The following is a 144,179-nucleotide window of genomic DNA, read 5'->3' as shown; positions in this document are numbered from 1 at the left end:
CTGAGATGGAGAGAGAAAGCCACCATTTGTTAAACCCCAGCTGCCCAAAGTTGATCTTACCCTCTCCAATCCAGCCTGATGTCTGCCACAGAAGCTGGTGGAACGTTGTAAGACCAAAGGGTTTTTTCTGTGACAGAAATCTCTATCTCTCCATCATTGGCAGGAGCAGCAAGTCTAGAGGGTGGTGCAGGTCTTCTACAGCTTGATGACCCTGCCTGAGCTTGTTTTTTTTTTTCTGAAAATCCTGTCAGAAAAATTTCTGCCTGAAAATTTCTGCCAATCCTATCTGTTCAGACAGCTCCTGTCAGCAGGAGTGGCCTCCTGTTGAGGCTGAAGGAACCTTGGAGGCATTTGATGAACTGAGCACAGCCCCCATTCCCTGTCCTCTTGCTCCACTCAGGAGAAGGAGTTAGAGAATTCAGGAGCAAAACCTGGCAAGAAAGGAGATGTAGGGGGAAAGGAGTTTCAAGATTTAGTTTTTATTTCTCATTATCCTGCTCTGATTTGATTGGTAATAAATTCAACTAATTTTCCCCAATCAAGTCTGTTTTGCCTGTGACAGTAAGTGGGAGTGATGTCTCCATGATGTCCTTATATTGACCCATAAACCTTTTGTAGTATCTTCTCTCCCCTGCTCATCAGGTAGCATGACTTTGATGGTCACATGGCATCTAGTCAAGGTCAACCCACGACACATCCATTTTCCTGTCCCAGAAGAGCTCCTTAACTCTTCCCACTGCATGACACACAAAATTATCAGTGACAATCTTCCCAATCCTCAGCATGATGAAGCTACATGTTCCCCCACATCCCATTTTTCTCCCCCTAACTTTCTCCTTCCTTTTCCAGGAGCACATTAACTTGCTATATTTGAAGAATATGTACTGATGGCCACTGAAAATTCCTTTGCAATTTAAAAAAACACAAACCAACTTAAAATGGAGTTTATTGTAGTATTACTGATGGTTTTGTGACTACTGACAGGGTAAAGCTCCTTTTCTGTAAACCTAGTTCTGCTATGTAAAACTATACTCCAGACAAATCATAACTTTTCTCAGACAGAAATTGTAACTTTCTATTCCCTTTTGCAGTAACTTTGGTGGCTGATCAATTCCTATCTCAAAGGGAAATATTCCTCCAAAACAATGTTATAGTAACACAGTGCAGATGAAAGAGCAAAAGAATATATCTCCATTGCTAACAAAACACCTTCTTTACTCATGTCAGGATGTTCTAATGTCTGGAAGAACAGAAAATGAAAAATTCTCATGCATGGGCTGATGGCAGAAGCATCTGAGAAGGGAACCCTTATTTCAGACCCTGCACTGAACTCAAGGTTCTTCTTAATGTTCTGCTGGTGCTGCCAATAATGGGTGCCCACCAGTCACACAGACATCATAACCAAAAGTTTAAAAAGTTTTTTTCATCTTTACTGAAAACCGTCCTCATCTGATAGGTTCCCACACCATCAGTAGAGAAACAGCTACATTTAGAAATCGCACAGCATCCTTGAAGATTAAATATGTGGTCTAACTACTGACAGAGAAATAAGGTTACTCCTCTTAAAGCAACAGAAGCAGAGAGGATTCCTGTTTGCTGTCTTTTGTCATGACCTGGATGCGAATGAAGGCCGGGAAGAGAAGAGGTTACTGGAGTATATTTTACCACAGTCTGTTGCTGCTGTATTGCTGGTAGCAGTCCTGCTCTAGTCACAGAAGAAGGGAGGTTTCTGTCAAGCTGGTTTGGGTATGTGCAGTGTACAGGTGTTTATCTTGCTTTGTGCTCAGTGGGGAGTGAATGATTCACTTTGACTCAATGTTTTTTCAGTCGTTGAAGAGAGGTGCTGTGTATTTCCCTTCTTTGCCAAACACCAATGTTTAAGAGTTGTTACGGAACAGTTTGTACCTTGCTTGGAGATTGTGAGATATTAAAGGAGAGAGAGGATGTAACCTAGTACTTCACAATGTAGATATACAGCGTAGAAATGCTGTCACTACACTGGCTGCCAGCCCAAAGCAATAAGATGGAAATTTGAAAAATTAAGATCAAAGTCCTAAAGTTCCTATTTCATTATGCCAAAAAGCTGAGGGTACTTCATAACCCCCCATTCTGCAGTTCATCACACAGAAAACAGGACACAAAGAGTCTGCTTCTAGTTGTAACATGATAATTCACCCATTTATCCTGAGTATAACTCCTGGATCCAGCTGACAGTGGCAGAAAATAGATAGAATTTTATATTACATTATGTTTTCACTATTCAGGGAGAATTTAACCATGCCTTTGGGCCTATCAAAATTTTCTACTCCCTTCTGCAGCCTGTGCTGCATACCAGCCACAATTCTTCTCAAACACACCTCTTCATTCAAAGGTTATGCCACATGGCTGTGGAAAATCATTATTTTCAAACTTCATTTCTATTATATTTTAAAAGCAGTCCCTGATGCTCTCAGAAAGGAAGATAAAGGTTATAAAGAATAAATATTTGAAAAAAAATGAAAAGCTTTTTTCACCACACAGAGTAAACAGCCTGGAAAATACATTGAATTTTTACTAAATACCAGGTTTCACTCAGGGGAAATCTATGGGAAAAACAAAGGAAAAGATGCTCTCCTGCCGTTCTGTTTCTCCCAGTAAATCAACATCAGCATTTATAAAGAGAGAAGAGACCACATGCTAATAATTCCAGCTTCATTTCACATGAAGATTAACCCCATTCATAGGAAGATTCTTACCCATTTTCATACAGATTGCCAGTGCTCACAAGTGTGAACTAAGCCCTAAACCAAACTTTCCCTGGAGAAATGTCTTTAATCTGAAAGAGCAGCAGTCACTGTGGGTTCAGTCTGTTTTACCACAGCATTATTACGTTGTCCCCTTGCGGAGCACATGATTATCTTGTATGTACAGCATTAACCCACTCCAAATTGTGGAGCTGATTTGTACTCTTGGGCTGTGCAGGATGGGCAGGTGCTCTCATGGGGTTGTTATGATGTGGTGTTCACAGTGTCAGTGCTCTGAACAAAAAGGCTTGGCAGATCTTGTGCTTCTCTTCCACACGTGTCAAGAGGTTTGCTGGAAAGGACAACTGTACTCTACAGCCCACTCCAAAGACCTCTTGCTAACTACCTCAAAACCCCTGATTTATTTTAAAGAGTGGTTTATGAAGCCACAATGTCCTTGAAGGGGATATGTCTAAGTTCCCCTAAAATGTGTAACACTTATCATACATTATGACATTGAACAAAATATTCAACCTTAGTCTAGTTGTCTATTTGTGGAACAGCTGCTACAATGAAGTGTGAAAAACAGAGCTAATTATGGCTCTATATTTAACCCATACACATTGGCAGTAAAACTGTAATTATCCTGTTTAAAAAAATTTTAACTACATATATATTAACTTAAATCACCAAAATCAAGTCTTTCCACAGAACACTGCATCAGCATGAGGTACTGGTCACTTGAATAGTTTTTTTATAATTTGCAAGGCCAGCAATATGTTTTTATTAACATATTCATGGCAGTGTTACAGGAATTGAATTATAGAACAAATCATTGAATCCATGACATGCAATCTCTGTTCCACATGAGTGAAATTGTTTATAATACAAAAGCCAAGCCTTCCACAAGCAGGGGCTATTAACTGTGCCTTGTTTATTTGTATCATTTTCATATGAAATTACAGATGTATTTTAGTGCCGCTGTGTTGAAACACTAAAAAGTGATACTAAATATCCTGATTATATCCTGCTCAATACCATACAATTTGCATGCCTCTGAAAAGGAAGAAAATAAGGGGCTACTGTTGTCAATTACAAAAATCAGTGTGCAGATACTAGGAGGAAACCTGATGCACACTGTGGTGGCAATTTTTGAGGTTGCCTCCATGTTTCCCCATGCAAAGCAGAATTGTGCTTCGTACAATAGCGCAACTGAAGCTCCAAACTGAACAGCCCTGCCCTTTGTGCTGCCCCCTCACTTCCAGATGGAGCACATGGTCTGTTCCTTCATTGCTCTTCACCCACACAGCAGAGGATTGTCAGGGAAGGCCAGAAGAAATGAGCTGCCCCCGTGGTGCTTTCACCCTTGCAGCATGATATTTGTATTGATTTCAAGTGTTTATTTCACGCACAAAGCTTTTGACTGCAGCCCTCAGGAAGCTTTGATGCTGTTAATTTAGCTTAGTTTATCTACCCAAATCTCCTTTTCTTTGATTTGACAGTCTGTAGCCTGGCATTTAAATGTTCATTTTTCTGTCAGTGTATTTCAGTTGCATGTTTGTAAATAAGTATTCTCGCTACAGTAACTGAACAGAATTGTTTTCCATCATTGAGGCCTTCACACAGAGCAGGGCCTCTAGCAAAACAGGGTTCTAATTTCCATAGATTTGGAGTTACAGAGTTTTTATAAATCAGCGAGGGAAATACCACAACAACAAGCCCCAATGTAATGACACACATTACACTGGCTAGTGAGGAACTTCTACACTTGTTAACAGTAAAATATCATTTCTGGAAACACAACCTGCTAACCTTGGAAAAGGGATAGCTTGAAGACTAGTTATTTGGCCACAATAACCCCCTGCACCGATATAAGCTGGGGACAGTGTGGCTGGACAGTGCTCAGGTGGAAAGGGACCTGGGGGTGCTGGTTGACAGTCGGCTGAACATGAGCCAGCAGTGTGCCCAGGTGGCCAAGAAGGCCAATGGCATCCTGGCCAGTATCAGGAACGGTGTGGCCAGCAGGAGCAGGAAGGTCATTCTTCCCCTGTACTCGGCACTGGGGAGGCCTCACCTGGAGTATTGCATCCAGTTCTGGGCCCCTCACTTTAGGAGGGACGTTGAGATGCTTGAGAGCGTCCAAAGGAGAGCAACGAGGCTGGTGAGGGGCTTGGAACACAAGCCATATGAAGAACGACTGAGGGAGCTGGGGTTGTTCAGCCTGGAGAAAAGGAGACTCAGGGGTGACCTTATCACTCTCTACAACCTCCTGAAGGGTGGCTTTGGTGAGCTGGGGGTCGGCCTCTTTCTCCAGGCAACAACAGACAGAACAAGAGGACACAGTCTCAAGCTGCGTCAAGGGAGATACAGGCTAGAATTAAGGAGGAAGTATTTCACAGAAAGAGTGGTCAAATACTGGAATCATCTACCCAGGGAGGTGGTAGAGTCACCATCCCTCGAAGAGTTTAAAAAAAGACTGGATGTGGCACTTGGTGCCATGATCTAGTTGAGGTGTTAGAACATGGGTTGGACTTGATGATCTTAAAGGTCTCTTCCAACCTAGAATTTCTGTGATTCTGTGATTCTGTGATTTGCTCTGCCTAAAAATGTTTTAAAAACTGATTATTTTTTTATTCCGGGCAAGAGATGGAATCTCTTGCCAGGAATATAAAATTTCTAAGAATGTTGCATCTGAGATAAAGTCAGCAGACCTGAGATTCAAATCCAAACACATTTCTCCTTTTCTCTCCCACATGAGGCTTTTGTTATGTTTTGTTTTGTTTTTTTTTCCTTAGCCCACGTAAAATTATTGGGTTTTAATGCCAGGAGTATTCTGAATTATTTTTAATGAAACAGGGAGTTGTGTCCATTGAACCAGCCTGTAACTAAAAATTTACAAGTTAAAGGTCATCAGCAGGAAAAGGAATTATATATAATAGAACCACAAAAATACAATTCCTTGTTTCTGTAGTGACAAGACAAACAAAAACGAGTCATGGAGAAACACTTTCAGACTGAGGGTTTTTTCTGTCCAAAGTACACAGGAGGTTATTTGGCAGCTGTCTTATCACTGGGGTGCTCTAAGTGGGATGGGAGCCTGAGCAGCCTCTACTCACCATGGCCACACAACAAACAAATTACTGCAGCCAGCAGCCTCAGATCCTCACAGCCACAATCGACTGCTGCAGGTAGTTGGGGGATGAAATCTGTGCACAATAGAGAATTAGTTTGCATTTTGGCATGTAAGAACAAGGAAAAAGGAAGCCAAGATGGAGTCCTGCACCAGATCAAAATGGTTCATCTGCTGTAAATATCACTGGGAAATGAGATCTCCCTGTTGTCTCTATTTGTTTGATTATTTTTTAAATCCTTTTTTAACAGTGTAATTATCAGAGATGACATTTTGCCTAGTTTGAAACAAATGCAACTTATGACAAAGACACCGTGCAAGTCAAATATTCATTGTATGCTTATCTACATGACTGATTGCCAGAGACTACAGTCAGTAAGCTGACCTTCATAACTTTATAAAAATGCTATTCATGTAATCTGTTATCATTTGTCCAGTAAATCATACTAAATTAAATGTTGTCATTTTACTGCATGCAAACTATTCTAAAATCAGTTTATTTTTATTTCTTTGATTATTTCACTTTTCGCTTTCAGAAGAATTGTCATGACATGCTTGCCTTACTCTTGGACACATGTGATTAAAAATCTTTTAAGAATAACTAGGCTGCAGTTACATCTGATATTATTTTAAAGAAACTTTGATTTAAACAGAAAAAAACATGTAAATCATCATGGCTCAAAAATCAAAACTGCAAGGAACTAGAAAATTTATGATAGTAAGAATATGTCTAACAAGTAGAATTTGTTTGTTAAACCTTTGTCTCTGATTTAACAAAAATAAAAGTTTAGTATTCATGCATGCTAATAAAGTTCTTCCTATTAGCAAAAAACTCTATTAAGATATTTCAGATATTCACAAATCTTCATATTTCCACATATGCTATTCATTTTTCCAAAGTACAAGAGACTACTTCTATTATCAGAGCTTGAGAAGAAAAATGCACAGTATGGTGCACAGTTAATGGGAAAAAAATGCACATAAAATACACATAAAATGTAAAGGTATTGAGGAAGCAGGTGTATACGTGAACTTTTCCAAAAATTACATTCTGAAAACCTTAAAGCTTCTCATTCTTCTTTTCTTTCATCTCAATAATATTGCTGTTCTAATGTTTTGTTGTCAATTGCTATTTAAAAAAAAACAAGGCAACAGATCTTCTCAGTAATGCAGGCATTGAATTGTCTGTTTCTAAGCAGTAATGTGAAAGAGGACTACTAAGAGATAGCATTTCGAAAATTTAAACCCTCATAAATTTAAATATAATTTTTAGCATGTTCTATGTTATAGAGACATTTAGTGTCCTGTAATCCTTTCTAAATATTTTTAGCATTCAGGCCAGGCAAACTTAAAAGCATACTTTATCTATCAGACATCTTAAAAAAAATTATGGAGAGATAGAAATAAGCTATAAAAACAAATAGGAAAAATTCAAGCATTCTGGTCCCTCAGCTCATGGCAGATTATGGTGCCAAACAGACTGAACAAAATGAGCGAGGTGAGAAGTCTAAAGCATTCATACAGCTGCAGAAGAAAACCCCAAATGAAAACAACTGAAAAAATGGAGAGGGTCAACGCCATTGGCCTGGTGGTAGAACATGTGGCATGAAAAAAATATCCACCTGCACCCTGTCAGTGTGGGCAGCTGGTCAGGGGCTGGCAGAATGCACATCAACAGCCAGCAGGAAAACAGCAGTTTCTCTGCTTGACATTTTGAGGAAACCTTGCCCCACTTACTTGCCTTCCTTTTCCTTCACTTGTGGGCAGATGTAGTGCTTTTCAACCTCTTCAACCTTTTGACACATGCATGTGTCTTCTTCTCCAGAGCACCACTTCCCACATGATCAAAACACATTAAAAGAGGGGTTTTGTCCCTTGAAGCCCCAAGTCTGGTCGTTGTATTTATATTATATCCTCAATACTGATCTATTGAAAAGCCTTAAAAATAGTTGTCCTAAAGTCCTGTCTATGCAACAGACCACTGCTCTCTTGAAGTGTTTGCTTTGGTGCTCATTGGAGCAGGGAAGTCAGAGATGGGATGCCAAGTAGCACCACAAAACATGTATTCTGTGACCTATGTCAGAGCATATACAAACACCCAAAGCAAAAGGAGCAAAGCCTGTCATAAAAGCACAGTATTAAGCACTTTGCTTTCCACAGAAGTTTTCCTTGTCGATGTTTACAAGTGGAGTTTTCCACCTGGTTAACAGCAAATCATTTTTCCAATATGTATCAGCTTGGTGCAGTAAATTGGAAAAAGTTGTTGGACTCCAAACAGAAACACAATATAAAAAGAAAAACAAAACAAACACAATATAAAAAGAAAAATAAAACTCATGTCAGAAGTTCAAACCAAATATTTATCTCATTTATTCACCAAGCCCATGTACCACTGTTCCTATATCATTAATATTTTTCCAGTCCAACCTATATGTCTGCTTTCCTACATATCAACAGTGACTTTTCCTGAGCACAACTTATTCAAAAAAAGCTTCCTTCTTTTCACCAAGCCATATTTATGCTAACAAGAGCTGGTAAATCTTTCTACAGCGCCTCTCACCAACTTGCATAAGGTTTTTTTAACTTTCTTATGAAATTATCAAGTCAGAATTAGTCAAAAGTTTCATAGCTGTCAGATAAATTTACAGGGGACTGCTATTGCAATATTTTATACAGGAAAAGCTCTTGAATTTGATTAATCCCAGCAGAAATCTAGATTTTTCTGCATCAATTTCAATGGAATAACTTTCAGATATGATCCCAAATCACAAACATGTTATATTGTATTTCAATTACACACCAGACTCCATTGTCTGATGCAGATGATCAAGACATAAATATGTATGTATATTTATATAAAATACATGGCACCTTAAGTATAGTTTCAGATGATTATCCAAAAGATTTTTTAATATAATGATGCTTAAGTAGACTTGGATCACTAAGATCCAAATACTTTCATTAATTTATATTCCATGTGAATAAGGAGAGAAAGATTCAGTGGAGAAAAATAGCTCAGACCAGTCAAATCCAGTAAAATTAAAACACTGTTAAGAAATTATGACTGTTTTCAGAAATACCTGTCATGAAAAAAGAAAAAAAAAAAGAAAAAAAAAGGAAATATTTCTACTCAAAACTTCCATTTCTCCTAGTATTAAGGCAGTCTTGACAGTCCTACTTGACTTTTTCACCCATAAACATTCCCAACATCTGCTTTTAGGATAAAAATCTATGGTACGTTTCCCTTTTTCGTTCCTCAAATTAAGAACTTTGATTTTCTCATGTTTATGCTAGCAGATATTGAAACAAAAAGGTCTGGCAAGCTGTGTTAGAGATATATTGTGTACGTGTTCCAGCGCATTTTTCTCCCGAAGTCCCTTGCTGCCACTAGCATCTCCTGGCAAGCACCAAAAGTCAGCATGTGCTCCATCTCTGCATTCTGGGCAGAGCATTGAGAGTGGGGGAGTCTGTTCTTCCCCACTCCACACGGATATTAAGCCCCCTCCACAGACTTTACCGTGAGACACCCTGTACCTCTGAAAGGAGCAAACAAAATGACCGATTTCTCCCTCACCCAGCACATTCAGTGAGTTTTTGAAAGGTATATACACAAATCATGCAGAGAGGAGATAAAACTACCCAAGCAGAGGACATGGAGAGTTGCACCTTGGAAGGTGAAGGTATTAGGAGGTGTCCTGATTTAGGAAAGAAAGCATAACCTCTTCAAGCCGTTTTGGAAGAAGACTAAGACAGACCATGACTATGTGCACTTCCACAATGACAAGGCACTTACAGGATTATTTCAGGTCATCTCTGAGATCTCATATCTGATCCACAAAGAATTTTTGCAAGGCTTGTCTCAATCTTCTCTGTGATTAGAAATGTCCTTACTGTAACAGCACCTAGCTTTGTCATTTGCAAGGACAAGGGTGTCATGTCAGAAAAAGCAGAACTCAAGAGCAGAGGAACACAAGAGGCACCAAAGTGAACACATATTCTCATAAGTATGGACAGTGCTCTCTTCATAGTGCTGAAGGTAGAAGTGGTACATGTCTTTAAGTTTAACATGGAAACTAAAATTGGTATGAAATTCAACAGCAGTGTATCCAAAAAACAAAAGTATGAAAGGCATGACTTCAAATGTACCAGATGTCTTTGAGTGTTGTCCCTGTCTTAAGCATAAGTGTTCAGCCATTCTGTGACAGGTAGAAAGAAACAGATTTTCCCACCTTATGCAGATACTTCTATGTTGACAATCAATCTTTTTCCCCACTGAAATTATTTCTTCCTCTCTAAGAAATAATTTTGAAAAACATAACAAAGAAAAAAATATCTTAACTTGGAAATTTGTTCTTATTTCACTTCCATATCTAAAGAAGACTATCCTGTGAATAATGAGCTGAAGGAAAAGCATATTTGTTTACCTACTTCCCTTTTTTTCCCTTATATATTCACTGTGGTACATCATGTCATGACTTGATTTTTTTTAATATTCTTTTGCACCCACACAACAAAGGTTTTTTATTGTTCTCCAAAGCAAATTACCAGAACCTTCAATGGCAGTCTAAATTAAAGAAAAACCTGTTAATACATATAAGCACAGAACTATCAGTGTTGAAAGAGACCTTTAAGATCATCAAGTCCAACTACCAATGCAACACCACCATAGTCACCCCTAAACCACCAAATACCCCCAAGTGCCACGTACAGAGGACTCTTACTCTTGACTCAACCATATCCTGGGTAACTTATTTAAATGCCTAAGCACTCTTTCAGGGAAAAAAAAAAATTAATATCTAACCTTAACTTTCCTTGGCACAACTTCCTGATATTTCCTTTCCCCACTTCACTTGAGACATGACCCAAGTGAAGAGCCCAACCCCCTCCTTCTTTCAGGCAGTTGTAGAGATCAACAAGGTCCTGTGCGAGCTTCCTTTTCGCCAGGCTAAACACCCCCAATTCCCTCAGCTACTCCTGAAGAACTTGTGCTCCAGAGCCTTCACCAGCTCCACTGTACTTCTCTGGACATGCTCCAGCCCCTCCAAGTCTCTCTTCTAGTGAGGAGCCCGAAACTGAATCCACAGTTTGAGGCGCAGCCGCACCAGTGTGGGGAACAGGGTATAATCAGCGCTGGGGACAATCCCTGCCCTGGCCCTGCTGGCCACACTACTGCTGATCCAGGCCAGGATGCCACTGGCCTTCTTGGCCCCCTGGGCACAGCTGGCTCATCTCCAGCTGGCTGTCAGTCAGCATCCTCCTGCTCTTTCTGCCCAGCAGCTCTCAAGTCTCTCTGACCCAAGCCTGCAGCTCTGCCTGGGGCTGTTGCAGTGCACATGCAGGACCCAGCAGGGATTAACTAACTGAAGCTAGTGTTGGAGACTGAAATGTTAGGGTCTATGGATATTTTCATGAAGGACTTTGGTTTACTATAGAAAAATTGTGTAAAAAAGCTGCACAGAAGACCATTGCACCCTGAATAGGCCTCCTGACTGAGGCCCTGGACTGCAAGTTGGTAAGAGGCAAGAAAGTGACACTATTGTTCAAAGCATCTGGGAAGTGATGGATAAGACAGGAAGAGCACCCCTGGCAGGGCTCACACCAGCAGCTTGGGGTGGCAGCTATAGTCCTATGCTTATTATTGCCAGGCTTGCGCACTCCCATGAGCCAGGGGCATGGACAAAGGTGTTGGATTCATGGCCAAAAAAGGCCTCTGGTCAGCCTGCCCTCCCTCCCTCCCTCCCTCCCTCCCTCCCTCCCTCCCTCCCTCCCTCCCTCCCTTTTTCTTTCTTTCCTTCTCTCTGTCTCTTTTTCTCTTTCTTTTCTCTTTCTTTTCTCCTTCTTTCTCTTTCCCTCTTTTACTATTATATAAAATATATTGATTATTTTTTGGTGTCAACATCTAACCTCATTTGGTTTTAATAATATTTTTGGGAATATTTCAGCGTCCTTTCTCCTTTATTCATAGAGAGTTGGTTCTATTTGCTCTTCTGTGATTAGAGTGGATTGCAACAATGGGCCATTGCATAAAACTCCAGTAATAAAAGGGGTTCATAAATTTTGTTTTTACTAACTGCCAAGTCTAGAGCACAGAAGAAGTTCTGGCAAATACTCTCTCTAAGAGGTGTGGTCTATCACAACATGACTACTTTATTCCTCTGTGTGGATGTTACTAATTAGTAGCTGCCTAGAATCAGTATTAGTAAAGTAGTGTTCAAGCATCAAGACATTTAGCAGCCCCTGCACTTTTGCAGCCATAGGATGATTCCAACACTGTGCCGCTCAACAGTATATTTAGGACACCACTGCCTCTAGAGATGGCAATTTTCTGTTGTTATTTTAAATACACATCGTGATCTCACCTCTTGGCTCAGAGATTTCTGCATTCTTCCATAAGCTCCCACACAAAGACTCTTGTGCTTCAGAGCAGATGCCAAAGGGACTGTGTCATTGTCTCGGGAGCCTGGTCTATAGAAAGGCAGATCCCTGCAGAGAGACTGAGATCCTGGTGCTGAGTGTGGAACCTGTGCCCCCACTCTTCTGAGGGACCTGGGGAGTGTCTTCCCAGGAGCCACTGACTGGCTGACTTTGCCAAGAACAAGTCAAGGAGTTTCCTCGTCAAGGGCTTCTTTCATGCATGCCTTCTTGTAGCCAGCAATCCTATGCACAAGGAAATAGAGCAAATCTTCCAAATTGATGGCAATCTAAACAAGCTGGGTCTCCAGTCCTCTAAAATTTAACAAAGGAAAAATTATTCATCTGCTTCAGATGAACACATCACATCTATACCAGGTGGAAGGATGTTGGCTGAACAGAATTTAGAAAAAAGACCAAATACTGACAGGCTATGGATTAGCAAGTCTTTTGCCACAGCCAAAAGACGGGAGAGGATTCAGTATAACACTACTGCACTTATAATGGAGGTGTCACTTGCATTTAGTGGCATGCTTTGAGCCCCTTCCAGTAAAATGGTCTATGGAAAATGACCATTTATCTTCAGGATAGCGGAGGAATGGTCATAACAAGTTTTGAGAAATGCCAGATAGCAAAAGGCACTCCTACAGTTTCTTGCTCCTTCCTACCTCAAAGTTTATATTAAGTGGTAAATATGGTATCCCAAAGAGTTTTTACCTACATTTCCAGTTTCACCAGAGTAAGTCTAGATCTGATTTTTCAAGATTTGTTCCTGTGAATAGCATCAGTGTTTCCAGCAGGATCATTAACACAGATGAGTATTACTCACACATACAAAATGTGCTTTATTAGGTTCTTACATGATGATATCATGGAAACTCCAGTCTGGATTTGCCCAGATGAACACACCAAGGAAAGAATAGCTAGACAGCTGGCACAAAGATAAGAAACAAAACAGAAAATCCAAAATCATCACTCCATATTAGGTAGTGCAGGTAAGATATTCCATACCAGCTCTCTTGTAACCTACCTTTACCGTCTTGCAAATATTCAGCATCTTTCTTAAACCGACTTCATGCTGAATTAATGCTGAACAGTTAGAACACAAAAGCAAGCCACTCATTGCAGACCAAATGCACTCTGGTGCAGTTTTCACAAGTTCCAATAAAAAATCAGCGCCATGGTCACCTCTGGTTAACTTTATGGCACATTTTGTCCCTCCCCTCACATCACAGAAAGCTTTATTTTGTACTCCATTTGTGGGAACAGTGAGAACGGGACTTTTTCCCCACAGAATGAAGTTGTTCAAAATTATTTTCTTTTTGTTTTTAAATGCATTTTATAGAACCTAAGTTATTAAGGTTATATAAGCATGAAAATATAGTATGAACACAGTTATGTAGCATTCTACCAGGAATCTTCAAATTTTTGGAGGGTATTATTATCAGATAAAGGGCATACACAAGGTTCTTGTTATTTCTTACCATCTCCTACCTCCTTGTCAATTTTCCTTCTTGCCAAAAACAGCATCTGCGAACATCTCCTATACCCTGGAGGTGCTTGCATGGATTCTCCAGAAGGCAATCATTTGCTGTCACTGCAGGCTAGTGATAAATCATGGAGCATCACCACTGACAAAAGTGTCATCACTACACCCAATACAGGAGAAGAATATTTGTTTGGAATAGCACATGAAATGATCAGCTGTGCCATGATCTGTATCATGCTGCAGTCTGGTAATTCTTACACAATTCTGTGAGTTGATGAATGACAAATGATGAGTTCTAATGACTTAGAAACTGAGGAGAAAAATGGTTTAAAGTACATCCGGTGAAATACAATTCCAATTCAAGGCAAGGAGGTTCAATATTTTCCCAGTTTCCATGGAGTTTTCCCAGTTCCCAGAAGGATTCCCACAGCTGGAAAGAGAAATATTTGTAGCATTTTATTGAGATCACTAAAATTCAAAGTGCAGAAGCATATGCACTGTTTTCTGCAACCTGTTTTTCAGGCCTGCTGTAAGATCAGGAAGACAACACTGCCATGTGTCATAGTTGGGCACTTTCCCAGGGAAAAAGGAAGGTCAAAAAAGATACCCCTATGTTCATGCCTAGCAAAGGGAATATAAGTACATCCTTCAAGCACAAGATGAGTAGCAAGCCAAACAGCCAGGAAGGGCAAAGAAGCAGTATGCTCCATATCAGCATTGGGAAAAAAACAAACACACTTTCCTCAGATCACTTCTCATCTGAATCTTGAATTCCAGAATCACATTTACTCGAATCATCTGTATGAAATTAGACAAAGAATTACAAATAAGCTCTCATCAGCTGTTTTTCACATCATTCAATGGCCAAGCACTGATAATATACATCAACCAGACGCAGTCAAGGCAGGAGAGAAAGCAGTTTGAACCAAATTCCTCTTTTGGCCTGAGGTTTGAATCTGGCTCCCAAATGCTCTGGGCAACACAGGCAGAGGGCAAACTGTGCTTCAAAATACAGCGTGTTAAGAGATGTTCCAAGCACCTGTGGCATATTTTTCCACAGTGCAAAGCCTCACAGAAATATTGCATATTCTGGAAAGAGTCACTGTTGTATTTGACCTAATAGAAGAAATATCACACTGAATCCATTGTCTCGAGTGTCATCTTATTAGCACAAACCAAACCATGCTTTAGGATTATGTGGTAAATCACACATCTAGAGTGCCCACCCAAATATTTTCACTGCAATATCTTTTTGATTTTTAGGCTGGGACAGATGATGAGTGGAGGGGAGGGGCTGCAGGGTTGGGGAAGATTTACCTCAATATGCAGGTATCTTACAACACCTCTTGGTCAACAGGGTACACAAGAGAAATGTCCAGCATAGAGGAAGGGTGAAAGAGGCACAGCTCAAATACATGCTCTCTGTAATTTGCAGTAACGTATTTGTACTATGGATTTACAATAAATCTTTGTTGCTTCAAATTTACTAGTATATTTACAACTCCAGATTTTAACATTCCTCATAAGATCACAGATACATTTAAAAAAATAGTAACGTTCCTGGGACATGCTGAAGCAGATGGACTAGTCAATGCAGCTACAGTAATTTATAGAGAGGAAAATTTATTTGTTTATGCCTATACTGTGATACCACCTACCAGCTTTTTTATCACTCATTTGGTATTTCAATTCAAACTTGGTCAACAACCACTTCTATATTTTAGCAAACTTTTTAAAAGTAGGCAGTTGAATGCACAGGATTCAGCTGAAAATCTTCCAAGTAAATTAAAAAATCAGGTGAACAGGAATACATTATGCATTACAACTTCATCTGAAAAAACCAATCAATGGAATTCTGTCTGTAACCTCAGCACGAAAGGTAATTTGTGTAGAAAAGCAAATCAATGTCCCCTGAATTTTCTGGAAGTTTAACTGATGCTCTCAATAGGGATCATTGACATTGGTTTATCGGGAGAGATAACTTAACACGTTTGCCTCAACCAGTTGTAAGTAAAGATAGGGAAGAATAAATAGTCTGCCTAAACTCAAGGAATACCCTAAAATAACTTTCAGAAGGCAACAACATGTTCAGTTAAACAGAAGCTACACTAAAATTGGTATTTCATAACACTGACACAAACAGGTGTGCATAACCTTCCATGGGTAATTTTTTACATATAATTTATGTGGTGGCCTTAAGCTGAAATACAACAGTCACCACTAACATCCTTGATTCTTTAAAAAGTTCTTGTTTTATGTGAAATATTACTTTTCTTCTTTGTTGTCTTTGGCACCAGTACCTGCAGGAAATAAATTCCATTCCTAGAACAATAGTGTCTTGCATTACATGTGCACGTTCACATGCAAGCATGACCATGCTACACAGCAAGGCCAAATCATTTGGGAGTAAAATACAGAAAAAGGACTTCCATCGAGTTCTGATACCTATGAACTGGAAGATCCTAGCACTAACTTTATTTTGCCATTAACTTGAAGGAGTTTTCTTGCTCTCACCTGTGATAGGTGACTGAGACAAAAAAAGGAAGATGCAATTTCTTAATAGGTACAAGTTACCAGAAAATTTAAAGGCAATTATTCTTGGAAAAAAAACCCCAATCCTAAAAGAAAAAAAAATAAAATCCATGTAATGTCTCCCAGATGTCATCTGTTTCTTTAAGAATCAAACACAATGTAAATATTTAATTCAGAGTGTGGCAAAGTTAAAGGTATATATGAACATATATAGAAATTTTATTATACAGGCCCAAATCAACATATTATGTGCTTCTCATTACCCAAAAATATCTGGTGAAGCTGAGTTTCAGTCTGATATTGCAGACTGGGGAGAATTTACTATTGATTCCAAAAATTATTTGTATTGATGGCAGGAAAGGAAGTACTTCATGCAGTAAAGTTTTGAAACAGATTATGTAGAGAGCTCAATAATACAAATATAGAATGCAAACCATGTTGATTGCTTGAAAAATGTATGCAACCTCCACTAGAATGAATGAACACCATGGCAATTAACCTCTGACAGCCACATGAACAAGCATTGCACAAAGCAGGCTGTTGGGCTGTGCCATCAGCCTTGAAGAAAAGCAGTGTCACTGAAATGGTCACCCAGTAGAAATTCACTCTCGAGAATTAAAGCTTTAACACTCAGTGCCTTCCTGTTTCCTGAGACAGAAAAGCTGTGTGAGAGAATGGGGGAGGGCACTGTCTGAGCAGTCCCTGCCAGCAGAGGGTTAGTTACAGGCCTTGTGTGTAAGGCTGCCACCGAAGGCAGGACACCCGAGTGACCGAACCGCGCTCAGCGGCACCGCGTCGAGAACAACGCGCACCCCGGAGCGGTGGGATGCAGCTTCTCAGAACAGCCAGGCCAGGCCAGTTAAAACTGAAATATCTGGAGCTGAGCATTTAAATGAACAGACCAAATTATGGGTCCAAATTAAAAGCTATCTCACTGAGCTGCTCTTTAACTCCCAGAATGTAAACCCAGGACCAAGACTGTTTTCTTCTTCCTCGATCTGTAAGAATGAAGAAGAGGTTAGACACAACATTATGAATAGGCCAAGCTGAATTCCAAGAAGCCATATCAGAATTAACCTATGACTTCCTACTCATTAAATCCAAGCATGAAACCTTTCTTGGTACAGCAATTCAAACTCCCAAGCCTGTGAATGTAACATTTTTGTCTCAGATAACATAAAAGCACCATTAGACAACTGTTACAAATTAAGTGATGGAAAAAAAGAAGCAGCATGGAAAGAAACTAAAAGTTATTATTTTTAGCTGTAAATCACCAGGTTTCAAAAACATAATGAAGGACTGCTAAAGTCACACCAGCTGTTTTAAATATATGTAGCGGAGGAGGGCTTAGTTAATAATTGATGAAGTACTAAGAAAAAGAAGAAGACAAATCTGAAGAACTAAATAACCAAAGAGCAAAAACATTACAAGAAAGGTGGGGCGTGGGCAGACAGGGAGGGCATCTATTTTCATAGGGCAGTTTTCAAGTAAAAAGGGCAGTTATTTTAATTTCACTGATTACAGAAATCTGCCTATTAACATAGTCAGAGTTAATGATTCCTAATATATTTTTGCTGACCCAGTATTCCTGCTGGGCATTCTATGCTGTCATTTCCATCACAAAGGCATGTACAACCAGCTTGCTTCAAGCAATGTGTTTTCAGCAATCACTCAGTTCAGACATTTTGTGCATTCACATCCAGAAAATTTTGCAAATAAATAACAATCACTAAAAAAAGGGAACAAACTCACAAACTCCCCTTTATTCAATTTTAAATTCACCACCTTCTGGGTGAGTCCAATTGGGCTCCCTTAGTCATATGGAAAAACCCTGCACAGTTTGACAAGACAAGCACAAATAAAAAATATGAAAGAGATGTTTGTCAGATCACATATACACAAGAGAATTCAGATATTCTTGCCACGCTGATAAGGCACTTGCAGATTTTTGCTGATGAGGAAAGCATCAGCAAACTGGGGAAGAAGAGCCACTGCCTGGAGCTCTCCAGACCAGCTCCTTCCTGCTGCTCTGCCCTCTGCCACCAGCTCCAGCTACATCCTTACACTGGTGGCTTGGTGGTTACAAATAGTCCTTAGATTATGCTCTTGCTTTCTTTCTTTAGAGTTTGCAATTTTTATGTAGGTGTTTTTTCTCTTACAAAATGCTCTTTGATCTTTATACACCTCATGGTGCTGTGCCAATCACCCTCCATCTGTTTGTAATAGTCTCATTTTTATTTCTCTACAGAGTTTTTTCTGCTCACTTTTGCTCCCTGTTGGTGCTCGCACTTCTCTGAGATAGGATTGTGCAGCTGGGTGGGATCCAAGCTGAATCTTTATCTTCTAGGGCATCCCACCTAAACAGCATGGGTTACTCTGAGACAGAGATTCCTGTTTGGAGAAGGCACTTTCCCACAGAATGCAGATCACTTTTCTAATGAGTGTCAGTGGAATCATATCTGGATGCTGCTTACAGAAATCCTATCCACAATTTTCTTCACTATCTCAGGGGAAGTCAGAGAATTGGGAGAAACAGAAAAATCCCTCATTAAGATAATAAGATTGACAGAAACCAGGCTGAATTGCAAAATATTCTTACTGTGATAGGAGGATCTTCCAGTGCTTGAACTCAGGTTTTAGGAACAGCAATATGAACACCTCAGATAAAAGTGCAAAAATTTTGCATAATATATATAATGGTGTTATTTATCTCATCTGGCAAGAAGACTTTCTTAAAAATTCAAATGAGCTGTTTTAGAGAATTCAAATCTGTAGGGATAATACACAGCCAAAATTATGAGAGGTAGGAGTGGCTATAATTTCTTCCTACTGACTCATTTGACCCTCTCAGCTTCCTGATTCCCGACTTTTTAATGCCTACACTACTCCTTTTCATGCATTTTGGGTTCTTTTCCATAACAAAACTAAAAAAAAAAAACCTTAAATAAACCAAGGGAAGAAAAAAAAAAATCAAACACGTGCTACAGTATCAATCACTTGTTACAGTTAAGATTTAAGAGGCATTAACACCAAAAGGCATGTTCATTTTAAATGTAAATAGGTAAAGAGAGTTCAGTGAGGTTAAAAGTGCTGCCATGAATTGCAGACAAATTTCCAGAATCACAGGATTTTATTTAGACATCTTATCACCCTTGAACTTACTGGGAAATCAGACTAAAATTTCTTAAATAAATGTATACTGGGAAGGCAGCCTGGGTATGAACAACAACCTAAAATCAGGGTCACATAGACAATGTGCCTGCCACTCAGCATGAGATGCCCACCACTCCCTGGCAGGAGTTGCTGCTTTTTGGCTAGTGGCATGTATGCTGCTTTACTATGAACTAAGAAGATTTGCATAGACACAGGTGCAAATCCTGCACACCAAAACAATCAGACCAAGTGCACATGATGGTTTTTTCTGCCAGAACTTCTGCTCTGAAATGTAGGTAGAAGCAGATAAATGTATTCACGTAATTCAGGATGATTTGTGGCTTTAGAAATGAGTAGGAAGCATCAGTAGTTTCCTTCTCGCAGGAGTTTTTTGCTTTTAAAGTGGAAGGCACAACAAAACATTCTCGGACAAAGCAAGTCCAGAAAATTAACTGTATTTGATTGAATTTACTCTTCCACTATAGAGGAGAGGCAACTGTATTTTGTCACAGGCAACTGTATTTTTCCATGATTCAGAGGAAAGCAACTTCTTTAGCTCAAAGGACTAAAAACTTCAGTTGAAATAAGGAGAACAGACTCAGGACAAAATGTTGTACACCATTTTATGACAGCCAGAGACAGAAAATATTTTTTGACCTCCTTTTCAAAAGCATAGTGCAGTAGCTAAGCATTAAATAACAGCTCAATAGGTTTTCATCAATGCAGAAAGAAAATTATCTAGGAAAACTTATATAACCTCCAACACACAAGGTCAAAGATGAAGATATTTTTACCCATGGTCTGTAAGCTTCCCTCCTGCATGAAGTAATTTCTTGGATAGAAAGAACTCACCATCTTCACAGGGCTGGACACCAATTACTTATTATTTTAGCACCAATTAATTTTCCTTCATGTTGAGCCTATTAGGGAAATTCATTATGGAGTCCCACTGGTTATTCTACTTCTCTCCAGGCCTATCCATGAATCCATACTGACCAACCAAACTGCATCTTTCTTTATTTCAGAAGTAAATCTAAAAGTGTTACTTTTTGTTCTTTACTAGAAACAAAATGTTATGGGCCTCTTCCAGCTTGTTTCATTGACTTGCCTTTTCTCTTTTTCCTGGAATATGTAACTATTGCCCTTGTAACAAAAGAGATCCCAGTGCACAGTTAATCTACGCCAGTTAACAGCCAAATTCTGATATGAATAAAGGGCAGAATCTCACGTCCTTGCAGTAGGAGCCAAGAGTTTCAATTACTAACCCATCACACTTACTGCATTAAACAGATCATTAATGTTCTCAGCAACCATAATTGAGTCAACATCACACAGCAATTGTAAATGCACCTTATGTGAGTACTGCTGCTTACCTGTCTCTATGTATGACATCTTCAGGGCTGGTATGGGAACAATTCTGGTACAGACTCCTATTTCTCAGTGGTGCCTCATTTAAAGTTTTATTTTCCTCTTGCTGAGATTCTGCCATTTCTGACACTAAGCAATAGACCTCCCCAGTGAAATACTGCCTTCCTTAAAACCAGAGCGCTGAGATTGGTTTCAGTGTGGTCAGAGTTTATTCTGGTGAGCGCGGGACTTCCCATTGAAGCGTGCGTAACAGGTGGTGCTGCAAATTGTGGAGTTGAAGGATTGAGAACAAAGAGTATTTTTTTAGTCTTTCATAAGGTTCTTGCCAGGTTTGGGGGCAACTCTGCAGGCTATATAGGAAAACCCAGTTTAACCCAGTTGGCTGTGAGCCAACATGAAGAAAAATTTCACTGACATATCTGGGATGATATCCTGGCAGTTTTTTCCTACCACCTCCCTCTAAACCACTGATTCTGACAAACTGGAGGTGGATCTTGGGCTGATAGTTTGACCATACTAATGGAGTGACATATGATACATTTCCAGATAAATGGAGTTCTCCTCACTACTCCAATTTGTGCGTTTATATGTCACGGGATTCAAGCTTGACAACAGCTACGATGAAATTTTTAGCCTATAAATGTGATCCATTTTCTATGCCATCTCCATCGCAACCAAATCCCATCTCCGCTTGCCAACAGCTGACGCAAAGTCTTTGGCAGTCTCAGAAATGACTGTCAATTTTAAAAACACGCTTCAGGTTTCCTTGAACATTTTAACTTTTCTCTTGTGTTAATAGTTTCAAGACAAATACAAGTTCCCTGGTCAACTCTGTATCAGATACAGTATCTTGCTACAAAAATCTACATTTTCCCACTTGAACACCTTTATTGAATAACATTGGTGCTGGCATTACTGCCTTTCCAGTCCTAGTTATTATTAATTCTCTATTAATTTACTATTAAGAAGGGAAAGCTGCTTCCAATGAATATCTTACAATAGCTTAAATAATTTAAATCCATTAAAAATTTTATAGCTTTATAATTATCACTTATAAATTAAGTGATGCAATTAGTGAGCAATATAAATAGTCTCACCCTCTACAGGTGCCAGCCCAAAGAAATTTCCAGTCCTTTGCATAGAGCAGAACATCATATGATTTGTCACTAAGGCAGTTGTGAGCTGGTAACTCCCCTGCTAGGTGCTCCAGTGGTGCTGCAGGTAAACAGCTGGGTGTCAGCCTTTTTCCCCACTGTGCTGGGAAGTAATGTCTTCCTGGATGACCTTTCCTACCCTGAGGAAAATGTTCAAGATTTTGGACACTGGAAAGACTGAGGTTCATAGCCCTAACTGAATGAAGGCTGAGGTGATGTGTAAAACCTAAGAAAGCAATTCAGTTAACTAGTGTGGGTGGCAAATTAATCTGAGAACTGTTGGTACAGACTACTTGTGGATATTTGACTTTTCCTTTATTCTGTAGAGAGGCATTTGGTAGTCCCAGTGGATGTTCAGACAACAAAATACTTGGAATGCTGTGTGCCAGAGCTCTTCTAAGTAAAGGAAGTGCTATTTTGAAAAAAATCCTTGCCTTAGAAGACTATACACACACACACACACACACCATATAAATATATATATCCCAGATATCTCTCAGGGGAACAGTGATAGTGTGATAGTTTCTACAGCTAAACATTTTCCATCTTCTCTGTTCTCTTTGACTGAACTGATTTGATAATTTGTATTCTCTAGTAGTCACTGCCATGTGGAAAAGATCTGCTTCTACTGACATTTTTCTGCACATCAACCATGAGAAATGGCAAGTGCTCCCTTGTCCGTGACAAGTGTTTCCAGTATTTGAGAGGACAAGAGGAGTAGGGTCTGAGGACTAAGACCATCCAAGTTACTTGGACAATCATTTTGGTTACTTGGACGTAACCAAGTTCAGCTTTCTTTTAGGCTTACAGTCAACTGGTCATTTCCAGAATTCCAAGCAGTTTGTATGGAGCTCTTCCAAGTCAAAGCCCCTGCACTGAAGTCCTTTTTCGAATGAGCTGTCATGTGACAACCCAAAGACAAGTGCACACTGCTTCTCATCTCTCCAGGTGTGCCAGATCCAGCACACAGATTCCAGCAAAGTGCTGGAATTTGACCTGCCTTTGCTCTGATGCACCATGCAATATGGAGCACAATAGAGGGGGATCCCTGCTGAAAAAAGTGCACCAGCTTTTTGGGCCAGACCTGGCCTGCTTCTCCAGTCCAGCTGCAATTCCCTCTGAACAGAAACAAGTGTCTCACACATCTTCCCTGGCACACCTTGTCCTTTTCATTCCCTAAAGCAAAAAGTATGTATAATATGATTCTAGGGTTTAAACTGTAATTTTTGACATTTCACAGAGCATTAAAATGCCACATTTCTAAGCAGTAAGCAATAATTACATATTAAGGCAAGATAGAGAATAGCTTTAATAATGTGCAAACATGTACCCATGGCAATGAATAGGAATTTTTACCTTCAATGGGTCAAATTGTGCAGCTGAAATCTCATCACAACTACATTTTGGCTGAAAAAATATACATTTGGATGAAAAATGGGCATTTGCTCTGGCCCCTTGAGGGCCAGGGAGCTCTGATGACACCACTGGACTGATCATGCCTTAAAGCATTTGGACTGCTTGACAATTATTTTTCCATAACAGTAGTTTCTGGGTATATTTACAGTACAACTGCTGGAAACTTTTATTGAACAGATGATAAAGGATGAGTTACTTTCAGATGATTTAGCTGTGAGGAAAATTTATACTTTGCAAATTTAATTCAGATCTGCCCTGCTTGACTAGTTCAGTATCACAAAGACAGCTGCTTACTATAGTTGTCTTAATTCCATTTGCATGTTTTGTCTGCTCAAGCAGTAGGTCTTTGGAAAAGCAAAGAAGGAAACAATGATTACATGGATAGAGAGGGAAAACGTTCCAGCTGAAATTCGGATTTATTTTCCCACATCACCTAAATCAGCGGCCTATCAATGAAACATACAAAACATGTAACTACTTCTCTCTTGAGTTGTGCTTAGCTTCAGACATTACCCATCTTTTGGACTGTCTGCTGCTTACTTTCAGGTCACCACGTCTCTCCTCTGAACACTACATAATCCAAAGGCAGTTTTTTGGGGTTGCTACACTTTGAAAAAGACAAGTAGTTTTGTTTTATTTTGGTAGTGTACCTGGTTAATCTTAACTGTCTTCAGGGATTAAAATACAGCAGTCTCAATCTCTGGTGTGTCTGTAGGACATGTAGAAGACAGTCTGCTGTTTAATGAAAATCAAATGGAGATGGTTTAGCAGATCATAGAGCATGATTTTCCCAAGATACTTGTTATCAGCAGAAACGCCTAGGCAGGAATGTTCTCACCCTTTCTTGAGCTGGGCCTTTTACTCAGATGTACTGTAAGCACTAGAACAGGGTCCAGAGAGCACCAGAAAGGCAAAGCCTGCCTGCACTTCTCCTGAGACAGGATAGCATAGTGATATGTGGCTTCTAAAGTTTTCAGTCAGATACCTTTGCTAATGCTTGCTTTTGGTGACTGTCAGCAACCACACACAGCACTGCTTATGTCTTGCACACACCATCTCTCTTGCCATCTCACACGTTCACTCTGCTTTTTCAGGAACCACATGTGTTGTTGACACAAATTCTGTCTTTTCCAGCTGACAAATTCCCCTGCCAAGCACATTTTTTTAAAATTAAATAATGCTTGGTGGTGTATACAAGCAAACAATTACCCACACAAATTTGGTGCAAGCAAGTGTAAGACTACAGCAACAGAGCAGAGGAAGTTGGGTTTAATCATTAAAATGTGTCAAGTGCGGGTTCAGCAATTGTTTTTGTTCAACAAACCATGCTATATTATTGTGTGGTTAGCTTTTCTGGGCTATGGATTGAGCCTAAATCAAGCTTTAATAAAACAACCAGCTTTTGTGACAAAATGGAGGACCATCTCACTGTCACTACTCTGCCCCTGCTCTGACCTTTTCTCACAGATGAGGGCTGAATGACCTACCATTTTGAGACTTCACTGCGTTGCAGACACAGACAACACTGTATTGAGGACCAAATACAGTTATCAAGGAGGTTTTGTGTCTTCCCAAATACAGCAGCAAATAGGTTAAGGAAATTAAGTTTGGCCCTCCAGCTCTTGAGGTTGTTTTGCATTCTGTCACTTCAGATGCTTCTGCATGTACCATTCTCACCTGGTCCTACTACTTCACCCAGCAGCTGGCCATTGCAATCCACTTGATTAACTTTTAGCTACAGCAGTGTTCCTGGGATTTTGATTATGACTTAATTCCCATGCAAAAAGTAAAACAAGGAAAAATTTACCCATGGTAATTTGAGAAGCAGTCCTGCATCTAAATGAAGTCATACCCAATGCTGATGAAAGAGCACTTGAAACCAAAGGGTAACCAAATGCCTCAGGCCATTTCATCATCTGAGCTACACAGGAGTAAATATGAAAGGCCTCTGATGTCGATTAATAGGCATCACAGGTATGTAAATGATATCTCAATTTGGCATGCTATAACTTACTTGCTCTTAGATCTTAAAATACCCTAAAGTGTAACTTTATAACACAAGAAAACTGTTCTTAATTCCCTACAAATACTCCATGTAAATTTAAAATTAAGTTAATTGGAAAAGAAACCTTTTATAAAGAAAATAAATACTTTAAACTATATATTCAAGATCAGAGATTACTTGGGGGAAAAAAATCTTGCTTCAGGTTTCACTACAGATTAGAAATACTATCAGAAAAAAACCCAAAAATCTAAAACATCAGTTTCTGTTCTCATTTTTCCTACTCTGCACTAATGCCATCCTACAGCTTCCAGGCATTATAGTCTGGTTTACCAAAGCATGTGTGCCTTCACTTACTACTTCCTTGTGGTAACTCCAGTTCCTTCAAAAAGAATGGCAAACAAGGCTCCAAACTTTCAAAAATAACTGGTTAGAATTGTATGTTGGCAATTCAACTAATTTTTACAACCTCTAATATGCTGAATGCAGGTTGTCTTATGCCCAAGTGTTTCATACCTTTGTCTTTACTAGGGAAATCTTCCCCACTCTAGCCACACACAAGCTTATGGGCACAGCCTTGACAGGTCTCTAAACTCACATGAAAAAGATTCTCAGTGTTCTAGCAGCAGGTTTCCAAAACAAGGACTCTCCCCCCTAAAAGAGTTATTGAATTACACAACTCATAATCTGCAAGGCACCGTCCCCACACCCCACATAGAAAAAAAAAAAAACTGCAATAAGCAGGATGCTGCAGATAGGTTTCTGAGATTGTACTTTACCCTACCTAGAAGTTGCTTATACACACATGCACAGATGGATTCACACTGAGACTTTACACATCTCTTGGTCTTCTCACTGTCTGGCTGTAAGTTAATGGGTGTGAGAACAATGCCAGTATGTGCCACTTTAAGAACAGCCTTTTATGTAACCCAGATTAAAATTTAACTGGCCTGTTTCACTATTCAGTATGTGCAGCTTTTTCAATGGGATCTGATAAAGATCAGTTTTGCTGGAACTTGTTTTCATAGCACTTAAAAAAACAGCTTCCCTGCCACTGGCACTTGAAGCAAAACAAGCTGCATTTGAGAATGAAGTAACACGTTTAGTATGGTTTTACATGTACAATAACTATAAGGTCAAAAAGGGGCTGGAATGATTTCTAGTACAGTGTCAGTTGCCAGTCTTTAGTTGCACCGTCACACTTGTTCACCTCCTAGTCCTGTAGGCTTTACTGGCCTGTCAACTGCAAATAGCTGTCAACTACTAAAGGATGCCTGAAGCAGCCTAAAAGTGTGACAGAGAACCTTACTCAGCTCCATCCTCGCATTATGGCCTCTTATCACTAAGGAAGTTCAGCTCTCCAAGCTGAAGTTGAGGAACTGGCGTGGGAGGAAACAGGAGAGCTGCAAAATCTTCATTTAAATTGTGGAGAAACAGATGATCAACCTTCAGTTCCGTTAAATTTCTTATCTTGTTTAAACATGTGCCTCTCACATACTGTCAAGAAAAGGTGAATTTATAGAAACTGGTAGGTAATGATTATCTGGGTATGCTGCAAGTGCAAGCAAGCCTCAAAGACAGCCCATGCATCTCCTGATAGCAGGCTGTCATTTCTGCAAGAAACAGTTCACTGGCTGAATGAGTTCACATATGCATCAGCCCAGTCCACTGGGAACTCTTGTGAGCCCGTATCGATGACAGCCAAGACTGAGGTGCTTGAAGTCCCCATTCCTAAGATGAAGCACACCTATAGCAAACAAGCCCCAATACAGTTGCACAGTTTGATATCAGTCTGTTTAACGTACTTCAGAAGCAAGGCACAGGTGGTAGATGCCCTGAGCTGATTATGAATCTCTCCTTCAAGACAAGCATTTAGGACACATTACTCTAGGAGTTCAAGACCATCAAGCTTCAGATTTTAGATCCTTGTGAAAAACTCTTAAGACATTATCATGGGAGGATGTGGCATTTGGTATAAAACCCCTGTTAATAAATAACAGAAGAATTTGTGATTACTTTGAAGTTATTTTGAAACTGAATTGAGGAATGCAGTTTTCAGAGGAGACACAAAGTTCTTACCTCAAACTGCACCTACAGCACCATGCATACCTGTGGGTATTCCTCAAGACTGCCACAAAAAACTTTATGAATGTGCAAAACAAAATTACCTACGTGCATTAAGTACATAGTTTGCAAAGAGGACTGCAAAACCTGTGAAAATGCACTGTAGATGCAGGCAGAAACCCATGCATTTCTCCTAAAACCTTTATGCCTTTCCTTACCCAAGTTCATACGGGACTTCTTGAAAGGCTATCAGCAAGGAAATCGAAGCAGTACCTTTATAGCTTTCATAGCAGAAATGAGAAAGATCAGTCCCTGCATTTTCATAGAGGTCATCAGTAAAGATTTCTTCAAGATCCTAAACTATACTTGAAAAAGTAAAAGTGATGAATAATTTTGCAAGGGACAAACTTAGAGACAGTGACAGACTTTTTATTCTCTCTGCAAATAAACTGAGGATTTTTTTGATGCATATTTTTGGAAAGCATAATATCCCTATAGATATTTTTAGAGGTGTTTTTATTTTAAAGCATTCATTTTGTGATGCCCAGTGTTGAACATTTTGGATTTAATGCATATTTTGTTGAAGCTTGTGGTTTTCAATAAAGTTCAAAAACATTAAAACCAGGGTCAGAATAGGGCAACTGTTGAAGCTACTACTATGTGGTTTTCTGCTTGGAAATATATCAGTGTAGACATTTTAAATACACCAGAAGGTAAAATAACATTCACCTGACTGAATAATTTTCATTAGGCTGCTGATATGAGCTGAACACCAACAACAGGCTCCAGCGGTTGTTTGTTTTGGAGTGCTTGTGTTCGTTTAAATCTCTGCAACCCATGCAGTTTGAGATTTACCTTGATTCTCTAGTGCTATCTAGTGGCTATTACTGAAAATTATTAATGTCTATGAATGTAGCAAAATACAAGTCAGCTTTTATCAACCGATCTAGGTCCTTCTTACAGGGTTTATGCGTACATATGACTTCAAAGTACGCATATGGGGCTGTGCAGTAGAGCCAAATAGCCTCTCCCACAAAGCTTCAGCACCTGGAGCTCCCAGGCTAAGTGCACAAGCTGAAACCAGCCGCTGACTGCACGAACACTTTGCTTGTTGGTTTTTTAATACAAGAGAAACACTCACGGAACCATCTCCATGCCTATTTGTTCTTAAATAAGTGACCACTTCCCCTTTCCTGCTACACCTTAATTTAACTTACCCCTCTCCTTATAACTCAAGTCACTTTTGAATTGGATGTTCATACTATGGCAGTTGCAGCCCTCTTTCAAAACAGAGAAACTACACAGGCTGCCAGATGTCAGTAAATACCTTTGTCTCCTTGCTGCTGGCTGCCCAGCATTTCTGTTTGGTTCACCTCCTCCTTGACATGTAGAATGAAACCAACACAGTTCAGGTTGCCACTTCTGGTTTGATCAGTGATTTGTTAGCTTGGCCAACAGATTCAAGGTTTACACTCAAGTGAGAGTCCAAAATATATGTACATTGAGTTCAAGCCATCAGTAAAGTAAAACTGAGTATAATTTCTGTATATAAAAGGAACAATTCTATGAATGTGAGATCTTCCACATGGGCCTAAACAGAAGGCTTCTGTGAGTGAGGAACTGTGAAGTGTATTCACACTTGTTGAGGTGATTTTAGCCCCAGAAACATAGCATCAATATCCCAGACCCAAACATTTCTCATCTTCAAATAGGACTTCATTGTCCTGAAAGCAGAACCTGGAATGTGTTCCATTGTTAAACTTACCAGATTAACAGAAAAGATGTACATTCACATTAGAAAAAGGTTCACTGGAAATCACAAAATCACAAAGAAGAAACAGATAATGCCTCTGCTGCAGTTTTTTTCTGACATTAAATAGACATTTATTCTATTTCTAAAAAACCTTTGAGAACATATATATATTAAATAGGATTAGATTACCAATTTAAATTTCTTCTGTAAGGGAAAAAAACCAAGCATATGTGGTAGGAAATATCTGCAGGCCAATAGTTGGCACTCACACAGTACTATTCCCAGATCTACACATGCACACATGTGCATGAGCACACACAGAGCCTTTGACATCCTCCCCTCACACATAATTTCCTCCCCCTCCCACCCCAGCCCAATGCACACACTCCAATCAAAAGAAATGGGAGCAGGAGAAGTGCAGGCAACAATGGTTTGGCTGCTGACATAATAGCATGCTTTGAACAGACTCTGACTTAGAGTGGAAAGTAGAGAACATATTGCAGCAAACAAACTGTTAATGAGCTATTTCTACTAAATGTTAATATTCCATAAATCTGCACTTAAAGCAAAGGTCCGGTTGTATTCTTTTTCTTCCTGCTCTAGCAACTACAATAGAAAAAAAGCTTTTTTTCAGAGGGAGACTGTATACACAGAATTCTGATGGTCAGGTTCAATTTGAAACAAACAAAAGCCCAATCGTTCCTAGGAAGATAAGGGACAGATTGAAGACAGCATGCTCAGTCACAATAGGAAAATCAGCTCAGATCAGGAGGTTCCTACCTTGTCTTAAGCAATTCTCCTTCCTGCCCAGATTTGTCCTTATTGCAAAGGACAAAAAATTCGTTAATTTAGCAAAAAGGCAATCACTACTGTCATTCAGTGTTGTGAAAGAGGCTGTAAAACTCTTATCATGAGAGTGTGTCTATAAACATTTTTGTGAAATAATCAACATACATATTTAGTTAGAACAACCTCTAGATCTACATTAACAATAAATTCAAGTGCAGTACTTTTCCTTACGTATATGCTTAAAAAGGGTATGAAGTGAATATATTATGAGGTAAATACTAGCATTTTTACCCTTCTGGTCTCGGTGACAGTAACAAAGGTTAATGCTTTTCCCATATGACAATCTTTTAATATCACCTATCCTCAGTGGTCTATCACAAACAGGAATTCCAGTGAACATCTGCTGCCTTAACAGTTAGGACTGTATTGAGGGCGGGCGGGCTGGCTAGCTATCTATCTATCTATCTATCTATCTATCTATCTATCTATCTAATCTATCTATCTAATCTATCTATCTAATCTATCTATCTATCTCTCTATCTCTCTCATTTGCAATACTGGTCTTTCTGCTTTCAACAGACATATTCACATTTAACAACAAGTAATGAATGTATTTTTTTCAGTCAAAACTGTATATGTTTTTGACAGTTTTTGATAAATATTCCCCCAAAAAGAGAGTACAGCTTATTACCTATTAACTACCCAAGGTGCTGCTCCCAAAGCTTTTGTAAAATTCCCAATAATATGAAACCTTGAACTGTTGGACACAGTGGCTTTGGCATCCCTGTGATGACAAGGCATTTCAATGTTACAGCCTGAAAAGACCCTTCATGTGCCTCAGCCTAAGTGCTTGTGTGAGGTGCACACACTAGAAACTTCATTACCTCTAACTGGTGTGCAGTAGTGGAAATCCGATAATGTGTCATTTAAATGTACCCCATGCCCTCAGTTTTCTGAGGCCTGGTATTATTCTGTGGCTGTGGACAGTGAGGAGCATGAACAAAACACTATGACAACACACCAAACTGACACTCTGTTGTTGAACAGTGCTGCACAGAACTCAAAAAGTCAACCGACATCCCACAGAAATACTCGAGAAGAGCACTCACTCTCTTTTAGGTAGAACATCTACCTTGGTCAGTCAGAGCATAGTTTTAATTCAACTGAATTCACTTAATGAAGTGCAATTGTAACTAATAAAATACCAAAGGCTGAAATACCAGAAAATACTAACAAGTGTTAACAAATTCAAAGCCTCTCCTTCTAAACAAAAAGCTGTCTCTTGTCTGCCTATGGACAAACTGGACATCTAATTGCAAGCACTTAAAAAATCTGTGTAGTACTGGCAGTCACAAAAACAACTTACCTGTTTTTATATGTGATTCCAACACTCCTTTGATGTAATAAAAAAATATTTGTTATGTAATTTATGCATTTAAGCCACCTATATGAAGATCAAAAACAATGGACTGAACAGAAAGCAGTCTGAAGTGAAATAGTAAGTAAAAACCTGCTTGGCTCACTTTCATAAACCAACTTGCTGCTGTAACTAAAGAAAAAAATCTTCAGTTGCAAACAAATTAATTTAGTTTGGAAAATTCTGTTGTTTTCAGCTCAGGTATATGCAGCTTTTAGAATTAATATCTTACCAGAATTTAATCTCCTTTCTACTGAGACATGAGAAGCAGTATGTACATTTTTTCCACCCATTTCAAACAATCATTTTCACAGAGAGTAGAAAGCTTAGGAAGATTTTATGTCAGGAGAATAAGAACACAGGAACCTCAATCTACTTGGGCATAATTTTCTACTAGGTGTATTCTTCTCAAGTGTTTGAATTGGATTTTCTTACCTGTCATGGTTGCCACTTCCAAGAATACAGGTGGCCAAACTTCACAAGTAAATGCATTACCCTGCAACACTGGCTATGGACTAAAACACATTATATTAAAGATCTACATGTCTGTTGAGAAGCATGCATGATGACCAGTTACAAAAGAAAAATCCACTGTATTCAAAACAAGAAAATACTGTTTACTATTAAAAATATTTACCATTTTAATAAAATTTGTAAAGAATGTGAAAACTTTATTCTAAGTAGCTTCAGTTGGAGCTTAAAAGAGAAGTGTCCTCTACACAGAAATATTTTAGATGCTTCAAACTATTTGTTTTTAAAAAGCAAGTAAAAGTGTGTGTAGAAATCTTACAAATGCCCCTTTCCAGTGTCACTCCCATTTTGAGGTAAGGCTTTCTTTGCAAATCACTATTAAATGACCTAAGTACTTCCACATCACTTGCAAGTGTCTGTCACCAAAACAAAACATCCTGACACTTAACAACAAGGATGACACTCTCTTCTTCTTCTAGGTCTGTAGAATATACAGTTTCTTTTTTTTTTCCTTATAAAAAAAGATTGAATAGATTGAAGGAAAGGGGATCAGCAATAGCTATTAAATTCCAACCCTTCTCTCAGCTGAAAATTAACAATACTACTGCTACCATAAAGCTAACCCAGAAATAAAATCTAACAGAAGAACGAACAAAAAAGCAGCCATGCCAACAATACCTCCTCACTGTCAAGAAATGAAATATATGCATTCCTATGAATCAGCTGTCCTTTGTTCAGACCCATACTTTCAAAAAGTGACAGTCCCTTTCACTAATACCACTCTAAAATTAAAGTTTTTCATTAATACCACTCTGATTACCCCTCAGCAATACATAGTTGAGAGTTAAAAAAAGGGCTGGATATCTGCCCAGACAATGGGATGGGGCCTTTAAGATGCCAGACCCTTCCAAACCTGTAACATGGTAACATGGAAAAAATGTAACCAAACCCATAAAACTTGGCAGAACTGGCCCACAGCACCTTAGAAGACTAACTCCTGTGACTGGAAAGTTGCACTGAAAACAAAATGATACAGAAAACCAAACATCCTAAGCCTGAAAAGCCTATTACTACATGGTCTAGTGCATGGCAGCCACTAAGTAGTGGTCATGCAACAATTTCCTGGCAAGGGGCTTGGGGGAGAGCCCATTCTCTGAGCCCCAAGCTCCATGGCCCACTATTTTTGTCCCTCATGGCATATCCCATGCCTGAAGGAATGGTTTTTTTAACAATGATTAACGCTCTGTTACAAAAAAGCAAGACAGTTTCACAGTTTCATGAATTTGCTAAGAGTTTGCAAGTGAAGATAACATTAAAAAAAATCAATTTTTAGAAGATGCTTTAAGGTTTACATCAAGAGTAATGCCTTTTTTCAACTATTAAATTGTTTTGAATTAATCTTTTGCAACAGAATGAATAACGCAAGCATGCTATTATAAAGCAACTAGTAACAAATCCAGCACTTCACTTCATCTAGACAGTTTGAAATTTATTAATTTAAATCCCCCATTGTGACACAAGAGCAGTAACAAAATAGCTGTACACTACTTCTGTTACAAATATAGATACTATTTAAAGTGACTTTACATACTCTAACGTAGGCATTTCTCACTCTATGCAAGGAAAAAGTACAAAAGCAAATCAATAACAGCAGCATCCAGCAATGGTACCATCTAGTTTACTGCATCTTAGCCTACCACAATAGAACTACTAGAATAGTTAAAAAGACAAAGAGTGGGATTTTTTGTTAATTCACTTACACATAGCTATCCATTTGTTAATACTATTTGAGAGACACGCCTAATACTGCTTTTGTGACCCACTAAAATGAATGCCAGTATTTTGTATTATCCCCTAATAATGGCCTGACCATTGCCTGCATTTTCAGTTCATATTTCTTGTAAATGGTAGTTGAAATAACGGCCTTCTTGCAAAAATTCCATTTTTGCTAATTAACACAAAGCATTCTCCTGCTAAGTATCATACTAGTTTGACAGGTATCTTCCTCTCTCAAAAGACTCAGCTAAATCTTTCTGCAGGAAAATAAATCATGGGAGAAGCATGCTTTATCTGTCAGATACCTAAGAGCATGGCAGGCAAGGGCAAGCAGGTTACAATCAGCTAAGTGTTTCATTGAGTGCAGTTTTTAGATAAAGTTTAGGTAATGAGAAAGTGATGCATTTATTGACCATGCTGCTGATCAAAGAAAGCTCCACAGTTGCACTGTATTTACTAGATGCTTTTATCTGTGCCTCTAAAATTAATATCCCCAAAATAATAGTTGTAGCTGTCAAAGCTCCTCTTCTGCTTATTACTGATGCAAAACCTCACTACTGTCTTACTACTCACCTCCACTGTGAGGCATTTTCAGGTCTTTACCCAACCTCAACCCATCACTCCTGGCTGTATGCCTCCTCAGTTCAAGGAGGACTCTACCTTTGCTGCTAGTGATAATGGCAGCAACACCATTAATGTCAATTCCTTCCACACTGGCAATATCCAGATATCTGCTGGCAGCTAAGCAGAGCTGCTCTGAGAGGTTTGTTCAAGGCTCTGAAGCAAACAGCTTGCAGAAATGTCTGCAGTGACCCTGTACGTGGTGTTGCACATTGGAAGAGGACAACCTTTGCTTACAGACACTTCATATTAGAAAATCTGTTTTCACCCATAAGGACTATAAAATATTCCTACTTTAAAAATGTAGTTCTTCTAATACTGCAGTTGTTGGGCATTCTCAATCACCAGGAAGTTTCCACTAGTAATGGATTTTTCAGCCCTGAGCACAAGTCCCACAAACAAAACAAACAAACACAAAACAAAACCATCATCACCACTACCAACACAACCCCCTGACACCAAAATAATGAAACCTTCAAACCCAAGCCAAGTGAAACACAGTGTTCTTTTTTTTTCTTTTCTTTTTTTCAGATACACCATGACTTATAAAAATTTAAACACACAAAAAGACAAGCAAAAAAATCCACCCAGGTCACCAAACTAGTTTCTCCTATTGATCATTGTGAAATAATATGGTCATTGGAAAGTCTGGGTTGAAAGGAACCTTAAAACTTGTCTAGTTCCAAAGAACCATCTAGTCTATTAACCATCTGCCTTCAGACTACATACATTTCCCCTTATCTCCCAAATCTCTGATTTAGTAGTATTTTCTTTCTTCAATAAACTCATTCCTGTTTTCTGCCTTCTGCTACTCCTGCAACCTCCATGCTGACTTGGTGAATTTATCATTTTTCCAACATTATTCAAATATGCAGCCTCTGCTTTTCAACTTTCTTGTGTGGTTATTAATGGCAACATTTTTTTTGTGGTGAATTACTAATAGGAAAAATATCCATGTGTTTTCATTGTCAATATAATTTCATTCCAGTGGTTTGACAGGAAGAGAAGTACTTCTAATGTATACAAAAATATGTTTAAATGTTATTTTTCTTCATTGTTGTAACACAGTCCTGTGAAGCTGAAAGAGCAAGAAGACTACCCAAACATTTCCATTCTCTTTACTATGTGGAAAGTAAGCAATATTGTCTTATTGACCCAAGCCTGTCAGGCAGCCAGTTCATGACAACACAGTCAAAGTGACTGTTCCTTTGGTCCTTTTCAGAATAGCAACTGCTTCCTCGTGAGTCACCCCTTCTAAACTCTGCCCATTCACAGCAATGATTTGGTCCCCCCGCTTGAGGCGTCCATCTTCTGCTGCTGCACCCTGGAATGATAAAACAAGTAACTGCAGACTCACACATTTCTTTTTCTCCCTGACACACAGTCCTGAAAACAGTCCAGCAACATTTTTCTTTTTCAGGGATACAGATAGAACCAATTGCTGAGAAGACTGCCAGTTTTGCAATACACTCTGCCCAGTCTAAGTTCCACATGTAGAAATTGGAACTACATGATTGTTTGGTCAACCCTGTTTTTCCAGCTAGTGTAAGATTTAAACCCTAGTGTGGTGGTTTGACCAGAAAGAAGTGGGAATTCTGGGATGTTCTGGTCAAACCAATGGGTGCTTGGATTTTGATATTGGCACCTGGGCTAGCCAGTGGGTTTTAGGACACACCTCCGAGAACACCCAGGGGTTAAAAGCAGAGCTTCGGGCCTGGGAGGTTCTCTTGGAACTTCGAGGGACCGAGGTCGGAGCTCTCCCCCGTCCAGCCGCTGCCGCTGGGCGGGGGAGGGGCAGCCCTGCGGTAGGCCTGGGCCTGGACAGACATGGGAGTGAGGAGGCCCTGGATGATGGAAGGGTGGAGAGCAACAAGAGACATCGGGCAGCCATCCTTCCCCCCCCCCCCCCTTTTGGAGACAGAGAGACAGAGAGAGAGAGAGAGTGCAGCCTGTGTTACCTTGAAATTCAGTAAATATGTGCTGGCAGCAGGCAGCCCAGCTGAGGAGATGGGGGGGGGGGTGCAGCCAGGAGTCCAGCCGCCTGGAGGAGTTTTTAAACCCCTTTGGACAATGAAAACCCTACAGAACATTAACCCTTCCTAGACGTGTGATAACAGTGAAGGAGGACGAAGGAAATGAGTGAGTGATGAAGGCCTGGACCGGAGAGAGAGAGAGTGAGAGATGTTGAAAGAAGGGAGAAGAGGGAGTGGCATTTTATGCTGGACTCTTTCGTGTAGCCATGGACAGAGCCATGTTTCCGTGGGATACAGAGACTGAGTCCAGGGGGAGAAATGTCCCAGTGCCAGAGAAGATTCAGTGTGGGTACCCCTCGGCCCCAGGGGGTATATAAAATATGGGGGGGACGGATGTCCCAAAGGTGAGAGTGTGAGATACTGTGTTTTTCTGGAACTGGACAAAGCATCCTTAAAAAAAGACAACCCTGGAAGCAGCCCTGATCCATGTTCGGTGGTGAGAGCACCGGAACAAGGACGGAAGAGGCCACCATGACACACGGAAGGACTCCTTCTCCTCTTGAGGAGCTGAAAGTCTAATCTGAAGGGTGGTGTTGGACTTAGAATTGGTGATTTTGGAGGGATGTATTGTATTGGGAATTTAGGGGGGAGGAGGAGGAGAGTGTTTTTGTGAGGTTTTCATTTTCCTTTTTTTTTTTTTTCTTTCTTTTGTGTGTAGTTTAGTAATTGTTTGTGTGTAGTTTAGTTAATAAAATTTTCTTTATGTTAAGTTTGGAGCCTGCTTTGCTTATTCCTGGTCACATCTCACAGCAGACACCAGGGAGAAGGTGTACCCATGGGGCTCTGGCTTTGCCAGGCCCAAACCATAACACCTAGTATTATAAAAGTAACATTTTCAAGACCTGCAGAACTTTTCACCAAATGGCACAAAAAGACAGCTTTATAGTTTGATATACCTTAAAAATTTAGCATTTGTGATTCCAGTTTTCTCTGACTCTCTGTTGTTTCCTAGAGCCATCCAAATTATCAAATCCAGGTCAGCATCTAAACTTCTCTGAAGGTGCAGTCTGAGTTCAATAAAACACTTTTGTATACTACCTGAAGTAAACACACTCTAAATATAAGGCAAGGGAGCTTTTCTTCCTAAGTATTACACAATTCAAGTCTCTACAGGCGGACAAGACTCTGCTGATAGGCTGAATCATGTATATTTGGGTATTCTCAATCTTTTGAAGACTGCAGCCATCAAATGCTGCAAGCACATTTGCAGCCTTTGCACTAAAGAGGGAAAGCTGTGAGAAACTGTAACAATCTTTTGACTGCAAAACCAGGCCAAGATTTAGAACAATAACTGCAGTGAACTAATAAATAGATTGATTGGACAAATTTCCACCTACCTTTGCAAACACTGTCTTCACATAAATGGGTAAGTCTCCATGGGGACTGCCATAGCCACCCACTATACTGAAGCCAAGGCCATCTGGTCCTCTGTCCAGAGTAATGGTCTTGTACTGAGGAGGTCTAAGAAAAGGGAAAAGAGTATTTTGTCTGAACTTCAGATTTAATACATATAATATTCAACAAAAAACATTACTTCTTTTAAGCTAACTAATATAATTTTCTTTCCACTACAACTACAAATACTTTTGTTATAAAGAACTGGCTATTGCAGTTAATGTAAAACTCTGTAAACTACCTAATGCCCACATTATTATAAGAAAGCAGCTATTTCAATACACAGCTCAGGGCATAGTTATGGCTGCTATGTGCCACTAATAGTAGTTAGTAGTGAATTAGAGAATTATTACCAGTATCTCCAGATTCCCTAATAACTACTTTAAAAAGCCTGTAAAGCCTAAAATAAGCTCAAATAGCTTATGCTATTAAGGTTGAATTGCTGCTCTCCTAATAGACGACTGTGTATTTGCATATATGTGTTTATTATATAGATCATTTATAGGTGTATTTCCAAACATATATTTTGATAGTAAGAAATTTTGCAATTCTACTTTTCAAAGTAGGTATGTGTGGCTAAAGAATACTTCTTCTCTTTCCCCTTTCCTAAAAGAAAAAATGCCTCAGATTTATGACAGAGTTTGACACAAAACTTGTTTACATAATGCATCTTGCAGAATACCAGAAGCAGTATACCTTGTATATCAAAAACATCTGACACTCCTGATTGCACAGCACTAGAGAGCACAATACAGAAACACAGACACAACAGTGGAAAGAGAATTTCTGGGCATATCAATTAATCCTAGCTACCCAGCCTCAGTGAAACAATAGAGGCTGTAGAAGAAATCAGATCACACAACAAGTCTACAGAGAGTCAAAAAAATTTGCAGCACAGTAAATTTCATCATGAAAAACACAGAAGAGGACCTATGGCCCACAGGTCTTATGTATACCTAACATGTTAATCATGATTAAGCCAAAAATGCCACCCACTATTAGGTAGATTTGTAAGGTTTATAGGTTGATTATCATCCAAAGTAACAGGCTACAGAGGCTGTACATTCTATAGTTACTGACCCTAAATCATCCTGAAAAATGCCAGTTGAAGTTAGTCCTGAAAACGAAAGACTGGGCGTAGGTGGATCCTGCTGCTGACCAGTTATGACACTCACTTCTCCTCCAGCTACAACCTAGGAATAGAGGTTGGAAATCAGTGGCATAAGAATGCTGACACTAAAATAGTTCAATGTAGCAGCTGGCAAAACAGTACTCAGAAAATATTCAAAATGTCACTGAGGATTTTTTACCTGCAACTCAATAGTGCCTGAAGCATTTTTTAAGATATTAACAGCTTGGGAATGAGTCATGCCCTCAGTAGATGTTCCACAGATGCTAACAATCCTGTCCCCAACCTACAGAAGAAAATGTAGAAAATCTAACTTAGTTACATAGATTTATTTGTCACTTTCAACAACAGCAGAACTACAAATGGCCCAGTATGAAGGCACGTAATTAAACATTAGAATTAGCAAATTACACTGGTTTAGTGTAATCAGTGTAAAAAGTACTGATGCTTTACAGAACTGATCCTAAAACTGTAGAAATATATGTTAAAAAACAGAGATGCATTTTGCATGTCACCTAAAGACAGGCAGACTGATGTAGTAAATTATCATCAGAGATTCTGTCTGACTTCATCTTGAAACAACATTTTCTAAGAAACCTGAGCCAAATTCAACCACTTTTGGTGCAGACTGGATATAGCGTGCATTTAAGTACAGCTTAAAAATCTGTTTAACTCAGAGCCTAAAATGTACTCTCTCTATCCTAAGCATAGGAAACACAAGAGATAAAACAGACTGCACACCTACATTTGCAGGAATGATCACTACACTCAGCAATGGCACTTGTTTATAGAATGCATGCTTCTGAACCACTTTCTATGCTTCTAACTTTCACAAGCTGACAAACTCTAAGATCCAAGACTGCTTTAGGACTTCCTTTCTTAAGTTAGCACATGTCAGTAATTACACTTTCCCATGCCACCAATCTGAGTTCCTTTTTCATCAATCCAAACAGCAAGAATTCTTTGCACAGCCAGAAGCACTTATGACTGCATCACTGAACTGCTAGTTTACTGCCTGTCTAGAGTAATCACATTACCCACACAATCTTTACAGCCTTCTTAATAATTAACTTACTCTTAATTTCTGAGTCTGAGCTGCAAGTCCATTCGGGTGCATCATGGCAATAAATATAGGAACATCTCCAAGAGGACTTCCTACACCTCCAGCAATGCTCACGCCTAGTGAATCTGTAGGGTTCTGTTACAGTAATGAAAAAAAGATTAGATTTTTCTGGAAAGAAAAACACAGAGAACGGCAGGCTTACCTCAAAAGATGGCCAAACGCCCTATTTTATGAAGATCAGAATTCCCGTGTCAAGCCAGTTTTTAAGCTTACACACTTTGCACTACCTCAGGAAAGCAGAGAGACCAGAATGGATTTCTTTCTCTCAGTGGTAGGAGAAAATTTGCTGATTTAGTTGTGTGTTTTATCTTAACCAAACTAAATAATTACAGAATTCAGCACCTGACTCTTAATGTCAGCACAGAGGTTTGAGCAAGGAAAACCAACGAGATGGGATTGCTGTCCTTAGTACTGTCTATATGAATATCCTGTTATGAATCTCCTGAAGACTAGAATTAATCTTTTTGCTCCCCCTAGTGCCCAAATGTTGAAGGGCGAAACCAGCTGCTTACCCCTGTACCACACCCAAATACCTCACTGGAAAAATTGCTATTGCAAACTGCTATTTGCAGATTCTACTATTAAAAGAATGACTGAATGCAATCCGTGTAATCAAGTGAACCAGATGCCAAGCAAAAACATATAAATATTTTGGAAAAAAAGATACAGTCTGTGACTAAGCACGCATGCATAATGAAGGTGACTGAAGTTCACACTTGAAAATCTGGCAGCTGTCATGCAAGAACCTACTAATTAAAAATACGTGTGAAGAAAAATATCAAATATCAAAAAACAGCCTTCCAACTTTGGTACAATTCCCCTGACTTTACCACAACAGAATCTGCACTTAACTCAATCTGGTAACAATAAAACTAGGTCCCAGTATCTCTTCCTTCGTTTACTTTCAACACAACTCACAAAACATGATACCATAAGTCACACTACTTTACATAAAAATATAGGCAGTGCAGATTGTACAGTCCCAAACTGAAAAGACAGACAAATTAATGTCCCGTTCCTTTCCTAAAACAATGACTAGGCCTAGACTTACTTCATGCTGTAAAGACAACTATTGAAAACATCTACAACCTATTCCTGATATGTGCCACTATCTTACCTTACCTATGCTACAACTTACCTTTTTTATTTCAACTGTTCTTAGTCCCTGTATTTCAGAAGCTGCTGTCAAATGAATTAAGATAAATTAAAAAAACAGTTAAACAAGCATTCCTAGAAAACCTTTTCAATAAAGTCATACAAATCAATATGATGATTCTTTCTGCTTGTTTGTTATATACATTTTAATCTGATTTTTATAGTGACCATCATTACATCATTACAATAATTGGATTGAAATACTTCTAGAGTAGATGAAAGAATCCATCATTTTCTCCGTTTAAATAATTTTTGGAATAAGACTGCTAAGCTCAAATGGAATAGAAAAAACCCATTATTTTCTAGCAATACTATGATCAGAAATAACTTTGTTCTAAATTTACGCATCACATAGTTATGTTATAACTATAACAGAAAGATCTCGGCTACCAGTTCACATGTATAAAATACTGAAAGCACCAAAAAACTCTACAACTTACTGGTATGCCTCTTTAGGCCACTTTCAAAGACCTCAGGTGCACCAGACCCAGACACTGGGAAACTGAAGGATGAGAGACTTCCACTTCCTTCACTGACCTACACACAATGTTAGAGTGGGATTAGAGACAAGCTTCACTGACCCAGGTGCTAAAAGTAAAACTGTAACTCACTGTATTCATTTTATTTTCTGCAGTATTTCATTTTTTTTGTGCCTAGTTAAAACTGAGTCAGAGAACAACACAAATTTTTTGGTCACTGTAGATAGCTCTTTTTTGAAGCATCATTGGACCAAGACAGATTGTACTTCTACAACCCCATGCAAATCTTTGAAGTGCTTCTTCTGAGGGCCAACAAGGTCCTGGTATTTGCACCTTCTATCACCTTATAGAGATCTTCTACTGCAAGTTAGCTACAAGTACCACAGTAAGGACAGAAAACAAAAGACAGATATCAGTACATCCTCATGTGGGCTCTCAAATGTTCAGCTACTGCATCAGCTGCAACTAAAATTAGGCTCTCCACTCAACTTGACCTGCACAATTTCCAGGATGATTTTCACTACACTTGAAGGGCAAGTAAAGGAACAACATGGTTCCCAGTAAAAATAGTCCACTGACTGTGACACACTTTTCAAAATATTCAACATTGTGAACTTCATCTTAGAATAAGATCAGCCAGAGTCTGCACATTTTCATACTATTTAGCAATACTAATTCTGAAGATAGCCTAAAACGTCAGTCCTATCTAAACTACTCACTTGAATTTTAATTATGTCTTAAAACTATTTATATTTAATACTTGATAATTTTCATCCCCAGTTCACAATCAAGGCAAGCTATTAAGGTAATTTCTAAGCTTTCAGAACCATAGCTCCTACTGGATAGAATCACAGTACAAGCTGTTATACCATGGAAGACGCTTTCAAATACAGAAATTGATTTGAGATTGTAACAATTCACCATCAGACCAACAATAAAATAAAGAGAAGTCTGACAGAAAGAGCACATGTTTCCTGCTTCTGGCATGCAAGATTACAGTAAGGACATGCAAGGAATGGAGAAATTCCCTATGGTTACTGAAGCAAAACTCCACTGCATGCCAACTACTCAGATGAGTTTAAAGTTGATTCTAACTTCTTCTCGTATTGATAAGAACTGGAGTTCTCTATGCTTCCAAGCTGGAGTCTGGAGCAAAGTCATTTCTGGATTATATTTTTGGCTGGATCTTGTTTATAACAGATACAATTTGCTAAACTGAACATAAAATGGCTACTGAAGAGCTGCAAAATTTTTCCATCTCGGATCAGGCATGTAAAAAATAATTGTCATAATAAAACAGATCTTTCTATTCAACATTATTCTTTATTTTATTCTTTATTCTTTCATTATTTATTATCTTTACTCTTTCATGATTTAACATTATTTCTCCTAAATTAACCAGTTTTATAGTTACATACCTGGCTGCTCTGGGATGTTCTCCTTTCAGAGTGAAATGGCCCAGCTTTTATTCTTCCAACCTCTAGTCTTACTGTACCTAAGGAACACTAAAGAAACAGTTACTTGTAACATATCTCTCCTCTTTACAAGAGTAAAAACTACAATATTTAAGTGACTTTCTAGAAAGTGGAGGAAGAAAAAAAAACACATGGACAGGTGGAAAAAAACCCCCATGGACTAGCAATCCTGAAACGAGTGCTTTGCAGACAGAGTTCATGGCAGGACCAGTGACACACACAAAGCACACCAAGGTACTCAATACCAAGCAGCGTACTTTTTTAATACTGGATTAATCAGTATTACAATGCAGACATGAAAATCACACAAGAGGAATAATTCTATTACATTGCACTTAATAAGGAATAGCTTCTGAACTGAAATGTCAACATATAATTTTTACAATAAAAAGTAAAACCATTGCATCAAAATCTCAATCATTATTTATCTTAGTATGACTGAGAACATGGTAATTGAACTGGAAGTTACTCATCTCTCTCTAACTTTTGAAATTATCTGTTACTCTGGATAGACACCAATGTAACAAAGAAATTTTGGACAGAAAATTTCCTAAACATCTATAGTTTAAGTGAATTTTCTGCCTGCATCTGACTCCCAGCAATAAGCTGGGTGATATGGATTGATTGCATATCGGAAAGTCCTTTCACTAGCCTTTAAGATTTTAACTACTCTATTGAGTATTCACACATCTACATAAAATGTATGTCTCAGAAGAAAATTCATCCTGCAATTAAATATTTCAAAATCAAGACATTATTTTGAAAAACTAGAAAAGTCGTTACCACAAGGCTAAGAAAATGATACTTTCAACATAATACAAGTAGTGTCAAGAGAAGACGTCGATCTGCAATGTATTAATAAAGAAATTTCAGTTTTGCTGTTATTTTGATTTTTTTCTTTCACTGGGAAGTTGTAAGAGGAAACTTCTGCATTCAATTAATTTAATAATACATGACGTTGCCTTTATTTGCCATGTTTTAACTTTATTACCCTAAAAGTGATTCATGCATTTGTCAGAAAAATCCATAGTACTAAGCCAATATATCAAAACCAACCAGACATATCCATTCAAACAAAGTTTCAATACCTCATAGCCTGTTGCTATTCTCTTAGGAATGACACTAAAAAAGATTTATTACTAAATTGCTTTTATAAATAATGTTGATTTCTCAATGTCCTGGAAAAGACCTGATCAAAGCTCAGGCAAAACCATTCTTCTCTGCTTGTATGAATCTAGTCACATTAAACCATATGGACAACTCTTTTTCAAAGTGGAAAATGGAGGAAATATGTACCTAAAATTACCACATCCTCACGAATACACAAACCCGCAAATGAGATTTTAGAATTGTGTAAAAGTAGGAGCTAATACTTTCCAATGGGACTCCTGAATAAATCAATTCACATTTAGTTTTACTACACCTTTCTCCCTCTTCCTAAATTCTCCCATTTGATAGATGCAGTAAGTTTAGTGAGGGGAAAAGCTGATAGTTTTTTTACATACTTTAGGGGATACTTCAAAAGAAACACTGCAAGAACAGACAGAATTCTCAGACCGATGACACATTCTATTTGTATCATTCTACTTAAAATACACAGGAATTTTCCAAAGATTATGAAATAATTTTCTAGCAAAATACATTTTAGGTAGTTCACGACAATTCACTCTAGATCCTACTCTCACGAATGAAAACCTAATGGACAGCTGAACAGGAAACAGCGACTGCCTACATGTGAGTGACCATGTTTTATTCCACTTACACTATGTGAATGAAACAATTATTAACAATAATATGTCTAAGGAATTTTAAAAGCCTATTCCTCAGGGCTATGACAATTAACTACAACTACTACTGAGCAATGATGAAGTACTTAAAACTTGAATATATGAATGGTAACTGGAATCAATTAGATACTTCAAAATGCTTGTCAAAATGAAACAAATTTCCCACATGTAAAGGCATTTTTATTCAGAGGAGAGGTACAGCATGTGAAGAAGAAATGCTGTGTTCTTAAATAAAAAACTATAGTGTAAGAAGGGAAAAGTACTATAACCAAATAAGAGTATACTAACAAGTTCAGTGTCGCAACATAGATCCTGTTCCGGCATTCTCACTAATGGGTGCGGACTGAAAATACAGAAATTCTCATATCCCACTGCTCTCCCCTGGGACCCCTGCTCCCCAATAAATCCAAAATTTCAAGGACGAGCTCAAGATCTGAAAAAATATACCTTTGAATCTGAGTGTTAAGAAGCATGAACATGTGCCTATGTATCCAAGAGACAGCTACAACGAGCAATCGGTAATTTTTTTCCAGTGAAACAGTTTTCCATTGAAAATGCTGACTCAGTGGAATCCTTACCATGCAGCATGTCTCAAAACTCTGGACTGACAAACAGACAAGGCAGTTAACCAGCTGGATTTCTTGGCAGACTACGGGAAATACTGTATTTCTGATTTGCAAATAGAGGAAGGACATCCGAAAAAAAAATTATCAAGAATAGGTTGGCTCCAAGAGCTGCAGGTAGTTACTTCAGCAAACTCTGAGAAAGCAGTTTCTTACACCAAAAGCTTGGTAACTGAAAGATGCATTGTAGAATTTAATGGATGCAAGGTGGTACAAAACAAACACAATAAAAAAAAAAAAGATTCATGTCTCCTAGTAGACCAAGTTATTCAGAGCCCCATTCAACCTGGCCTTTTACACCTCCAGGGATGGGGCATCCACAGCTCCTCTGGACATTCAATTCCAGTGCCTCACCATCCTCATTTCATCTCCCTCCTCATTTCTTTTATTAAAGAATTTAGGCCTAACAAGTAATTAAACTTACTCTTTTGGTTTAAAACCGTATCCTCTTGTCCTGTTACTACAGGGCCTTGTAAATAAGCTATGAAAGTAGTCATTTCTAGCACAACTACTCTGCTGAATTCTCCATCATTCAAAGTCAGTTCTGCATATCTTTCTGAAAATGCAAAACAGTTAACCAGCTATCAGTGTGTTCGACAGAACACAGTGTTAAGTTTTCAGCTGTTCTAGGTAATGATATTCTATAAAGGTCGTCTATCAGCCCCTTGTTCATTAATATATGGCTTTCTGCACCACCACTACTCCCAGTTTTATCAGGCAAAGTATCAAAATCTGAGTGCTCTAGATTTCAGGAAGCTTAAATCTGGATCCCCAAGTCATCTCACTGACATCTCAGTAACAGTCTCATCTCGGTCTGAATAAAGTTAAAGCTTTCACAAAACCTGAATCTGTTTTTCACTCTTATCCATCTTCTCTTTTCCCCAATACCTTTAGCAAAGCTGCAACAGCCTCCTGGTTAGCGTTTCGGACATCTTCTCCATTCACTGTCAATATCTGGTCTCCTTGCATCAATCTCCCATCTGTATCTGCTATTCCTCCTTTGACGATGTCTGACACAAACACACCTGTGTCATTTCTGCAAGTACACACATGAATTTTACATTAAAGTATTGTTTGATGGCAATGTTTATGGGAACACAAATAAACATTGTCTCATTTTTCTCTTGAGTAACACTGACTTAGTTCCTCTAGGGAAGACTGGTTAGCTTAAGCACAAAAATAAGATACATGGCCTTCAAGCCCACAGGATCTGAGCACCAAACCACAATGAAACATGATAAGCAAGTTGCAGACACTGAATCTCCAGGTACATTACATACCTTTTCCCAACAATACTCAGCCCAAGGCCTTTACCAGGCTTCTTCTGGAGCTCTATATTCAGCACATCATACATGTCTTCCTCCTTGTACTGGGCTTCATCTCTGTACACAGTCAGGCGAACTTTTTGGGGTGTCTGACGGAGGACATTAATGGCCTCATCATGTGTGGCATTCCTGAGGTCAATTCCATTCACCTGCAACGAAAGCGTACAATGGCAAATCATGCAGCACCTTCCAGCAGACAAATACAAAAGGCTTAGCCAGCAATGAAAACAAAAACAACCAAAGAAATCACCATGCCTCTAGTATCTGATCACCAGCCCACAGTCGTCCGTCTTTAGATGCTGCTCCTTCTTCATATACCTCATGGATAATGATTGCTCCCTGACAACAAAAACAACATCAAAATTTCATGTTGAAAGAACAGCCACCATTTTGAACCAAAAGTAACTGAAAATTGCCACTATAATTCATCAGTGAAAAAGTCAGGAATGAAAGTCAGATGCATGATGAAATATGACCAAAATATTTATGAAGCTCATTTTTACTTTTAATTTTAGAAAGGGTTTTTCCTTGTTTTTGTTTCTTTTGTGTCTTTCTATAAATACTTTAGAAACAAATGACAAAAAAATCTCTTCTATCAGACTTTATTTTCATTACTGTTATTTCACATGAGTGACACATATTTTTCCAACCAACCAGCAAAGTGTCTGCTCCTCCAACAATGCTCAGACCAAGACCAGTCCTTCCTTTGGAGATATCAATGGTTGTTTCACATCCAGGAATGATGGGACAAGTAGCTGGGTCAGAGGTTAACATGGCTGGAGTTGAAGACCTGCTTGTGTCTAAAACAACAATGAAACACCCTGGTTACAGTAACAGCATTTTTCAGAGTTCACTGACAGCTGTATAGCAGTAACTGAACACCTGATCCACAGAGAATGAGGCTCCCAATTCTCCCTCCTCCTCAGAGAAATACTATCCTGTAGTTTTATTTGCCATGCCTCCTGTAGCTTTTATGCCATCAAGTACTTGGATTATAGTCCTGACAGCCAAGGCAGATATTCTACACAACATACCCTATTTAGGATAGAACTTAATTTAAACATCTATATGATGAGTGCATTACTTGAATTATTATTAACTTTAAAGTGTCTTGATTAACCAATGACTATCATCCATCAGAAACATCTTGATTCTCCACTCTGAAGAAGAGCCAAATGTGGCTAGTCATAAATGGCAAGACATTCTCAACCATCCTTTTTTTTTGCAAAAATTGACATGACTTTTCTCCCTCACCTAAAGGAATGCCTTTCACTTAGTTCTAGACAACCACGGCAGAGGCACCTGCTGCATATCTGAGATGGAGAAGAAAATCTTTCATCCTCCTGCCTCTATAACAGGTAGCCAAGAGGTAGGTCTTCAGTATGGGGGCACAATGCTTTATTTATACATATATGAGTATGTAATCTGGAAATACCAGAAAATGCAGAAGACAACTCAGTGCACACAAAAAGGGAAAACTTACAAGCTGGGTCTTTGTTTTTATGTTACAACCCCAGTTGTAATAGACACACATAGGAATACAGACACACAAGGAAAACAATACTTTTGACTGCTTCTGGTTCTGGTGAGCTGGAAGTTGGGACAGCTGCTGCAAGTTGCATATTCCTCTTCTCTGCTGGGACAGTGCTGGGAAGGGCTGGTGCTGCAGTTAGGTTATCTGTCTCTGCTGGGTTGATTGTAAGCCTCACCACAGATTTGGATGTCTTCAGGAGACCAATAAACTGAATGACAAAGAGAAAAGCCTATGAAAACTGTAACTGGATTGTTCAGTTGCAAACCAAAAATAAAGTAGAGTAACAGTTCCGCAAACTGGAGCTACTTGTCACAATCTTGCAGGTTTTCTCATAAGGAACAAACACAAATATTGATGTTTTTTCTAAGAAAACTTTTTCCATGAAACTTTGCCAAACTATAGTAGATGACAAAATGGCAGTCTTTCAATTGTTTCTCTAGCTAAAATACTATATTGTATACCAATCATGAGAGAAACAGAAGTATTGCCTTTTAATGCTGGGTGGAGCCCAATTCTGATCTCACAGAAGTCAATGCCGAAATATCTAGTGAACTAAAGAAATGTGCAACTGTCATTCTGGAAGAAAAACCTGAAAATACTACCTGAACTATGGAAGGGAAAGATAGACACCAAGGTGTAATGCAAAATCTAGTTCAAAGAGATACTGAAGACCCTCCAAAATCAATTGCCATCTTACAGAACAGACACCAAATCCTCTTGAGACTTTACATTTCAGTAGAGATATTTTCAGAAATTACTTACTCAATCTCTGTTCTTACAAAGCTTATCTACCCCTACCTCCTTACAGGCAACTTCACTATTTCTTACTTATTTACTGCCTCAGAGATAGCAGCACACCAAAGAGTAAGATTGATGCTCTCCTAATTGCCCTTTAACGAACAGAAAGTAATCTGCTCATGCCTAAAGAATCACTTTTCTTGGTAGCAAGGTGGATGCTAGAAAAACAGCCTCCTTGATTTACTACAGAACATAAACTGAGTTTGCAGAGCTAGAAGCTAGAAATAAATTTTGTTATTTAGGAATGGAGATATTTTTCTCCAAAGGTTTGAAATACCATGCTTGGAATATAATGAGACTGTTACTACAGACAGTTCCCACGGATAAGCACAGTTTATGACTTGATTTACCACTGAAACAACTCACTCATGCAAATTTACACATATTAGTTTTACTGGTTCTAACACCTTTAAAGTGGACTAGCTATGCAGAGTCATTACTGAGCAATAATTCATGGCTTTTATCACACTACTAAGTCTCTCAGTCATCAGGTCTGAACCACAGGGAAAATAAAATCACATTCGAAGCAGAGATAGGAGGACTCATGTAGTGCATTAATGTAAAATAACAGCTGAGCTATAAATTTATTAGGCTTTAGCTTATTTCGCAGTAGTTTTCTTTTCCAGACAGTGCCTGGAGATCTTTGATTTTTTTAGTCAGGTTTAAAAATTAAGTATAGTCATGAGACCCTCACTAATTTAAGACACCATCACCTCCTACATTAAGCAGTGTGCTTTCTGTAACATTCCTGACACTTCAGAAGCACCTTTTCTACAGGATATCCCACAACACTTTCATCATCCACTGCCAGAATCACATCTCCAACTTTGATACGTCCATCCTGGAAAAACATAAAATAAAAAATATGAACTATGGATGCTACTCCAAAAAACATTCTTCATTCCTTTATTAGATTTTAAATGTATCTCACACCTTTGCAGCTGCACCATGATCTGTTAAGCTTTTAATAACTACTCCATTAGTTGTGTCTTCTTCACTAATGGCAATTCCAAAGCCTCCTTGATCCTGGGGCAAACAGAAAATGCAAATGGTTAAATATTGTGACATCAAAATGTTAGAATACAATCACTAAAGACCAGTGAGGCCTGCTGACATATCAAGTCTGAGGTTCCACAATGCACCAATATTTTTGTTTTAAACTATTTCTGGAATAGATTCTGCCAAACAAACAGTATACTGACTACCAAGATAAATCTGAAACACTTCTAAATTCAAATCCATTCCTTCGAAATCTACAAGGTAAACTGTTATTCACTTTTTACTTTGAACAATTAAGGCATTGATCTCACCTGAGGAACCATCAGTAGAGATGGTTATAAGAAGTTGGGCAAATAGAACAAAAGAATACTTCTTCCAGAGACACAAAGCAATTAGCAAATCAAAAACAATCTTTCTGTGAGGAAAACTCTGAGATCCATTCCCAAACAGGAAGAGTAGATCTCTAGAAATCTCTTTTCCAGCTTCTAGTAACTGAGAGTCTGTTTGCTGTAAGAGGGACAGCATTACAAAATTGAATGGCTATTGACTGATGTAAATTCAGTACATACCTTAGGAAGTTCCACATACTGAATGTTTTTACATGAACTTAAGTCAGAAAATGCACTCGGGTTTGCAACACTGATGTCAATCTAAGAGAAAAATAAAATGCAGCTGTAAGTGACTATATCCAACATTTTGCACCAAAACAAAGAAGTGCACAAATATTTAAAGCGAGTCTGCTCATTTTCTAGTTCCACCTAAGCTTCTAAAACTCTATTGATGGGAATATTAGACATACTTCATAGTATAGAAGAATATAAAATGAAACAAAATTTATGACAGCTTTATTAAATTTAGCAACTTTACTAAAATCTCACTTGTTTTTCTATGAGTTTCCTTTTCTTTTACTGTATTTACTAAGCAGACAGGATCCTCCTCTATCCAGAACAATGTTAGTATTTTGGTCAAATAAGAAAAACAAATATTTACTTTACCTCTTGATGTTGAAGTGTCCCTGAAGTACACTGTGAAGCCTCTACTGACTTTGCAGGGCAAACAGCCATCTGATTTACTGCATCCTTGTTTCTGCAATATATTCAGTTAAAGGATGTAATAAGAAGGTAATAGTACCGCCCCACATTTCTTAGGACAAGTTTAAGTCTGGTTCTTAATTTCTGGCACTCACAGTACAAATATCAAAACAAAAAACTACAAGATATATTTAACAAGTAGTAAGATTGTCTTCAAAAGTACATCTATGTTACCAAAATTAAAAATAACGAACGCTATGTGCAACGTGAGCGCATTAAAAATTAAACCTTTTCAGCCAAATCTTTAACCAGAACTTACCTGATAAAGATTACTTTAACTTTAGATGGTGCGCATTTGATTATTGAAGAAGCATTCTGATGAGTCCTTCCATAAAGGATTTGGCCATTTATCTAGATAAGGAAAAGCAGCAATTATTTATCAAAATATTTTAATTCCTTACACTTAAACTAATTTTTTAGCCTTAAAAAAATCCGTATCACTGACTAAACAGCAACTGTATAAAAATAAGAGTTATGTTATGTCTTATTTTCACTCCCTTTTTTCAGTAAAAATATTCACCATAGTTTGACTTCAGACTAACACTTTCACAGTGCTAAAAATGTTACATTGGGTTGACCTGGCACATGATTTATTTTCACATGCCATTGATCACTTCATGACTGATGAGGTGATTAAGCAGGGCCATGGGAAATTCTAACCATAACAAATAAATGAATTGCTTACATCCTGCAATGAGATTGCTATTCTTTATTGAATCTCAGGCACTTCAAATCCCTGAGCCAGGCACTTTATACACAGAAGTCTGAACACTGGTACATTTAGCAGAGTTCTAAACGAGATTTGATGAGGAAGAGGGAAGGGGATGTACTAAGGAGGCTTCTTCTCAGAAGGTGAAGAGGTTGATAATCCAGCTTAAGTGCCTCTACACCAATATGGGCAGCATGGGTAACAAGCAAGAGGAACTGAAACCTGTTCCTCAATTGCACCAGAACCATGCAATTCAAATCTAGCTAGACTCATAGAAACCTGGTGGGATGAATCACACAACTGGAACATTTCAATGCAGGGCTACAACCTTCTCAGAAGAAAGAGGCTGGGAAGAAGGGGCAGCTCAGGAACTTGTGGGTAAAAATTAAGGACAGCATCGGTGAGGGACACCTTGTGGCTGGGGTCTACCACAGAGTGCCTGATATCTGCAAGTCTGTTGACTTCTTGCTTGAGATACAGAAATCATCATGCTTGCATGCTTTCATCCTGATGGGGGATTTCAACCACCTGCATGTCTGCTGGGAAAGTGGTACAGCTGACTGCAAGCAATCCAGAAGACTCCTGGAGTGCTCCGAGGACAACTTTCTGGTCCCGGTATTGGCCAAACCAACCAGAGAGGCAGTGTTACTGGACCTGGTGCTCACCAGTGCAGATAAGCTTGTTAGAAAAATTGAAATGGAGGCAGCCTTGGCTGTAGTGACCATGCCCTGCTTAAATTACTGATGTCAAGGAACATGGGCTTAGAAAAAAGGCAGAGTCAGAACTGACTCTTATCTTTAGAATAATGGACTTCCATCTGTTAAAAGAATTAGTGGATGAGATTCCCTCAGAAACTGTCCTTAGGGACAGAGAACTCACCAGCGCTAGTAGCTTTTTGAGGATTCTCCATCCCCATGTGTAAGAAATCAACTTAGGCAAGCTGGAAACCAACATGGCTAAACAAGGATCTGCTCCTCAAATTAAGGAGTAAGAAAGAAATGAATAGCCAGTGGAACTAGGGACAGATGATCTGGGAAGAGTACATAGATATGGTTTGGATGGGTTTAGAGATGGGTTTAGGACTATTAAGGCACAGAAGAAAGAGGTTTTGGCAAGGGATGCAAAGACAAATCAGAAGGGGTTCTATAAGTAGAAGTCAGAAAAGAAAGACCAAGGAGACTGTACCTGCCTAACAATTAAGAATGGACAGCTGGTGACAATGGATATGGAGAAGGGTGAGGAACTCCTATAGTTCTTCACCTCAGTCTTCAATGACAGTCTGGCTTCTCACATCTCTCAAGTTACTGAACCTCTAGGTGGAGGTTGGGAGAAGCAAAGGCTCTCCCACTGTAAGCAAAAAGCAAGTTTGAGACCCCTTGATGAAACTGAATATGCACAAGTCAATGGGGTTTGAGGATCTGCAATCCAAGTTCCTGAGGGAACTGCCTGATGTAGTTGCCAAGGCACTCTCCATCCTACTTAAGAAGTCAGAGAGGTCAGATAAAGTCCCCAGTGACTAGAAAAAAGAAAATATCACTCATTTCTTGAAAGTGGAGAAAGGAACCTCCAGGAAACCATGGACCATTGAGCCCCATCTCTGTACCTGGAAACATCCTGAAGCAGATCCTCATGGAAGCAATGTTAAGGCACATAGAAGACAAGGAGATGATCTCAGCCAGCACAGCCAGTGACACCTACTTAGTCCTCTACAAGGCCTTTGACAAAGGTACACACAATGTCCCTGTCTTCAAATTAGATAGAGAGATTTGAAGGGTGGACTATTTGGTGGATAATGAACTGGCTGGATGGAGGCAGCCATAGAGCTGTGAACAATGGCTGTGTGTCCAGGTGGAGGCTTGTGACAAGTCAGGGCTCTGTGCTGGGACGGGCTCTTTAATATCCTTACCAATGAAACCGATTTAGAGATCAAGTACACCCTCATCAGATTTGCAGATGACATGAAGATGAGTGGTGTAGCTGACACAATATAAAGATGGGGTGCCATCTGGAGAGACCTAGACACACTTGTCAAATGGACCTGTGGGAATCTCATGAGGTGCAACAAGTCCAATTACAATTGGGTTGGGACAATCCAAAATAAAGAGTATGGACTGGGAAGGCCAATGTCATCCTGGGCTGCATCCAAACAGTTGTGACTAGAAGGTCAAGGAAGCTGTACTCTGCCCATGTGAGACCCCACCTCAAGTACTGCATCTGGTTATGGAGTTCTTAGCACAAGAAAGATGTGGATATGTCAGTGCAGCTCCACAGGAGGGCCAGGAATATCATCAGAGGGCAGGAGCACCTGTCCTGTCAAGATAGGCTGAGAGAGTTGTGGTTGTTTAGCCTGGAGAAGAGAAAACTCTGGAGATACATTATTGCAGCCTTTCAGAACTTAAAAGGGGCTTAGAAAAAAGAGGAAGAGTAACTTTTTATGCAGCGTGATAGGGTTATGACAAAGGGCAATGGTTTTAAACTGAAAGAAGGAAGTTTTAGATTAGATGTCAGGAAAAAACTCTTTACCCAGACAATAGTGAGGTCCTGGAACAGGTTGCCCAGAGAACCAGTGGATGCTCCACCCCTGGAAGTGTTCAAGGCCAGACTGAATGGGACCAGAGCAACTTGATCTCATGGCTGGCAATTCAGGCCATTGAGGAAGACTTGCAAGTAGATGACCCTTAAGGTCCCTTCCAACCCAAGCCATTCTAGACTCCACACTTGTTATCTGAAGATGTGACCTGGCAATCTCTTTTCCATTTGGTAGAGCAGATTAGTCACTGTAACACCTTGAAATGTCTACAATTCAGACAGGAGATGAACTATCAGTGTGAATTTGCAGATTAAGGCCATTATTTGTTTGCATTTTATTAGCTGCATTTTTTCTTGAAAAAATGAAAAAAAAATTCTCAGTGCTGAAGTTAACGGAAGAAAAGAGAAATGATTGAAAAGGGGCAGTCTGGACCCACACAAAGGGAAAGTAATAAAATGTATATAGGTAGCACTAACAGAAGCAAAACACAGCAAAGCAACAGATGCAAGACACTGTACTGAGGGATGAGCATCACACCAACCACCTCCTATGCAGGGTGTGTGCATCAGGCATGGTTACAGGGATTCCAGTCCTGTCCTTTACACTGGAGTTCACAACCCAAATGCAGCACTCCCTCCAGTGTTTGCCACAGCCGTATGAAAAATACATGGTCAGGCTGCCAAGTGGGGGGGATGGGACATGGCCCTCAATGTTGGCCCTATATTCCCAAGTAGCTGACGGACAGCTATTTGGGCATATAGGGAGCAAGCTCAGACGTCTCCTCTCAGAAGAGGTTGATGCAATTTCTTAGGAGTAGCCTGCAAGTTTATAGTGTGGACAGTACCCAAGAAATCACAAGATGATAGCTTCAGACAGACATGTGTCAACATGTTTTCAGAGTATTCCACCTCTTCCACTTTCGGATTTTAAAAACAGATGCTTCAAGTGAACTGTCTCACAATACTGGAATCTGAAACAAAGTTCCCTCCATTAGACTTGGTCCACAGTGCCAAAAATCCCTTAATTTTTTTTATAGTCTGCAAATTTCAGCCGATGTTATTTACTTTCTCAATGTCTCCCTCAAGCTGTTCCCACCGTTACCACTCTGTACCACTTTGCCAGTACATCCCCAAACACTTCCACATAGAGCTTTGAAGTTACACAAAGCAATTCTGTGAGGGTAATGTTACCTACTGCTATTAGAAAGAATGGGAAAAGCTATAGTAGAGAATACATCTCCGAGTACCATCAACTGGGCTGTGGGAATATAGAAACAAATTATGCTCACACATGTACTTGAAATGTTAGTAGCATGTTTAGTGGTTCAGTCACTCTACTCCACTAGAAAACAGCACCCAAACATATAATGAGTTAGAAGTCTATAATAAAAATAGATCTGTTCCTGTTTCCCCAATTTAATTTCCACATTCTGTGTTACACAATATAAAAATATTCTGCTATTATCACACTTCTAGTAAAGGGAAGTAATTAGAAAGTCTAGAATACTGCATAGATGGATTGGAGGACTTCAGTATTTTTCATGGCCTGCAATTCACTGCCATTCCATACAGCTCAGTAACTCAGAAACAGCTGTCATCCCACATTTCTATTCAACACACCTTCATTCATAATTGCAGAATCTTCTGAGCTGGAAGGGACCCACACGGACCATTGAGTCCAACTCTTAAGTGAATGGTGCATACAGGGATCTAACCCATAACTTGGTGTAATTATAACCAGGAAAAAATCCACTACACCTATTTGGCATAGATAAAAAGGAAAATCTTATAGCATAGTGATATGAACTTGGATAAACTTGGGATTTCAAAGTCTACTGAAAAACCTATGCATTTCAGCAAGAATCTGGTATTTGAAGTCAGTACATTTGGGCTTCAGTACATATTGCAAAAACTCACCTCTAGCAACTCATCTGCAATCTGCAACCTGCCATCTTTTCCAGCTGCTCCATTGGGATCAATTCCCACTATAAAGACGCTCATCCTGGATCGGTCTTTGTTACCAGCAAGACTAAGTCCCAGACCTGTCTTTCCTTTTTCCAGCTCAATCATGTGTAGCTCCCCTGGTAGATTTCCATAGCGCTGCACAATCTTTTCTAAATGTAGAAGTGTAGGGTTAGATTTACATTAGAAAGTTTCACAAGTTACCTAGAATCAAGATCAGTGCCCAGTGTGCAGTATCTGACAGAAGTAGCCCAAAATGGATGATAAATTTTCAGTGTAAAGGACACACTCTTTTAAACTAAGCCTTAGGTGATTTATAATAATATTTCTAGCTTCTTGTTTTCCTTATACCTTCAGAAAATATTTTAAGTTTTCTTTAAAAAAATTTATACACAAAAGAAGTAATCTTCTCTCCAGTAACACTTTCAGGTAATAGATACTATCATATTGATCACTGCCAAACTGTTACCTGTAGTACACTGAAATTCTTCAAGTCATCCTACATTGAACTGGAACCATGGACAAAATCTTTTTCTTTTTTCTACGTGCATCTGACCAAGCACCACTAAAATAGCAACCTTAGCACCCAAACCATGATGCACATGAGAAAGAAACAGTTCAAACTGGATGCCTCCAGACTTGTGTCTTTTACAGTACAATTTTAATACTTAGCATTTCAAATATTACCACAAGAAAAACTTACTCCAGCTGTAACCGTACTCATCCTCCTTCTCCACATCTTCTGGGACTCTGATAGAAGATGACTGTGCAACATCAGAGCTCATTCCTGAAAATGCTGAAGGAGGGGGCAGAGGTAAGTTACAAAGCGAAGTCTTTTCTGGCTCCGTATCAGACTGACCAAATGCCTGTGGAGAATAAGAAAAATGAAGTGGTTAAGAAGATGCAGACTCTCTGTAGGGCAAACTAGTACACAAAAATGTCAAAATGGCAATGACTATAGCTTCAAAGTTTCAATATCAAGCAGCTGAAACTCTAAATTAATAACAGTGCACAGAAAGGCAGAGAGATCAAAGACAGAAACGAACACCAGGCAAGGTAAGAAAAAACATCACTCCAAAATGTATCCGGAAGCAAACAACTCACAGTAAAAGCCCAATTCAGTAAAGTTTTATGTGCCACTTTATGTTTCAGAAAAAGCCTCTAACAAAGACTCAAGTGCCTTTGTTTTAATGCCAGATTTGTAAAAGATTTATAACGAATTTTAAGAGTCATCACATATCATTTCCTCCCATCATATGCTTAGGAAGCCAAATATGAGGAAAGAGAAAGCAAAAAAAAACAAACTGGGAACTTTCAAAAATACCTACAGGGAAAAAAAAAAAGCAATTGGCATATTAACTGTAAGGAGTGTTAAAAACCAAAATTAAACAGAAGAAATCCATAGTGACTGGACCTTTTCAGTCTCATTTACTAGTTTCTTATGAGCTGCACAGAGAAGATCAAATAAATGAGGACACAGGTTACATCACAAGAGACAGATACTTGATGTGTTCTATTCATATTCACACAAAGTTAAGAGGTATAAACACACTACTACTACGATATAATGGTTAAATGCCCAAATCCACAGCCTTGAAAGCTTCCATTCAAGACAGTTTTCTTGAGGAATATGGACTCTGATAAGGAATTTTGCTACGTGAAATTTGTATAATTTTTCCTTGCTTAAAGTAAACATGCAAGCAAGAAACCTCTCTCTGAATATCATCATTCTTTGCTTATGTACGCCCAAGAGACCTTGATACTTGGCAGATCAGCTACTGAAGTAAACAAGAATATTAAATAAAAACCAAGTTTTTACAACACTCAAGTTTTCAGGTGTGTTGCCCTCACTTCATACCCCTATTCTCATAATTTCAGTTCTCACTACTTTCATCATAAAATTTGAACACAGTACATCCGATCGTGCCTTTAGGTGGCAAAATCACTTAGGTAATAATCTCTTCATCAGAGGCAACAGTGAAATGAATAACAACATACACCTTGGAAAACTTCATCAGTTTTCAAATTGAAGGTGTTGAGAAACCTGGGAAGTTACCAGTTTAGTTCATTTTGAAATTTAAGAAAGGTCCCATATCTAAATAAAAATTACTTATCTTCACTCTTAACTCCAAAAGATAAAGATATTGAAAATGCCCTATTTCAGGTCTCTCATTCTGCTTCTGCTTGAGAAAGAGGAAAGGAGTTCCTTTCATTTAGGAACTTCTTAGAGGAACTTAACTAAGAAGTCACTAAATCTCAAAAGTGTGGGAAGTGACCCCAAAGCAAATAATTTATCTAAGACAATGTCATCCTCCTAAGATGATACCTAACATTCCTAAGCTGAAGCAACAAAATTCTAGCACAGACATTGTCACCTACCAGAATCAGAGAACAATAGAAACACTGCCTAGTAACATTAAATGTTATTTTTCACAATCAAAAATTCATGTGTGCACAAGAAGAAAAGTTGGTAATACCTCCACGTTGAGAAGGGGCAAAAGGGAGAATTCTAGAAAAACTCATTTTTCAGAGGTCTTTCTAGAGTTTTACTAAAGCTAAATAATATCCTGGGAAAATGAGGAAACATGGTGTCACAGTGGGTTTACCCTGTCTGAAGGCTAGGTGCCCGCCAAAGCTGCTCTATTACTTCCTTCTTCAGCTGGACAAAGGAGAAAAAATATGACAAAAGTCACCCCCCACAGCCTCCCCAACTACCATTATCTTGCAACACAAACCCAGTACCAGTGTGAGATCAAACCAGATCAGCAAACTTTAGTTTTTATATTTTAAAACCAAAACTAATATATTACTTTAGAGGTGCTGTTTGTAAGTGACAGTGTCGAAGAAAAGCAAAACTTAATGAAACCAAAAAAGGAGCAATATATTGGTGTAAAGGATCTCTGGAAGATTTGCAAGGTGTGGATGTAGGGCTACATCCTGACAGATTAGCACTTATTAACTGCTGCCACCATATGACTCACAAAAAAAAAGCATCTTTTTGTACCATTGTGAATGTATAAAAACATAACGTAATCTAAACATTTTTGAGGTTTAAGGAAATGCTGAAATGAAAGTAAAAGCAAAGGTCCTTTGTAGGAGGGTAAAAACTGTGCTACAATGCCATTTGGGGGGAGTGGAACATGTCCTGCCTGCAGAACTCAGCCTGACACATTTGAACAGCCAGAAGCAGAAGCCAGTTCCCACAGTTTACATACACATAAGACTTTTGCTCCCTGAATCGGGCAACACACAGAAACCTAAAAGGCTTTAACTCATGAAATACTTCCAGTGTGCCACACCACAGTATTTCATTTAAAATGCAAAGCACCCAACAGCTGCCAAACCCATTTAGCTACCAGGGTCACTCTGATCACAGCCAAGCAAATACTGAAAATTGCAGCAAGTCTGGAACTTGAAAAGATGAAGGCACAGGCAGAAAAAGAAGCAGTAGTCCAGAAGTTATCACAGTCCATGTACAAATGTACAGCACACATACAGTAGGACCAACTGATGGGAATTAAGACAAACCTTGAATGGTGTGGGAGCAAAAGGGTTAGTTGGGGAACAACGGAAGGTAACCCTAATTGGATTCGATACCTCCTACAGTAACAGAAAACAGCAATCCACATGTTATAGCATCTTTGGCAATACACAGTAATATTAACCAATATCTCATTTTCAATTACGGATTCATTTTGCTAACTGCAACAACTTTATTAACTTAATTTATAAATTGATAAAAGTATTTGAGGGGTTACTAAGGACCCTGATTCATCAAAGTTTCTCACTACACATGAACCTGAGTTCAGAAAAGGAGAGATGACAAAAGGCCATTCTTAGATCAACGCTAAGAAAGGAATTATGCATAAACTACAGGATCATCATGTTTTCTCTTAAAATGCATGCAATGTTTTTTCAGAAATACTTTTAAAAATATAGAAAACATAAGTCATCATTTATGTTACACGTCTACTCCCTTTCCTCAGAACTGTAACAAACACAAAAAGAGATTTCAAAACACACATGCAATTACACACCACATATCATAAGTGTTTGTTGCACATGCAATATTTTCAACAACATGAGAAAATAGACAAAGGGCACAATCACTTGCAAGATGCAAAACCAGCTATAAATTATTTTATTAAATCAAAAATGCATGCATATTAGGATAAAGTATTTTATTAGAGATTAATACTGTTCCTATTGTGAATAACATGCAGTAAGTATGCACTAGCCACAAAAAAGAGTCTAACTTTTTTTTATTTCCAAAGACTTCAGCATCCTAATCATGGTGCATGAAAAGAATTTTCAAGAAGCAGAGGGAAAATATTTTCATGAAGCATCATAAAAAAAAAGCTGCAAGTTTGGTGTTTTTTTAATGCAAAAATAAAAGAGAAATATCAAAGCTGGAATGTCATAACCACAAAAAACCAAAAAGAAGTACATAGCAGCAAAAGACCTTACACTGATGAGTTACACTTAGATATTTTAAAATATACATCAGGGACTGATCTTATAATTGAAAACCTATTCCTTTGGTGGCTCTGAATAGATCAGCTTTAGTGGTTATGATTAATGGAGCTGGCATTTTTTAACTTCTCCGTAACTTTTCTACGTATATGCATGTCTGTGTCTTTAAATTTACTACATAGAGTTCTCAAGCTCATCAGCACAGCACATAACTCAAACTAGTATAAAAGAATTTAAATGCAGAGAGACACCAATGGGAGAAAAGCACACATAGGATGTTTGGTGAGTGAAAAGATAGTGTGTCATCATCCAACCTTAGCAGTGTTGAACTGAGAAGAATCAGCAAATGGGTTAGTGCTGCTGAAGACAGCTGGCCTACTGAAAACACTGTTCTGCAGAAAAGGCAGGGAAGGGTTCTAAAAGGAAAGCATAATAGAAACTAAGAAAAAAAAAGTTTTAAACCAACCCTTTTTAATCATGAACCAAAACATATTCATTTTGTTGTCTGGGCTAACTGAACAAGGTCCAAGTTCTGCACTTGCCAAAGATATGTGAAATTGGGCAAAAGTGTATTTGCCCTGTTTTGCTGATGCTCTGTCAGCAGGCTAATCCTCACACCTGTTCTAGACCATGAAGTACATCAAGTGCAGAATTATGCTGCATTTATGTGCTGTTGCTGTGATATTTGAAAATTTTTTCCAAACATATGGGACACTCTTACAGATTAATTAATTGTGGATTTCTGGGTTAGGATTAACACAAACATCTGTCATAATGCAATAGCTTTAGTCTTATTTTGAAAACTGCAGATTCTCATAATTTGATTTAACTTCTGTGGTAATACATTCACTGTTTATTTTGTAAAAGTGAGGGCTTAGTAATATTAGGCATCACTAAGCAGATTTCATATCTAATAATAAATTTCACAGAACACTTTGTATATGCACATATGCATATGTAACTGCCTGAATTTATAGTTTCTTGAAAAAAAATACTCCGGTCTTCCCCTGAAGCAAGGTACTCTCTCTTTACTACCTATTTACCAGAAAAAGAGTTTACACATTTAAACCAGATAAAAGGATATAATTTGACCATTTATATTCCTTATGCAGTTTTTGTACTGTATTCTATTTTGAGATCAGAATCTGCTTAATAAGGAGGAAACAGTTTTGATTTCAAATTGTATGTTGGAAATATACTGTGTATACTTAGAAGTAATTTCTATACTGGTTGTATCCATCTGGCAATTACCTCTAAGCCTAAGGGCTGTAAATTTAACACTGCTGGAAAATAGTATGGACAGGAATGTGAAAACCTTCCAGGATCATTCATACCAAGAGTAATTTAATCAAAAGTTACAGGGCTATTTAAAAAAATTCTTAAAGCATTTGTTTTTTTAAATGCTCCTGAAAATAGTAAACACATCCCTAAACATTTCTTTTCAAATACCATGTTGCAAAAAAGTAATTCCATTTGGTAAGACAGCAAATGTCTTGGCTCTACTGTATCTTCAGCAGTGACAAAGTAATGCCATGAATGACCAAGGTTTCTTTACTGGCAAATCAAAGTCAACAGGCTGTTTCCCTAGGGTACAATATTTTCTGTATATGTGATTCCCATTTGATTTTTAATACTATAAAGAAAGGTTTGTGAAAAGTAAATTGTTACTGTAATCACCCTATTACACTTTAAAATTACATGTTCTCTGCATAGAAATTTAAAATACATCTTGTTGAAATTTTAGGCAATTAAAATAAGTATCACAAACACTTCATATATCAACAGTACAATCCTAGTAAAACAAAAGTTCAGCTACAGTCATTCAAATTCTTGCCTTTCTCATTTTGTCATGATGTCCTAAAATACTAGCCCTAATACTAATCCATGCAACAGCATTGTATTAATATGAAATTACTATTATGATAAAATATCGGGCATTTGAATTTGCCTGAACAGTTCAGTTTAGCATACTTTTTGTGCAGTCTAGGACAAGAGGAGCAAATGCTAAATAAAGGGAGTTCCCTCTTTAACTATCTTTTAAAATTCAAAACACAGCCTAATGTAACAGGATTTTTTCTTTCTGTTACTACCTTTTTTCAACTAACTTCCATTCAGAATTTTATCCATGTGTCCAAGATGCTAAGTTATCAGAAACTAGCTAGCATTTCAAACAGCATAATGCTGTAACACTACAATGGGACCATAATCACAGTGATACATTGTTTCTTACTCAGAAATACACAGAGGGCTATAGGTATGAAACACAGACTTGATGGGTAACTTGCCATTAACAAAACTATCACAATCTTTTCACAGGCCACCTGCATTATTCAGGCTGTTCTGGAGTACACACAGGCTCTCTCTCAACTACTAAACCTTGCATGAAACAAAACAGAAGAAATGGACTCCTTAACCACATGCCACTTAAAACCAACTGCCTGGTTAAATACATAGTGGTACCATAATAATTATAGCTCATGTGTGCAGGCAGCTAGCTATGTGGGTGACTGGACACGAACGAAAGCAGGAAATTCTTATAATGTAGCAGGATCTTACTAAGTACAAATGCAAGCTTCAAAACATGAAAATAATAAACATAATGCCATTTATGATGATCACAACATAATGTATGAGTACAGGAAGAGCATTTGCAATGTTTCTGCTTACAGAGAAACAAGAGTTTGTTAGTACAGTCAAGAAATAACTGACAAGCTTAATTTGAAAATAGAGAATAAAGAACTACAATCAAAAATAGCAAAGGAACATTCTCTAAATAAAAGTAGTGATATTGTAATGGCATAATTTCCATCCCAAATCGGCCAAAACACTCAGTAGCTGCAATTCTGTTCACATCACAGCAAATACAAAAGCATTATTTTAGTAGTTTGAGTGTCAGTAATCAACATTCAAGAGAGCTTTTTCATGCAACTTTACCTTAGATGACTGACGATAAAATGGGTTAGTAGTTTTCTGCCCACAGGGAGCAGAAGCTGAAGAAGGGCTATAAAGAGACTCTGGCTGGGGAACAAGAGTTATGAGACAACTAGTAAATAAACATGCATCTTACACAGACTCTAAAAAGAGGAAGTTTAGTTTCTAGTGATGCAAGCAATTTATAGTAAAGCACTGTAGCTTTTGTCTGCAATGTCCATGCAGCTTAGTGACAGAAAACTTCCGTGTACTTCTAGGTCCTTTCATTAATGTCCACAGAATTTTTTAACAGGTGCTGTATTTCTGCATGCGCTCCTCAGACATGCTGTCAATCTCTAACAGATGGTTTTAATTAGACTCCTACTCTGCCCCCCAGCAAATTATCTTTCTTGAGGCTTTTCAAAATAGTTTGAGGACGGCGTGCTGGAGGGTATTTCCAAATCCAAATCGATTTCATTCTAAATGGAAATAATACTTAAATCAAATCATTGTTCCTAAAATAGTTTAGATGGCACTTTCAGGATTAAATATCCCATTCCCAAATACCACCATCTTGAACATTTGCTTCATCTATTACTATGTATTATATCTCTTTGCACATTCTTTATGCTTACCCTTGGTCTGCTTATAATGCTCTGTACCATAAAGACTACAGGATTGCCTGCCTTCCGTATGGCTTCCACAGCTTGTTCGTGGCTGGCATCTCTGAGGTCAATTCCATCCACCTGTAATTGGAAGGCCTCATCTTAACATTGTAAGAAGCTACAAGAGTCATGAGTCAGTTCTGAGTTTTGGTTAGGAAACTTTGACTAAAACCTAAGCCCAACCCTCTGTTTTTAATGGACTTTTCTACAGACTTGGCCTGAGGTCCTTCAAACACAGGTTTGGGATTTCCAAGAGCACAAATAGAACATCAAATAAATATTCTCTTATTCCTCTGTTTTAAAAATGTTTTCCAACATTTTTAGTTCAGACTCCGTAAGTTTTCCCACAAGCAATGTAACAGAAGAGAGATGATAATCTGAAGAGAGTAGGAGTGTTTACCAAATACTGCTTCTGCAAATCCCACCTTAAGAAAAAACTATTACCCAGGACTTTAGGAGACTTTAAAACTGAAACTTGTTAGGGGCTGAAAAGTCTTTCATACAGTGTACTTTTTTCTTTTACCTCCTTTTTTTTTTTTTTTTTCTAAAACAAGATAAGATTAATTTTAGCTACTAGACACTTTCTTCAGAAGTTAAATTTTTAGAGCTGAAAAGTTTTCTGTCTTCCAGAAGAATGCATGTACACACAGGATAGCTAAGGACAAATTTGCACCTGGTTGTTTTTTTTTTTTTCATGTCCGTATATGTATGGGTGTGTAAAAGATTTTGTCCGGTTATCCAAGTAAGAACAATGTTATGGTGAGGTTAGCATCAGTAAAGTATTGTCACAATGACCACAATAAAAGCTAGAAGCTAACACAAAAAGGTTATTTGTTAGTGGCAATTCTAGCACACAAACTTATATGATGAGGATTATCCTGAAAACTTTTCAATAGTCTAACTCTACCTTAAACTTTATCATCCAATGCAAATAAGAGAGAACAAAAACAATCTGAGAGAAATTCTAAACCTATGAGGAACTGAAGAAAAACAATAATGCTCTCTGACTTCCCATGTCTGAAAAACTGTATGCACTGCAGAGATGGAAGTTTACATATGCCACAACTTAAGAAACTGAAATCGTTCATTCAGAAACAGGCACATTAACATAACATTTTGTTTTCACTCACCCATTCCAGTTTCTGCAAGCATCAGTCTCAGAGACAATTGCACTCACAAAAATCCAGTTATTCCGGTGAAATGAATGTTTTTAACTTTGTGGCCTTCAAGCAAAATTCCACCTCCCAACTTCTTATACACTGCAAACTGTTCCTGTTATAGAAAGTGCCACCTATACTAAGGTATTATTTCCTCAATATCAGTACTGTAGCAAACAGCAAACTGCAGTTTTAGTACCACCATTAGTCAAGCCCAGTGTGAGCCAGAATTACCAACTCCATCACTCTGCTTGTAGGGCTTCTTACTGATGGACAGTCAGCTAAGGACATTCAGTAGGGTTACATGGAGGCAGTTTCTATTAGCCTGACACTGGAGATAGGGCAATGTCTGACAGGAAAGATCTGTTCCCTTCAGTATGTTCATTCTGTAGTATCTTTAAGTGACAAAAGCAGAAGTGGCTGCATGAGCACAGGACTAGCTAAGTAGAAGAGAAATGAAGATAAATTCTACCCTGCAATACCACTGGCTACATTATACTGAGGAATGGGCAAAATGTTCATGTCTCAAGTATCAAACACAGATTTCTTCATGTCAGGAGAAAAAAAATGTGCCCCCCTTTACTCTTGCACAAGATGCATAAGAACTACTTAAATCAGTTAAGATTTCTGATGGAAATAATTTTGGCATTCATTTTACATGATTTGCACTGGCTGTTTCTATTGCTACCCAGTGAAGAGGTGCAAAAGGTGTAAAATCTTTTCGTTTCACCAAACTTAAGCTTTTTCCTACACATTCTGGTTTTCAAATAGGCAAGCCAAACTGCTGACTTTGTAGACCCCTGCTCACACAGTCAGTCATATGTTTCACATTGAACATTCAACTTAACAGGCAGCTGTTTGCACACAAACATCAGCAGATGGTACTACAGTCTGTGTGGTTCAAGTGGAATCAGCTGCGGCAATTGCACAGCTGTCAGCCCACCATCCATCTCAGTGACTCCTGAGATGCTGGGGGAATTGCAACAAAAGGCATTCAGATGGTACCTCTACAATCCGATCTCCAGTTTTCAGTGTTCCATTTTTGCCAGCTGGGCTGTCTTCCAGGATGTGTTTGATAAAAATCCCTCTCATCACTTCTCCATTGCTCAGGCGGCTTCCCATCCCTCGTCCTCCAACAATGCTGATGCCCAATGACTTGCTAGGCTCTCTCCAGAGTTCAACCCTTTTGTGATAAAAAAAGGACCAAACTAAATTAAAATCTGTTGTGATTATGACAAAGACGCACACTGAAGACACCTGGATTTGCACAATTATTGTGAAAAATTCTTTTGAAAAATTATTTGAAAATAACTCCTCCTTGCAAAGTTTTGTCTTTCAGTGGAAATTATCTACTGGCTGATCAGAAATTCTGTAACTAAGTCTAGTATTAGTCAGCTTGTTTTGAGTTCTAATCGAAACTTTGAATCTTTCTCTTCTTATTTTCTGACTTGATCCCTGCAAGTCAGCTTGGAATAAGTAGAGATAAATTACTATAACAATCAAGACACTTCTAGACTGCAGGGATTTAGCCCAATGGCAGTAAAAGTCAATCATTAATTACTCCAGCAATGCACAACATACATAAGTGCAGCGATTCTGTTGTTTTTTACTCTTCTCAAAATATGTTTTGGAATTTTTGAATTTAAGATAACAATTTAAAATGTGCAAGATCTGCACTTACTTTCTGGGCTGGTTCCAGTTACTGAAAGCTGCATTTTGAAGTTCGCTTTCTTCTCCCTCCCCCTCTTCACGTTCTGGAAGCTCTGGAAGTTCCCTGATGACAAACACAATCATGCAACTAATTTCTAAACAATCCACATAATCACTAGATTTTTCTGAAAAATTTCATATATTGAGTAACCCTGACAGTTTCAGAATTTGTACATTGGATTCAGATAAGGAACTTTTTTTTCTGTTGTCTTTTAGAATACATACGGTGTTCAGGGATTCCCTATCCACTTCTTATCTGCAATGAAGTTTCTATCCACAACACAAAACAACGAAGTGCAATTTGGAACTACAACCAAAACAAAGCTAAAGGGAATTTACTGTTTTCAAAATGGAAGAAATTACAACAGCAGCATTCAACTAAATTTACTGCTTTTGGAAATAAACTGCAAAAATCCAATTATTAATCTCCTTGAAAGTTTGGACAGTAACTGCAATGAATTTTTGAAACTGAAGGAAAAGAATGACACAATTTATTCTTTCCAGTTATGTTCTGGAATAACCATCGATACCAAAGCCTTACGTTGGAAGCACTTCATTATTTGTGGCAATCCATAAATCCAATGGCATAGTATTTAAGAGAAATCTAGGATAAGAAAGAACTCAATCTCCTTTTTGGACAGATCAAACAGACTTGTAAAAATGCTAAACAATTTGCTAGTCAAAACAAAAACCTCTCTTTTTAATAGCTTTTTACTGTTTTTGCTGCCGGTCTGAAGAAAATCATCCATCTTTCACCCCTTCTAAAATAAAACTTATACTTCCAAAATGTGCAAGGTGTATGGAAAGCGAGCTACTCGGGAGAAAGCTGCATGCCTTTCGACTCACCTGACAATATGTGAAGGAAAAAGTTCAAGTGGCACTGTTCCCTCTGTCTGTTGTCCCAGACTGACCCTGTACTCGTCTAAATTTTCTGCTGGCACATATGTAATACTGCAATAAAATGGGACATGATTAAACTACCATAGGGAACGCCAGTCCTCCCTTAAGTGGGTGTGAGTTATGGATATGAGGAAGCCACTCAAGACTAGTTTGTTCGACTTCAAAGCAACAGTGCTGGTATGCAGGGAATAAGCACTCACACAAATCCTTTGTGACTTTCAACAAGTATACATCTATAGTCAAATTATGTAGCTGAACAGCACATAATTTTTTCTAATTAAAGTAAATGGTGCTTGAACAGTGACAGTAACAAGAGACAATCCAGCTTCATTCAAAACATAGATTCCCCATGCAAAGAGAAACACTGAAGGATCTGTGAGGTTTGAGGCACAATTACCACCCTCTTAATGACTGCTGAAAATGTTTCTGAAAGTTGGCCTGTAGGAGGTTTTGTGCTTTTATGGGTGGTTTTGTATTTATTTTAGATTTCTATGCTTTTGGTAAAGAATGCTTCATAGGTTTTGACATAAAAATGTGTTACAGCACACCACCTATGCCACAGGGACCAATCCCCTGCTCAACTCCTTCCCTCAGATCTTCATGCACTTCTAACCAGTTTAGAACAGTCAGACAGTTGTGTTTCATCAGAAAAATGATGTACAGACTCCACTTGATGTTTGAATGCCAGAAACAGTCCAATAAACTGGGGAGAGTGAAACAAAGAGGGGAAAAAAGATTAAGACGTGGAGAATATTTCTTGAAAAGCTTCCATCTGGGAGGCAAAAGGATACCACAGTACCTTCCACGATATAAGCACAGCTACTTAGGTAGCCCTCCTTTAATGATGCTTTGAGTTCTAAAAAACTACAGCTTAACTATCATACTAAAGTCTATCAAGAAGTAAGGCTGATGGAAAAATGGCAGGAAAAATGTCCGTTTTGCTATACATCACATTGTTCAAAGAAAAAAAATAACATATATGTCGCAGACATCTTTTATGAAAAATTATTTCCTTAGGATTTTTCCTCCTGAGAAGCTGAGAGGCCTCAGGAACAAAATGTAAACCATTGATTATTTGCTGCTGTGGAATGCAACCAGGTGGATCTTTGATTGGCTCATGCTGGATGTTTGTAATTAATGGCCAATCACAGCCAAGCTGGCTCGGACAGAGAGTTGAGCCACAAACTTTTGTTATCATTCCTTCCTATTCCTTCCTATTCTTAGCTAGTCTTCTGATTAAATCCTTTCTTCTATTCTTTTAGGATAGTTTTAATGTAATATATATAATAAAATAATAAATCAAGCCTTCTGAAACATCGAGTCAGAGCCTCATCTCCTCCCTCATCCAAGAACCCCTGTGAACACCATCACACATATTTCCCCATAGAAGAGACAGGGCTAAATCAAAAATAAAAGGCCTTGGCCACTTCACGAGGATATGTAAGCTGCTGGGAAGAGATCCTTTCAAGTCTGAGGCTTTCATATGGAGCTGTCTCCTGTCCATCATTCCTGACTGACGCCATCTTTGTCACACCCTGATTACCACTGATTCCCTCATGTCAGTAGTTTTCTGCTGAATACATCAAGCTTCAGAACAAATGCAAATAAAATTTTATATGACTAATGCCGTCAGTCTAAAACACTACCAAAAACTATTATAAGGGTCACCTTAATTTGTCCATTTGTGTATGTGTCCAAGCATGTTCCCTACCTTCTCTCACACTTACCATATCTAGAAAAGTGAAAAGAAGTGTCTAGGGTGCTGAACAGAAGGAACTTCCTACTTCTTTTAATGGAAATTTCTAAAACCATATAATCCATATAAATCTCCCTGTTCTGCATTGGCCTTTTTTCAACAATGTAAGTAAGTCTTACTCCACTTGACACCACATATTTTCATTTTGGAGTGCTGAGAAGTTAACATACACTTTGAAACAAACTTTAAGCACTATCGGCCTTTCCTGAGGGCATTCTAGCACTGCAAAATGCTAAAGACATGCAGCATCTATTCTGCTAAGACCCAGCAGTAAAACAGGAAGAAGTAAGAGAGAAAAGAATTTTTTTGGAGAATAATGACTAATATTTCTCAGCCATCTCCAAGTCCAAGTGCACTGAGCTACAGCAAAGTACTAGTATTACGCTCACAAAACTCTCATGGTCAGATGCAGCAGCTTCACCCAACAGGTCCACAAGAATACCTTGCCTCTACAAAAACTGTAAGACCTCTAAGTTACATTTCAATGTAAGAAAATGTAACATTCGTTCAGTTATATTCATCACTTATAAAAATAAGTAGGAAATAATGTAGCCACAGAAAGATACAGTAAAGAAACCAGAACTTCTGGCTAGAACACCTGGACAACGTCCTTTGTGCTAAACTGAAGCAGGAAGCTATAAGTATGAAAAGGAGAATGGGACAGTCCTACCAAGGAAATAGGTTATCCCAGATTCAGCCTGAATATATATAGCAGAGTGTGATCTCTGATAGCACAGTGGCCATTATATATCAACTCTTGTCTAGTCCTTTTCTGCAAGGAGCACAAGGCAAGCAATTATGCAGACTGCCAAGGTCCAATGACAGCAGTAGTCCTTACCCTATGCATGAGTACTTGGGTTCAGCTGATCTCAAGGGGGAGGCAAATCATATGCATTCCAACTTATGGGATACCCTACTGTGTTTTGTTATACGATTAAATAACTGACATTGTGCTGAATCATTAAAAAGGTACAACTCAAAGGATGCTCTCCAAGAGTTTTAAATGCTACTTAGAAACGTCTCTGTAAAGCTGCCTTAGCTTCCTTTTCTGTGTACAGCACTGGAATTATAAAGAAAATAGGGTTGTTCTACCATTTTTTAAAAATGGATCTAAAACTAAACATCTGAATTATCCTAACTGATTTCCACAGATGGAATAAAATTTAGATAATCTCACTGGCACCTGTTACATTTTAGTTCTTTGGAAAAAACACATTAATTGTATTCTAGTGCTTAACTACAGTTCTAATAGCCTAGTATAAAGCGCTCAAATGAACATTCAGTATGTTTTTAACAGCTCATTCTTATCTACATGTTCATTCCTACCTAGGTCTCCGTAACACTTCAGTTGTTTTACAGACATAAACCAGAACACTTGCATTTTGCAAAAAAAATAACATACAAAAAAGAAAAACAAATTACATGGATCAAATACATGAGGAGTTATATTCTGTGTGGAGTTCATCTTTGTATCTCGCTAATGACTTCTAAAGTCCAGTTAACAGCAAAGTTAACTGCTCTTATTACCTGTATTACTGACGTGACTGTCCTCCTACTCTCTCTGTTCTGCATGTTATTATTGAAATGAAAGAGTATTGCCCTGCTTAATGCTCATGGACAGACACCTCACATTTATCAAATCCATCACTTGTTGGATTGCTGCTGGAGCTCACTTGGAAGTCAAAGTGAGGTCTGAAGACATTCAGCATCATCCTGAACAGCTCAGCCAGTGGCTAGGATGATGAGGGAAGGGGCACAGAACAAGAAGTGTTTTTGGCTCCTCTGGCCAATTCTGTTGAACTTTGTGCTGTAAAGCAGAAATAAAACCCCACCAAGGCACCAGTTCATCTGCAAAACAGACTGGTAATAGTCTTAATACAGCTACAGGGAAGAACGTAAGAAAAACAAGGGCCAGAAAACAGACATGAAGGCAGAGAAAACAAAATAAATAAATGTACGCTCCACTTCTGTGTCATATTTCTTTGCTGCAAGAGAAATTAAAGTTTAACAATTTCAAAGAAAAGCATATGCATGGTTTAACCATCTTCTCTTTTGTAGCTGTACAGCTTGAAAGAAAAGTGTTCTGGTTTTCTTTCTTAAGAGCTATCACCACTTCTCCTACCCCCAGAAATATGCACTAGCAACTAGAGCAGTGACAATGGAAACACCAATGGTTTTACTTATGAAAGTATCTTGTAAACACAACACTGCATGCAGTACAGAGGAACATTTATCACATGCTTGACTGAACACCACACAAAACCTTGAAACACCAACAAATAAAATATAAAGTATGGAAAATGCTTAGGACAAATTACTGTAATTAACAATTAAGGTTCAACTTGAACCTTTGCATATATGAAAGAAGTAAAATGTAAGTGCCACAGAAAATATGACACTGAGATTAATCCAGATATCAGCACATTGTACTCATGCCAATTCTAGAAGTGAGCCATGTACACATACACACAACATGCACACGTGCTCTGAGCACATCTTGGGTGGCTGTCATAGATGAAATTTAAATATATTAGCAATATTTTTTTTCAGGTATTCCCATTCCAGACTTAGAAAGCACGTTCCAATCTTCAAGTTTAAGGCCACATATAAATATATTATACAATTATACACACACAGTTGTATCTTTCTTAATTAAAAAATATATATACACATCCACATGTGCAGCCACTATGCATGCACACACAAATATACATGAGAAGAAAGAGAATATGTACCTATATCTGGATATATCCCTGACATTACTATTGATGTCATAAAAGCATGGAATGATTTTACAGACAAGTTGCAACACAGAGCCATAATGAGTTTCTGAATTGCCAATACTCACACATAACACAGGGCCTGATCATCAGCAGGTGCTGGAGAAGATCTAGAACGTGAAGCATACGATGCAGCATCTTTTTACAATGGTGTTAATTAATATCAATGTCTCATGCTGAATGTGAGAGGCATACTTATGTATGTAGAAGTGTGAGCTGGTTTTTTTTTTCTTTTCTTTTTTTTCTCCTGTTCCACCTCCACTTCATCTAAATCTAACCCAGAAAACATCTGCTCTTTAAGAGGCATGGAAAATGGAATTGCAATCTCTCACATTTCTTGATCAGGAATTCATCCCCCCCATTCAGTCAGGTGAATTCTAATTCAGCTTTATAATTATCTGACAGATGCTACAAGCCTCCGCTGCTGAGCACAAAACACTGGCTTTATTACAGAAATACAAGAGTCTCTGGCAAGGTAGAGTGAGAAGTGAAATGGAATACATTCAGTAAGGCACTTTTCTGCACACAGAGGAGAAAAAAATTAAATACGCAATTCGGAAACTCAGGCTGCTTGTTCTTGAACTATTCAAAATCAAATATCATTTAACAGAATTAAAGAATGCCTTTACATGGCCGATAAGAACAGCTTTGTGTTTTATCTGCAAATACTATTTGAAATACAGATTTGGAAGCAAAATACTTCTGCTTAATCACTTTTTTGGGCCACCCAACTACCCAGAAAATGCTCCATCTAAGAGGGGCAAATTTTGAAGTAAGGACTAAGAGGAATGATATCTAGATGGTCACGTCTGAGTGCTAGCATACCCTTGTTCTCCAAGGAAGACACCAAAGAGATTCAACTTAAATCTTTGAAATGATGACCCTTAAATCAAAAATGCTGCAAGGTGACGGACCACATCAGCTCTGAATTGACAAATATGGGAGGGGAATGGGGGAGGGGTGTGTATCCTTCTCAGCAAACAGAAAGAACTATCTTAACGTGAAGCTCCTCATCTCCAAATTTCTGATTTGGGGTGTTAGCCTCATGTTTGTATCATAATATTTTTCTGGGATCCTCTACTGCTCCTTCAAGTTAAAAATTAAACAAAAGTTTGATTATGCTGAATAGTACTACAGCAAAACTATGTAGTCACAAAAATACTGTCATTTTTCTTGCAAGACTCCTTTAGAAGCTACCAATGGATTTAGTCTTTTTGTTTCTAAAGTGGAGAAAAAATACTTTCTAAAGTGGAGGGAAAAAACTCTAAAACTTGTCACAGGAATGCAAAAAAGAAGATCAATACAAAACAAAAGACAAAAATCTTGAGTAAGAATATGAATAGCAACTGCTCCTTTTCTGCAATATCTTTCAGAAATGGGATGCATTCTTCTCTGGAAAATCTGAATATCCACACCTAAGGCAAGATTTTAGTATTTCAAACATAACTGCAAAAGTATAAGACTAGAAAACAAAATTTGTAGTCACACAGCATAAAATAGAGCAGCTATAAAAGCATAGCACAAATAGTGAACATACTATGTAGTACTATGATTACTAACTATAGCATGAAAAAAGACTCCTCATAGAAGAATAGTGCTGCAGCATTTGTGTCTCTAAGCAGATACACATACACATGCATGTGCACATACAACTGACTTCAGTCATGACAACTAGGAGTCATCATTTGGAACCCTACAGTAATAATCAATGTCAGACTTTATCAACACTGACTCACTTATATTCCTGAGAGCATTAAGAATAATGTAATTAATTTTATGAGCATATTCCTTTATTTAAACAGGCTTACATTAAATCATAATCTTAAATGCATGACAGCTACGGGGCAGGCAAGTAACCCCAGTAGCCATTGTGAAGGTACTCTGCCCACCTGTTCCCAAAACACTAGATCTCTTCCAAGCTACAATACTTCTGGGCGAGTATGGAATGCCCTGCTGTCCATTCTGAACCCAGTTCTAATCTCAGTTACACCCGTAACCACACTAGGGCTGGAATGATTCTTTCAAGGACACCCTTACCAATAAGTAGAGGCTTCTACTACCAACAACTCCATTAATCCCTTTCCATATCTGACCCAATAAATCTTACCACATGCTAAACAGAGAAAATAGTCACTAGGTTTTGAAGCTGTAAACTCAGCATTGGTGTGCCTACAGTTCAACCCACATCTTCAGGAATAGCCTCATTTCCAGATGCTTCTTGTAGGCAAAGTTAATTCCACAACCACAGCAACTAGAAAGAATTGTACTTTAAGGCAGTTAAAATTTTGTAATTTTGTGAGCCTGAGGAAAAGAAACTTTCTCCTCAAAAGGGATTCTCAAAACTTGTATTAACTACTGGAAATTTGAAACTACTACTACCAAGAGCAGACAGCTATGCACAAGAGCAACAGCTCATTCATATGTACTAATAAAAAATTGGAAGTGCCTACAGAAAACAGTGTTTCTAATGTTTGTCATAGACGTACTGAAATGTTTTAAGCATTAATGTTCTGCACTGACATCATATTTCACACTTTCTGTCTGGCGCCCAAAACCAAAAGCTATGAAAAAAACTAGATGAAATTACTTGTGCAAGGGCTGGGAGAGTTCACCTTCAAGAACCACAAACATCTTGAGAAAATTGTAACTTTCCTCAGAAGAGTCATAATATAAATGCAAAATTCTGTCTAATCCTATTCTTTCTGTAAAACTAGGCAGGACAGTATTGACGATACTTATGACCGTGATTTCTAAGAGTATCTGAAGCCTCTCACTTAAATGATCTCATCTTTGAAATCCATGCAAATGTGATCTGTAGGTGAAATATCCATCTGACGCTGCAACTTAAAGATAAATTGATGTGTAATAACAAAATTTGCATTTAAATAGTTGCATAAATTATAAAGAAAACCAAACTGATTATCAGCTTTTTCCTACCATAACTCATCATCTAGTTTTACCTACTTTATGTCTGGTCCAATGAGCGAATGTCGTCTCAGCATAGCCCGGGCTTGTGCATTGGTTAAGTTAGTGGTTGACTCTTCATTAATGGACAGGATGCAGTCCCCCACACCAATCCGTCCATCGCGACTTATTGAGCCTCCATGGATGACACTGCGAACTATCATTCCCAAACCATCTTTATTGGAACTTACTGTCATCCCTATAGTAAAAACACATGAAACAGTTACTGTCTTTGAGCCACAGCTCTGGGTGCCAAGATAAAGAAATGGGGCACAGGGAAAGGAAAAGTCAGCCAGCCAACCTGCCAATATCACCAAGCCTATAAATATTGCTCTTACTCTCCTCCTTTGAGAGCAACTACAAATCACAGTCACAGTAACTTTATCTTGTTATCAGTTCACATACTCAGTTCAATACAAGAAAAATTAAGACAGTGGAATATTTAAGCAAAAAATAAGAAAGATAATGAAATTGCTTAAAAACCATTTAAAATCACCACTCTTCTAATGGTTCAATGAGTTTATACACATTTACTTTTGTTTATGACAACTCTATTTGGAAAGGAGGAATGATTAAACAGGTAATTAATAGCTGAAAACAAATACACACTTATTTTCAACAGAAAGCATGAATCTGATCCCACTAAGATGCTGGTTGTCTTCTTGCTCTCCTAGGTGGGCCTTAGCTTAGACCCAGAAGAGCATTCTGACTTCTTTGAAAGTCTGTATATTGCTAATGGATACAGCCCAATATTTTACTTGAAACAGAAGGATACTGCTTCTGAATATTTATACCCTTTAACTTCACTTTCTTTCCAGTAATGGGAATAAGACGGATATCCTCTTGGCCTCTCCTCTCCCATGGGGAACCTATAGGGACTGACTTATGATGGCCCTCATGCATCAGTGTGACTGTTCTTACACACATGAGTTGTCACTGTTATCTTCAGGGCAGTTGGTGCTCATGAAACAGACCCTAGTAACAGTTTAAGGAAAAACTTAGTTCTTCACTAAGGCAGTGGGAAAGGCAGGGCTGGAATCCTGAAGTCCACTCAGTGCACTTCCACTATCTTAATACTGCTTAATAAATACTTTTTATTTTTTCAAAATGTTGTTTGAAAATCTGAACCTAACCTTGCTGTTTGGCTAAAATAGTAAATAGTAAAATAGACATTACTGAGGGTAGTGTAGCAACACTTTAGGAAAACATCACACATACAACAGACACCCTCTCCCTTTTTCTATGCTGACACCATCATTACAGATCTGAAAGCCTGATGTCACACTTTGGAAACCTACAGTTTCAGATTAAAAATGCAAATTCCACTGTAAAGTTGCCAAACTTTTTTCAGGACAATGGCATTTCAGCCCTCCTGCATTTGGGTGCTTCTCATCTTTTAAAAAATCACAGTCAAAATGTTAGAGCTCCTGCAGCGGCTGGCATTAAAGAGCTGCTCCAAAATGCGGGTGACACCATTTGAAAGGAAAAAAGAAGTGCCAGCTCCTAACCCTCAATTATTTAATCAATGCAGCTGCAGCTTGCAACATCATTCACAGCTCTTGACTTAGCTGCTTTTTCAAAAATGAAGGGTAAAAGCAGTGCAGCCATGTGCTTAAACTGGTCATTGTGCTGAAGTTGCTTCCCAGGCCAGAGCACACTCAGACTGGAAGAAAAACGCTTCAGTCAAAAGCCAGAAGAAAGTAATATTCACACTCATATTTTGTACATATCAAGACCGGTCTTATTTTTTATGCATAAAATGTCTGCCAATATGGACCCTGCTGAAGTTTGTATTTTCATGCTGTATCAAGCTTGAGATGAAATTTGCTCTGATGTTCACTGCACTTAAAATATTCATCCATAAATGAAAACCTACTCCACTGAACGAAGAGTTTATTGCAAAGAAAATGTTTTTTTACGAAATCCAGATGCTTTGAAATGCATTGTGACCTACACTTCATACAGCCTGGCAATGAGGCTGTATGAAGTGTAGGTAGTAGTAGCAGTTAACCAAGGTAGTAGTTAACCAAGCCTCTTACACCAATGAAAGATAAACCTTACACCCATATTACCCTTTCCTACATATTTTTAATTTTCAGATCCTGATTTTAAACCAGATCCATTTTGAAGGATGGCTGTCTGATGAAGATAGTATGTGGCAGACTGAGCATCCAGCCATCAGAAAGCAGTTTATTCCAGGTTAAGACGCCCACTGAAATACAGCATCACAGCTGTAAAAAACTGACATCCACCTCTGCACAGCAAGGAAGTCCTGATTTGGGACTGTTTATAAACATCTAATTCTGTGGACAGCCCATTTTGAAGCGTCTGCAGAGTTATTAGCCAGCACCTACACAAAGTCCTACCCTACCAATCCCAAAGAGTCTTCAAGATTATGCAGTTGGCTGGAAGAAACAATACTAGGAACCTAAATGAAACCAAATAAACAAACAAGCCACTAACAGGAGGCATACATCACTTCCTTACAACACAAAGCCTTCCCTTTCAACACAAAGCATGGGCTCTCAGAGGGTTCTATTCCTGTTCTCCTCCTCACACTGCCCAGGGCCACACCTGAGAGTAGGATAGGACAATGAAAAACATTATCTGTTGTGTGTGCTCCCTCCAAAATAAGTTTCTAGTCAGTAAGCTCAGGAAGTTGCAGATATCAAAAAACTTAGAACTTCACTACAAAATGATAATATTATTAAGCCAAAAATACGGCCTATTAAATTTATCAATTACATGATTTTTAGAAACATTGAGGCACTTTGGATTCAAACTTGAGGCAAGGAAGCAAGCAGCTTGTTTAGTCCCATCTGACCATCCTCAGGAAGCAAGATCATTTTGTGTTTACAAATATTTGAAAGCCTCATCTTCAGCTCTTTGACCACAGTGTTCCTCTACAGCATTCCTTGGCTATACCTTGGTTTTCCACTACATTAGTACACTGAAAAATGATGCATTAAAATTGTTCTGTAAACACTTAGGAAACACTAAACTCCTTTATGGGAGAACAGATTGTCAGCTAGACTGCACATTTCACTTCTGTGTTCACAATGACAGCAAATGGATCCAGTGTCATCACTGTCAAACAGGGAAAGAGCAGCAAAGAATGAATGTCCTGTTCCCACTAAATGGAAAATACTTATTTTTTACTAATTAAACTCGGAACGTACAAGGGAAACCAACAGCCATATTCCTGAAGAGTTTACAAAAAAAGTTCACTAACTTACCTAGGCTTGAATTGCCTTTTGCAATAGTGATAGTCTTCTCATACATGTTTTTGACTGAATTTTGAGGTGTGGAATTTCCCTCCAAAGATACTGGACATCTCTTTTCCATTAAAAGCAATTGATCCTAACATAAGGGAAAATAACACCAGCTCAGTTCACCAAGATAAAAAAGATTGGTCACACTGATCTCAACTACTTTTGCCTTACACAAAACCCATGCACATAAATAAGTCAGATTCCTTTTACAGACAGAGAAGTCAGTTCACCAAAGATCAATATTTTCATTAAATATCATAAATTCTGTTTTCATTCAGGCAATGTACCACATCTATCACAAAGCACGCTTTTAATTTAGAGATATCAAAATTAGTATAATGAATTCAAGAGATTCACATTCATTCACCACAGATGTCTAACAATTTGCCAGTACAAAGTAACAAATCCTGTAAGAAATCGCAGCTCTTTTAAGCATTTCTTAATAAATCACTGAATGGAATAAATAAGAAACACATGTCACAGTGACTGCCATATAAAGGAAAATTATGTTTGCACACTGCACTATCACAGATCAGCTTGTGAGCTGAACTGCACAGGTTTACAAGAACAGCATGATGCAAGACATTCACACCAGCCCCCCTTGGCTTCCTAGGCCCAATTCCAGCTGTGCACCTCCTACGTGCACTCATGTCCCAGTGAAGGTTAACATGAGCTAAGAAAATTCCCATCCTGACTAGGAGGTGCCCAGCAGTGTCAATGATGCAAGTTCTGAGAAGACTTGTATATACCCTTGTACCGCCAGCCTCTGAGAAAATACTGTCTTGATGACAGTAAAATAAATTCTGTCTTGCTTTGGAAAGGACTATGTCCCAAAGTTTTGATGTGAGCTAACATATTCAAAGCAAATTAATAATCAAAGAAATATACATGGCTATTGGCTTGTGACAATTCCTGCAGAAAATTCTTTGGTCTAATTACAGCCTTTCTGTATGTTTTTTAAATGATTGTAAAAAAATAAAAAGGCAAAAGAATTTACTTTTTCATTGGGATCAAGCTGTGTAGTAGTAACAAGGCTTGTATTTAGTACAACTTCTGATGCTGTCTGAGATGTTGCCCACGTTGCTGTATTTTCACTTTCATTCTGGTTGATATCTGAAACCTCCAGAGTCAGAAGATCTATTTTAGTAAAATCACTTGCAGTTTCCAGGCTACTATCCACTACAGATTTTTCATCTCTCAGTCTCTGATTCAGATTCATGTTGTACAGACTCTTCTCAGATACATGGAAATCACCTGTAGCATTTGGGCATTCCTCTCCAACAGACTGTTCAACACAGGAGACAATGAACAATCACTATTCATTTGTAGTATAATTCAAAACCCCATTTCATGCTAAAACCTTAAAAAAATTAATCTAATAGAATATAAACATATTGCTGTGAGATCAGCAAGACCAACCTTATCTGCAGTTCCCTACAGGCATTAATTCTACTATAAAGTGAACTTGATTTCTTAGACCATTTCTTTTGCTTTACAACACCAGAAATCAGTACAAGTTACTAACTCTAACTTGAATAACTCCATTAAGTTTTTAAAATTCAAGCATACAGTTGTTTTTCTCAGGTGAAAGAATTCTGCAGTACTTTCAGCACACTTAGCAAGCAAAGAGGAATTTCAAGCAGCTCAGACAATAAGAATGTACGGTTATCTTCCATTTAACTGAGCAGAAACTTTCAGACTTCTCTTCCTTTAGAGAGTGACAAGTAAAAACTGGGTCAAACCTCAAAACGTGAATATGGGGGATTTTAAATGTGACAACAATGAAATACAATAAGGCAATTGCAGAACCCTACTAGTTAATAATTATTGCAAATCTACCAATTATGGCTGCAGTACTAGAACTAAGTTCCCTACACATTTGTTTAGACTTCCAAAATTCTGAGGCCATGACTTTGAAATGTTTCAAGGGATTCCAACAATCACAACATTCTGGAAAAAAATAACCCAAAACTTCAAATATTCTCTAGCTGACCTTTTAAAGTAAGTTATTTTAAAAATAGTTAGGCCATTAGATTTTAAAAAGATGTATCAAGGACTCAGACTTAGAGGCTCTGTATCAATATTAGAGATTTTTTTCTGAAATGCAATAAGAGAGCTCAAAATCAACTACCTCTATCTGTCTTGTTATCCACCGGTCCTATTAATTCTTCTTTTGCTTCTCCAAAAAGCTGGGGAGATGTGCTTGGGGATATTTTGCAACATTTTGTCTCAAGAGTCCTAGAATTCATTTTTGTCAACTTTCATGAAGTACATGCAGGTTTGTTCTGCCCCCAGACAAGAATCAAAAAAGGCTTACCAGTAAATAAGTGGTTTAAGTAATAGCTGAGAAGATAATTGAGTAGAGCCTAAATACAACTAATCTGCATGATACAATCAATGACATAATTTCCTACCTTTTTGAGAACAGAACACAATACTATAATCTATTTTAATTATTTTACAAGGTTTCAAACGCAGCTGGGACATCTACTCTTAAGCTTGTTTCATATCCATTTCCAATTCAGTGAAAACAAGCATCAAATCATATTCAACATTTATTTTGTATGCCATATTAAGAGTTGCATCATACACTCATTTTTATTTTTGTTTCACTTAAAGAAAAGCCAATGATACAATTTTTTAGGACAAACACAATTCCAGGAATTCGTAACTATAGTAACATGTGGCCTCACTAGAGCATCTGCATTATTTAAAATTGGTTTTTCAACACCTATTTTAAATGCGACACCAAAGTGACCTGGCCGAATCAGCCAAGTGTCCTGTAGCCAGAAATAACTGAAATATCTTTGCATTCCTCACAGCATCAAACAGTGCTGTTTTAATTTTTACTGCATTTCCTTGCTTCAAAAGTCTTCATCAGACAGATCTTCCCACTATGTTTGTTTTTTGAATCATGAATAGGCTGTTTGATGAGAACTTAGTACTCACTTCATACTAGTCTACAGAGATGGACACTGAAAAGTCAGGACCATGGTATTTTAATAGAGTATGTAAAGTAAAGCTATTTTTAAGTCAATGGTGAAAATAACTAAAGTCTTTCTAGAGCCTCAATGTGATATATAATGTAAATCCAGTCTCTATCTCACAAAATGCTCCTAAGCATGTAAAATGCATAATCCATTTAAGTAACAATTACGGAGTTAAACAATGCAAGCTGTCCCACTGGCACAGCAGAAATGTGCTCTTCTGTGGATTAGGAGAAACCATTAGAAGATTAATCTTGCTTTCTAACCAGCATCTCATAAGAGCTAAACATATTCCAGAAAGGTTAATGGGAGTTACTGCAGCTCAGGTGTGGCAGAAAAAGCAGCAGCTACTCTATTCAAGACCACAGACTGCAAACCCGGTGGTTTTCAATGAAGACTGCTAGGAGAATGGAATTGGAAAGCTCTAGGTTAGTGATATTAAAATCTAAAGATTAAAAAAACCATGAAAAACTACGGAAAGAAAGATAATGCAATCAGATCATTATGGGTATGTGACTAAGAACCAAAAAAGCTATTATCTTCTTATTACTCTGAAATAAATCTCCATTTATTGCTTTACATGAAAACAATTAGCAGAGTTTGGACATACACAGATTTGCTTTTCATGACAGCATCATTATGAAAATTTCATTCAAAACCACAGAAACAAACAAATTATTAAGGATAAAAGTAAAAATAAGGATAAAAATTTACTCTTGTTTTTCATACTAAAATACAGAGCAACAGAGTAATTTTGTGTTGCCACTCTTTACTATACTTTGAAAGACAACTATTTTTTTCTAGCAGACTGCTCACCACACCTTTAATACTACAAACGGTTCACCATACTCTGGCTAAATCATGCTTTATCTAGCAAAATCCAAACTTTGTTGAACAGAGAGGCACATAGTAGGCACAAAGACATCTGCAAGATATCAGCACTACTTAAAAAAAAAATTTACCCTGCTAGCAAATAGAGCATTTTGAACCAGGATGACACAAAACGTTTCTATCTGATCATACAGCCTGCTCACACTTAAAATCAGAGTTTGCCATCAATAAAACCATCCTCAATTTTACCTTGGGAGTTGATAATGGAAGAGAGAAGCTGTCGTTCACCTCACCGCTACAGGCACTGTTGTGCAGAGCTGTCACTGAGTCCTGGAAGATGTCTCTCTCCACAGAATACTGTGATTCTAAGGTGGACTCATCCGCTAGATCTGCCTCGCCAGAGTCCACCTAATAACAAAAGCAATTCAATCAGCCAGGCTGTTGCCATCACACCACATAAGCCTCAAACACATGCACACCAGCCACTACATACTGATACTTTTCTTCTTTTCTGTTTCATTCCATGTTTTAGATTGAAATTACATTTGCACAGTGCAGTAGAAAAATTTTCTGCTTCCAGTAAATCTGTGTTACTACTTCTTCAAAGGTTGCAAAGAATATCTGAAGTAATGCAAGAGTCTGAACCAGAATAAGTTGTGGGGCTGAGGCACGCTCATGCCTCTTAATGGAAGTACAACGTGTTGGGAGAATTCCACTGTAGTTTTTGGTGTCTATATTTTGATTTCTTTACAGCTTTTTTTGTTTTTCTTTTTAATTTTTTTCAGCATGGAAAAAATAGTGAACTTCACTTGGTAGCACGTGTCAGGAATGTTCTCTTCACTCAACTTCTTAGGATCAGTTATTTTTAAACTCTCTTAAAAACAATTTTGAAAACTACAGAGCTTTAAAGTGTATTTATATGAAAAAATCTTTATGTGATTTTTTTAACAGATTTTAAATTATTTTGCTTTTGACAACAAAATTACAATAAGGATTTGTGTATTTCTATTATGCTTACATGAGAAAATTTTTAAAAGTTTCAGACATTGACACGGGTAGTATTTTTGTCTTTTTTTAAAAATGAAACATATTTTTTTCAAATACTCATATTCTTTTAAATACGATAATAAAATTAAGCCCTAAAACCCCTAATTTATAGTGCTTTGCACACTACACTTTGATTATTATTTCATCTCCCTGGCAGAGCTCAAGAACATATTCAAGGCCAACAAAATGATCACTGGATTGAAAGCCATGTTCGTATGATAAACTTGTATGAAGCAGATGAGTGTACCTGAGATGGGATCTAACTTGTTTTTCAGCCCCTGTGGTTCATCATATTATAAATCCATTATAGCAGTAGCAACAACCTGCAGTAATTCAACACACTGATTCCTTTTCAGGGTAAAAAGGATTCTTTTTTTTTATTATTTCAAGCCTACATACTTAACTGCTAATCCAAACTGCTTCTTTGCTGTAACTTACTCTCAGCTCATCTTCTTGAAAAAGCATATTCGTTTTACCAAAGCTATGCCCTAAAAAATATTGTGAAAATTCAGAACATATCTGTAAAATCTGAGTACTGATCTATGAAAAACAGTGTCTCATATGTGCACTCTCAAAACATATCTTAAGCTGGGCGACTGCACATTTAGTTTCTCATTTTGCACATTTAATTAAGACAACTGACAAACTTGACTGACAATTTTATTATGTCATGTATTTTCATTGCTTTTTTCACAAGTTTTTTTGGATTGGAAGCACAGATGGAAGTCAAATTTTTTAGACAGTTTTAATTTGATCATTTCAACACATCTTCAATTAAAGGTTATTTAGAATACAAAATTCATGCTTCTTCTAAATTAATGGAGCAAGAAAAATACTGTTACCTAACTGCTAAAGGTAACAAACTGAAGAATTAAAAACAGGCAGTCTTCTTTAAAAGCAAGCTATTAATCAGCTTGCCAAATACAAATGTGAAAAAACAGCAAACCTGCTGGAAGCAGTAATGCAGAGATTTTTTCCTTGACAGGATGCATTTCAGGTTTCTGTTCAACTTTGACTTTTTCTCTAATGAACTAAGTTCTCATGTTTAGAAGCTGCTTCCCTGCTCAGGTCCTCAGAAAATGAGGGCCTAATAATTTCAATATCAGACCCATAACAGAACAAACAACCATGAGAATACAAACTTAGAATACGTACATAAACATGTGTATTCTGGGTTGTTGCTTCATTGTTTTTTTTTATTTTATTTTGTGGAAGGAGAGGTTGGGGGATTTTTTGCTGTGCCCTAGGTCCTATGTCTTTTTAATCTGAGATCTTATTGGCAACTTCTGGGCTATGTAAGGCACTGAATGCTCAGGTAAGCCGCATTGTTCGTACAAGTGAAGACCTTTCGACCTTGTAAATCTCATAATCACTGGCTGATGTTGAAGGCCGAAGAATATTACTAGGAGGAAGTATTTGCAGCTTTTGAAGACAGAGTACTCCTTGTAAGGCTGGATTACATGCAAAAAGGGAATATCAAAAACCTTCCACAGCAGAAAAGTGATGTATTATGACACATGGAAAAATAAGCACATGGAAAAGGTGTACATCTGAAAAGATGAGATTTCCAAAGGGCTGCTCAATGCATGCAAGGACAAGTGGATAGCCATGCACTTTTGAAAACATCAGCAAAATAATTTTTTTCCCCAGCATTGTACATATCAGAGGCCAGATTCACAGCTCATGCAAAAAGACGAAGTCTCTAGACACCAGTTTCTACAAAGTCAGAATCCATCCCACCTACGGTGGATGAGTAATGTGGAGACAGTGAACACTAAAAAATAAGCATGGACAGTGACAAGGCAACTCCTTTCACTACAAAATGCAAAGATTGAAGAAATCTGTGGTAAGTTGGGCCACTAACCAGAGCCAGCTCAGCATGGAAGAGGGCTGCATCAGCTGGCCCCTCTTCCTCAAGTGACTGGGCAGTGTAGAAAAAGCAATCTTCCTTAGCAGAGACATAGCCCTCCTCAGGTGAAAGCTGCAGAAAGAACGAAGCTCTGAGTCGGATGAGTGGCCTGGACACAGCAGGTGCAGTGTGCATTCTGCGAGAGGGGCAGGGGGCTGTTTAGAAAGGCAAATGGATTCCAAATGCAGCAAAGAGATCATTTTAATCACAGTCACAGTATTCAGGTTTTTTTTTTCAAATTTACCTGAATTGATTCAGCTTCACACCTCATTCTAAAACCACAAATAATGAAAAAGGTCTGTCCAGGTATACCACAGAGCCCACAGCTTAAGTCTAGGCTCATTTTCAGTTTCTGGTCCTAATAAAGATATACTAAAACTGCCATCACAGCTGCCAACAGAGAAAGAGCCTAACAGCAAAGGTCTTTATAATCTTGCTAGCCACAGAGCAATCTTGCTTGGAGGCAGGAAAACTTCATCTACTCTCTGTGTTTCACAATTGCATCTGTCAGCCTCTAGAGGACAAAATGTAATTCTGACTACAAATCAAGACCTTTTTCCAACATAACTTGATAGTAGGTGCATTTGTCCAGTACTGCAAAAGAAGCAGGGATTATTTGCAACATTTAATCACTTGGCAAACTTAATACATGAAATATTGAAGTGCAAATGCTGTATATTTACAACTTTAGGGAAACAAAACCCCCATGCATTTTCTCTTTTAGAGTGGCATCTTCTAGAGTATAAAATTTCAATTGCAATTAATATGGAGTCTCCAATTAAAAAAAATTATTTTAGCAGAGCAAGTTAAAATGTATTCTCTTACTACAAAAAGCAAGGTTTCTGGGAACTTAAACAACAAACATTCCCTCCCACTCTCTCCATAAAGATCCACTAAGAATGAAAATTTGGTATCTACATCCATAAGGGTTACAAGATTATAAATTTATGAAAAACAAAAATGAACCCCTTAAACTGTACTTGCACTTACTAATATAGAGAAAGGTATCTTCCTTGTATGTATGGACTAATGCCATTCTCCTGATTTGAACTTAACCCACCAGGAACGCTCGTTCACTAGCATTCTTACTGCTATACTATCTCAGTGACCATAGGTAATCTTTAACTACCTTAACTAACAGACTACCTTATAAAACCAAACCTGAAATAACCAGTTAGATGTATACAAACTGAAGACTACACAATATAACATAAACAAAGTGTGCTGTTTAAATACAAAGATTGCATAGATACTTGTGAGGGGCTGGAATGTTAATGGTGAATGCATAAAACATTTGCCGAAGGAGCAGGCACTTTGCTGACCAAGCACAAAGTAACCAACCAGCTACAGAGGGGGTGCACACCCACCACCCAAGGCTACAAGCTGGGTTTTGAGCCAGATAAGGGAAGAGGCTAGTAAAAATCAAATCCTGCAAGGTGCCATAGTGCTTTTTACCATGTCCATGTCCTTACACAAGTGGCTCAAGTGTGAAAACTCCCCTCTAGACACCTACCAGGACACTCACATGAAGCCTGAAGGTGTTCATACCTTCTCATGGGCTATAATTGGCTCCATCATGCTAACCTGAGAGGAAGCTGTAACATCTTAGGTGTCCTAAACCATCAAAGAGAGAAATGCCCTGTGATCTATGGTGTTACATGAGACAGTGTAAAACTCTTCACCTCACAGGAGGTAGTTGGGCATTCTCACCTAGCCTGAGCGTGGATTAAGTCCTTGAACTTTGCGTTTCATGGGTTTCCCCCATCCCCAGTGGATCAAGACTGTGACCAGCACATTGAAGGGGTACTGAAATTGTAACAATCAAGTCTTGTCACTGGATCCATGGGTAGTGACTATATACCTTTCTACCCTTATCCCTTCTTTTTCTCTCTTTTCCCATATACATTGTCTGAAGTGTTATTTTTTTGCTTTTATATGGTTGCATTTCTAACTAAAATACCTATATTTTAAAATTTGCCAAGTATTATTCTACCTTAATGTTCTTAAGCTTACAAGTAGAAATTTGTTATTGAACCTCTTGAATGTTTTCTTGTTTCTCTCACACAACACCCAGAATAAATGAAACAACCTCCACAAGCAGAATAGCAGCTGTAACAATACTATACCTTGCAAAGCAAAGGAATCGGTAAATTCCACACAAATCAAAACCAACTTTATGTCACCATCTCATACATTCAGAGAACCATGTAAAGTGTACAGTGTACAATATCATGGCAACTTTCAGCCCTGAAAGATTCTGCTGTTTGCAAGGTGCTTTGCTGTTTTTTCATCTGCAAGACAGGTGTGCTAGGTCCTGCAATCACTACACCAGCAATATACTACGCAGGCAACTCCTACATGTGAGATAATAGTTGGGCCACCCAACTGTACCTCAAAACACACAAAATGTATGGAGAGGTCAGGATCAGCATGTACCAGCTTCAATTATATGAAAAATACACACTGAATTCCCAAATCCTTACAGGCAATGGTTTGGCAACTCCTATTTTAACTGTTCCTGTTGGGGCTCCTTTCAGTGCTTGTACCGCTTCCTCCAGGCTGCCATTTTCCAAGTTGATATCGTTGACAAACATAAGCCGATCTCCAGGAAGAAGTCTGCCATCTTGCTCAGCCACACCCCCGGGAACTAATGAGCGAATTACAATTACAGTGTTTGCTGGATCAACAGGATCCTAATTAAATAAAAGGGAAGAAAAATATTTAATTGTTTTTACTCTTTTATATCGTGAGAGGAGAATTTTTATTCATGACCTTTTATTGACTAGAGTTGTGTTATTAAGAAGTTGCTCTCCTCTAGATGAACCTTCAGTAGGAGCAAACCATCCTGTCTGTACTGTCCATACACTTAGACCTCCATTAATTTCAATTCTTAAATGCGAAAATTATTACTCCTGTCTAGGTGATGTTCCATCATGTATCTCCAATATAAAATGCTACTATATGTGCACAGTGTCATCCATGCACATCAGAAACTCATACTCATAAACTTCCTACTGTAACAACAGTGTTGCAAACTTCATCCTCCCTTGCACTCAGAGGACGCAGGTGGGGAATGTAGATTGGGGGGGGGGCAAATATAACACATGCACTCCAGTGGAACGAATTACTTATTTTCAATAACTGACTTATATTTCATGATATTGCTCAAATGAGAAAGCATTTTCAAGAGGCAAGGTCTTGTGCATGCCTAATTAAATGCTTACATGAGAGAAGAACATACCAATATAAGACTAATCAACAAGACAAATCAAAGGGATGTTTGCTTTTAAGGAAGAAAACTGCTTTTAAGTGACCATCCTCCAATATACTGAATTTTATTTAAAAAAATCTAGCATCAAATACTATTAACAGGAATATATAATTCTTCTATAACAATTATCACACATGCAAAAAATGGCTGCAATTCTTACAGAACTACATTCACAAGGAACATCATGTTAATACTTCCAACATGCAGTTCACTTGAGAGCATGAACAGAAAAAAAAACCCCAAAAAATGCAACCCTGTAACAGTTTTACTGAAAGCAAAAGTAGAGAAAAGCAAACATCTACAAACCAGCATGCAGCTGTAACAAATTTTCATGTCAAGATGTACATCTGAAAGGACAGACACCATCAAAGCAACATAAAAATGCCACAGGAATACAGAGACTGCTAAAAGCTGGTGTGAGAGAAAAGTGTTGATGGAGGGAGCGGAGGGAGGGAGCAGAGGGAGGGAGGGAGTGAAGGAAAGAAGGAAGGACATCAAGAAGACACTTAGCACTTGATGACAGTAAAAAAAATGCCATGGAGCAATAAAACACTTCCCAAGTCAAAATATAACTAGCAGTGCTGCTGAGCATTGACATCTTCCTTACTATTTTAACAGTAAATACACTGTCACTTTAGATGGCACTGCATGACACATATTTGGGAAAAAAAAAGAAACAAGCCTCTGTGGTCTATGTTGCAGTCCTCCTTAGGGTTAGAAATTATGCAGACCTTTCTACAGGCCTGCCATTGTACAAAACATAAGGAATGCATTAGTACAAGCATAATTCTCCTTAAGTTTAGTTCACCCTTCACTGAAAATCAATTGAGAATATGATGGAAACAGAAAAATAGAAATGTAAATCTCCCGGTAAATTTACTGTTGACAGTCTTATAAGAAAGCAAAACTTTGGTGACAAAGTGGAATTTTTAATGCACATCAAAAGAGAGAACATATGACAGTACCCAAATATTACAACATCAAAAAAAAGCTAAGTGTCAGAAAGCTGAGTAAAGCTGGAAGACTAACTTCTATTTGAAAAATATAAGTTATACCACCTTATATTTGAAAAATACATTAACCAACTTAAGGCACTTCCCACAAGCCTTTGGTACTATTATTCATTAACCATAAAAAAATTCAGTCACTAACCACATACGCACCCACCATTTGTGTTAATGCTCAGAAGAGGCTGAAGCAAAAATACTTCTACTGTGTGCTGACATGGACTTAAACACTCAGGCTAATCTGTGATGTCTCACTGCAGAGCATCATGAGCAACACTTTAAAGAGTAGTCAGTGCTCAGCGTTCATAAAAGACACTTTACCATGCCTTTATCCTTCACATTACACTACACTGCTCTTCACTTTATCAGTGTGCAAATGCAAAATCTAAGCCACAGCTTAATTGTAAAGAGTGCCCTGGGGCCATAATTCCCCCCTGGAAGTTATCTCCAGATGTAAATGCATTTCTATGGACAAGATCGAGCGGGAACCTGGAAAGAGATGTGATCCCCATGGCACCACAGAACAGCTCAGCAAAAGCCTACATTGACCTCAGGGAGAAATTACTTGATATTCAATTAAAAATTATCCACTGGAAAACTGGGAACAGGAGGAATATTTGTTCTGGCATCCTTACCAAGTGAAGGCAAGAGACAGGCAGTGAGCTGTTGACTGGGACACACCAAGAAACATATTTTAGGTATCCATGAATTCTGAAGTCAAACACAAAATGAATGGGGATGTTTAAGCATGTCCCCGACAGACAGCAGCTAAGCAAGGGATTTCAGAATTACAGTTCTGGATTTTAGTAAATCCTGCTTTAAGCATTTAAGTCCTTTATTGGATCTTGCCCTAAACACCTCACTGCAGGTGCAAAATACATGGCTAAATGCCTAAATACGCTGGCTACATAATTTGTTGTCCTTGGGTCACTAGAAGACAGGTTTCTGAAAACCCTAGCATATAACGGATTATCTGTTTTTCTGAACTAGTAGTACTATCATTAGAAACTGTAGTCTTAATACAATGAGAGAAATATGTAATATAATTACTGGAATGCTTACCAGCTGTGATTAGTTCTACTCTATTGCTTAGTTTCAATTAATGTTGACCCTTAAAATGCATAGAACATACTGCAAGATCCAAACAATACAAAGTATTTTGTCCTGCATCCAAAGAAGTGCAGAAATTACCTGATAGTCCAATATGCTAAATCCAAGCCCCATACTCCCTTTCTCCAGCTCAATGTGCTGTATTTCTGTTTCCCACATTGCTAGAGATGAGCTTTGCACCTCTTCCATACTCTGACCCTCATCAGCTGTTTCCAAAGTTGTTCCCTCTGTGTCTGAGGAGCCAACGAATCCAAGTTCTATGTGACCCTGAGAAAAACAGTAAATGTTCATCAATAAAATGTAAACACTTGAGAATCTTTAGAGACAAAAACCTAATTACAAAAAAAAAGATAAGACCTAAGTGATATCTCTAAACACAGAAGAAGTGCAAGCACTCAGGAGATTTAACAAACACTGATAAACCTCACACAAAATTCAATTATCCTTCATAGGCAAGCTGGAAGTACTCACAACAAAAATATTTACAAAATTCTGTCAAATAAAAATCTTCAAAAAACTTTTTAGTATATGCATTCAAATATTGGGAAATATATGTTATTAAATATTATGTCTAAAATATGCCTTCATTAAATGTAATCATACTGACAGTAGCCAGAATATTTAATAAAAGTAAAAACAAACAAATATGTACATACATATGTACATACATATGTACACAGACTTTTCTTCACTTGGTTTCACAGAGAAGTTTAGAAACTATAAGCTGAATTTGGTGCCTTGCTCAGAACTCAGAGTTAACTGTTTCTCTTTTCATACAAATGCTATTGCTTTTTATACTACACCCTAGGCCATTCCTACATGTTTAGTTCACCAGGCTGCCCAGAGCTGTGCACTTGCAAGTGACAGAAGTGTCAGTCAAGGAAATCAAACACTGCTATGTGCAATGCAAAGCCAGGTAGCAAAGTTCAAAACTAGATTAAATACATTCAGATTCTAAAGAACCCAAGGTCAATTTGCTATACTCCTATATCTCGCCAATAGAACAAGAAGCATAGTACTAAGAGAGAAAGCCCCACATCCTACAATATTTTGCCTATGACCAGCCAGGATTCATATCTTCTGAGAGCCTAAAAATAGCATATAAACATTATTTGCTGTTTCCTATTAGATTGGCTCCAATTCCAAAAATATTAAAATATATTTCTAATCATATAGAAGAACTTAATCTTTTTTTTCTCAAGGAAACTCTCATTTTCAGTGATTGTTTAAAGACAAAATACCTTTTCTGTGAGCTGAACTTCAGACAGGCTTAGACTCTCTAGTATTTCTGGTTGAGTAACAGGTGGAGCTACTGGACGACAGCACACCATTGTCACCTTAATAGGCAGCTCTTTCAAGATACTGACCACATCCTTGTGGTTTTCTCCGAGCAGAGAGATGTCATTCACCTCAATAAATAAAGAATACACACTGATTAGAACTAGAGTGTATTTGAATCACAATAACAAAAATGAGTAAAAAAAACCCAAGCCAACCCCAACTCACTAATCACCTCATTAAAAAAAAAGTAAAATAAAAGCAACAAAAATCCCCATGCTAATAGACACCTCCAACCCTTAATTTCTACTCAATTTGGTTCTCAGTACCAAGATACATATTGAAATAAATGTATGTATGGTCTTTTAAAATGCATGACACTGCCCTACAAACACCATATACAACAAACTTTCATGTTTCTTGCATTAATATAAACCAAATTCACATCTTAATTCTAGAAGAATAATTTAGAAAAGTAATTAGATGTTTAGTCCATTCACTGAGTTGGGATAATCGTATTAAATCTTAATACTTTCGCTACATATTCTTTTTCGGTGACTGCCTTGGTTTCAGCTGAGATAGGGTTAATTTATTCTCACTAGTTGCACAGTAGTGTGTTTTGGATTCAGTTTTGGATTAGATAACACACCAATGTTTTGGCTGCTGCTAAGCTGAATCAAGGAGTTTTTGATGTTTCATGCTCTGCCTGTGAGGAGGTACAAAAAAGGAGAAAAAGCTATGAAGGAACACACAAGGAATAAGTGACCGAAATTGGCCAAAGGGATATTCCACACTCAAGAGCGTCATGTCCCCAGTATATAACAGGGTAGTTAACTGGAAAGTGCACTGATCAGAGCTCAGGGACAGGGTCTGGCATTGGTCAGCAGGTGGTGAACACTTCCATTGTGCATCACTTGAAGATTTTTCTTCTTTCTACTAATATTTCTAATATTACTATTATTATTATTATTATACTTTACTTTGTTTCAATTATTAAACTGCCGTTATCTCAACTTACAAGGTCTTACTTTTGACTCTCCTCCTCATCCCAGCAGACTGGGGGTGAGGAGGGTAGGTGAGCAAGTGGCTGCATGGTGCTTACTGGCCAGCTGAGCTCAGACTACGCAAGAGACCTTGGACTATCAAAAAATCAGCTGCCAGCAGAGAAATGTATGTAAGCACATGTACTCACATAAATACATGTAAGTACATATGAAGTGACTACTCAAACACTAACTGGCATGCTGTTAGGCATACATCACTCTCATGGTCACAGCCTATGAGAAGAAACTTACTGCTCAAAAACCTTACTAAATGCAGATTAAGAAAAAGCAGTACTTATTCTTACTTCTAGCAGTTCATCTCCACTGAACAGCTTGCCACTTCGTCCAACTGGCCCTTCAGGTAAGATAGATCTAATAAAATGATGACCCACTGTAGCTTCAAGGCTTATCCCTAATCCACTGCTTTCACTAAATTTGTTAACCACAGCCACCTAAAATAAGATGAAGAAATGGTTACATTTGTCATATTTACAGCCAGATCTGTTACTTTCCACTTCAATTTACATGCAATTAGGTCAAAATTCCAGAAGTGAGAAACCAGAAGTACTATCATGTAAAATGGGGAATCAGGTAAAAAGTGACTCATTGATCACCACTTGGCAATACACAAGTGGGAACTGCTTATGACAACAATGTATCTAATAATACATAGTTCTGCAGACACTACATCTGTGACATGTGATCTCCTAAAATGAGATACTTCTTTTCTTCTGTATCTACAGTATATGTTCTATGCATTATTTAGATCATTACGTGAAATAATTTATTCAGTATGCAGAATGAGAATGAAGGTTCAAGTCCTAGCTAATGAAGTGAGCTTTGAAGTTCACATTAAATATTTTTTCTCTAAACACATTTATTCTCCTGAAACTAGAAAATAAGTGAAACAATAGTCAGGGGCACAGTAATCATCCAAGTCTGCTATGGTTTTGATAAAATACAGAAAAATACATATCTATATTCAAAGTCTATAATTAGAATAATCTTCAAGATACTAAGGAGCATATGTGTTATTTTCATACATGAAGGAACAAATGCAATACAAACATATTTCTATCCATATGTTGTCAACATAATAGATGCACAGATGAAAGAGATGCATAATTAACAAGAGTAAACAAAATTTACCTACCACTATTTCATAATTCGAACCCATAATCCTCTGCCATTTTATCTTTGCAGCTGCTTCTTCTGTACTAGTTAGCGGGAAATCTAAAATTTATATTTAAGATTATTGTGACAAAAAATTAAAAAAACTAGTCAACTCCTACAACTGATAAAAGTATATGGAACATGCACAACGACACAATCATTCCCATGATGCCAGAACTCTCCTAGATATGACTAAAAACTTAGTTTAGTCTCATGTTTAGTCTCACCAAGCTTGGGGTTACCACAGCAAAAACTTGCAAAGCAATATAAAGATTCTAATCGTGAAAAACTAACTGTGTATTTTGAAAGACATGAAGTTCAATCAAATAGTTTGGTGGCTGGGAAAAAAGACACATACTAGCCTCCGAGTTGAGTCAACTATTTGCAATTTTTCAAGATAACAGACACAAAGGAAATGAAAACGTTGTATTCAAGCCCTATGTTAAATCAGACTACATGTGCTGATCAGATTATTTCAGGGGGATGGCTAAAATACTTAAAAATGCACACTGATCCTTTTGGACAGACCCTGTATTTTACAGAGAATGTCCAAAAAACACAATCTGGAGATCTTTTTTTATTATTATTTTTAAAACCATGAGCGCAACTGTGAAAGACCTTTCTGAAACTGTAAGCCCTAAAGGTCAGTAACAGAATGCAAAAAGTCCAAGTTCTTTGCTTCTTTAAAAAAAAATATTTTAATAGCTAAAGAACAGTAACAAACTTGGAAAGGAAGGAAGCGGGAGAAGTACAGTCATACAGTGACAGGCTAGGTAGAAAACTGCGGCAAATCTTAATTTGACTGAAGGTTTATTTGCAGGTTTAAAAAACAGAGAAATGCTTTCTTTCTGCTCATTTCCTCCTCATGCACATTGTCTAGGCTCTATGGCAGAAACCAATAAAAAGCAGTATTTGGATACAGCAGCCAGCAAACACAGCAAGTTTAACAGGATCCTACATACTCAAGGTCCATGGTCTAGGCTGTGTCTACAGTAAGTATCAAAATAAACTCTTCAGAGTGAATGCTCATCACAAGCAAGGAGAAGAATCTTCATTACAAAGTTCTCAAAGTGATTTTTGTAAGAATAGAAAATGACTAGGAGCCTCAGACTGTGTTTTAAGTCTAGTCATTGCCCAGAGACATTACTAAATATAAAGTCAGATGTTGCATTGTATTCAAAGAGGACAATACTTTCTCCAAAGCCAAGATACAGCAGTATTTGAAGGAAAGAAGTTAAAAAGAAATTCCTTCAGCTATCCAAGAAAATCAGAAAGCATGAGTTATGAAAAAATATATATCGCAGAACTTTTCAGTTCCTCCTTTTACTTCAGAAGCACAAAAATGTTCCACAACAAGTTGACCCATCAAGTTATGTCTAAATCTGAAAAGCATATCATCACACAGGACTTCTAAAAATGCTGAACAGTGGTCTAGGAGATCAAGCAGGAAAAACATACACAGTAGAAAATAGGAATTTTGACAAAAAGTATGGGAAAATTTGGAGAGTATCAGTAAACCAGAACTGACTGAATTTTAGACATTACCAGAGAATACTAAATGAAATGTAAGCTCAAGAATTTGGGAAAAGGAAATTTATCAGAAGGTGCAGAAGTGCTGGAATGTAGTTGCACAGCTGCAGACAACTGGAAAGATAACAGGGAATGGGAAAGAAATATTTTTTTTTTCTAGGCTACACTAAGAGTAAATACGCAAAACTAGACTAGGAGAGGGTTGAGCAAGTAGCCAAAGCAGACTGCTTCACGTGATATCTTCAGCATATAATTATTTTCAGTCACATACAGCAGTCCTGTTCTGCCAAAACTTACAATTAAGAGCCCATGATGAAATGTATGACTACTTTGACTTTCTAGTTCTACCTCAGCTACAGAGCTTGCAGAAGATGGAAAGACACACAAAACACCTGATCTTTGTGTAAGCGCATAGAAGGGCATTTTCACAGAATAAAATGTTAAACCTTGAGAACCTGTTTCCTGTTGTTTCATGTCATCTCCAATATTTACCACACTGGCACAGCATGGCAGTGATGGGGATATCTGTTCTGTTTCATTGTTATCTGAAAAAAAGAGGAAATCTTTTCAGCTATTTAGCTATTTTATATGTCATAATACTCATCAAGCTCACAGGTACTCTCTCCTTCACTGGACTTCAGAGTACTCGTATTCAGCAAATAGAATCTGGCATGTGTGGCCCAAAAAAAAAAATCACATTTCAAAGACATTGTCTTCTGTTAATGCATTGCCTTCTCCAGTGAGTTCATCCGACACAATCATCAGTACCTGCATTTCTATGACTGACTAAAAATACATCTAAATATAACATTCTTTAACATTCTTATATTAATTTCTTTTTTTTTCCTTTGTGGAATTCAGAAAGCTAACATTGGAAACAAAAATGCTTCAGCCTTGGAGAGCTGCATACCTGGCACACTTTTCATACCTAGGAAACCTCTCTTACCACCAAATTCTGTTATGTCTGTTGTGACCTGTCAGATGTCTTGAATACCTGTTGGCTGGAGAAACAGCATCCTGAACACTGGCCTATACCTTCTGTTAATGGTGGGAATGGGAGGATGAAATACAGGTAAGATACTACTGGCTCTTTGAAAGTCTTGTGCATGATGGAGATTAAGCCTCTGTTGACTACTTGTGACATATTTTCACTGACATCAAACCATAACACAAGCAGCTATTTTGTGCTTCCAGCCCCTGTGCAGATAGATAACTTTCATTCAAACACTGACTTTCAAGACATGGCACATATACTTAAATATGTGCAGAGTATGTAAGATAAAGCTGCACTAATCTCAGCAGCAGCAAAATTACTACTGGTCTTTGGCATCTGAACATTTTACACATGCATTGTCAATATCCTATCAGCCCCTAAATACCGGCTACTCCTCTCATTCCTCTACCTTGTAACAAGCAAGAGTAAAAGGGGATGAGATTGATTATGCCCATCAAGGAGGGCCTTTCTCTGATTGCTTTTGAATGCAGCTCTCACTCCTGAGTATGAATAAAACATTTGCTGCCTTCTTACCATTCAAAGATTTGCAGGATCAAAGGCTTGAAGCAATTCAGCTAGAAGTGCAATGCAGGAAAGAACTTTCAACACTCACTTTGAAAATGTAGCAAATAATACCACTGTGTCTAAAAGATTAATCAAACCATTGCAGACAAAACTCCACCCTCATGTACAGCAGCTACCCAGTACCATCTGTAATGGCTACCCAGAATGAATCTGGCCCATTTTACTTACAGTTTGCAATTGAAAAGAAACATGCTTCTAGCCAACTTAACAGCAAAGCCAGTTTTAATTACCTTTGGCTGTGGTACTATCCCTTGCTTGAAATAGTAAGTCCTGCTCAACAGGAGCACTGAAGTCTTCCTGGAGTGGAATACGATTTTCCTGTTTAAGACCTCTTCTGATCAAAGTAAGCCGAACCGTTTGTCCCGTGTGCCGCAAAACATCAACTGCTTGCTGGTTAGTAAAACCCTGAAGATTTGTTCCATCCACCTGCAGGATCAAGCAGCTTTTCAGCTCACCCACAGAGAAAAAGTTCAGGGCAAAACAATGCAGTGAGCTCAAAGCATTTGTTAGCCTAAGCAAAAAGCAAGTGGAGGGGCAAGAACAAAACCTATACAGTTTTATGGAATTGGATATGCTAGGCACACCCACTGGAGTAGCTCAGAGCTAGGTGACAACCAGCACCACAGCAAAGAGGGGAGGAGCACCCACCATGGTGCAGCCAGGCAGATCATTTCTGCAAGGTGGGAGAGGGTATAGCATGTGCTGTGCAGGGCATATTGTACAGCCTGTCACTCAGCCACTTCAGCCATCCCTACCTCTGAGGGATAATACTGGGTGAATAAACAACACAGCCATGGCTAGGAGTTCTGGAGAAACAACAAGGAGACACACATTGATCCACTAGGGCAGAAAGACCTACAGAGCGCAGTCGTTCTGAGGTCAGCTAAACTTAGATACAGAGAAGTCTACCAATGAGCACCATGAATCCCAATTTACAAACAGAACACTGTTGCAAACAAGTAGACATTATCGCTGGTTCATCATTTTAAGAGTTTAAAGAATAAAATTTTGGCCTCCTCTGTTTGAAATTATTTTATTATCTCATTAACTTGAGTTTTTTTCTGAAATTCAAAACTTTGATATTTCTCAGTTCTATCCCATTACCCCTACCTAGCATCCACCATATTTTATTCTTCTTCTCCCTGCAAACTCCATTATATTCTATTATTTCTACATCTACCTCACAGTGCCTTAAATTTCTCAAATACTTCTTACAATACTATGCTCTGTGACTCCTGTATTTGTTTCTGCCTATCTACACAATCTTCATTATTTTAAGTCCTCCTAAATTAAGAATAAATCTCCTGGACCCTTAGTCATTTGTTGTCCCTCTCTGAAATTCTTCTAAAGTAACTAAAAATCAGGTGTGACTATTTAATTTTTCCTCAACACTTAAACCATATTTAAAAAACATTTTTTTATGCTTCAGCGTCTGGGATTACTCAAATAATTTTCTCCTTCTGCGGCTGCAGTAGAAGAAGAAAACAAACTTTGGAATAATCCATTTTAGGCATTTGTATTCAGCATGTAAATCATTAGAAAAAATATATGTACTTCCACAAACAAATATGCAGGCACTTCTGGAGAGAGACCATAATCTGTTCTTAAGAGTTCTTTTCACACAAATGCAAGGACAGATATATGAGAGACACAAAAATGCACTCCCTGCATTCAGGATCTGATTTCCACCACAAAACCAACAGTTTACGGATGAAAATATGTTCTTATTTCTCTGAACACCTAAAACTTTTGGACACAACTTCTTAAAATAATTTTGAAAACAGTTGCACAACTTGAATCAGACTTTGAAATTTCACACTTACCAACCTTGTACTGATAAGGAGGATATATAATGATATAGTCCCACATACAATATTTTTTTTAAGAAATACAAGTTACATGCAGGTAGCATAATCAGAGATACTGCTATGTGGTGAGATACTCTGTCAGGAAAGGACTCAGAATTGCAACACTGATCCTGAGTATTTTAAATAAGTAGTTCATGAGCTTTTCTTTGCAACATAAAGAAGCAGAGTCTTGTAGACAAGCGATCTCAGTTCATCCCGCTTTTACTTACAGCTATAATTTGATCTCCCACATGGATTCTGCCATCATGCTCAACAGCACTGCCTTTTGTAATGCTTTTCACAAAGATACCAGAAGGTTCTAGGATAAAAAAACAGGGAAAATTAAATTAACTGATTTATTTAGAAACAATTTAAATAATGCAACTAAAGGCACCAATCAAAAAAGGGGATAAAAAAGAAAAAAACTATCTCTAAGTAAGATAATAAAAGAATCATAAAGAAGGCAATGATTTAGAAAAACATATATATTATTATCATCTTAAACGATGAGCCAGATTGTCTGTCTGCATTGGCTCAGATTTCATTCAAAACCTTACAATGCCAAATACACAATTCCCGATGCAAAACAAGAAATATTCTTGATGCAAAACAAGAAATATTCTAACTTCCTTTAATCTAAACGTTGAAACCAGCATAGACAAAAAACATATTTCTGACTTTTGCCAGATTTGGACAGAAAATTCAGCTGGAGTACACTAATCTGGTAATTGCTGAATTTTCTATGTACCTAATAACAGCTTAAAAAAAATGCATGTTTGAATTGCCACATTGATAAAATTATAAATGAACAGGAACACAACTTTGAACCAATTTTTAACTGCCGTTATCACTATTTGATAAAAAGGTTACAAAGTTTTAAAAACTCAAACAGAACAACAAAATTAAACAAAAAAACACCCATCAAAAACATTTTAGTTACTTACTAGTCACTACTTTTGAATAAAAAGGAAAATAATACATAGAAAACACCTACAGAAGGGACATTTTACTAAAAGAAAACATTTCAAGAAAAACACACTTGCTTTGAAACAACTTCAACAGCTCAATAAAATACAAATATATGGAGTTCCTACATGCACATTTTGCACAGCTTACATTAAATCAGGAAAAATAACAGCATAAAAAGGCATGAAATCACTCTGATGGTCTCAGGCCTGTAACACTGGTATCAGAAATCTTAACAGCATCTACTTTTTCTCAACAAATGTTCTTATCTGTTAAATGAATATGCTTGATGTGAAGATAATACACTACAAAATATATTTTGAAAGCTGTCACACCCTTTGCAGACCTCAAGCTATCTTTTTACTGGCCCTCAATATGACAAAAGTTATAAGGAAGGAGGGTTAATGACTCAGCTTAGGAAAAATAAGATTACATATATATTCAAGTCACCTCATGGACAAGTCTCTCTATTTGTGTCAGGTTTTGGGGTTTTTTTTGGGGGGGAGGGGGGGGGGGCAGGGGGTTGGGGTGGGTTTTTGTTTGCCCAGGCTTTGTGCATAATTACATGGCTGGTCCTCCTAACTTCCAAGCATTCTTATATCCTGTAACAGCTGTAAGATAACATGAAAAGTTATTTGTCACTTATAAAAAATACAGAAATGTTATTTGTTGTCCAGTAGCTCTATTGCTCCTTCTCTGACAGCCAAGTTCTTCCACAACTGTTATGCCACAAAATGAGTTACCTAAGTAGTTCCTGAGACACGGATATTCTCTAACATAGATACATGCAACACAGTAATTTCAAACCGAAGACCAATGACACCCAAACACTAAATCAGTCAAGATGTGCTCTCAGATCTATACATGTTCTACGTCTCAATTTGTCTTTTGAAATTCAACTGGAAGCTGCTAAAGAGTGGACTTTCATGAACTCTGACTGTCTTGTCCCATGGAAGTCCATTTATCTCTCATCCAAAAAATTATAGCTAGAACTGCCAAGAATATGGAATGTACCATAATCCATACATTTTTCAAACAACATACAAACCAAAGCAACAGCTCTTTGAGAAGTTTTATGACACATTCAAAAGACATCCCTTCCTAGCATTACTCAATTTGCCAAATTTCCCCTAAGAAAGCTCAAGAGAGTTCTGGATTATTTTTGTGAAAAATGTAGTGGAAATTACAAAGTAAAAATAAGTAACTGTCCATGAACATTTTTTCATTTATTTCTTTAAATAAACTTATGTATTCTCTGCCACAGCACACAGATGAAGAAACATTTATTACATCCAGAAGTCAGTAAAGAATTTGTGATGCACAAGCAGCATTATGCACATTGTTTAAAAATTAATAACAATCCCTAAAAACTACTCAGAATGCTACTGTGTTGCCTTGTAAGAAGGCTACTTCTAACAGAAAGGGCTCAAACTATTTTACCATTGCTTTTCAGAAACACGCAACTATGAGTTTAGCCAAAAGTGAAGATAAAAAGAGATTTAAAAATACTGAGGTGTGATTTTTTAATAATATCGATTGCTTTTATTCTGAACATCCTTTTTACAAAATGAAAACAATTCTTTCTCCTTTTCAAATTTCAAATATATTTTAAATGGTTAAGGGTTCTTTTAAGAGAAGGTATATCAAAATTAAGTCATTGATGCACATATACCATAGTATGCAATAAACTGCATAATAAAGCGCAGGAATCAACAATTACCTGATGTCTTGTCTCCAATGTAACCAGCAATAGTTATTCCTAAGCCCTGGTTGTTTTTAGTGAGTTCAACATTGAATTTCTCCCCATCCTCACAGCTATCAACAGAAGCATCATCCTAAAAAGAAAAGGGGGATTAGAAAGGAAGCTCTTTTTCTTTAAATATTCACCACATTCTTTAATGTCAGTAACACATAAAATTAGATAAAACCACAAAAAAGGAAGTATGAAATTTGGTTCTGTTCTTATTTGCTGTTCATCTGTCAAGCAAGAGTAGGTAACATTCCTCACAGTAAAGCAATGCAGGGCAGGTCATGTCCTCCTTCACCCCACTGTTCTGGGATACCACCTTCAACCTATCAAATCATTATTTAATTAATAAAATGATTGGCAAAATTTGCCCAAATTGAACAATTCATTTCTTGTACCGCAAGTTACATACATATGTATATGAATATGTAGCTTGCCGATTTTCTGGGACCTCCTCAGAACTAGCTTTAGACTGCTGTGTTTTTAAAAAGAAGAAAAAAAAACAAAACCAAATTGTATTTTCTATTTTACTTGTCTAAATTTCTGTTCATTACCTATAGGTGTCTTTTTAAAACTTGCTAATTTAAAATATGCTAAAAGCTATCACGAGTCAGGCAATTATATTTTTTGCTTTTGAAAGGCTTAAAAATTTCATTTCAGCACATAACAATTATATTTCCAGCTAGCTAAATAATTACAATCTTCATTAATACCTGCTATAACTCTCTGAATTTCAGTACCAATGGATTTTGGATCTATTTAATTACTTGTCGTTAATGAAAGTGGAATATGTATTAAAATCCTATTTTAACATTGGGGGTTTGTATCAAAAGTTTTTATTCTGTCCCTTCTGCATGCCAAATAGCAGTTAATTTTTTTTTTAAGTGCCAATATGGAAACCAGGCAGATATTAACTAAAGCCAGTTTGACTAGGTAAGTATGCGCCAAAAAAGATTTCAGGAGAGCTATGATGCTACTTCCCAACAGAATCTGACTTTAGCTCTTTATCCAAGCAACTCCACCAGAAACCAAATTGAACACAAGAAAAAAATAAATTTCTAATGTATTAATCATCCCTCTCACTGATGATTAACTATTTAGGCCACAAGTAATGCCACTAAAAAAAGATCCAATTCCTGTAGCCTCCTGAATTTATACAAGATAGACACCTGCAGGTAACATGACAAGAAGTACCCATTTTGCAAAGCCATTCTGGTCCCAATAATAGTTTTAAGAGCATCATGAAGACTTCACCTACATCACATCTGACAGGAAGAAACTAAAAATCAAGCTGTTTGAATCATCATCTTCACTCCAGACCCAAATCAATGAGTTTTGCATGACTGGTAACAGGGGTGCTCCTTCCAAGAACGTGACTTTGTGTACGCAGGAGCAGTTTAAAAATAGCCTGCCTCCTGCCAGGAAAGAAGTAGCAGGAAAAAGGTTTTGAAAAGTATTAAAATTGGGAAGGTGGCAAAAACCTCAAATTGTGTCCCTTTGCTATTTTGTCAGTATTAGAAATCACATATATTCTGCAGCTGCAGATAGATCTTCAAACATTGCATAATATAACCTCAAAAAGGCAAATACTGCAGAAATAATGCACAGATTAAATTATCAAATTCAGCTTTTATTTTGAGAGATGCATTTCAGACAACTAATACTAGCGCTAAATATTAATCTCTTTATCTAAAATGCAGAAAGATTTTACATCTCTGAGCTGTAAAGACACAAAAGTACTAGTTTGTTTCTTATCTTTGATGCTCAGAAATCTCAACGTTAAAATCAACTTTCTTTGCCTTATAGCCACAAAACAAGGGATGAATATATGTTAATTTTTCACAGATATTACTACAATGGACAGAGACAAAAGGATGGTAACACCATCTAAATTGTAACATAATATCCATGCATAAATTGCAAGGACTTCTCTTCATATATGACTTGACTCAAATCTACATTGGAACTGAAGAAAATGTCCAGAAAAACAACAGGAAAAAGTAAAACAAAAAATTCTATCTAAGGATAGGCTCAAAAGCAAAAAACCTTTTCTTCTCTCATTAATTTACTTAAAATATTTACATTTAAATGTATCTGGTCATAGCAATATGTGGCAAAACAGTACTGTTTCTGAATCCCATGAAACCAGACTTTGTTACAAACATGTAAATTACCTATTTTGTAGAGGTTTTGAGCTCACAAGTCATGATAATATATACAGCATTTTTTAAGGGGCTGACACTTGTAGAGGAGTAAAGATACAAAGTACAATCATCAGCAGGGGAGTAAGGGCAGCAGCTGGCTTACTTTTTTTAGAAAATATCTAGCAAATGAGCAGTGACAGGTGATGTAGGAAAGGATTAGCATCTGTGTGCTGCTTGGCACAGGGAGAAAAGTTCTGATGAACAGATGAAATTATACAGAAAAAAGGCAGAGAGAGAAATGCTAAAGACTCAACTAGCTCAGTCCTGAAGAAAAGACTGCATTGCTTCAGTTATCCCAATGTAATAACATACCTTACAAGCAACTCAGAACAAGTTGTTAATCAGATTATACTTATTGAAGTCCTAAATCTTAATCCCAAAAGTCTTCAAGAATACAGTTCCTTGCACTGTGGACTCATTACATTTAAATTCTCCCAGAATTGCGCTACTGGGGAACAAAATCCTAGCTTCTGAGAACATTAACACAAAAGACATTCAAAGAGCAGTTAAAAAGAAAGGAAATTTGCAATGGGTTACATATGTTCACTATTGCGTACCTGTTTCTCTGGTGTAGAGGTGGGTACTGGTGTTCCTGGAGGAACTGCGGGTAGAAGGGGTTCCTCAACAGGACCTCTTGCAATTACCAATTTCACTCTATTTCCACACTGCCTTAGAACTTGTGCCACCTGCTCACTGCTCATTCCAGCTAGGTCTGTATCACCAATTTTCAAGATGTGATCTCCACTACACAGTCTTCCATGCTGAAGGAAAAATAATGATGAAAAAATGCCATTTCTCCCATGTACTATTCAACTAGAAAAATAGCACATAGCTTTAGTCACTTCTGACAGATGAATCAGGTGACTTTTTTTGGATGCCAAGCCAATATCCTGATAACATGGAGAAGAAAAGAAGGCTGCCTAATGGCACACAAGTTTTATTAGGAATTTCCCCAGAGATATCCAGGAGATCCTTTAACAAGACACCATCCAAGCACAGAGAAAAAAATGTGCTTAGCTACAAAAATGTGCTACAGCTACCAGCTCCTAATGGTATTTAACAATTGCATGTAGATTGCAGAACTTTGGGTTCCATTTTCAAGCACACATCCAAAAAACAGAATACAAATGCCTGTTCAGGTTTGCACTGATACTAAAAAGCTACTACTAATAGTAACAGGATTAACCATGACTTCAAAATAAAATTCATTTCTCTCTTCCTATGATCCAGCTATATAAACTGATTTACACTTGTTTAGTCTCTTACTGATTAACCTTTATTTAATAAAAAAGCTTCATATGAATTTAGGACATATGATGAGTGTTAGAAAGACATGTTTGTAAAAGGAACCTATCTACCTGTTCAGGGGAAAGAGGACAGCAGTAAATGCTGTCCATGCCCCTCCAGGCCCTGTTATCAGGCCACTACTACTATTATTGGAAGACTGACCAGTCTCTGTGCCTACTCAATCCTTAACCATCATAAATGCAGCCCAAGGTACCTGTCCAATGAACAAGCTTGAAATGAGGTGTGATAACCAAATTCAATTCACATGACCCCTTCAGGCAAGAGCAGAGCCCGTGTCTTGAAGCAGACACACGAAGCCACATATCTACTACCAACTTCAGTAAGCTCAGCAGAGAAAAGCAGATGCTCTTAGCTATTAGGGCACAGAAAGTCAATCTTTGCAATCCGCACCACCCCTGATTACAGCCTCGTACACTTGTGAAAGAATTAAGACTGTAAATGCACACAACATTTATAATGTTACTAGATTTGAAAATGAAATTTAGAACCTAATTAATCTTTAGATTTCAAATGCAGACTCCTGCATTAAAGCCACTTTTACAGAGGAAAATTTTCCATAATTACTGTTTCTTTTTCTTCATTTATTTGGATAAAAGCTACTACTATTTGGTCTGATCATAAAAGTAATGAGTAACTTCACACCTTACTGAACAGTAACAGAGAGGTAGGTTGAACTTACCTGATCGGCCACCCCTCCTGGAAGGATGGTTTTAACAATCACGCCAGTTGACTTTCCTCCCACTATCCCAAATCCCAGACCTGAGCCATCATTGACCAACTCTATGGTCTCCACATGCTGCCAGTGAACCTAAAAGGAATAAATAAAAGCTTGCAAATGATTAAAAACATAGCATCATAGAATCGTTCAGGTGTAAAAAGGCCTTTACAATTATCAAGTCAAACTATTAATACGTATATAGGAATTTGCAGCATATTTTCTCTTATTTCTTGAGTATGTTTTTAATAATGGAAAGTTGGAGGAAGATTTACATATAATACCTTTTTAACATTTACTATTAGGTGTGATATTACATAATATTTAATCAGTAAATAACTAATTCTATAACAGGTGGAACTTCTCTGATACAAACCAGAGTTGAATAATGAGTCAGAACTTCCAAGAACTCGTTAAATGAATACAGGCAGCAGCCTAGCACTGCCCACCTTCATGCCCCTTTGTAGTCAGTAAATACTGCTTCTAGAAAATCACACAGGACTGGAAATTAAAATTTTCAGATCTGTTCTTCAGGCATGTTCACATCAGCCATTACAACAAAGCAAAAGAGAAACCAAAATCCCAATTCAGTACTTCTAAGGCTGAAAGCAGAACCAAATATTGTGAGGCAGGTAGTAAGAGAAATGCCCCATGTAGTATTCTTCTGGGTTGTCTGATGGCAACAGCATGAGAATGAAGTCATTCTGACGGCAGACTGTGTTCTGAGAGGGGCAAAACTGCTCTGAAAGAAAGGCAAATCCTATCTCACTCGCATGGGGCACTCCTTGAAGGGACAGCTGGAAGCTCATGGTACTCCTTCTTCTGAACAAGAACTCCTACAGTAAACTCACCTGAAACTTAAAGACACAGCTGGTACTACACCAGGTATAATCTTAAAATAAGCTTTTCTTTTGAATAATCAAGGTATTGCAAATTCAAAGGCCTGTGGTACCTGTTTGGAAATCCAGTCTTAACATAAAGCCAGTATAATAAAGCAAAGCCTGAAGGAAAAAGAATGGCTCCTAGTATGTTGCATTTCAAAGCAAAGAGAACATGAAAACTGGGAAAGGTATGCTAAACAAACCAGAAGCAGCTATGGAATGTTTGTAAAGAACATCTTTTCATGCAAGGGAAGCTGTTCAGCGACTACAGAGGCAATCACATAGATAACAATTTTGTCACAGCAATACTGGAAAAGAGCAGGCTTCCCCTATGTGCTGGCAGGAAAAGTTAGGTCAGTCAGCTGCCCTCCTGTACACAGATATAAAGAACATTTCTGACATTCCTCCACTAAAGGCTTTATACTAATGATTAAAAAAAACAGTTCCTTTTTCCAGAATGATTGCTCTCTACACTTCTGGTAATTGACTCCCTTAAAGAAGGGCCACAGAAGACTGAACTTGAATATAAAAAAATTGAATATAGGCTGCTTCATCCCAGGACAATCCATTACATGAGTGAGGTAAGAGGAAGAGAAAGTACAGTTTATATCAGCCTGACACCACCATGTTTCTGAACTGTGCTGTCTACACCTAGATGTGCAAAAGCTCTCATAAGAAAGGAATTGTAGCAGAGCTGCTTTTTAGGGAGTCCTTAAGCGCATCTTGTAATTTCACTGGAGCTCCCATGCTAACAGATAACAGAGAAACAAACACGAAAGCACCCATCCAGCTGGTGGTGCAGATCAGATTGCAAAGCCTCAAAAAATTGTTTGCTTAAGCAGAATGCAAAGAAAAAATATCCTGTTTAGTGCAACCTCAAAATAAAGCTTCATCAAATAAGGTAAACATGCTGCATTTGCACTGGTGGATACAGATAATTTGGCAGATGGAGCAGAGAATACATCCAAGATTAAGACTTTTTCCCCCAGCAAGCAAGAATATTTTCTAGTCTTGAAAGGGAAAAGGTATAATAAAGATAAATAGAAGAAAAACCTCAAGAATTGTGAAGGAATGTACATACAAGTTATAAAAAATTACTCAAAAGACTATATGCAGTAAGTACATGTACATCCAGGAATGAATACACAGATGTTTGAGCTATACTCACCGGGTTGGAATGGGCTGAAACTGTGCTAGCAGCAGATGGAGACCGGGAAACTACAGGACTGATGATATGAGGAAAAGTGCCTCTAGCCACAACTAGCTGGACATTATCTTTTGCCTTCTGCAAAATGCTGATAGCCTGTTGATGTGTAATTGTCTGATCAAGAGCTTGTCCGTTAATAGCAAGGATTTGATCTCCTTCCTTCAGCTTTCCATCTCTGTCACACAGGTGTAAACAGATGACAAAATAAACAAATAAGAAAAATCAAGGAAGCATTGACACAGAATTTGCAATATTTTGACAATTCTACAGGATTTTTAATAACCTCAATTCCCCCTACTTTTTTAATCCCCCCTGCAGTGTTGCTGAAAGGAGCTGATGTGCCACCCTGGTGATGGCTCCCTTTGAAGCTAATCCCACTGCTACTTTCCCCTCGTGACTACCCCCTAGCCAGCTTTCTCTCCCTGAACCCCCATGCGAGACTAAGTACATTAATCTCAGTTGCTCCCAACCACAGCCTGGGAATTTATGTTTATCCTTGACTTTGAGCCTCTTGCTTTACAGACCAAGTGCTCCACTTTGTTCAGTGCACCCATTCTGAATATTCATCAAACCACAGAGTGGAACACACTTTCATCAGTATGTTACAGAAACAAATTTTGTTTTGCTGAAAAACAAGGCGGGGGGGGGGGGGGGGGGGAGGAAAAGAGTAAATGAAAAAAAAGGACAAAGAAAGAAACCAAACAAAATCCCTGAACAAATTAAAAAAACCTCTTCACTTTCTGACAAAGAAAGCATCACTGTAAAATCACATACTGAGTCCTTCCTCAGATCTACACCAAAGGAAGTGCATGAAGCTGAATTACCCTCTCTTTCTTCCACTAATTCTTTGCATCCCAAAGTGGGAATGCTTTGATAAAAAAGGGCAGCAAGGGCAGCAAGGAAAACAAGAATCTCTATTACAACACCCTTTGTGAGCCCCCACACTCAAGAAACCCAAGTAGAGCACCAAGGTAGGGAAAAACTATTTAGCTTCAACTTCCAAGAAACAAGCAAACAGAAGAAAAAACCAAAAAACAAACAAACAAAAAAAAAGCCACCTCGCCTAAACCAAAAGAAAAGAAAAGAAAAGAAAAAGAGAAAGTGGAAATTGAGGAGACTAAAAAATAACATAGGGTATAAAGCAAGCTGCATTTCATACCTGATTAACTACAATTAAGTCTGTATACCAAGTTCTTCTCTCTTGCCCATGTTCTTGTTAGACTTACAGTGAATATTCAGATCACAAATAATCCAAAAATATCTCCCTAAAGCACAGTGAGAAGCAGCACCAACATGTCTCAGCCTCTCCACACAACGTACAGAGTACACCACAAAGCAGCTTGGACCAGTGACACACTTTACTAGCCTGCAGTGAATGAGTGCTGCTGCCATTTACCTTTGAGTTTGTGTGGTTCCTCAGCAGTTCTCTCAACATTAGCTGTGGAATTTGAGTTTAAGTCTGAAGCATAATTTCAGCAAGGCATTATTGCTGAGCTTCTGTAATATCAGCTGAGTATCTCTGTGAATATCCCTGACTTTAGGTCAAGACTTGCCTGATGTCAAATCTGGGTTTCACACCTGCTCAATGGGACTCTACCTAACAAATAACACTGCCAGATACAGCTGACTTTTTTGCATCAAATTGTTCTTCAGTGCATTCAACAATGGCAAAATATGTATTCCTACTTTAAAAGACATGACACAGAACAGTAGCTTCCTCTTTTTCCCTATTTAAAAATCCCAGGGAAAGCCATCTGTAATTTCTGTAAAATAAGAACAGTTCATATGATGCCTGTTTCAACATCATATCAATTGTGGTAAGTAATTTTACCTCTGTGATGATGCTCAGAATATGAAAAGAGAACCATGTAAACATGTCCTTGTACCAGAAGGTCAAAAATAACAAAATAACAAAAATAACAGTAGTAACACAACTGAACTGCAGCGTCACATACACACATGGTATAGTAAAATATTCAGTGGTAATGTTACCTATGTGCCACACTTCCCTCCTGGATTTCTTGCACAAATATTCCTAGTTCTCCTCTGTTTTCACTCTTGAGTCCCACAACACTGAAGCCCAGACCACCACTTAGAGGTTTAATAAGGTCAATTGTCTCAACAAGACGATCCTGTTCAGCAAAAGTTAAAAAATGCGTACAAATGTTAAAAGGTTAAAAATGAACAAAGGTTAAATATGCTGAAAAGCAGCAACAATAAATGTGGCAAACAACTGGAAATTAATTTTTGAAACAAATAAGTTGTCACTAATTAATGACAACTATAGCTGAGCAAAACTGTACAAGCTAATAACTGAAACACAGTTGTTCCTTTCCAATTTCTTGCTATCATACAGAAAATGTTTGAGAAATAAATATTATTACAGCCCAGAAGAGGAAATCAGGGAAAAGAGGAAATCAGGGAAAAATGATAAATATATAAAGTTTTGGTTTAGTAGTGACTGAATAGTATATATATACAGTATATATACTATATATATATACTATATACTAATTTTTATATATATATATATATATATATATATATATATATATATATATTAGAGGGTACAGGACCACAGGACCACTTTCAAGCAGCAAAACCAGAAATAGATGAATTTCAGACAGATGAAAAAAAATTGGACTATGCAAAAAGGCTCTCCTGTACACCACTAGGCTTCTCCTATCCTGGTCTCTTACAGATTAAATCGATAAATCCTAGAAAATATGCTTGGGCTCTCCCAGCTCCAGCCACTGAAGGGACTCGTGCACCACTTCTGCCTACTACAGAAAAGTAGTAAGATTAGAGAACAATGCACAGCAAGGTCAAAATTTTCCATTTTATTTCCAAGAAACACATAGATTTCGTTAATTATGCATACAAGAGCAGGCTCTGACAAAGTATCTCCCTCATGCACAGAGCAGCAGTTTTACAATGAGCATGAAAAAATAATGGCATGCTGATCTGTAATACACACACTGGTCAGCTAGGGACAGTAGCTCATGAGTGACTATGTCAGGGCTAGTTTTTAAACTACTTTCTCATTTACTAATTGTTTCTCAAACTAAATGGTTACTTTTATTTATACATAAATGGTATTGTGGTTCGTACAGTAACTCAATTGCTTTTAAATAAATATACGTATACCTTAATCTTCATATAATCAGTAATCCATATTTTGTAGTTATTATATGATAGGGTTACCTGGGACATGTTTCTGATCAGCTGCTCAAAGTCATCACTGGAGAATTTCCCATTAATCTGAGGAGTAATGGACCTCATTGATGTTTCTAACACATTAGCTAGGTTGCCATTCTGCTGAGCCAACAAATATGACTCATTAAGTGGCAAGGACCCCATGTTCACACCATGATGGAGAAGCTGAGGGAATTCACCACTGGAATGTATGGAAGGAGTAATATTTACCTGTAAAAGATTGAAGGCAACATAGATTTATAGACACAGCAGAAACCTCCTTAGGTAAGGACATTATCATAAGCCAACTGACCCCCAAAAGTACGTGAAATTCCAATTTGCAATTTTAAACAGACATTTTAAGGAGAAAAATTACCTTCAATATTTATACCCAACTGAGTACAATTGAGTTGCACGCTACAACCACAAAACAAATTGATTAGAATAACTTAAAATTATTTTCCATACTCTGTCTAAAATTCATTTGTTCCCATCACGATAGCATCTTGAAGTACTCCATCACTATGCTAGAGGTAAACAAGAACAAAGGTTTCCTACAACATCAGTATTTAAGGAAAAAAAAACCCAAAAAACAAAACAAAAAATGTTATCACTTGTTTTACAATTTTAAAAAGAAGCATGCACAAATTGATGAAAAAATAAGTAAATCACACAGCTACATAGAGAACAAATTTCACTGGTCAGGGTTTCTGCATCACTAGGTACTACACCTACCAGTGTTACTATCTGCATGAGCTAGGATTAAATACAAGATTAGTGAACAAGTCTGAAATCACCAGGCTGATCTGTAAGTCACAATCATACATTTACACAGACTTTACAGCCACTTTTCTCAGAACAGAAAAGAAAAACCTCTGTTTTGCACAGCCATAGTAAATCACCTCTTCCCAGCTATCTGTGCCAACCAATCTAATAACTGCTGGTGGTATAAAGCTCAGGTAAAGCAGAAACCCTCATTTGTATTTTGTCCCACATGTCTGTTGACTTTCAATTGGTACTGCTTTACTCCAGATAAATTTGCTTCCTACTGGCCTGGCATACTATTATATTGCAACTTCAAATACTTTTCATAGTTTTACAATGCACACTTTCTAGCATTCTGCATCACAGTACAGAAACCTAAGGTTCCCCTCCCTTAAAGTCGTACTTTATACTTCAAGTATCAATAAAAATTTCAAAACAGTAAATATATTCTAAAATATCTACTCCACCAGTCTCAGTTGTTCAAGCATTTTACATCTATTGGGTTTATCATATCAGTTCTCCAACAGTCCAGTTATTAAAAGGTCAATATTGTTCTCCATCATACAATTCCATCTCATCTGAGTGTTTTAGGAAAATGCAAAAAAACAAACATCATTTGTTGAATAACTTATATGGCTGGGAAGGCCTCAAGTTAAAGAAAAAATACCACAAGTCAGCATTAAAAAGAAAAGTTTTCATTAGCATTTCTAAGTCAGCTCTGACCTAAAAAAAACTGTAAAGAAGAAAATTTGGATGTTTGGAACTCAGTGATTTTTATATCCCAACAATTATGTTCTTTATCCATACTTGTGAGGAATCATTTGGGTTATGTTTCAAACAAATTGTAACACCTAAAATGTGCACATATGCACTTTCTTTGATTGCATACATTCGTGTTGGAAAGCTTGTAATGCACAGATAGATAAGCCTTGTTTCACAGTTCATCACACGTAACAATACGCAGAGACGTAATCAAATTCTACCCTTTTGAGAATGTCAGACTTCCCCTTACTTTATATGAATGGATTTGAAACTAGTAAAGTCTACAACATACTTGTGTTTCTTATCTGCATAAGGCCATATAATAGGTTAATTCACTTCCACCTTCACAGTGTTGTCCATTTCAACGTATAAAACTGTATAGCTGAACTTGGTCAGTTATGTGCTTTATTTCTTATTCTCCTCCATCTTCAAATCTTCTTATAGAGACTGTTGCTATGCTTATTCCCACAAAATTTGGTCATTGTTGAAATCATTAATCCTAGGAGTATCTAAAATTATGGCAACTAACCATTCATATGAAACAGCCTAAGAATATATGAGATACACACCAAACTACCTTTCATGTGCACCTAAAGGCCATAGTATACAGGTCTGGTATCACAAATGTTAGTAAGTCATAGGATTCAAGTTCTCTTTCTAAATCGCAGTGGTCATTGCAGAAAATAGCGCAGAGTTACCCTTTCTGCTGTAAGTTACCATCCTCAGAGCACTCTTGGTCAAAGCAGTCCCTAGAGAACTTATCACCTGCTCTGGCAAAGCCAGCAAAGTTAGCCTAAACAAAGAACAGAACAGTATGAGTAAAAACTACCAATTTTATCCAATGTTCATTAGTGAGGGCTCACTAAACTACTTTGGTGCAGCTTTTGGAGTGGTAACTTCAAACTAAGTGAGACAGGCTCAGCAGCTGAGCATGGTAATGACTTCAATCAGTATGATTATACCTAGAGAAAAATACATTAAATATCTGCAATTTCATTTAGCACCGTTCTAACTGCATTATTCTGTCCTGAGGGCTCCTTCATCCAGGAGCTTCTGGATGTTTCACATTTCAGGGTAGCAGAAGTAGAAAGTCATTGGTATTACTGATAGTCTTATAAAACCCAACTGTGTGCAAATTCCCTACTTTGAGTAGAGTGTGTAGTCAGTTTCTAAGACAAAAAAAGGAAAATTCTGTAACAATGCTAAAAGCAAAATTTGAAATGTACAGAAAGCTAGAGCACCTTCTACTTTACAAAAAACAAGCCACTTTAGCCAAAAAGGAGAGAAACAGAATTTTATGTCACAGAAACTGACTGCAGCTGAGAGCCCCCTGCTTTGAATTTATTCTACGACACCACACAATGTTTCAGACTGCTAATGCAGAGACAGTCCCAGTTTGTGAAACCCCTCTTGGCATAAAAAGCCTATGTTCCTCATGTATCTAAAGCACTTCTTTACACACAAATGTGTAGGGAGCAAATTGCACTAGAAAAATCATACATAAAAATCTACATCAAACCACAGTAAATAAAATTATGTCCGTTTTACAAGAGTATGGATGTTATAAATGGTGTTTGCATTATGATACGGTTTTTCTCTAGTATACCATAAAAGACTCTCTGTATATATAATCACAAAAGAACAAATAGAACTACACATCAAAAATAAAACGTTTTAGAGTATGACATATTGCCATTATGACTAGTATTACATGCTTAATCTGAATCCAAAATACTACTTGTACCACTCAAACTTGTACTGTGATTTAAGTATATTCTCCTAGTACTACTGGACAGTGGATTGATTGCTTTAGGTAGCTCACTGCACTGTTTACAGTGTTCTAAGAGCAGAGTAATCATGATGGGAACTTCAACTTCCACCTGAACATCTATCCAGTATCACCATCCTTTTCTCCACTCAGGTTTGAAGGACTTTTTCAAAAAAGGTAGGGCAATGTCCTTAGGGAATTCTGGATTTCTCTCTGGTAGAGAATTTGCACATTCTCATGCTGAAACAGTAGTTGTTTCACGCCAATGATTTTTTTTAATTTCTATATTGCATGTTTTCACTGACCAAGTCCTGTTCAAACTGGCAAATACAGTGGCTATTTCCTCCATTTGAAAGTTCATCCTTTCTCCATACTTTTCTGAGTATAGATATATACAGGAATAGATATACAGGAATAGACTGACTTTTCCCATTGTCTTTCAAAGCAAAAGATGGAAACTGTTCTTGTTTTTCTAATACACATAATGCAGTAACAACTCCACTATTCTGAAAAAACTGGATTATATTTATTTGCACAATGGTTAAAATACCACTGAAAGGAAGTCTTGCATACTATATACATAGCAGGAAAAGGAAAAAATAACCTTCCAGTTCAGACTAGAAATACCTAGTCCTCAAACCTTCTCCTTAAAATTTCAGTACAACAGCAGAGCTACAATACAGTATTGAACACAGTCACATCAATAGCAACTGACAGCAACATCTCATTTTCATTACACCCTTTTTAAACAAACACAGCTCATATTTAATGGAAAATGTGCTTAGTGCATGAAGCCAACCTCACATAAAATTTCATCTGACCTCTAAAACTCCAAGAAACAATAAAACTAAAAAAAAGTTAAACTGTTAACAGAATAAAGTTTTCTCTGTGTGTGTGCAAAAACCTCACATTTCACATCTCCTCTTTGGAAACAGACATGGTTACACCTTAAGAACTATTAAAACATTTATAGTGATATTTACGGTAGTTCTTAATGTAGAAGTTCGGAATTCCAAGACATATTTATAAGCAGAAATGTGATGACCACTCTCTTCCACATGTCCCACGAAATCCAGGTTTATAGCATGAAAAACTAGAGCGCAACTGCTATATATTCTTGGTAACCATTGCTCTCCAGGGGGAGCAATAAACCTCAAGCGCAAATCTTAAAATGATGTATTTTTCTTAACTTACAAATTGCACTACTTTCTTAATTTACATATTGCACTACTTTTGCAAACTACCATAATTGCATTAAAAAAGAGCTTTATAGCCCCTTGACTGTATAATTACAGAATGAGACATTACTGCTTTGTTTTATAAGCTTGCTTATGCTGTTTTTCCTTGATTGGCTTTCTCCTTATGGTATAAATATCTCCAGCATGGACAAAATTTGCATAAGATAAAAAGGAGAAATCATAAATACCACTTAGTATGACAAAATATATGTTTTAGTCCCACAGACAGACACAGAATAAAATCAAGTAGTGCTTACAGGCAGTAGCTCAAAATACTTTAACATAAAAGCAACACAATCCATGTCTGTACTGTATCAAAACTTAAAGCAATGTCCTCAACATCTCTAGGTCTCAACTTATTCAACAAAAAGAAATTTTCAGTATTTTTGCACTGCAACCACTGAGCAGCAACCCTGGACACCCCAAGAAGCACAAGACTGATTGCAAGATTCCTGAGTAGCAAGAAGGCCAGCTGCAACTGCAATCACACTGGAACTGAGGAAGCATAAGCTAGAGAACATGCACAACAGCAGGAAAGGGCCCTGAGCTGCCAGGAACAGGAATTGGCACCAGCACCACTCTGCTCGCTGCACCTTTATGGCTCCATCCACAGAGCAGATGAAGTAGATCCCAAATTAGCATTTCTTGTTATCACTTCATTTAAAAGCACAAACAGTATTGTTGCCAAGAGGAGCTCAAAACATGAACTAAAAGTCTCTAGTTGTCCAAAGTACAGAGTTGAGTTAATAATGTTAAGTGTTCACCAGCAACAGAAAAAGACAATATCCCACTTCTTCCCTAAATCCTCCCTTGTACAGACACCCAGCTGCTACCCACCACTACATTGTCAAGAAAAAACTATGGTCAAACTCACAAGTAAAACAAAAAAAAACAAAACCAAAAAACACAACAGAAAAACAAAAAGAAAACAAAAACCAACAAAGAAAATCCAAAACAAACAAAAAACCAACAAAGAAAATCCAAAACAAACAAAAAACCAACAAAACAAAACAAACTATCAAACCAAAAAAAAAACCAAAACTGAGAAATGCAGCTCTGCCATCTGAGCCAACCACTAGATATTTTGTTCTGGCACAGCTCTGAGTGGAAAGGAGACAGGACAAGGTGTAGAGGAGGAGGTGAACAACTGAGAGACAAAAAGGAATAGAAAAGAAGCAGGACAGGGATGCTAACATAGTCCAATCATTTTCTTTAAAATATTTCATAAAGAAAATAAAATAATATTAAGATATTTAAACACCACAATCTCTATTTTTCTTCTCTGTCTCTGTCTTAACTTCAAACAACAAGACTGCTCTTCAACATCAGAAAACAAGCATTAACTGAAGAACAAGGACAGAAAGAGACAAGAAAAAAATCATTTTTTCCTTCAGTGCTCCCCAGTTCAAGAGACTTCTGAAGTCAAAACAATAATTCACAAAAAAACATCCCTTTGTTGTGCTTAGACTTTTCCACTTCAGTTAACTTCACAATGACAGTTTAGCAGTACAAACAAACCCTGTTCGCTCATTTAGGGAAAAAAAATACTCCTCGACATTAAAGCCTACTAATAAGAATCAAGGCATCAGATTTTCTGACTTTAGACCATGCCTCAAGATAAAGCAACATACCACCCAGTCCACATACTGCCCAAGTAGAGGTCATGACTTTCACTATCATCTCTGTGCTTTCAAGACACAATGCCTCAAGCCAGGAATACATCTTTACCTTGAAGTTTATTGATGACCCTAGAGGTCCACAATGAAGTCTCACTGGTTGACCTACATCTGCTGGGATACTTGCAAAGAATCTGTTTGACTTGTAAAGTAAATTGCCATTCTGTCTTCCCTGCTCCCTTCCCCTCTTTCAAACTACACTGTCCTAAAAGATGACCTCCTCAAGAATTTTGCAGTAGTCTTGCAGCTGTTTAAAAACTCATTGAAAAGAGAGGGGCAGTTAAACAGACTGTCACACTTCACCTCGAAAAGAAGCAAATGCCCATTAAACTGTCACTGCAGCTCATCATTAAACATAAAAAAATTAGCCATCCTTATCTCCAGTGGGTAGAAGCTGCAACATCTTGTCATTGCACAAGCCAGCACCATTTGTCATCCTGTCTCAAACAGGGCTCTGACTGCAACTGTAGGGATACAACTTCTCTCCTTATTCTGACACAGCTTGGCCAAAAAAACCTGGTCACTACTCACATGCCTTGCAGTTTTCATCAAACTGCTGCTTAAGAGCTTCAAGAGCATAGTACCCTTACAGTTGTGAAAAGGGTGTCCTTGAGTGGTGTCCTCAAAAGTGCCCCTATGAAAACACAGGTTTTTTAACATAACTCCCTATTTTATGATTTCATTCTGTGTCCTGTTTCAGTATGCCTTGTAAATATTTACCACAAAATAAAAACAAATAATCTCATGTCATATTGGTAGGGAAGAAATTCTACAGAAAAAATATAAGATGAAGAACTGACAAAATCTAAGAATGCTGGAAACATATACTTACATGTGTAAGTGTTCATATAAGCACACATAAAAAAAAGGGAATTCACATCCAAATAGCTCCCCTGTCAAATAGAACAGGGTACATACCATGCAACATGCACAGAGCACTAAAATTACTTCACAGACAAACCTGCAGTCAGGACAGAAAGTGAAATTATTATTTGCTTTTTTAAAAATACATGCCTTAAATTACCCATCCTAGCATCTCCTGCTTCATTTTCTAATTTAGCAAAGTGTATTTAAAAAGATAGCCATCCTTTAACTTCATAGCTAATGTCCAAAAGTGAAAATTTAATTTGCCATTTAAAAAATATTTATTAAAGTTTCAGGCATACTTTTACTTCTTACTACATGTTCCTAGGGTCTTCGCCATGTAATTCACACAATTTCTGGATGTCACTGTTAAATTCTCATTTCCAAATGGCAGTGCAAACAAACCCTCAGGACAGCTTTTTTTTCCTGAGATTTTTTTAAATTACTCCAATGTCATTAAGTCTCTAAATATTAAACAGACAAAATTTGAAAACCATTGTGATGAATACAACATAGACACCACTCTAATTTACTTCTTGTCTGTGCAGTGCATTCTTCTGCCGCACAGCTGAAGTACTGTGAGGATTGTGAGGAATCTGTCTCATCATAGTCTGGTCAGAGACCAGATGAGGCTCCACCCTGATGATAAGGTCCATGCGCAGAGTCTGCTCCCTCCCACCAGCAATTCTGCATACCTGACAGAGCTGGCCATCTTGGAGGAGTCAACAGGAATGACAATTTGCAAAGCCAGATACATAGTTTAGTCCTAATTCAGTTACTGAACTACTTTTTATATTCTTCAAATTCTTATTCTGCTGACCAGAAAATTATAGCAACAAATAAAGTCAATCTAGCCAAGTTGCTGACCCTTTTTTCAAGCTCATTGAAAACATGCAGAAAATTAATACTTAATACCCTGAGCAAGCAAAAAGGAGGCAAAAGCTCTGGCTTCTCTTTGATCTTTTATTCCTATACAAAGTACAAAATAGATCTTAATTTCCTTCAGAAGTCAACCATTCTACAGCTTCCCTCTACATCCTTATTTTAGCAGGGTAAGACACAAAGGAGCAATAAAAGGCTCCTAGGAAACAAGTTCTAGACCTCATAGAAAACATGCTCCTTTTGAAGGTCAGAGAAAAAAAGCTTTATGTTACCCCCCCCACCCATATCACCATTTCCCTACCCTGCACATTTTAAGTAAGAAGGATACACAAAAAAAATCACATATACATAAAAATCACATACACAAAACATAGCTTCCCAAAAAGTCCATGTGGTATGTCCCCAAACCTTTGGATCAGATGTTTGGTTTAAGCTATTTCACTGTTCAAAAAGCAGAAACACAAACATATTTGCATTACCTTAGCAAGTTTCCCCTTGCACTTGCAGGACTACTTTTCCTACCTGATCTCTCAGTTGTTGAACAGAAGTCTGAAGGCTCAGAATTTGATTAAAAAGAGGACTCTGCAGCACTGATTTTAATAGGCTCAGTTTCTCCTCATTTGCAATGTCACCTCGATCCCGAAGTTTTGTCTGCAAGCGCTCCATGGCCTGGAGGGCCCGATGAGTATCTGTAGCAATAATCATTCCTAGTCAGCACCAGTTTCTAGACTGCATAAATCAGAAGCCAATGAAAATTGTATTTTTGTCCATCAAGAAGTGAGTTACAAAATGAAAGAGCCTTCATTGAAATCCAGTTACAGGAACTGTGGCTACAGTCCACTGCAAATAAATAGGGGCATAAATAGTCATAATAGAAAACATCTTTCTTTTCCATGCAAATTTTTAATTCAAGAAAAGATTACAACAATGAAATCCAGACAACAGGCTCAAATTCAAATACATTAAACATATGATTGTAGAAATTTTGTTTTCAAATACAAAAACCCAAACACAACAGCATTTCTAAGCACAGTATATTATTTTTTTTCAAAACCTCTCTCAGCAGTATACACCTATATCCCAAATCTATCACACACACTCAATGTGGCCACAAAAATATCGTGATACAAATTAAAAAAAAATTACCAATTGTTTCCAACATGTTCTCTGCTTCTCAGCTTCTATTTCAAAACTGGAAAAAGACTGTAAATACTTCCCTGAAAAATAACAGAAGAAAAAAAAGGTCACATTTATAGAAATACTAAGCTCTGAAGGGAAAGAAAAAAGGTTGACTTTTGAAAGCAATAAACTGCAAAATAACGATCCACAAAAAAACCATCTTCACAGATAATTAAAATAACCTCAAATTCAAACTCTGACTCACTTTGGTGTTCAAAATCTTCCTGAAAATTGCTTTAGGAATATACTTTGTAACTTATTTGCATTTCCATATCAAAGTAGCTGTCTGCCTACTGTTGCACAACATGTCCTGCACTGCTTTAATCAGACACTATGAATCATAGCTGCCACTGAAATTTTACAGTTTCATTGCTTTCCTTTTCAGTGATTCACAAAAGACATTCCCTGCGGGATCAGTTTTCAAGCTCTGTGTTGACAATTTCAGGCGCATGAGCCACAGCACACTTCTTACAGTCACCTTTGAAAGAAAAGTCATATAAACCACAAGGCTACAAGCTTGTAGGATTCTCACACTAGAGCCTCCACTATTAATATCTAATGCAATTGACACTCAGATGTGGATGATACCTGAGTTTTTATCAGTGTGGGTTTCCAGGAAGGAAATTCCACATTGGGAGGAAGAAATTCTGAAATTGCTTTGCTTATTCTTTTTTGCTGCTTTTTGGGGTTGTTTGGGGCTTTTTAAAAATGTACATCTGCAATTGCTCAGAAATTTGCAGTGAAAGAACATGTTTGATGGAGATGGATAGGTGAGAAGTGAGGAGCTCAAATATCATTGCAGGTGTATGAACTGTTGATTTTATCTTTCATAGTTTGTTTTCTTTATAGTAGGAAAAAACAGTACAGCATCCCCATTTGAATCTGGAGAACCTAAAAACATGCAGAACTGTGATCTCAAAGCACTCAAGAAAAGTAATTCTTTCTTGAGACATTGGATAAAAAGAGGAAAAGGAATGACATTGACAGATCACTAGATAAGACAGCCTAACAGGATCATTAGTTATAGAATCTGATCATTTTGTCAAGCCTATACTGTTTGCAGTTAGTGTGGAAAAAGCAAACCAAATGGATTTAAAATGGTTTCAAGTTCCATCGGTAGGACTTCCCTAGTTTCAATATGCCTGAAGCTTCCTAGTTCCAACCTTGCCATGGGCAGAGAACCTTCCACTAGATGTGGTTACTCAGAGCCCAGTCCAGCCCAGTAAAAGAATGGGGAGTACATAACCTCTCTGAAGACTGCATTTGAATTTGACAATACATCAATACAGAATCATTGATCATCCTTTTTAGGATTATTATTAAACCCCTTAACCTGACTTTGTCAAAGTAATGTTACTCCATGGTCCAAATTATGCTTTTAAATAAAAATAAGCCTTCATAATTTTTTTCTTACTTGGCAAGGAAAATCCCAAAATGTGATTACCAGATCTGAAAAACGACCCAAATATCTTGTTTTTTCACCTTGTCACTCTATAAAACAGGACAAAACAAAGTCTATTTTACACAGGAAGGGCTGGATGAGATTTAAATGTTATGAAGGAAGCTGACTTCCCCAAACCTTTATCACCCACAGCTTTTCTTTCTAGATTAAAAACTACTATCACTTATATTCATAGCCACTATTTAAAATCAGAGGTATTTATACCATGCTTGTAGATGTTTTCCTCAGTACCAATGCAAATCAAAGCAGTTCTTTCCTGTGTCACTGCTCCATTTCTTTCTCAATACCTACCCTTGGGGCTGTGTAGGGGATGGAACCAGAGAGCTGTCCAAAAAATCAGAAATTTAGTATTTTTTCAGTTATTTTATTTATCACAGCACTATATGCACAAGCATATGACATGTTCAACAGATGAAACTACTCAGGAAAAAATAGAAAGCTACTGTTCTGCTTTAGCTTTGCAGAACCTCAAGAAGAGATGCAGTTGTAAAATGTCTCTACCTTTTGGGGTAGCTGGATATTGTTTTATTTTATGACTCAATTTGACTAAAATTTCATTCTTCTTGTGCTGAGAAATGTAAATTTTACAAGTGACAGTACCCACAATCATCTTTGTGTTGATGTAATTCTGAAGATATGAACTCTAACAACTTATAGCAGAGGATTCTACAAGCAGACACAAGTCCTAAACATATCTATAGGTTGAGATTATGCCATGTAATTTGCAATGAAAAGAAGTCCTTAGCTCTGCTAAGACACTCATTACTTACTTTCTATTTATCTCATGCTTTAGAGAGGAGTGAATACTGCTCTAGTGCCATGCTAGTATCAGCAAATCTATTTTGAACTCTCCATTTATTCACTTTATTTGGGTTTCTATTAGTAGGAAATCCCTTCCCAGCTGGCCAGCTCAATGCTTTTGTTGAAGTCAGCAATAAGCATGAGAAAGACCAAAACTGTCATCAGAATGTTTTCCCCCAGACACCTCCTCTGAGGCAGATGCAATGCACTGAGGCACTCATGTTTGCCTCTACAGTGTTGCAGGCCAAGCTGACCCCTGTTTGCTCCACCTGCACTCTGAAAGGACAAATGGACACATGACTGCTCCTGCTGTGCCACATCAATGCTAACAAGTGGGATCTGCCAGCACCAGCTTAATGGCACATTAACATAGTGAAGTATTGGAGAAGCAACCACACATCTCTCCAAAATACACTGCAGAGACATATCCATAAACACCACCACCCACTACAGGACACACTGGCCCTTAAACCAGCTTGCTTCTAAGTAGCAACAATGTGCTAGTGAGAAGTAGAGTGGAATGCATGATCACTTGTTGAAAGGCCTAATTCTATTATACTGAATATTTTTATAATGGTATTGTAGATTTCTAGATGGGGAGTTTAGTTCTAGTGGGGAGTTTAGTTCTGATTGTAGATTTCTAGATGGGGAGTTTGTAGATTTCTAATGGGGAGTTTAGTTCTGATTTCCTCATTTTGCAATCTCCTGGCAGTCTGTATCACAGGAACCTGAAGCCAAAACCAACCCTTCTATACAGGATACAACAATCTTCACACCTCAAAGAGCTTAGTAGCTTAGCTCAAAGTAGATTTAACTATTTTTGTATTTCAGTGCTGAAGTTCATTAATCTTCACAGTAATAAGAACACAGGCTGTCTGAGTCAAGACTTTATAGGCAAATAGGCAAATCGAAGAAAGACAGTTAAACAAATAGCAAGTTAAATCTATGTTCAAGTTCAAAACACACAGGTAGCTGAAAGCTGTGATGTAAACAAAAAACAAACAGCCAAACAAACAAAAAAGAAAAAAAAAAAAGGAAAAAATCAAATCTCATCATCTTCTCTCACTTTCCTAATGTTCTTTTAGAACATTAGAATAGAAAACACAAGGAATTTTAGACAGGTATAAGGTGACAAACACACCATATTCACTCTAAGAACAAACCAAAGTTAAAGATGATCCCTTTTACGTTTGCACTTTTGAAATTTGATTCTTCCAACGCTAACGAACAAAAATGGGGGTTTTTGCCACTCTTCATGCTACCCTTCTTTGATAACATTGGTTGCCACAAAACAGCTGGCATGTTGCAACTCTGGTTTCTATCTGTCCACTTCTGAAACACTAAAATGCACAGGTGGCAGAATTTTTTTTAACTTCTGAAATTTATTTGATCACCTCCTTTCCACTACAATTGCAGAATGCATTTAGCTAAACAGACAAAAGATTTGTGAAAATAGTAAGGCGACGCATTTCCATTGATCATTCTTTCACATCTATCACTTTGTTTCTACAAGGAAACCTACTCTGTTTCATTGACGGATACTCCATCTACTGCTTCACAAAGCCATTTTAGATAATACCTTGGAAACTAATGGTCATAGCATGGATTAGGAAGCATGCAATGCCAAAGATAGAAAACATAGTAATAGGCTTTGCCCCATAGCTCCTGCATTACTTGAAATACTCTGAGCATACAGAAGAAATGCCTATCTTAAGAGCGATCTCTAGGCCCAAACTCTGGCTTGGAGTTGCATGAGATTAAAATTAAATCTATTTCAATTAAGCAGCAAGGTAACCACAACATGCATTTTATAGCTGCTAAAGAGAGTATTTCGGAACTTCTAATCCAACACTTTGGCCTGTGTTTGTGTGGGCTAGAGATATCCTTTAGTACATGATTTTTATCCCATGCCATCTTCCTCCCCAGTTTTCTGGCTATCACTCAAACAGGCATATCATGTTAGCACCCGTGCAGTGCAGGAACAGCAACCAAACCACACAGGAAGTGGAAGATGCTCATTACTGCTTAACTTTCTGCCTTGCCTGCAGATTCTAAGAGCTCTTCATTTTTCCCACTTACCTCCTTAAAGATGGCTACTAACCCCAGGAGGAAAACTGAGGTGGATCCCCAGACACTGAGCAGTCTTGTGAAAATTAAGGCAGTGGAAACTATTCACAGTTAATTCAAAGATCTCATGCTTTTCTGTTTTTTTTTTTTTCTAGCTACTTTTCTATCAATGCAATTTTGCTGTTACATACAGTACTTTTTTAAGCACACAAAGGGTGTGAAAATAAATACAAGACAGCAATGACCAACAGGGAAAAAGAGAACAAAAAGAAAAAACAAAATTAACGTGCACTGTTCCACAAGGAACAAAGCAGATTTCCATCAACTACCTGGAATGTAACAAGCAAACAAGAGATGCTTGACATCTACATTTGATAGCTATGCTGATGAAAATTGTTCTGAAACATTCAAAGCAGAAATAAAAAGGCAGTATTGCACAGCCTATATTAAGACTCTAAGCACTTTGAAAAAACATTACTAGCCTCTTTGAATTTAGGAAAATGCCGAATGCATCAAAAATACATATAGAGGTAGTGGTTCTGTATGTTGAAGAAAAGTTCTGTGAGAGAGCTGATGAACAACACCATATACTTTGAATTAATTACGAAAACAGAATTTTGAACATTCAACTACTTTTAATCTTCTGTATGCATCACTCTAATGTATTAAAGAAACTTAAAATCCTTTTCCATGAACCGGCAATCTGTTCCCTGTGTATAATTAATAATTTTCTGTAACATGTAAGAAGCCCTACATCAGCATAAGATATAATATCCATGGTAACTGACATGCTAATAATTGCAACCGGGAAATGCAACTAAACTATCCATAATGATTGCACCTACTGATAAATGTGTGTGATATAGTGTATTTAAAACTGATTTGCAAAGAGCATTTAAAAAATAACAGCATAGAAGGTAGGGTGTTTCTGGTGGGGTCTGTTGGGGATTTTTTTGTTAATGAAACAAATGGCTCATCTTTTTAAAAAAAAAATTTCAGTAAATATCTTAAATTTAGATCAACTGGCATCCTTTCACATTAGCTTCAGGAAGTGAAAAGCAACTTTTAGCATATACAGAATATAGGGGACGCCAGTGAATATACTGAATTGATGAAATACAGGCATGGTTAATATTGGCTCCTCATGTTTTCAAGCATAGGCAAATGATAACCATATTCATTAAATTCAATTAAACCTGATGAAGCACAGATTTTACAACAGTTGCACCTCAACGTATATTGGATTTTCACAGAGGTGACACGGCATACATAAATGAATAAACACAAAGCCTCTCTGAACAGCTTCTAGTAAGCATCAACAAAGAGTCATCATTTTCCCTACAAACTGAAAACAGAAATTTCTCTTTGTGTATTGTGACAATAACAAGTGACTTATACATTAAATCATAACCCTGTTTAACAAGACCACTGTGCGAGGGGTTTCAGATATAAGGACAGGGTCTGAAAAGCCTACAAAAGAAATATGTTATTATTGCCAAGACAAAAATAGCATATTTTCCTATTGACTTGTCAGGAACACCAGCAGTGAAAGAAGACTGTCCTTATCAACGATAATATAGTATCCTCCCAGCATGGCATTATACTAACCAAAACTGCTTAACCAGGACGCTCAAATATAAAGCCAATTAGAAAGTGTACTGGATGCACTTCACAAAATTTTAATTTTTTTTTTGTGTTGGAAACATGGAGCAGAGATTTAAAAGGTCTTTACAATAGTTCTCAATATGCTGAATTAAGTGCTACTTGTTAAAACAAAACCATCTACAGCTATCTGCATGACTGAGAAGATCTAAGGCATTCTTGCCTGGAGAATTCACAGACCAAGGCCCCACCAGGGCCAGGCGGAATGAAAAGATCCATTAGTATCTACGTAGTGCAGCTCTCTTTCCGTAGTGCTGACAGCTGTCTAACTTTCCTAGTGCACTTCCACATGAAGGGGGGAGAATGTATCCAGTTCCTAGTGAAAGCCTCTTCAAAGCACTAAGGAAATCATTAGAAACACCACAGCTAATCAGTAAATGTTACATGCATGTTATTGTTAACAAGATAGGAGACATAAAAATCGGCAACTAAAAATTGATAAAATTTTTTTTCTAAATTATGTTCTCTGTCTAATAATGCTGCTTGTTAAAGTGGGTATGTCCTTAGTTATTTTCCACTTGCATTCTTTTCTTCTAGTGTTACAATTACTTTCAATTTCCACAGAAGCATCAAGTAACACTCCCAAAAAGTATTTTACCACTTTCCCCTTTTCCAGTTTATTCCTCCCTACCAAGGAGTTGCTGTTTCCTTGGGAAACGCAGAAGTGATACGGAAACCACAGGGCATCACACAATACAAGTTCCGCAACTGCAGAATTCAGACCCTTCCTCTTTATCTCAGTAAATCTCTGCTTTCCTACTGCGACAGACTCCCAACACCCTTTCAGGGACCAAAGCCAGTAAGGACGTTTCCTATCCCACAGTTTTAATTAAAAAAAAATCTTCTACACTTATTAGGACACAAAAGTATAGCTGGACGATGCAGTGTTTATAAAACGAAAAGGAAAATCAAGAAAAAGGAAAAAAAATTATAACCAACGTTTTTCTGCCAAACGGCAAATCAAACCTCTTAAATGCTGTACACGGAGTTCAAAAGGTCGGCTTTGTGAGTTTTTCTTTTTCTTTCTTTCCTCCTAATACTCTTTCCAGTAACACAGGGAGGTGCTGGCAGCAAGGGGGAACAGGAAAAACGAACCATCCCTTTCCTTTGCGCACCCAGACTCATCCAAGAGCACATCTCCGTTTCCACCCAGCCAAAGCTGTTACCGGGGAGCTGCTGGCGGGGTCCGACCTGCGGGCAGCGCCGACACCCGCACGGCAACAGGTCCCGAAGAACCGCGGCCACCGCCCCGCCTGGAGCCCGAGGACACGGCCAGCGTCGCCGGGGCCTCCGGTCCGGCTCTGGCTGCGAGCGAGAGCCAACGCCGCCGCCCACAAGTGCCGGCCGCGGGCCGCGGCCGCTAGCAAGGTCGGTGGCAGCGGGGGCAGATGAGGAGACTGCCTCCCGTCATGAAATGCCCGCGGGGGATAAATAAAGAATGCGTGAATGGGCAGCAGGGCTCCCTGCAGATGTCAGGGGAGGTTCGGCTTTTGTTTACGTGAGGACGACGCCCCGCCAGGCCGCCAGAGCCCGCGAACCGCCCGCCCGCCGCAAGCCAGAGCCCCGGCCCAGCCCGGCCCCCACAGCCGCTCCCGCCGCCCGCGGTCGGCTGAGGCGGAGGAAGAGGGGATGTGCCGGGACACAGCAACAGGCTCAGCTCCCCGGCCCGCGGCTCCACGGCCTCTCTCCTCCTCCAGCCCCCCCCCCCCCCCCGCCCCCCCCGGCAAAACCCTTCGGATCAAATGAACAATAATAAAACTTCGAGAGGCAAACGCGTTTTAAATGGTAGCTCGAACTCCAGCGACGCGGCGGACCCTCCCCGCCCTTCCCGGCCCGCATCCCCGCGGGACGACTCGGGCGGACTCGCCCCGCTCCGCGCCGCCCGGCCCAGCAGTACCCTGCTTACCCCAGCGGCTCGGTGGGCCCCGCCGCCCGGCCCGGCTTTCCGCCCTCCCCGCCCCCGAGTAGCGGCGCCGAGCGAGCCTCGCCGCGGGGGCAGCGCGCTCGGGCACGCCCCGGCGGCCTGAAACCTAATCCGGCGGCCCCCGCCCGCGGGTCTCACCGGGGCGGGCTGGGCGGCCGCCCGCAGCGACGGCGGGCGGGGGTATCCGGGGGATAGCGGGGCACGGTCGGGGTGCCCGGTCCCGTCCCTGCCGGCCTGTAGTCTCGCGGCCCTTCCCGCCGAGTGTGTCTCCCCGCGGCTGCCGGAGCGCACGCCGTGCCGGGATGACACCGAGAGGCCGGGCTGGTCCGGCTTAGCTCTCCGGTTCGCCTGCGAAGTGAAGGCGGCGGCAGGCTGGCCCCTGCCTCTCTCCAGCGGTGCGGTGCCGCCTGCGGCCGGGCCTGGCCCCGCTTGCTGCCAGCCCAGCCACCGCCGTACCCCTTCTGGTGCAACAAGATGAGCCTGGCCTGGAACGGAGGAAAATGGGAAATGTTTGGAAATGTTTAAAAAAACAAAACAACCAAGATCACCAAGCAACACATGATGAAGTTAGACAAAATGATTTAAAAAGTCTTAGAATTTATAAAGGGATGACTTTTCCCTCAATGCAGCAGCTGGTTATTGTGTTAACTAGAAGTAAGGAAGATGCTATGTGTTTCACATATATATGTCTAAGACTGAAGGACATAATGCAGAGATGTTTGCAGCAACCACAAAATACCCAAAAACATAAGGTCAGCTAAAGCTGGTATTATTTTGGTATTTGTTGACATTGCTTCTACTAATATTACCATGGTCATGGTTTCCCCTATTCCTTTACATAAGACTATTTTTTGGTGTCAATGCTCTCAGGCAGCTCAACTGAGGTAAAGCCCCTGCAGATGGACCACGTCTGCTCCACTGGGTGTGTTGGCTGCTCCTCTGCCTCTGCAGAGGCTCCATGAGCATTTTATCTGCTTCTTGCCTTCTGTCGTGGCTTGGTTCTTTTTCCAAACAGAGGTTAACCTTAAGTGTCATCATAAGTTCCAGTAGTTTGTGGCTGAGGGGTGGTGGTGGTGTTTGGTTGATGGGCTTCTTTGAGTGTTTGGTGGTTTGGGTTTATTTGGTTTTTTTTTTTTTTTTTTTGCTCATACAAAAATTTTAAAGAAACCTAATGTTATGAAGCTAGAATGGAGTACTGCCCTATCTATTTTCAATAGTATCAATAAATGCAATCCCAGTACCAACACTTTCTTATGCAGACCACTTTACATGTTAACTTTAAGAAACACAGGTCTTTGTACATTGTATGCTTTGGTTGTTTTTATTTTTATTATTTTATTTGGAAAACTAAATTATGAAAAAAGATTGTATCACTAAGGAATATTTCTCTTGCTTGCTCTTATTACAGCCGGTGGATTGAAAAATCCAAATATTAACTGCCTTTTCCTCTGCTGAATACTCAAATATACATATTTATATTATGTTATACATACTTATGTTATACATATTTATATTACATAATATATATTTTTAACAATAATTCTTCCACTTTTTAACTAAGAAAAGTAATTTTCAAGATTTTATTCACAGGTTCCATTGTTCAGTCTGGCATGTGCTAAAAGCATATTGCTTTTTTAATCAAACACAGAGGCTCTGCTATAGCTAGGACATTGAATGCTCTATAACTGTCCCACCAACTTTGTGTGTTACATGAGCCTTTCTTAAATCCAGCATAAAATTTAAAACATAAGTTACACTTTGTTTCCATGTATCATTGTTCAATGAATAAGCCACAGTTGATTAGATAAGTACAAGATGAGAATGTTATTGTTATTTTTCCTGTTGCTCAGGATTTAACTATGGGATATGACTAAAACAAAATGCAGTGATTCTATTAAGTTTATTTGGACAAAAAAATGGTCAAAAGTGCAGCAGTACTCATGATGTACAGCAGCACCACTTGTGTAATAATTCTTCCCAGTGCAATTTGGCTTTGTATGGGATATGCCTTTCAGAAAGATTTTAACATACAGACTGCTTTTCTAAAGTAGACATACATTTTAAATTCTATTCAGATTTTGTCAAATCCTTGGAGTATATATTAAGTAGATGATAGTGAAGTTCAAAGTGTTGTGCTCCATTAGGCCTTGCCTGTATTAAAAATATTTGCATGAGTATATTTATGCCAACATAGCTGTACAGAGAAACTGAGCCCTTTCAGTAAACATACAACTGTGCATACAATAAACATGAAACTGTAATGGCAATTGGCATCACAGTAATCTAATGCCCTCTTGCACACAGTAGCTGATGACACTGATGAAGAGCCATGCAGGCACAGTTCTAGCAAATAGCAAAGTAAATTCTTAGGGTTCAGAGTACACAACTGGTCTCATGGATATATTTGGTACTAGCTTTAGAAAGTTAATTTGAAAGACATCCACCATTCATATTTAATTATTTCTTCCTTTTGTTATAAAATAGGACCGCTCCAGCTCCCCCTAGAAAAAGAGGGTCACAACGTATCAATGATTTTGTTAGTGTGGGTTACATCAGGTACAATGACACACAATGTTTTAAGTTATGTCAACGCTTTTTTACTGTAAGGAGTGTGGCCATTAGTGTTCTATAATCTTGTGGGATCCTTCAAATGCGAGAAAAGAGAATCTACTTTGTATTTCAAGGCTAAATGTTTTAACAAGCTACAAATAGTTGATGTGTCTACACATGGTTTTCAAGTGATTGTAAATAAAAATTGCAAGCAATTTTTTATATCATAAGCCTTCCTCAAAAGATTAGTATGACTACAAAAATATTCTGTCAGAAAGAACTTAAGGAGAAGATGACGGGGATCTAAGAAACCCTCATTTTATGTTCTCTAATATTAACATTCTGATATATTTCATTTCTCAGGTCAATTTGTAATATAGTCATGGTCAAATCAATATTGGATGAGATGCCTGCCTTGCTGATTTACTTAAATACATAAAATATTAATATTAATGGTTTACTGCTTAGATTTTTTGGAAAACATGAAGGAGAAGTAAACTGAGAAAAGAAGTCTTTACAGATATAACAGGGTCACCAGAAACAAGGCTATGTGTCCATTAAATCATTCATTAGGCTGCTGTTGGGGATGCAGCCTTTTAAAATAGTAATGGGAACAGGATCTAGCCAATGAAATAAGAGTCTGATTCTGCTCTGAGTCACAAGTACTAACTTCACTTTGAGAAGATTTTGCCTATAAAACACATTTGGTTACATTTATGACACAGAACTATTTATTCCCTAAAAAAAAAAAGTGTTCATAACAATAATTGTTTAGTTTCATCACTGTGTGTATCATATTTGGTATGGGCATTGTTATTGCATGCTCCACTGCAGAATGGGTAGAATAAATATTTTAGGGACCTAGAAGTACCCTGAGAGGAAGGACTCAGGAATATTTATAATTTTTTTATCTATGCTTGAAGTATTCCATCCCTGAACTTAGAAATGAACCTGAAAAGGGACCAATAAACACTTTTCATAAGTACTACCTTGATTAAAAATTGTATGTACTTCTCTTTTATAGCCTTACTCTTCAATATTACAGGATAATTTTCTTAATGTATATTCATATGTATATATGCATAGACACAATATCATACTTTTCATTACAGCATTTGCTTAAATTTCAAGTTAAAAAACACTAATTACCATTTTTATTTTTAGAGAATGGTAATAATTTATTATAGATCAAATTTTATTCCTGGCTCTATAAAGCAAGAGTAATCCATTGCATTAAGTGGAGTTAAGCTGTAAAGAAAACCAATCTGAGATCAAAGGTAACTATGATCCTAACTGTTATAGCTGCTAATCTAAATATATTAAGTATGTGGTTATGCATTTTGTCTTTATTCAAACAAGGATGGATCACCATCTTTTTTCATGGAGCTCTTAAGAGTAGAATAAGTCATACTAGCAGAAGCATTCAGTATTACATATAACACTCTTCTTCATTTCAACATAGAAGTTACACTTCAAAAGTCAGATGGTGTAACTACACAGTTGCTTCGGTTACTGGAGGTAGCACCATGTATGTTGTTATACAGAGCTAAAATTGGAAACTTTCTCATAACTTCTGTTTGAAATTTACAGGTTTTGGATTATTATGCTGCAAGTAGCAAATATTAGTTTCACTTACAGAAGCATGCATGTTGGCAAGAATGGTGCATAGATTTACATTTTAAAGTTTCTTTGGGAAATGGTCTTCCCTGCGGACATACTTCGTAGCTGTTATTATTGGTATTGGAGGTTACACATACAAATAGAAGGGGAAGTATGCTCTGTAAGGTAAAACAGAGTAAAAAAATCATAGAAGGTACATTAATTATTTATAACTACAAAACAAAATACTTGCAATTATGACAAATTAAAAAGGGATTTATTTACACACAAACAGGATTGTTTAATGCCACAGGCCTTCCCCATAGAGGAGAAGTGAAGCCAAATAAGTGACAAAGCATATTGACCTTATCATAATTCTTCAGACACATAATACCTACAGGAGAGTCTGGTTTTGTCAGATTATGGTGGTTTTGGTTTTTTTTAAATGTTTTTTTTTTTAAATGTATTTTGCTAGAGATTGCCACATATTTGACAGACCCAACTCTCAGACAATCTAATTTTAAAAGCTTTCCTCAGAAGTCTTTCAAGACATGTTGTCCAGAGCAACATGTGCTCTGGTATACTTGTAAATGCAACAGTTGTTCCAATATTTGAAAAGATAGGGCAATATCTTATTAGCAATTCTTGTGTTAGCAATATTGGGAGGTCCTGCATGACATATTCTTTAGAGTTAAAAAAATTAGAATGGAAGGAACCTGACATGTCTAGTTCAGGAGTTTATAGACAGATGAATTGGTAAAACTAAAGTAAAGCACAGCAATACGTACAGAATGATTTGTTGTATGGCTCTGCTGTTTATCATTGTCCAAATAGTATTTAGCACTGTATGCACTATTTAACCAATCAAAGTATCTGGTATCTTGCCCTGTTCAGTGTACGATGCAGATTGCATTCAAGTCTCTGCTTCTGATCCAAATGTGAAATTGAAGAAACGTTTTGCTTTCAATGATGTTCAGAGTTGAAATCTTAAGAAAAAGTACATCTCTGAATTTGCAGTCTTAGGTCTTTTGTTCCCAGAAAGATTCATGATATTACCCATTTTGGATAAATAGTTCTCTACTTACTGGACCATGTCTTAGGTTGAAAGATTTAGCTGGGTTGTACATTTGCCATCTGTTAGAAGTGAGGCGGTTATTTTCTGTTCATTAGGCAGTTTTCTTTATCTCTTCCACCAACAATCCTACCTCCAAGAAATATCTTCTGTTAATGGGCCATTGAGTCTCACTGCACGACTGATAAAATCGTATCATCCCTCTGTGAGATACTCCACCCAGGGGGAGGAGCCAAGCATTCCTACCTGGATAGAACCTCATATTTAGAGCAGTCTTTTCCCACTAGATTTGTAGAGGAACAGCTGTCTTCTCCACTAGATTTCCAGAAGAAAACCAGGCCCATCTACACCACCACCAGAACTGCAAAAGAAAACTACAGCCTTCTACAAAATCACTGCTTCAACAAAACCACATCTATCACTCCAAAAAGATTACTACCACCATTTAATCAAAACTTGACCATTTAATCAAACCTATCAACCACCATTTTATCAAAACCTATCAACACCCTGACCAACAGGGTGTCAGGCCATATTCAGACTCTGTCTGTAGTTTGTTTTCTTTTTTTTTTTTTTGTGTATTATTACATTTGTATTTTTAATTTTCCTAGTAAAGCACTGTTATTCCTATTCCCATATCTTTTCCTAAGAGCCCCTTAATTTAAAAATAATAATAATTCAGAGGGAAGGGGTTTAAATTTTCCATTTCAAGGAAGACTTCTGCCTTTCTTAGCAGACAAAGTGTCTGCTTTTCAAACCAAAGTGGTCTTTTCAAACCAAAGTGGTATCAATGTGGTATCACTACACTGTCCCAGTAATGGACTAGTATTGGAGCTGTAGTCTGTTTGAGAAAGCAATAAAGTTTTACAGTTAGCTTCGCCAAGTCATTGTCTGTACAGAGAGACCAAGCAAACAACCTTGCTCCATTGCTTTTCTGGAGGACCTGATTCCACATGGCTCTGCATGGTTTTAGTTTTAATTTACATGTAGAGAAGAGGCAGAAATGTACATCTGTGTCCTTTCATCTTGTTTATGGAATAGGTGAGCTTTGGGTCAGAGGTAAAGCAATTAGTATTTACCACTATTATTAACTGCCATTCATACCATTACATAGTTGCATTGAAAATGTAATTACTACAGTCTACGAATTACCAGAATTAAACAAACACCAGTGTTTTGGTGTTTTGGACTCTAAGTACAGAGAGTCCAGAATCTAAACATGCAAAGAATATACCCATCTGCCTGTGAACTTGAAAACTAAATATTGCTCATCAGCCAAGTCATTTATGGATGGCAGATGACATGTCAAAGGAAAGCCACTCTGCTTTTTTGAAGAACTTCCCAGGAAAAAGGCTTTATTAGCTATTATACCTGTGCTTCTATATCAAAACTATTTTGTCTAGTAAGATTAGCACCTGTAAAAAGAAGAAGAGTGGGGAGAACCTTTATGTTATTGAGGATATCTCCTATTCAGCTGGATGGATGTAAGGAGGAAACTTCTGATGCAATGTGCTACAGACTATGGGCTGAGATATAAGTAAGCATGTCTGTAACTGGCCAAAGCTTTTGGAGTTTCAGTAAGGTTGACTGATATAAATTCCTTACAGTTTGCTTCGATACATTGAAGGTCTTTCCTTCCTCTGTGCGTACTCAAGTGCTGCAAAGGAGTTCATCATTCCTACAAGCCACCAGAAAGTACTAAGAACACTATGAAAAAACACAGAGAGAAAAGAGCTTTCAGCAGACCAGAAGATGTAAAAAAGGTTGGTGTTTCTGGAATAAGCTTATTAATACAAATATCTGACAAATGGAAATTTCATTTTGGTTGTTCTTAAATAGGAATTTAACACTAAGTGAAAATCATTCTAGCAAATGAAACAAATTTAGATTTAGTCCAACTGCAACATTAAAAAGCTCTGTTAGAGAAGGAAACTATTTCAGTAAATGCCTTTTTTCTGTTAAAATACGCTTTGGTTTAGGTCAGCTGCTTCTCTTACAGATAAAGGTTCCTTCTCGTAGTGATATTGTCATAAGGAGGTCTTGAAAACTTTGAAATTCAATGAGCAAATTTGCCCTCATCTGATCATTAAGTGCCAGAAACTGGCAATATAAGTAAAAATAAGAATCAATACTCCATCCAAGCCACCCAATGCCTTATTTTCAGGAGTTAATCAGTTACCTATCAGTACTCAAAACCTTGTATGCAAAATATAGTTTGTTTTCTAACTAGATGGTGTAGCTGTTCTTATTGGCTAGGTATCGCTTTTTTGTTGTTTTCTCTAGCCTTTGAAGTATTCATACAATGTGCAGAGCACAGGGTGAGATCTCAAGGCTATAATGACTTCCTTCACTTTTATAATATGAGACAACATTTGCCTACATCCAGTCAGAATCTCAAAATGTGTTATGCAAAGACTGGCTCAGATAAGCTGCAATTTGTTTTTTTCATTTTATGGTTGTCCTTTAATTTTTGTTGCCAAGGGGACAAGCCAAGAGGAAATGGATTAAACAACTGCAAAGTGATGAATTTTAAGTCTCTTCTTAATAATATTTGAACTCTGAATCTAATTTGTATGTAGGAGGAATGAATAATAATAATGTCATTTCCAAAAATAAACAGCTAAGCAAAAAATCACTCTTTTCCTCTCATCCTTTTCTTTTTCATGCCCCTATTATTTGAGTACTAGAGCTTCAGAAAACAAACTATAAATGCCCAGGCAACTACAGAAACATATGAAGGTAAAGAAAACAGAAACATTAAACCTATTTTGACTCACAATCCAGTGCTGCCTTAATATATATACACCTTCTTGAACATGAAGAGTGCACAATGCATGATAAACACTGGTTTGTAAGTGCTACTCAAACAGCTGAAAGGAGCTGCTTCCGACAAGAGAAATGTTTCTACACCTCCCTATCCGTCTTGTAAGCTGGATGTAAGGAGGAAACATCAGTAGAAAAATGCTCATAGTTTTTAGGACTTTTCTCTGCATAAACTAGCTGTACACAAACTGAGACCCACTAGTTTGTATATAACCCCCTGCCCTGCAACACAGAGTGCATCATTACACTCATGAGGCTACAGTCAGCCTTTCTCCTTCTCTCTTCCAGGTCATTGTATGTGTCCTCCTTTTCTAGAATCTTAATGCATGACAACTCATGTGGACTTCACTGCAAGAACATTTCTGGGGCTCCCAGACATCCATGCCTCCAAGGTCACCCTTACTGCAGATGACTTCTGCAGGTGCTTTTACTTATAATGTCACTCTCCATTCCAGTGTAAAGAAATAAATTATGGACCTGCATATTAAAACTTAGAAAAGTTAGAAAGAAAGAATTCTTATAGAATTAATTCAAGCTGGAGAGATTCAAAAGTCTTTCTTCAGATCTGTGTGAGTACCTAGAGAAGGCTACCAGTATTGCCTCACCCAATACCCAGCCCCATCCAAGTCTGGTGCCTGAGTTTTCACACATTAAGAGCCACCAGCGTTATATGTGGGATATTAAATTTACCTAGATGAGTCCATTTTTATTTCCTCATATATTTTTTGTTTACCCTTAGACCCTTATTTTTTGTTTACCCTTAGGTAAATCCTGCTAGAATTCATAAACTATATGTTTTTCTATCTGATTTTGGAGACTGTACCCAAACTTCTCTGGGTAGAAGACAGGTTCCTGTACAGGTACCACAAGGACCAAATGGAATCCTATGTGTTCATTTTTGAGAAAGAATTTAGCACAGGCAAATTAATTGACATCCCTCTTTGAAGGGGTTAAAACTCAAATTTCTTGAAAAAATAACCTATATTACCCTATTGTTATGGTGATTTGGGCACAGTTCATGCATTTGATACCAAGACTATTTGATATCATACTCCTCATATATGGCATTATGGACATCTGAATTTAAAAGTCTTTTACCTGACTCCTTCTAGGAACATCACAGTAGAGTCCTTGATCAAGAGAAGTTTCAGTTGTAGCAAGAAGAGGAAATATAATTGATCAAGTCTGCTACACTCCAGCTGGAGAGTCTGCCCATGAAGCTAATCTGTGTATATGTGGATGCCTTCTTCACACAAAAAGGAACAAGCCTTTATTTCAGAGATTAAATAGCCAGAGAATTTGGTAATATATAAATCTGAAGTAATAGGAAATGCCTCAATCCAGCAAGCGAGAAAGATCTGAGTAATGTTGTCTATGTTCTTCCTTGCTAAGGCTGCTTTAGGGCCCGCACCATTTTCCAAGAAAACAAATGACCTCTGCCTATACCTCAGTACTTCTTGAAGACCTCGACAGCCATAGCAGGGTCAGAGACATCTAGCATACTTGAAAACTTATAAGAAACTGAATCAATTGTATTTGCTCTGGATGCAACTTTACAGTCATTACGTTGGTTTTTTTGGAAAATCCAAGTGGACTTTTATTTCACATTATGCTCGCAATTTTGGGAAAATGAGATTAGCTCAGTTGGTATAATGTTAATATGTATGATGGTAACAATACCAAGATCCTGGATTTGGTCCCTATATGGGCCATTCACTTTTGAGTTGGACTTGATGATCCTTGTCAGTCCCATCCAACTTAGAATATTCTGTTATTAGTTAGAAAATAGCATCTTTAACATGTTTGTTTGATTTTTTTGTGTGAATTATAAAGAAAATCCTTGAAATTATTTAACAGGAAAAGTAATCTTCTGAATAATGTAATAAGACTTATTTTGCCTCTCCAATTTTATTCAAAAACTGTATTTTTATATCTAGTTATAATCAGCTTTGAGAAAAAAATGCCAGTTTTGTCTTTTGACTGTCAGCTGCCTCAGGCTTTCATTAAGCCATAAGCATCAGCAGTCTGATTGTAGCTTGTGCTCCAAGTGCAGCAGTGACAGGCATGCCTTGCTTGTAAGTGTACTTTTCTTACATGAGTGGCAAAACATAAGTGATTTTTCAGCCTTGATGAGAGATTTGAGAAATCCAATTTCCTGTGAGAACAAAAGTGCCTTGTAATCCAGAGGTGCTGAAGACACTTGCTAAAACTGGGGCGTGGGGGGGAAATGCAAACTCTTAGGAATTTGAGCACCTCTTAAATCTCAGTAAGCATTTCCCCAAGGAGTGAAATAATAAATCTGATAGACTTTTGGCATACAAACTTGAAAGAATTTTAAAAAATAGATTTATGCTACAAATTAATTTGGCAGATGGCTTAGATAAGGGTTTCTTAATTTCTATTCAAACTTTTAAAAAAATGAGATGGACACCCAAGAGAAGCTAGGAGTCAAGGAATACATTTAACAGGTGTCAGATAAAGAGTGGCATTAAACGTTATTGTATCCATCACAGCAGCTTGGTGAACCAATTAAAAGTCTGTAGAGCAGGAAAGAATTCAGGTCCCTAGTGGTCTCTCTGCAGAGCTTGTCTCCATGGTGGCTCAAGCTGCTGCTGTGATCAGTCCTGACTGCTTGCTGCTACCTAGCACTTCAGATATGCCCACGTGCCAGGGTGCACTGCTCTGCAGAGACAGCCCATCTTCAGGTATTCAGTGATGGCTGAGATACCATGTGGAATTTGCAGGCAACCCCAACAAAGGAAGAGGTGAGAATCTTGACTCCATGTTTCAGAAGGTTAATGTATTATTTTATGGTATATATTATATTAAAAGAAAATTATATACTAAAATTATACTAAAGAAAGAGAAAGGAGACATCAGAAGGCTACCAATGAAAGGAATGAAAAAAAAAAAAAATCTTGTAACTGCTCACAGCCACGACACCACTGGCTGTCATTGGTCATCAAGTAAAAACAATTCACATGCTGGGTAAACAACTCTCTAAATCACATTCCAAAGTAGCAAAACATGAAGAAGATGAAATTTCCCAGCTTCTCAGGAGAAAAGATCCTAGCGAAAGGATTTTTCAGAAAATATGTCTGTGACAATACCAGAGACATTAGTTGCACAGTAGTGCAGCATCCAGCATGCCAGTGTTCAAGAATCATTTGGACAATGGTTTCAGAGATATGTTTTGGCTCTTGGGGATGCCCTCTATAGGGCTAAAAGTTGGACTTGAGATCCTTGTGGGTCTCTCCCAAGCCAAGATATTCTATGATTCTATAATTCTATGACTCAGCTAGTTAGGTCTGGGCAATGGAGCATTTTAGCCCAGATTAGACACTGTGCTAATGTACATTAGACATTGTGCTAATGTAATGATCCTGCTCCTGATACCCATGTGGTTGCATAATGTAAACACACCAAACTATGAAATATGTGCTACAAGGCATGAAAAATTCATATCACTGTTTTACAATGCTGTAAAATACATTGTCATGTTTGTAATGAAAATTCTTGAAATTGTAAATGTACAAATTAGTTGACTGTGCAATGTTTCTTGCAATAGGTGCTGTAATAGTGGCTTCAGTTTTTGCATACAGGGAGCCAACACTAATTGAGGAACACTATAGAGCAGAAGAGGATAAAAAGGGAAAGTGGAAAACAAAAGTTCATGGCCTCTTCAATTGCAAGAACTAGCACACATGAAATGAAACTGAAAGTCATGACTTCTCTAGACAGCTTGTTCTAGTGTCCTATTATCCTTATAAATAATCTATTCCTCATGCCCAAACAAAACATAACCTCTGTCAGTTTTAAACTCTTGAACCTTGTCTTTGCACTACAGGCCCGATTAAAAAGACCCTTTCTATCTTGCCAAGCAACTCTACTTTCAGTACTAGAAGGCTGCACTAAGAGCCCTTTCTTCTCCAGGATGAACAATCAGAATTCACTCAGGCTTTCTTCAGAGAAAAATATGCCAGCCCTTTGATCAATTTTGTGGCCCTCCTCTGGACCCATTCTAAAAGATCTAAAATCTGACACCTCAAATTACAGAAAAAGTTGGGCTATCTTCCCAAGGATTACCTTCATAACATCAGTGATTTGAGAAGGGTTCATGCTGGAAGCCTTGCTTTGATTACTAAAAGTCCATCAAATGTGGTTATCAAGTCTACTGTGATAAAGTCATGGTAGCTTGGCCACAGGGGGCAAAATTTTCCAATACATAAGGCATGTGATGGAAAAGTTATTAATTTAAATATTTGAATGTTTTATCTAATTATATGAAGTTTCTAAAAGCATTTGTACTAACTTACCACTATTCTCACTTTTGTCTCCTTGTGAAAAGAGTGTGGTCTGTCTCTGTACAATTACAGCTGGAAAATAAAAGATCTCTAGGTCTGTTTAGACTAGCCTAAACTCTAAATTTAAGTCTAAATTAATAAAGTCTCATTTTCAAATATTTAGGCTTTCTAGTTACACCAGCATTTCCATAATACCTTGTGGAGGGTTAGAATGTAGGAAAATAAAGATAGTGCAGAAGGTAGTCTCACACCTGAGGATCTGCAGCTGTACTAATCACCAAGATTGGGCAGGCCTGCTCTTAGTAGGCCACAGCTGTGTCCAATGGGAACACAAGTGCTACAAAAGAGTGGGTTAGCTGGTTGAGGAGAGAGTTGGAGTTTGTTGGCTGTACTGTGAAGAAGAAGGAGTCAGTGCTGTGAGGAACTGTCCATGAGAAATCACCAAGAAGGTATACAGCTTTTGCAATAAGATGGCAACAGTTGGTAAACTTGATGTGATCTCATGGTAATTTGGGTACAGAACTGTAGAGGGAGCAGTAAGGACGTGTTTCTAACCTGGTCCTGCGGTGGTTTGGGAAAAAGGACTTAAATATTAAGTGATGTGATCCTAAGGTGATTCAGGAAGATGACTGCAGACCTAAGAGAAATAAGATGGTGGAGTCAGGCAGCCTGAGAGCCTAAAAATCCAGATAAGTTATAGCCAAGCAGGCCTGAGCACCTAGAAGTCTAGACAATGTATGAGACACCACCCCCAAGAAAAAGAGTGCTGTATATGAAGAGTGGACGCTACACACTTTGCATTTTTGGTGCTTTGGAGCAAGCCCCCTGCCAAGGTATGGCTGCAGTCCAGAGGGGACCCAGGACTGTGCCAGATTCCCCCTGAATGGCAGTGTGTGCAGCAGGACACAAGTTGCGTGATAGAAGAGGCAAATGGCATGGCCACAGCAGCAGCCGGTGCCTCAGCAATAGCATGGCCCCTGAGGAGTACAGGGGAAGGTTTGCTAAGTCACTGCTGTGTGAGCACTGTAACAAAAGCAGCATGGAGCTCTGAGAGGCAGAGTCAGACCTGCACAGGCAATATGTAAGAGAAGCCCTCTAAAACTGTATGGTGGCCATCTCCACAGTAACCTGATGTGATTTGGGATTGGGCTGTGGGGCAAGGTGCCCAGTGATGGGAGATGGAGCCCCGTGAAGCATTGAGAGCAGAAGGGAATGCTGCCTGGTCCGCGCCTGACAGATTTTGACACCTGGGGCACAGGTGAGCCACTGGGGACACAATGGGAAATAACATATCAAGTGAAGAACAGATGGTTTCATCTACATGGGAAAACAGAGCAGGGCAAGAGAGACTTGCAGTTGCCAGCTAATACAACAAAGAACTTTAAAAGGAAGAAGAGAATTATTAAAACAGCAGTTGGAGCTGGAGACAGAGTAGCTCTATCATTCAGTGTGGTGTATTTGTTTGCTGATGAAACATGTGTGTTTTGTTTGTGAATTGCAACTATTAATCTTTGATTAGGCATAAGTGTAAAAGTTTTTATTCCGTAAGCATAAAGTACACTCAACAGATACTGGATCGATGTTGTTCAAGTTGTATAGCTATTGATAAAATTATGTAACTGTTGATTTGCTAGTAGCCTAAAATATAGCCTTTAACTTATTCTTGTGAGTTGTCTTATAAAATTGTACAGCTATTGATATTGTCAATATTTTAGAAGTGTAAGTATAAGAGTTTCTGATGATATGTAATGTAAGTTGGGTAATGAATCAAGGTCAGCACACAGATGTGTTCTGAAGTTAAATGGAAATTATGCAAAAGATGTTTGTACTGGGTTTACTATCTTTTGCAAAGGGCCCTGCAAAAGATAGTAAAACAACATTAGTTTATAAAAAGCCTTAGGTTGATGTTCTAGACTGTGAAAAGCAAAACTAAATCAGAATTTAGAAACATATGTTCTTGCTGTGACTGTTGCCTGAACATTTGCATACTGCTAGTCCTGAGATATGTGATTATGTTACAATATCAATTCACTCAAACATATCTTTCCAGAGGTGTTGCAACTTTGTAATTAAAAGAAAAGGGGGAATTGTGGAGGGATAGAATGTAAGAAAATAGTGCAGAAGGTAGTCTCACACCTGAGGAGTTGCAGCTGTACTAATCATAAAAGATTAAGAACAGGCCTGCCTTTAATAGGGCACAGCTGTGTCCAATGAGAAGATGAGTCCTACAAAAGAGTGGGTTAGCTGGTGGAGGAGAGAGCTGGAGATAGCTGGGTGTGATGTGAAGAAAGAGTCAGTGCTGTGAGGAGCTGTCCATGAGAAATCACCAAGAAGGTATGGGAGATTTACAATAAGATGACAACAATACCTTAAATAAATTCACTATTTGCTCAGAATATCAGTTTGTTTTTCCATTACCACAGCCTTTGGCATTATGAAATTGCATGTAAGGATTATTTTGCATTGAAAATCATAAAAACAATGTAATTCTTACTAATTAACACTGCAAAAGATCTATATTTTTAACTAATATTTATGAAATATTTAGCTGGATGGCCCCAACTAAAAGCTGGCTTTCATACTGTTGCTATCTATAAGAAGAACAAATTAGTGTTTTACACACCTTTCCAATTATTTTTTTAAATACTTTTAAAACCATAGCAATTTAATATAAATTTACCCTCCTAATGCCTTGTTCTAATGCTACAATGAGAGCATGTAATGTCAAGATGTTTAGATTCAGCCAGATTGCTTGTACTTTTCTGTAGTTTTAGAAAGCTGCATGATAGAGGAAAAACATTTAAAGTGGGTATTGGTCAGCAGTTTCTCTGAGCAAAATCAATGAGTTTTGTGTTCTTGAAATTACTGAAACATAAAGAATTTATTGAATCTGGTTATGATATTTAAAAGAATATGATATCTTCACACATTCAAAATAACCTCA

The 144,179-nt window shown here is 37.9% G+C and overlaps 1 protein-coding gene across 1 annotated transcript; it reads right to left on the bottom strand.

The window, feature by feature from the left end:
• Positions 1-33,340: 33,340 nt before the first annotated feature.
• MPDZ (multiple PDZ domain crumbs cell polarity complex component) lies at positions 33,341-128,941 on the bottom strand. Its single transcript, XM_058823981.1, has 46 exons — positions 128,870-128,941; positions 120,939-121,009; positions 120,315-120,481; positions 111,847-112,068; positions 110,635-110,774; positions 108,604-108,817; positions 106,519-106,647; positions 105,089-105,292; positions 102,301-102,415; positions 99,845-99,933; positions 97,998-98,193; positions 96,635-96,733; positions 94,639-94,718; positions 93,791-93,937; positions 92,406-92,573; positions 91,246-91,431; positions 88,260-88,469; positions 83,070-83,228; positions 80,000-80,287; positions 78,967-79,090; positions 75,731-75,929; positions 72,835-72,876; positions 68,177-68,281; positions 67,302-67,394; positions 66,626-66,803; positions 64,434-64,544; positions 57,119-57,281; positions 56,371-56,567; positions 51,475-51,566; positions 51,120-51,210; positions 50,694-50,774; positions 50,059-50,151; positions 49,892-49,966; positions 48,358-48,535; positions 47,448-47,593; positions 47,049-47,132; positions 46,749-46,942; positions 46,357-46,504; positions 43,002-43,088; positions 41,545-41,641; positions 41,088-41,131; positions 39,902-40,024; positions 39,008-39,112; positions 38,778-38,890; positions 37,640-37,763; positions 33,341-35,593 (listed from the first exon to the last, which is right to left on the bottom strand). Exons 2-46 carry the CDS (start codon positions 120,952-120,954, stop codon positions 35,447-35,449), a joined length of 6,063 nt encoding a protein of 2,020 aa, XP_058679964.1. The 5' UTR covers positions 120,955-121,009; positions 128,870-128,941; the 3' UTR covers positions 33,341-35,446.
• Between the last annotated feature and the right edge of the window lie 15,238 nt (positions 128,942-144,179).

This window comes from Ammospiza caudacuta, chromosome Z, assembly GCF_027887145.1.
Source record: "Ammospiza caudacuta isolate bAmmCau1 chromosome Z, bAmmCau1.pri, whole genome shotgun sequence".
Classification (NCBI taxonomy): domain Eukaryota; kingdom Metazoa; phylum Chordata; class Aves; order Passeriformes; family Passerellidae; genus Ammospiza; species Ammospiza caudacuta.
The sequence above is the reverse complement of the archived record's forward strand: the minus strand, read 5'-3'. Positions and strand labels throughout refer to the sequence as shown.

What these genes read in the sequence shown, in the direction of transcription:
- MPDZ (XM_058823981.1), bottom strand. An exon ending in TGATCAGAAACATGTCCCAG is followed by an intron (nt 110,775 to 111,846) that starts GTAACCCTATCA and finishes TTTGCTGAACAG; the next exon opens with GATCGTCTTGTTGAGACAAT. An exon ending in AAAAGGCAATTCAAGCCTAG is followed by an intron (nt 75,930 to 78,966) that starts GTAAGTTAGTGA and finishes TTTTTACTATAG; the next exon opens with GGATGACAGTAAGTTCCAAT.